This window comes from Spinacia oleracea, chromosome 6 (assembly GCF_020520425.1).
Source record: "Spinacia oleracea cultivar Varoflay chromosome 6, BTI_SOV_V1, whole genome shotgun sequence".
Taxonomy (NCBI): domain Eukaryota; kingdom Viridiplantae; phylum Streptophyta; class Magnoliopsida; order Caryophyllales; family Amaranthaceae; genus Spinacia; species Spinacia oleracea.
The window spans coordinates 141664253-141808125 of NC_079492.1; the positions used below are offsets into that span (position 1 = coordinate 141664253).

A 143873-nucleotide genomic window follows, 5' to 3' on the forward strand; every position below is an offset into this window, starting at 1 on the left:
TGTTTTTAATGAAATAGTACTATTTTTAACGAAATGGTACATGTTTTTATCGAAATGATACTCTTTTTTTAATGAATGATACTTTTTTAAAAAAAAAATGGTGCATGTTTGACGCTGTGATGTGTTTGCTCACACATAACAGTATACCGCCTTTCCGCCCTCATATTTTGATATCATTTCTTTTGAGGTATGCAATTAAATTTAAATCTCACTTACCTTTTTGGTCCTCTTGTTAAATCTCACTTAAGGGTCATAGAAGCGATTTGAATTAAACACAAAAAATGGTACTACCACACTGAAGACACCCACCTATCTTTGATGGTTGGCAACTTGGCATTGAATAACCATATTTTGTTTCTCCCTCTGCAATCCACATCATACCAATTAGGTTTGTCCTTGGAGCATTTAATATGTTTCACAGTAAATTAAAATAAAAATCAAGTCGTGCAAGAATAAGTTGAAAGTTTAATACTATCATCAACACCATTGTAACCCTTGTTTAGTTGTTTACCTTCTTGCAAGTGTTCACCAAAAATAGGTTCTTTCCATATCTATGAGAGCACATATTTTTTTTAAATGATTTCGTAACTTGTGACTTTTAAGCTGTGTCATAATTAGGGGTGTTAACGAGCCGAGCCGAGACCGAACTTAGGCAAGCTCGGCTCGAGCTCGAAACTTCTAACCTTAGGCTCGACTCGAGCTCGAAGCTCGACGAGCCTTGAAAACTGAGCTCGAGCTCGGGCTCGAACCTAGGCTCGGTTCGGCTCGAGCTCGGGCTCGAAACCAAGCTCGATTCGGCTCGTGCTTTGTTCAAGCATAGGAATAACTGTAGCCCAATTCAAAATAAGCTAAGCCCAAAATAGACACAAAATATTAGACTTTATAGGGCCCAATAAATGGTATTATTTGATGCCATATCCAAACAGCCTAATAGTCATTTAGTTTTATAAGTGATTCTAGTTGGCTACTTATTTGCTTTTGCCGATATGGGACAATGAAACTTTGTCAGTAATAAAGTCTCAACTACTGCCATTAACAAATGTGATTCTCTATTTTAAATTGTCCTCCAAAAGTGTAATGCAACGTGCACAATTGTTTGAGATTTGGTTGAATGCCATATTGCCAACAAATAAATCCCATGTTCATTCCTTCTATAGTTCTATAATAGGCCTTAGACCAGTCATGGCAGCTCCAATGGTCGTTCCCCTGAAGGAATTTTCAGCAATTGGTGTATCAAGAACTCTTAGATCCTCATATTTGGGGGCCAGTCCTTTAGTCACTTTACATTCGCACCCCTTTCCATTTCCTCATCAAGACCTTGACGAAATGCTTCAAAGAGAAACACCTCAGCTTGACAAACCAAATGGCCCATATAAAGTATGATTATTGCAATATGAGTTTAATTTATATGCATCTCATTCTTTCATTCTTTTGCAATAACCAATGTGGGATAGTCTTAAGTAGTAAAAATTACAGTATTATTAAAGCTCGAGCTTGCTCACGAGCTTTCGAGCCGAGCTTAGGATAGCTCAGGCTTGGCTTGTTAAGATCTCGAGCCGAACCCGAGCTCGAGTCGAGCCCGCCCGAGCCGAACTTTGACCGAGCTTTAGCGAGCCGAGTATCGAATAGTTCACGAGCAGGCTCGGCTCATTAACACCCCTAGTCATAATGGTAACATGACATGTTTATGTGTCATGATTTAAATTGGAAACTAAAATATTTAACTTATATAACCTATTATACATGTTACAAAAAATGTAGGAAAATCTTAATATACTAATTTACAAATTGAATAATGTAATTTTTTTCCAAAAAATATTTATGATTATAAGAAATACGGAGTATCTGTTTACTTCTTTGTATCGATTACCTTATTTACATATTTTTATAGTAAAAATGTTTTGATGGCGCATGATCTACATGACGCCCATATGTAACATTTAGAATCCGACACATGAGATTGCGACAACTAAATATTGTCGCAACGTGCGACCTTATCATCACCCCACATTTTTATCTGACTGAGTTATTACTTTGAACTAGCGAACGGGCAGTTGTATAGTGGTTGTTCAGATGTCTTTTGAAGTTTGAATTAGTGAGTACTTGTGATTTTTGGTATACATAATATATGAATTAAATAGAGGTGTAATTTGAAGGTTGGAAAAATATAAAAATTATATGTTGAATAAATATTGGATGTTAAAGGGGTGGAGTGGAAGAGACTAATGAGTATATTAGGCTCAGTGGCGGATGTACTATGCACACTGGGTAGACATTTGTCTACCCAGTTTTATAATTGAAAAATCATTTTAATAGGCTGAATATTTTTCGTTAAAAAAACACACGATTTTGTACAACCTAGGAGTCGAACCCATGACCAATGGAGACTTTAACATAACTAGATTTCCCTGCAAACCACTCCAGCATCTTACCTATATGTTTATTTGTTGCAGAATAAATATATAAGGCTTGTTTTTATTTCGCCAAGTATTTAAAATTCCATCATTTTTTTTCTGGGGTGGCACGTGCTCCCCTTGCCTTTAGTTGGGTCCTCCATTACATACAACTACTTTATTGAATCTCATATTCTCATCTAATTTTTAATTTCTAATTTGTATTTTTTAAAATTTTTGTTGTTATTTGCTTATATAACACGGAGTACTCCGTACACATTTATTTTGTATCATCTTTAAAATATTATAATTTATAAAATAACGGTGAATTGGTAAATTTTATGTAAACATTGTAATTAGTACTCCACAAATTGTCATTTTCATTGTATCTTTTTTAAAAAAAAATGTAGTTTTGATTTATTTTAAAAATGTCTACCCTGTTTCAAAATCCTGGATACGCCACTGATTAGGCTATTAATAACTTGATGTTGAATAAGAAAAATAGAGTGAAAGAGGCATTAGAAGTTGTAAATAATAGAAACAATAAAGAAAAATTGGAAAAAAAAAAAACAAAAAGGAGAGATGTCACATGGATTCTAATAATATATGGTGTTCCTTTTTAAATACTAGGTATAGATAGATATCATATACTCCTATTGTAGTGTTTATTATCACTCAATTTATACTAAACTCTATACATAACTTATACTAACTCTATACCTAACAAAGAAGTACTCCGTAACAAAAATAATACTGAGTATATCAACTTTTTCTCCCGGCCATTATACACTTTATCCAAAAGACGTTGAAGAAATGAAGAAAGTATATATATGTATATCATCAATACCTGGTTATTACTAGTTTAATTTTCCTAATTCCACTCAGTATCAGTTCATCAGTTTTCCAAATTCCATTATAATTGTTTAGTTAAAAACAAACAAAATTAATGAATAATAGTGGACTTCTTCCAAACGCCAAAACGACCTGTAATAGTCATGATGGTCAACGAATTGCCCCTTTGTAGAAGTAAATCCATTTAAATAGATTAACAAATAAAAAATAAAAAATAAAAACCCCATCTTGATTCTTGCAGTTGCATTTGGCAGATACCGCCATATCCTAAGGAAGCCACCGCAATAACACCTGCTTTCAGAGAATCAGAGACACACACTTCTATTATGGTATTGAAGAAGAATCTAAATTGTTTAATAATTAATGGGTCCATCTCCATCCACTTCAAATTTGCTGGATTATCATCTTTGGTCAAACCTTTTGTCATTTGCACATTTACAAAACAACAATTTCTTTACTAGAAAAAAAGGTCAAACTACATTATGATGATGCAACTATTGGATTCACGTGTATGTATATGATTCAAAAGCCCAGTTTCTTTTAGTTGCGCCTTGTGCGGAGAAATCATGTCCAACATTATATGAGAATGGCCCATCATGGCCCATCAATGATAATACTATACAAGGAAGACAAAAGGTTGAGACTTGAGATGATGAATTTAACCTCCTAGATGCATTTTGTACTTCTATTCACATTCGCCTCATAACGCCCGATTTTTTTTTTTTAACTTAACTGAAGTGATTTAAATTTATTGAACCTAATCAAACTTTATTGATCTGATAGAACATGATTGTAACTTATTGAACCTTAAACGTCTGATTTCAAATTAGTAAACTTGTAAGACCTGGTGGAGGACTTGACATTCCATATTTTCTTGACAAATTTTAGAATCACTGTTTTGTAGTGTTGTATTCTAAGTGTTTTCAAGGCTAATATGAAGAACAAGAAAGTAGGAATTAAGAAACTTATTGTGACGTGGTAACCAAACCACTGCCTTGAAAACGAGATTCGGTGCAACCGGGGTGCACAATTGTATGCATCGATTCTTTCCCTAAGGTTTACCCAACTCTCTGCGCACAATGACACTCGTGGGTATGAGATGGAGTTACTAGAACTTATACCCAAAATAGAGGAAGAAAAGGAGAAGATAAGAGAGAGATTTTTCTATAGACAACACAAGAAATGAAGCATGTATTTATAGGATTAGTGCAGGAGATAAAACAACCCAAGGAAATCAAAGGACTCAAAGGAATCCAATTATCTTAATATTGAAAATCTATACCTAGTATTTAAAAAGGAAAACCACATTTGATTAGATGACATGTGTCAACACGTTTGATTAGATGACACGTGTCATCCATTATTTCCTCCATCAATTTGGTATTTTATTTAATTTTTTCTTTGTTGTTTGATATATTATACAACTCCAATCGCCGCTGTCACTCCATCTTCCTCATACAACACCAATTCACCAATCTATTCATTCAACATTTTCCACTCCATCTTCCCGATTAACACTAGAATATTAATACAATATTTAATTTATGTATTCTTTCAACTTTCAAAATTTACCTCTATTTAAATCATTTATTATCTTTAAAATCACAAGCTCAATAAAATTAGAACTTAAAAAAATAGACTAAATAACCACTATACAACCGCCCGTTCTTTGAACGGGCTCAAAATCTAGTTATTTATTAACATCTGTGCGTGGCACGGGATCTAACCTAGTTAATCTTTGATAATGAAGAGTTAAAACCCCTTAATCAATAGAAAGTTAAACACACTTAACTCACACCATAATCAGAAAGGTTAATAGCCTTAAAACATACTTAATAAGACTGTTACAATAGGAATCACGAGGATCAAAATCCAACGTCCAAAAGACGTCTTTTGGCATCCGCCTGATGGTCCGTCCGATGGGCGACCACCGCCCGGTCAGGCGAATTACTCGCCTATTTTCACATTGTATGCGCGCCCGATCGGGAGCCATCCGCCCGATGACCATCGAGCGGACTTCTTTTTCAAGTTTTAATTCCAACAATCCCCCACTAAAGATAGAAAAAGAAACGATGAAAAGAAGATGATTTTTTGGGCATAAGAGGAGATCAATACATAACATCCGGTGTTACATTTAAGTAAATTGAAACCAAATGCTTAGTGAAGTGATCAACGACTTACAAGTCCAAGGGTGGACAAACCTTGAAACCCTTAAACTTTTGATTAAAGAGTGGACTAACCTTGAAACTCTAAGATATAAGTCAAGCCCCCTACACCACATACATCACTCCAAAGATCTAGTAAGCTCCGCAAAGTGAATGCGTTTTTAAGCCATACGTTTACCTTAGTTCTCATGGAAGCTCTAGGAAACCGCCCAAGTTTCCATAGAAGATGGCGATCTTCACAACCACGTAGGTGAATCCCTTGTGCTTCTCAATAGCACAAGACATATCTTAGAATTCATTAAGAGTTTAAACAAACTCAACCTACATAAAATTACAGCGGTAGATTTCTCAAATAAAGTTGAAGTCTGATTTCAAGTTACAGTTGGGGCCCGTAAGGAGAATGTGGCAGTTTCTTCAGTTTAATTCAGGCCTTATTTGGTTGGGAGGAATTGGAAGGAAAAGAAAAGAAAGGAAAGGTCAAATAAAGTTTCCTGTATTTGGTACAAATAATTATATGGGAAGTGGAAGGAAAGCTCCTTTATAAAATTTTCACTTTCCTTTCCTCTCAAAATTGGAGGAATTTGGAAGGAAAGAGAAAATTAAAAGCTGTCATTTAGATTTCCTTTCTATTCCCTTCGTTTCTTTCCCTTAAACCAAACACAGGAAAATAAAATCTATTTCCCTTCCTTTCTTTTCCTTTCTTTTCCCTTCCTTTCTTTTCTCTTCCTTTCCTTTACTAACAATGAACCAAATAGGGCCTCAATCGTCGTCGCTTCTTCAATACGTCTATAGTTTCAGTTCTAATAAAATACATTCAAATGGACAACGGACTAATTCGTCCATGAAAGCGTCAATTCGGCTGATGAATCATAAGGTAATTGCAGTTATGAAAGTTATTGAATCGGGTTTGAAAATAATATGCAACTATTACGTCAATAGGCATCTCAAAATTTTACCATTGATTCTTCAAATGTTGATCGATAAAGATGATGATCACAACAAGTGAAACTAGAAGATTCTCGATGAATTCTTGATGGATTCTTGGGTACTTCGTGTTTATAGGTATAATAGGTGTCGTTATTGTAGTTTGTGTTACTGTTCAATTGTAATTAATTGTTAATTTTTTACTTTTTACTTTTTACGTTCTTGGTCCTATTGTACTAGGTTAATAAATACAATTTTTTAAAATACATGAAAGTGATAGAATATATGTATTTTATTTATAGTTTTGATAAAAGAATTATTATACTATATATGTTTTTAATCACAATGTGAGGTTCTTCTATACACTTATTATGTGGGTACAATGTACCATATTTATGGAGTTATAGTCTATGGTCCAATGATTAGAGTTTTTAGAGTGATATGCATTTGTGTATTATCGGGGTATATTAAATAGTACGTCTATTGGTTTAGGACTCGTGCAATGCATAGATATATTAGATTTGTTTACGAAAGTAATTAATTTATCGTAAATAATATTATAAATAACAAATATTTTTAATGAACTAAAATTTATTTTTATTTGTTGCGTGCAATTGAGAAAATATAAAATACAAATTAAAAATAACGATGTGTAAAGTTTTGAATTTGTGTAAAATACATTTAGTTTAATTGACCCGTTAGACATGATGTTGTACTACATACGTAAACCACAAATTTAAACCATGTTATTTTCAATTTATTTTTCACTATTTTTGGGGCAAAATTGAAGATAAATTAAAATAAGTATTCATGTTGCAATTTTATAACAAAAGTATTTATGTTGCAATTTTGCAACAAAAGTATCCAGTCTATACTATTATATAAAAAAAATGATATCTATCTATAATATAATAACCTATTAAAATGTGTTAATAAGAAATTATATAATTTATATCATGTTATATGACACTTGAAAATTGAATAGTACTTCTTTATAAGAAATTATACTTTTTTTTTAACATGAATGATACTTGTTTTTTATATGTGTTTGCAACACGTATCAGATAGCCGCCTCGCCGAGCTCCACATGTTTGAGGTTGGAGAGACAACTAAAGGTTATATGAAGAAGTTTCCATAACATGCGGTGGAATCCGTAACGCAAATATCATTATTTCGTTTTTTTACAATACAATTGTTTTATTTTTGATACCATTTGTTTCATTTTTGATATCACTAGTTGTTGGACCAGCGCGCACGCTCCCCCAAGATATAAGAAAATATTTCCTGAAACGTAAAGCAAATCACGGGCCTAGTCAGCGTATGTAAATAGTTGAAAGCATGTATATAATAGATAATAAGAAACATTGATAATTATTTAACGTAAGTTACATACATATCGCTAAAAGGTGCAATGGATATTTTCTAGTAACATAAAATCATATTAGTATGTCCATTCGGATTAAATACATAAAAAATCGGGCCATTCATGTACATTGTTGAATTGTGTTATGGTTACATCATATTTTAACAACTGTGCTCATAACATGTACCGTTGATTCATAATCAGCACGTCTCCTGTGAGACCAGTCACACCATCAACTTGATGGTGTGACGAGCGCGAAATCAATAGCGTACCTCCCCTAAAACTAGAAAAAAAAAGTAACAGATCTAAACTATAGAAGTAACATACCTAAACTAAAAAAGTACCTCCTCTAAATATATATTTTTTTTTTAAAAAAAAAGAAAAAAAAGTAACATGTCTAAACTATAGAAGTAACACTGTAACATACCTAAACTAAAAATGTACCTCCCCTAAAACTATTCCGTATAAAAAAAGTAACATGTCTAAACTATAAAAGTAACATACCTAAACTAAAAAAGTACCTCATTTAAAATTATAAAAAAAAAGTAACATGTCTAAACTATAGAAGTAATACATAAACTAAAAAGGTACCTCCCTTAAAACTAATCCGTATAAAAAAAGTAACATGTCTAAACTATAGAAGTAACATACCTAAACTAAAAAAGTACCTCCCCTAAAACTACCCCGTATAAAAAAAAGTAACATGTCTAAACTATAGAAGTAACATACCTAAACTAAAAAAAATGCCTCCTCTAAAATTATTTTAAAAAAAGTAACATGTCTAAACTATAGAAGTAACATACCTAAACTAAGAAGGTATCTCCCCTAAAACTACACCGTATAAGAAAAGTAACATGTATAAACTATAGAAGTAACATACTTAAACTAAAAAAAGTACTTCCTCTAAAACTATATAAAAAAAAAGTAACATGTCTAAACTATAGAAGTAACATACCTAAACTAAGAAGGTATCTCCCCTAAAACTACTCCGTATAAAAAAAGTAACATGTATAAGCAATAGAAGTAACATACGTAAACTAAAAACAGTACCTCCTCTATAATTATAAAAAAAAAGTAACCTGTCTAAACTATAGAAGTAACATACCTAAATTCGCAAGTGTGAACTGGTCTCACCATCAGTTGATGGTGAGGACAGTCTCATACTTCCTCCATTTTTTAATAATTGCACCATCTTGATTTTAGCACTATTCACATATTCTTATATAGTTTTTTTTTATGATTTATATGCAAGGAAAAATATATTTATGTGGGATCTTGTTAGATTCGTCTCGAAATATACTTTCAAATTATCAAATTTTTATAATTTTTCAAAATGTATAATGAGAGATATTAGTGGTTAAAATTAAATAATGCATTGACAAGCGTGAAATCCCAGATGGTGCAATTAAAAAAAAATGGAGGAAGTATAAGAATTTGGGATTCATAATAATTACCAATAGTGTAGTGCGACATTTATAATTGCATTATGTATTAAAGTATATACGTACAAGGGCAATAGTTCACCAAGACTGTTTGTAATAGGTTGTTTTTAATCAAGTTAGCTTGGGTTTGTGAATTAGTTTCTACCTTGTGGTTGAAAAGTCATTAGTTTGAATCTACTACACGAGTTGCATGGGCTTTTAGGGTTAGAGACTTTCTTAATTCCCCTCCTTTTGTCAAAGATTTTTCTAGTGCTTGATTCGGGTTGGTCAATGAGTGAAGTTGTTAAATCGAGTGTAAAAGTTGGATTTAAATCGGATGTAATTGGATTAAGACATTTTTTTTTATTTGATCAAGTCACGGCAAATCCATGCCTGCATACATCATAAAAGGGAGAATAGTTAGCCTTTTTGTTAGCAAAATTTCTTAGAACTTTGTTTATTCTGTTTCATATTTTAACAACTTTTACACGTCTAAATTCCCCCCTACATAATTTATAAAATCAATATTTGTAAATATCATAATTTCTAGACCTGATCAAAAGGCGGGCCGGGCCGAGAGAATAAAAATCTGTCGAGTCGGGCCGGGCCAAGGTTCGGGCCAATTTTGTGTGCCCAAAACCCGCTATTTCGGGCCAAAATTAGCGGGGTTTCGGACCATTTTTGGATCGGGCCAAAATTATAACTAAAAACGTTCTTTTGTGTTGCCCAAAGCCCGCGATTTTTTTAAAAGTTCGGGTCGGACCCGAATAGGCTGCCCAAAACCCGCTAATTTTCGGGCAGGGTCGGGCCAGCGGGTCGGGCCCATGATGATCAGCTTAGGTTGGTGGGTTCAGTCAGAAATATCACGGGAACAATATATATCAATATTTATATATAGAAAATTATTCTAAATATTAATTCTTTCTATGTAGGAAATAAAAGTAAACATATGAAAGTTGTTTATCTAAATAGAGTCAATATTACTCATCCGCATATATTAATACTCCGTATTTTTAATAGAGTGACTAGCAGACATTTTTCCATTTTATGGAATTATACGAAGAAGTTAACCTTACATTGCAAAAGTGAACCTCAATACATCTCACATAATTAAAATGGAAACAATTCAAATTAAGCTCACAACATCAATTTACCATTATGGAAATATCTTGGCACTAAATTGAAATTATGTCAAGCCTTTGAATTAATCATCGTTACACATATTTTCTCTTTGTTTATGGTGAAAGAAAGTATAACACGACTTTTTTTTCTTCTAGGGGTCATGCGCAGTTGCCTACCTTACACATGCTCAAAATTACCCATGCCACACACTTCTTATTTGGTGTGGCATGTAGCTTGTGAGGTTCAATCCATCACATACAAGTGTTTGCGTGAGAACATGCAACCACTGTGCTAACCTTGAGGACAAACCAGTGAGAATATTTTAGATCATGGATGCACAAATCTTATTTAACATTACACCTTAATTGTTTACTTTAACTTGCCTTGAAACTTAGGCCCTATTCTTTTTGGCTTAATTTCAGTTACAGGACTTATTTCGCAGTTCAGTTTAGTTCAGTTCAGGAGCATTCAGTTCAGTTCAACTTAATAATAATAATAATTATTATATTATTAATGATTAATTATTAATGATTAATTATTAATTTCTTCGTATTAATTATAAATTATGAATTATTAATTATGAATTATGAATTATAATGATTAATTATTAATTACTAATTACTAATTATTAATTATAAGTATTAATTATTTAATTATAATTATTAATTATTAATTATTATTTAATTAATTATTATTTAGTTATTAATTAACATTTTATTATTATTTTGTAATTAACTAGAGATTATTTATTATTTATTATTTATTATTTATTACTTCGTATTTATTATTTATTATTCTGTTAAGTTCAGTTCAGGAACATTCAATTCAGTTTAGTTCAATTCAGTCCAGTTCAGTTCAGTTCAGTTCAGCTCTAAAAAACATGACCTTAATCATTTGAATAAGAGGCTATGTTCAACGCACACACACGTAATTTAAAAATTATAAACCAACACAATTGAACTTTTCGAAACACATTTAAGATAGATTTTTTAATCCCACGATATAACTTTTATTTTAAAAACTTTTCCTTTTTTCTTTGAAACATAACTTAATGGTTAAATAATCAACATAACACGGTTACAAAAAAAAAAAAAAAAAAATCAAATTTTATACGAGTATCACACTTCTAGACGAAGAAAATTCCATATCAAGCGTCCGAAAAGTAATACGGTGTAAAAAAACTCGGTAATACAAAGTCATCCTAGAAATCTCCCTGGGTCTCACTCTGTTCAACGGTTGGCAATCGGTCAGCCCCATTTCTCGATCACCGGCTGCCCTAATCAATTAAATTCCCCAATTTCTCCCTCAATAAACTCTATTCAAATTTTCAAATCCCTAACTTTGATCCGATTTCCTATATTTCTCTCCATCTCTTTCTCTCTCCTCCATTGGAAGAAATCGAGAAAATTCAATCATGTCGATGGATTCAGACAGCTCCTCGCACGCCGGCGATCACAAGTACTTTAAGCAAATTACGCGTGATCGTAAGTTTCTTTCTACTGTTACTCTTGAGCTAATGATTAATGGTATTTCTTAAGGTTTAATTTAGTATGAACTACTGTAGTTATCTTGAATCGGAATCTACTCCTCATATTATACTTCGGTAATTATAATCAGATAAAAAGCTTATTTTTCTGTTAATGCTGTAAATGCTGCAATTGGACTGGTTTATTGTTCGATTTTGCGGAATAATTGACTAGTTGTAGCTTTTGTAGGATTTAGAGATAATAGAAATGTTTTTTCTTGTAACATGAGTATTGTTATTAATGTAGTCTTAATGCTACTTGAATATTGGGAGGAGGATTGGGCGCGGACGTGACTGTTTTTTTCCAGGGGTGTTATTGATGGATGGATTGTAGTGATTTTTGTGAATTGTATGTGTTTAGGTGCTTGGTGAGTTGGTTAGTGAATTTAGGAAAAAGTTGATAGCTTTGCTTTTAGGAATGTGATAATGCTGGAATGATTTTCATAAGAATTGTGGTAAGTTTAGCTTTATAGTAAGTTGGAGTTGATGCCTATGCCTTAGGGTTGGAGAACTTGGAGTGACAGATCAATGTTGCCTGGACTTTAGGCCAAGGAAGTGGATTAATGGGGTGAAGAGTCAAAGGCTGAACATGAATTTTCTTTGAGTTAATTGTATTTTTTTGTTGGATTAGAAATACCCTAGTGTTAGTCGTAGTGGTTTCTAGACTCTAGGGCTGAGAGCTTACCATTGTCAAGTTGGAAAAATGTTCTTCTATAGGTTTTCCTAGAACCATCTATGTATCAATATTTAATCTATCAAAAGCAAGAAGTTGTCCTTAAGTTTATGATGTCCTGGATGAATGGAACCAACTGAAAAAACTTTCTGTATTGACTTTTGTGTGGGTAACAAATTAAAATCAGTGAAGAGTCCTAAGATGCAAAGGTTGAACATGAAGTTGTCTTACATTAGTGACGATTTTAGTAAATTCAGTTTTTCTCTCCTATCTCATTAAATACCACACTGAAATAAAAAAGAAAGATATTTGACTAGTCTATGATTTTAATTTATAAACTAAAAGTGCATTAGTTTGATTTGCAATAGATATGGTTTTATTATCTGATATTTGTCTAACTAAATTGAATTTCCCTCCCACCTTTGTGTTATGTTTGCATCAGGGTTGCTTCATGAGATGCTTGAATCAACAAAGAAGGGGGACTCTCGGTCAACTTGGAAGGTATAATTGGATTACATTTGGTGCCGATGGTTCCTTTCCCTCTTCTCACTTGAAGATTTAGCTCAAATGTATGAAATGGACAATTAGTTGTCCACCTAGTTTTTACGTAGTATCTTGGAAGCACAGAACCATTGCTTATTGGACATTGTTGTGAGGAGGTTTATATTACATAGCATCCATAAAATTTTCTTGTAGTTGCTGTTTTGTATTTTAGTTATCTCTTTGTCCTATCATTTGTGTGGGCTTATGATTGACGTTTTATGTGAGGGTAATTGTATCTGTATGACCTCTATGCCTTTTTTAGGTTCTCATCATGGACAGATTTACGGTTAAGATAATGTCCTGTGCTTGCAAAATGGCAGACATCACGGAAGCAGGAGTCTCATGTGAGTAGTATAAACCCTATTTCCCCCCCTGACTTTCGGTCCTGTTTACTTGACTAATCCCATGATGTTATGTGATTCTTCGAACCTGTTTTTTTTACTTTTTTTTTTGTTGCAAAATGTCCTATGCTTGTAAATTATGCCCTCGTTACTATGACTTGTTGTTTATACCTATTAGTGAGAGCAAAGATGTTGTACTTAGGAAGTGAATATAATTGTTTAGGGAGGTGAAGACATATCTTTGTTCTTTGAAGACCATTTTGGAAGCGAGAGATAGATTGTCTGAACTATGAAGTGCTCCTACTGGATGCTTGTACACCTTAGTTTAAGTGGAAGGTGCATCACATCTTATTGCGAGGGACTATGAATCTATGATGGATGCTGGATGCAGCGGTGCTCTAGGGGCTGTTTCAGTTGCCAGGTAATGGTAACGGTCCAATGGTAATCGTAATGTATTGGGCTGCTGGGGTAGCCTTGTCTAAGGCGGTGTTCATGATGCGCAAGACGATGTAGATCATGTGCCTTTTTTGGTCTTTGATGAAGCATGTGCCTCAACTTTTTTTTACCCACATTTTTTTTTACTCTTCATGAAGTGCACATTACCTCAACGAGGTGAGGTAACTTAAATGGGGCACTGTAGATGAATATTCATCTGTCTAAGGGTTGAGGGATTTGTATCATGTGGAGGAACTCAGGAGTAATTGTCTTTTACGAAGGAACATGCTCTTTACCGAATTGACGTGGATAATAAGACTTGTGCATTCTAGGGAGAGGAAATTGTCATTTATGGGACTCTCAATCTTGACCTATATTGCACTTTCATTTGCTAAAATATATGCCTTACTATGTATATTTTCTTTGGTCGAAAATGGTTTAAACAAAACTGTTTTATGAGATTTGTGACTATGGATACACAGGAGGTGATAATGTCATGGTAATGTAATTGTTTTTGTCCACTGCAAAGTGTAAATGTAAATGTCTTCTCATTAATACCTCGTTGATATATTGATATCTGATTCTATGATTGAAAATGAACAAAAGGGATTTTTTTTTGATGCCCTAAAGGTGTCCCCGACTTTCTCTTTTGCCTTATATTGATTGGGCAATTGTGGTGAGATACAAATACTTGTGAGGGCTAGATATTTTTTATTCGAAAGAAAATTTCACTAACTGCCAATTGTTATCAATTTGTGAAACACAATTGCCTATTTTGTCTTTTTAATAAAAAAGATATCTGTTGGTGGCGGTATGCGGCATTCACTTGTGAGTGTCGCGTATGCGGCATTTACTTGTGAGTGTCGCGTATGCGGCATTCACTGCCGGTCCCAAGCCCGGATAAAGGAGGAGGGTTGCGTTAGGTTGGTGGCGGCCAGCGTAAAACTAAGTCACATATTATGACATGAATCGACAATAAAAAAGATATCTGTTGTCAACTATTTTTATGAGTAACACTATTAATTAATGACTTCTGTTAATGAGCCCCACTCTCCCCTAATAAACTCCCTTTTATTTGTCAATCCTTCTTTCTCTTTGGAACTCCTACATACTCCATCGAGATTAGACAGCTTTCTCATTTAAAATCCACCGTCTTTGAACATATAAGCCAAAAGCAACAACTTGAGCAAGTTACTTGGTAGTGCTAGTCATTCGTGGAGTATAAAGTTGGTAATCTTTAGATTTTTATTAAACCTATTAGGTAGTTGTTTTTGAAACTCGATAACTAAGAGTAGTAGGGAGTTGCTCAAATGTGTGAGAGAAAGCTGACGTTAATTATGTACTTGTGTGAGTGAGATGTAGTGATGGGTGCTGATCTGATTGGTAATTGGTGTTGTAATTTGTAAATGGTTAGTTTTCTTTATAGAGACATGAACTAGACATTAGATAAAGTGAAAACACTTTCTGCAAAAGAAGTGGTATGCAAATGGAAAGTGAAGTGAAAACACTTTATGTATCAGCTCCCTAAGGTTTTGAGATAGAATTATGCATTTATGCCTCCTTTGAGTACCCTAGGTTTTAATTTCACATTTTTAAATAAAAGCAACACTATGATTTGGATCAAAGACTTTATGTTAGAAGTTGGGTTTTAAATCCCCAGTTGCAATTTTGTTACCTAAAACGTAGCCCTTTGCAAAACTTTAAGATAGTGTACGGCAGATTGATGTTTGGTGTAAGAAGGTCAAAGGATATTGGTATTTCACTTCCATGGAAAGAGGTTAAAATCAGATATATTGATAGAATTAATACATGCAATTGAAGAATGAAATAACATACTTAGCGAGTGGAATATCCAACTCTAAATGCCTGATAAATAGCTGTCCAAGGATAAGCTGTTGGAGCGGATTTTGGTTGGATTTGTAAACAATGAGCTAGGCTTTGTGGACCTTGTTGTGCTAATGGCTATGTCACTCAATACACATTTAATTGTTTGACTTGGATTGGAATCGAGTTCCATAATATTTAGAGTTTTAGGTAAAGAAAAAAGATCTCAATGGAAAAAGGATCTCAGTGATCATGAGAGTAATGATGTCTTATGTGAAGAATTCAAAAAGTATAAGTGAATAAGACAATAAAGAAGATAAGCAAAGAAGTCATATGTCTCAGATGGGATTCCCATTGAAGAATGTCGATGTTTAGGAAAGGTTGGTGTCAAATGGTCAACAAACCTCTTTGACCAGGTATGGAGAACCAAAGAGCAACGCAGGAAGAGTATTTTAGAGATAATTTACAAGAATGGAGTTGCAATTTAAGTGTTCAAACAACGTAGGATACCTGTTAAATGTAATGAGTTTCACCATGGTGTTATGGAAAAGGTTGATTGAGGACGCGAAGGTGTTAGAACTTTATTTGGATTAGGTTTGGGAGATCTACTTAGAAGCCATCACCATCTAAGACAACTCATTGAGAACTATTGTGTACCAAGGGGATTCTCTTTGGTGGTAATTAATGCAAAAACAAGTTACAACAGATGTTGGAGGATTGCCCTATTTTATAATTGGGTCATCAAAGATATTCAACAAGTCCTTTGGCCTTTCAAATCCCTTTGGACCTGAGAAGATTCGAAAAGGGGCCTTTCGTTGGACGCTCAGAATCGCTGATAGCACAGTTGGAAACTACTGTAGCTTCGATGTTTGTTTGATGGAGACCTTGCCACTTATGCTGATTTTATTTCTTTTTGTATGTAATTTTTCTTCTTTCATCTGACGTTTTTTGTTTCTTTGGTGAAACAGTGGTGGAAGACATATATAAAAGAAGGCAACCGTTACCCACCATGGATGCTATATACTTTATCCAGCCATCTAAGGAAAAGTAATATTTCTGGTCTTCAATCATTATTGTCAGTCGTGTTCCTAATTTTTTAATCATTTATGTTCCTTCCTACATATTGTATATTTAGAATAATGTTAATTTCAAGAAATATTTTCTCCGAGAAAAAAAGACTACTACCTAAAATAATGCAAAGGAGAAGATGAAATATGTACAGTTCATCCAACCACATAAAACAGAGAGCAATGGAGAATAAATATAAGCATAATTTAAACTATTTGCTAATTCTTTTTACTAGGCCTCCCCTCTTATTTCTTATTTCTTGTTTTTGTCTTATTTTCTTGCTTGAATTTTACTTTCCCTTTTGCTTTTATGTGTGAATATTTTTACCTTTTTCTCCAACAAGTTACTGGCCATTGGTGAAATTGATAATGAAAAGTATAGGTCGATATATACCTTTTCGTCAATTAATGACTCAAAAATTTAGATCTAGGACTTAAAAATATAAATCCTATTTCTGAAGGAATTGGTAGCTTCTGTCTGACTGGAGAAATTAATAAGTACCTGACTGCTTGTATGCTTATACGGCTGCTTAGAATTTGTAGAGAGAAAAAGAAGGTAAGTCTAAATTTTCATATTGATTCATAGCCGTGTCTGTCTTTTCTACCCTGAATTGGATCTATATCTTTTATCCGTAGCCAGATACTTTCACGTAGACATAGACAAGGCAGGGGTTTGCAGTGTTCGAACCTGGCTTTTTCTAAAATTCATTGTGAAGTAGCATCTAGTCTTACCATCTCGTTTTATTGGTCAAATGATAGCAGCCTATTTGTTATCAGGAAGGTAAGATAGTGTACATGCAAACTTAGCATCTTAACATGCCAAAAGGAGATTTTCTTTGGAAGCTTGGAGGAGATTTTGATGTATTTTATGTATCTTTATTTGTAATGATTACTCCCCCCGTTTCTTTTGTTTCCCCCAATAGGGTCTGGTGTTTTTTTAAATTTTGGTTGGGTGAAGCTGATAAGAGACAAAATTGGCAGGACCAACTGTTGTAAATGTGAGTCATGAGAGTAGAATGGTGGTCTTCTCTCATGACCATTTTTAGTACTGGGGTAATCTTTTGGGGACAACCCATAAGGGAAAATGGGGTAAACAAAGGGGATCGGAGGGAGTATACTGTTAGTGACAGACTGACAGTGACCATATGCCTTCTTCATATGAACAACTCTTACTCTTTTTTTTGTCTTCTGCAAACTGGGTTTTTTCTGCAACATTAGTATGCTGCGATAATATTTATGTCATTGAAATGCATACAAAATGTGTTAATACTTATGTCACTGAATTTGTGACTTACCTAAAAAATGCCATTGACCTAAATATTCTTTCAAAGTGTGTCATTGTATTACAAAAAGTAACTCACATTTCCATTATTAGTTCTAGTGGCCTACTTTATCAAGTAAATCATAGTTGGCTAGTTTGCATGTTTTTTTGTAATTTCCTGCCCTTTTATCTCTATAATGCGATGAGTATTGTCTCAGTTCTGTTTGTCTTTTTCTCATATTGTGTAACACTTAACGTAATATAGTGGGCTTGTACATCACTTAACTTTTGCCTCCTTCATTGGTAATTCGCAGTGTTATCATGTTTATGTCCGATATGGCTGGAAAAAAGCCTTTATACAAGAAGTAAGTGGTAGTTCTTTTAAATGGCATCTTATTTCTGAACAAAAACTACAAATGTCGTGATTCGGATTCTTATTTTATCCAGTGTAACTTTTCTTTACCCTTTTTGTGTTGGGGCACCAGAGCTTTTGTTTTCTTCAGTTCACCTATTACTAGAGAACTTGTTGGTCATATCAAGAAGGATGCTACAGTTTTGCCTCGGATAGGCGCATTGAGCGAGGTTGTCTTTCATTTTTGGTGTGTTGGGTTGAATTTATTGGTTTTTATTTATTTATCTAAAAGATTATAAATTGTTTCTTCTGGTTTCAAGTGCAGATGAATTTGGAGTATTATGCTATTGATAGACAGGTGAATAATGTTGAATCCTTATTTCACTTGTCCCAGTGTCTGCTATTTTTGTTACCGTTGCTCGCTTTATTGATTTTTGGGTCACTTGTCCCAGTGTCTGCTATTTTTGTTACCGTTGCCCGCTTTATTGATTTTTGGGACAAAACTTTGACCTCTCTATCCCTCTCATTCCATTTATATAAGCCAAGGAAACCTTTTTTCTTTTTTTCTTTTTTTTGGGTTTGGTTTCTTACTAACCAATTTGTATCCTAGAAATTTTAGGGTTTTCGATATGGGATTTTCTTCTTTCTAATAATTTGAGACGGATCTGGTAGATACGTTTATTCCCTGTTACAATCTCTTGGCATTATAATGATTAATTCTGGTGATTGCTACTGATGCACATGATTAACTCCTGTTATTATGGGAATATCATAATTATTTTAATTGTACTTAACTTTCCGTCCCTTGTAAATTGTAAGAGAGGTTTGTTGAGACTAACTTACAGTTATCTTGAAGGACGAAGAACTTTGGTGTTCTTGTGATTGATACTTGATAGTTTATAGCAGCAGTGGTTCAGAATTGTAATTCTGTTTCTTTTTTGGAGCATGCTAGCTCTTACTGTTCCACCCTCAGTGTATGCATGCCATCCCCTCGGTGTCCTGTACTCTTGTTTAGCTTTATTTTTTGTTTCTTCTAATAAAGCCTAATATTAGTTTGTATGTCCAGGGTTTTGTTACTGATAACGAAATGGCAATGGAGGAGCTCTTTGGAAATGATGAGAATCATCGAAAAGCTGACGCATGTTTAAATATAATGGCCGCTCGAGCTGCAACAACATTCGCTTCCATGAGGGTATGTAGATCATCCTGTCAATGGTTAAGAACATGTTAAAAAGTTCTCAAGGCTCACACTATATTGCCTTTAGGAGTTTCCTTTTGTTCGCTATCGTGCTGCCAAATCTCTTGATACCAACACAATGACTACCTATCGTGATCTAATTCCTACGAAGCTAGCTGCTGGAATCTGGAATCATCTAACAAAATATAAGACCAGCATTGCTAACTTCCCCCAGACAGAAACTTGTGATTTGCTCGTTCTAGACCGATCTGTTGATCAGGTATATGAATGTGTTCATTGGTTATATGCTAGATGCAATAGTTGTTACTCTTTACATGTTGAGTATATTTGCAACTCTACTTTTCAGATTGCTCCTGTGATACATGAGTGGACTTATGATGCCATGTGCCACGATCTTCTAGGTTTGGAAGGAAACAAGTATGTCTATGAGGTATGTTTTAGATATTTAATGTTCACAGTCCATTTTCATTCTACAGTCTGTGTTCTGCTTCTTGTTTTCATATTTATATTTATAATTCTAAGAGTAATCCATTCAGGTTCCAAGCAAAACTGGAGGGCCTCCGGAGAAAAAAGAGGTCCTTCTGGAGGAGCATGATCCTATCTGGTCTGAGCTTAGACATCTACATATAGCTGATGTACGTCCTATCCGTAATTTATCCTTTGTTTTAGACATGTGGATATTTTTTGAGCTAAATCTGATATGCATTCTATAAACTTTGTTTAGGCTAGTGAACGGTTACACGAAAAGATGACAAATTTCGTGTCAAAGAATAAAGCTGCACAAATCCATCACAGTTCAAGGTCAGCAAGTCTTTCAGTCTGTATTTCCTCTGTAATGTATATTTTGAAGGTTGTGTCGGAGAGATGCATTTTTTTTCTTGGTGACTGTAGTTCACTAGTGTGGTTAACTTAGTCTTGTCCTGAGTGGTTATCAGCACTTTTTTTTTCTTGCTATGTCTTAAATGTTATATTGCTTAAATACTTGTCACAATGCTGTTGCGCAATCTCGGTGCTTCCAATACGTAAACAGCAAATATCAAAGAAAAGTTTTTGCATCTATTGGTAGAATCACTAAAATGACATCAAACTTCACTTGTAAAATGAATAATAGACCAGTGGGTTTATGTTAGTTGAAGACCGGTTTCTAGCTGGTAGTAGTCAAGGTGCGGTAAGAACTGGTTGTAGTAATAGATTGAACAATTTTGAGGTTGGTGAACCCATCAGTTGATAATGAACTTGTGCCAGTGAGTTTAGAGTATCAATCACCTTCCTCTCGTATTTTGTGAGATATTTATGCTGACTTTTTTCAGGTGGAAAATCTCTTATAGTCTTATGTTGGAAAGGGGCTTCTTTAGGGGGATTAATGAGAAGATTGTTCATTTAGGATGTAGGACCGTGCTATTTGTGTTTGTATTTTATGCGGGTGGTTTGTAATCTACCATTAGATTCTGGTCTCCAACAGTTGGAAGTATTTTAGGCTTTTGGCATTTTTGACCCAGTGAAACCAAATTCAAAAAAGGCACTGTTATGAGCTTGTATGGTAAACAGGGTATTTGGCTCTGTCTTTGCATTTGTATGTATGATGTATTTATGTCTTGTTTAAAAGCATTTTATCCCTTTTGATATGGCTAGGCTTTGACGTTCCAAGTTTCTAACACGAAATTATAGGGAAGTGAGAGATTTCGAAATTAGATTGTGGCTTTTACCGTGGGCACTGTTCTTACTTCTGGCTGATATTATATTCTATTGCTACTTCTATTTTAAGTTACTTTGGGGTTGGGAAAAGCTGCTTTTGGGTATCTAGGTAACTGCTGAGCTGCTTTAAGCTTGCTTCTCAAAACTCCCTTTTTTTTTGATATGTATCTTACATTCGAGATTGAATTTCCAGAGAAAGTGGTGAATTGTCAACACGTGAGCTGCAAAGGATGGTTCAATCTTTGCCACAATATAGTGAACAAATTGACAAGCTTTCTCTACATGTTGAGGTTAGTTTCCAGATGAGCAAGCTCCAATTTTTTTGTAGGAAAGTGGCTGCTTTCAATCTTTCATGATCACCTTCAAATTGTTGTTCTGGAGTTGGTTTCCATTTCATGATTTAAAGTCTTGAAAATGTTCTTTCACCATGTTTGTTTTGTTTGTTTCATTTCCTATTGTTATATACTTGTATATAAGAACTTTTGCGACTTGCCCCTGGTATACATTTAGAAAGAACGTTTGTTGGAGAGCGTTCATCAAACTTCTGTTGTAGGGAATAGATGACTGAGATTATTTGCCTCAAGCTCTGTCATGAGATGTTTCATTGGCTTTTTTGGCCTATTTTTTAAAGGTTCATATGAGCGTATTGGAGTACGTCCAATCTTATATTGTGTTTATGGACTTTATGGTCCATTCTTATGTTTTATGTGTGAGTAAAAATTAAGCTGAATGGAATATATTGGTGTACAACTAAATAGCTCTGCTCGTGGTGATCTCCCAAACAAGATTGGTTTGCTGTCTGAAAAATATTAATACTCCCTCCGTTTTGTTGTACCCGCTTACCATGGACTCTTGTTTCTAGGAGTAGTGAATGGGTGTAAGAGAAAGGCGGATAAAGTAAGAGAGAGGTAGTAAAAAGGTGGGTGCATCAATGGATGTAAGAAAAAGGTTGATAAAGTAAGAGGGAGTGAGTGGAAATGTGTAAATATAATGGGGAAAAGGGGTAAGTTGGTAAAAATGTGTTCGCCGAAAATAGAATAAATAATATCCACATTCCAAAATTAACTTTCCCCTAGGCCCCTGTGCCTCTTTTGTAAATCTCCCAATGATATCACCTAAAACTTGTAATTGAAGAGCATCTAGAGGAAAGAGTGACTGACTTTTGTTGTGTTTCAAACAACATAATGGAATTCAAACTGTGAAGTTAGAATGTGTTATTGATTTAATGATTTAGCAAACATGAGAAGGTAAGTTGATTATGTTTCTTGAACTTTGTGAAAAGAATAGTGAGATGTTCTTTTGGCAAAGAGGGTCAAGTGCTTGCTTTTGTTCACGGTTATAACGTATCTGTCTGATTGAAGACAACACCAGCAGTAATGTTACTTTCTAACCTATCAGCTTGCACATTGGCTCAACGGTCAACACGTTACATTGTAGCTACCCTCTGAATCTTTTATTCTCTCAATTAATGATGCTATATGCAGCCCAACAAAAGCCTTTGTTTTGGCTGTTATTTTAGTTGTGGTTCATTTTGGCATGCACTTGAAATCAATTTATTTGTTTACTATTTCATTGGTGCGTAAGTTCTACGTACAACAATATGTTGAACTACTTCGACTGAATTCTTTCAAATTCTCGCTCCTTGCAAATCTACGAAGGAACGCCAAAAGCGAAGGCAGCTCAATGGATAAAACATTGGCTTTGTTTAATATGTTATATGTTAAGTCTACACTGAAGTCTTAGACTCCACTTACCACGTGGATATTCCAACACAATTCTAAATTAACGATCACGAGTTTCTCCCTCTGTATTTTATCGAGTGGAACTCTTCGGTAGACTGTTTAACATTTCTGCAACAATTTCAGTCTTTCACCCCTCCCTCAACTAACTGCAGAACACTTTTCAGTTGCTGCATGTTTTAATAGATCTGACAAGAATGACGTGTCTCAGTTTTAGACATTTGCATTATATGGGAACTACATTAATTTGGAAAACAATGCGAAAGTAGAATCAGGGAATATTGTCAAACTGTAAAAATGTGAAATTTGTTTGGTTTTCAAATATGAGAAACTATTGTAAGTTGGAATGTGAGTGATTTTCAAAGTTTTCCGTTGTTCGGTTTATAATAGAGGAAACCACACGCAACAACTTACTAACCTAAGATTGTCTCTTGTTCTAAATTCCCACTGTTTTTCCTTCAGCTTTGAAGGGAATATTGTGGAAAACTGAACTAAGGTAAATGTTTAGAAGATTTCCGCTTACCAAGTTTTAGCTTTCTGTTGCTTGAATCGTTTCCCCCTAGGCCCCTAAGTTACCAAAAAAAAAACAAATTGGAAATCGAGTATTCTACACTTTATTTTCCTCATTTATTTCTAAGCTCCCAACCACACTGTTAATTGCACCGCAAAATATTATGTTGATCCCAAAATCCTTTTCAGAATGGAACTTCTGTTTCCTTTTGTTTTATATTCTAACTTATTAACATGTAAGAACAGCTTGCATTGCACTTCCTCCGTTCTTTTTCTCTTGCAACATATACATCTTTTGGAAGTTTCATATCAATTACAACATTTCTAATTTTGGTCAACTTTGATACCCAAAATGCCTTTTTTTACCCCTACTCCAATGTTGTTCTCTCTCTTACTTTACATAATCACATGGGTCAAATGCTCTACCCCCTTTTCCCTTTTCCCCTTTCCCCTTAATTTGTGTGCTTAACCCATAGATAAAGAAATGTAGTATTATCTCCAAGGTGCTTATGTTTACTTGGTTGTGTTCTTACAGATTGCTGGAAAAATAAACCGTATTATTAGAGAGCAAAATCTTAGAGATGTTGGCAAACTAGAACAGGAGCTTGTCTTCGGTGATGCTGGAACTAAAGACGTCATCAGATTTTTAAGCATGAATAAGGTCAGAACTTTGTGGTTCTGAAGTTTGCAACCTTTTATTTTGATATATATTACTTGTCTGACAGTGTATAAACCTTTTTACAGGATTTGAGCCGTGAAAGTAAGTTACGCTTATTGATGGTATATGCGGCTGTATATCCTGAGAAATTTGAGGGTGACAAAGCTTCACAGTTGATGCAGGTTAGTGCTTGTGTTGGTTCTGGAAAAACTCCACTGTGTATTTAGTTATTTTATTGTACTATATCTATCTTTCACTTTTTGTCTACTTTCCTGGTTCTAATTCCATGTGTTCTTAAAGACTGTAAACATTTAAAGCAATAGAAAGCTCTGGAGGCCTGGAATATGTTTTTGATTCACCTCGTTTTGTAGTAAGTCTCCCTCCAATTAAGGGTGATAAAGGTTCAAAGTTAATGCAGGCAAATGCTTGTGTTGATGCTGGAATGTTTTTAGGGGGCGTTTAGTTTAACAATCTTTTTGCCCTTCGTTTTCTTTTAGATTTCTGTTCCCAGTTTCCAACTGTTTCAAAAAATGACAATATTCAAAGCAATAGAAAGTCCTCAAAAGTGTTGTTAGTGTTCTAAAATCTCCCTCTTGACCAACTCACACTCTCCCTCCACTGTCACCACCATCCAAGCACTAGTTGACCTTCCTTTCCTGTCCATGTCTACCTCCATGCGACCATTTTTAAAGCCGCAATATTGTTTGATGGTGGCTTGTCCCCCCATAAACTTTAGGATTAGTTTTTTCATCTTGCTCTTCCCCTTGCTGCATCACATTCTTCTCTGTCATCGTTCTGATATATGGCCATGATGAAGCCTGGTAAGGCAATCACATTGGTGAATGATTGGGTGGAATATGGCAGGGGTATTGGTGGGGTGAAGAGAAGAGAGATTTGGAATTAGGGTTTAATGAAGGGTTTTATTGCTAATGGTGGGAGCTCATTAGTGAAAGTATGGGCTACAATATGAGAGGGGGTTGAAGTGAGAAGGTGAGGTCCATAAATACATGGATCTAAGAGAACTTGTTGGTTATTGTAGGCACTAGGCAGTAACTCAGTGAGTTTGTTCACGTGGAAAGCATAGGGTGAGGTTTAGTATTTTCATGGAAAACATTTGCCTTTGTTTGTTAAGTAAAGTTGGAACACAACTAGGTGGTTTTGCAATCTTATTGTATATTAAAAAAAATAATTAACATTTTTGGAAAATTTTGAACATCATTGCCACTTTATTATTAATACTAAGAAAAACAAGGTGTATCCCTCTGCAATTGAATGCATAGTTGCATACTTAATTTTCATTATGGAACTTTCTGCGACGAAGTTGTAACACTTTGTGTGATGGTGGTTACCATAAAGTGAGAGAAGAAGCCAAAAAAGCAGAAGTAAATTAGGTATTTATCATGTTGGTGCAAAATAGTTTACCTGTTTGTAGCCACAGTGTTTCCAGTTTCTATATAATTGAAATTAGGCTTTTACTTCTGATTTTAATTCACTAGTTTCTTTGTTTCTTGTTTAATTTAGCTGGCAGGGTTATCATCAGATGACACAAATGCAGTTTATAACATGAAATTGCTTGGCACACCCCCTGAAACAAAGAAAAGCTCTCTTGGAGCTTTTGCATTGAAGTTTGATAATAAGGTGTGCCATATTTTTGAAAACGGTTTACTCTTGTTCATACTGCATCTTCTCCCCTCTCATTTAATTTCTTTTGCTATCAGAAAAAGCATGGAGTCAGAAAGGAGCGTGTTGGAGAAGAAACAGCATGGCAATTATCTCGATTTTACCCAATGGTTGAGGTATGCCTATCGTGTCATTTGGTATCTAGAAGAAACAGACGGCTTGGTCGAAGTTATTGAGTTCTGTGATTTGGTTATGAAATGCAATTGCTTGAATATTGAAGATTGCTTATAAATCTCCTTGGCAAACCAGGAGAAAGAACTTGTGTGCTTTGATGTATTCTTTTAACTTGGATCTTCTCAGCCTGTTCCTTTGGGGGTTTTCTGAGTTTGTGGGGGGGATATATTGTCATAGTAAAGCTACAGTGTTATCCAAGATTTAGGTGTTCAACTTGAATTAAGTATATAAGAGTAACCCATTTTATTTTGAATTGTATGGTTTGGATTGAATCTTGTAAAAAAGTAGTTACTAATTGAGGAATTAATTAGGTAATACGGGAAACTGGGTAATATAAAGGTAGTCACTTTTAAGCAACTCTTAGCAAGTAACTTGTAACATTATATTGGGACATCCCAAAAAGGAAAGGCGGGTATTGCTTGTGACAGTGGACTAGAGGAGTAGTAGTTTCGTAATACATGTAATGTACGTGCTGGATGGTATCATGGAATCTGTTAAGGTGAAATAAAGATATGAAATGGAATTAAAGAAGAGAGTGAAGAGAAATACAACTGAGTTTCTTAGTGGCAATAGTTGTAAAGCCATATAACCTAAACGGTTATGATATCTTCGGCAATGTTTTCAGAAATTTGATCCCGTTCACTAGCGTCAAGAATTTAAACTCAGGATTTCCCTTACTACTGCGTAATAAACTAAAGGACAAAATATGGACCATTTATGATGAAAAAATGTCCTTGCATTTCATCTAAAATGTGTATAATTTCTGATGTAAAAATCAAGGGGGATTGACCCAATTTATCTTTTCAGGAACTTGTTGAAAAACTTAGTAAAGGTGAGCTTCCTAAGAATGAATACCCGTGTATGAATGACCCAAGTCCTACATTTCATGGAGCTACACATCCTGCTGCAATACAGTATACCGAGACCCCAGTTGCACATTCTATGAGGTCTAGGCGTACTCCAACGTGGGCTTCTCGACCTCGTAATTCTGATGATGGGTATTCCAGGTAAGACTTGGTATTTTCTATTCAATAATAGATAACTGCCGTTTGCCACGCATTAATTTCCATATGCTTGTGGACACTGAAGAACAGCTGTGTATTTGACATGTCAAATCCACTATACTGGATGGTTGTTCCTAGTTATTTCATCCAGTTGCTTCTATTTACTTTGTTCAGATAACTAAATGCAGCTGTTCGTTATTATTTTTTACCTTCTTTATCATTCTCCATTTAGTAATTCTCTTCTATGTCAATTACCTGTTGTGCGGGTATCATGATGCTTAGGTATTCCGTAAGATATTTCTTGTCATCTTATTGTTCCTGTTGACTTGTAGACTGCATATTAGGGTGGTTCTGCTCATACATTAATTGCACTCTGATCGTTTATGTTTTTTGGAAATTTATTTTCTTTTTGTGTCTGCAGTGATTCAGTTCTCAGACACGCCTCAAGTGATTTTAAGAAGATGAACAAGCGACTCTTCGTATTTATTGTGGGTGGTGCTACTAGATCGGAGGTATGTGAAGTTTCATGCATTTACGTTACTGGAAACATAACTCTTTCATCCGTTTCGATTTAAAGCTGTAAATTTATGGTTCTTTACAGCTGCGAGCTTGTCACAAGCTTACGACAAAATTGAACAGGGAAGTCATTTTGGGTTCCTCTAGTATTGATGATCCTCCACAATTTATCACGGTAAACACACGGTTTCTTGTTTGGTTTATAGCTTGGCATTTGATGTGGTAGTAATTGTTTGTTTTTGAAGCACATTTAGACCAATTGGTAGAAGGTACACCCGGTTGCATGTATCTCTACATGCAACCGGGTCATTTTGTATTTATAATCTTTCAAAAAGCATTTTTTTTTGTTTAGTAACACATTTACCGATTAAACCCACATTTTACAGACAAAAATGTGCTTTTAAACTGTAAAAATGTTCTTTTACCCCGGTTGCATGTAGAGCTACATACAACCGGGTGCACCGCTAAGGTGGCTAGAAACAGATGTTAGTTATGGTGTTGATCAAGTTGACATGAATTAATGAGTATTGTTTTTACTTTTTAGGCTCCAACCCACTTAGGTAGGAAGGTCGATCGGATACTTTTGTAAACCTCTCCCCCCTCCCCCTCCCCCTCCCCCTTTTCCCCAGTCAAAATGCTCATGAGGATTGAACCCAGTACAAGTCCGCGGAAGATTAGGGGCTTCAACTGAGGCACACTCTGACCAGTCTTGTCATAACTTGTCATTTACCAACTTATCTTTTACGAAGTATATTTTATGGAATTTTGTGCAGAAACTGAAGCTGCTATCAACTGAACTTTCATTGGACGACCTCGAGATATAGATGTCTAGCCTGAAGTTGCTGATCCTGATCATTCATTCTTTTCCGAATGTGTAAATTGTATTCTACAAAGTTCTTGACAATGCATCGTACATTATGTGCACTTATCTAGGATTATATTTTTCACACTCTAGCAAATGTACCTGTAACATAACCATTGAATAGGAAAAAACATGCTTTTGATTCCAGAAGAATTGCAGCAGTCTCGCTGTTTCTTGTGTGGGTCAAGCTAATCTCTGTCAATAATTTTGTATTCCTGAAATCTTGATTGATCAATTCAATTTTTGTTACTTCAATCTTTGTACATTCTTCTCCGTTGTATATACTTGCTGATTCTTTGTTACTAAAATTCTTATTCACAAAAATTGGTTTTCAGGATGTAGAACTGAAGAACTCTTTTAGCCAGTTTTATGTTACCCCGTAGTTGTTTTCAGGATTTTTGTTACTTCAACCTTTTGACATTGGATGTCTCGTGTAGTCATGTGGTGTGATATAGTAGTCGAAATCAACTAATCAAGTTCTAAATGTGATGCTACAATGCCAATAAACATTTAGATTTCTTCCACTGTGTTGAATACTAGCCCTCTTTTAAATGTGATGCTACAATGCCAAAGTTAAGTCAACCCTTAAACTGGGAATCTCCAGCAAGAAAAAACCTTTCTGGCCTTCATTTGCTAAACTTATCTTCCACATCCTTGATCTCGTCATCCACTTCTAACAAAGTACTCACTTTTTACAAATTGCTGTCAGTCAAAAATCACTACCAAGTACTAAAAAAAACTTTGTTACCATTAATGTGTGTACCCAGAAGCAGGAGGTATATTTTTTTTCCTCAGTTGCTCACTAAGAGAACAACTAAAAACTAGCTAGTGTTACTGCTAACTAGTCCACTACAATTAAGAAGATAAGCCACACCCTAATCCTTAATCGTGTCAGGTAATCATCCTCGCCCAAGTGCACAAACTCCACAAGCAGTCTCAGCAACGCGGTTCCTTCTTCTTCTCTGATGAGATGTCAGCCTCAGCCTTTCTTTTCTTGGTATCAACAACTAACTTCCTCACATACGCAATATACCCATCAACATTGAATTTTCTTTTGCAACCAGCATAATTCATGTAACGGATTTTACCAAATACAGGGCGTTCCCGCCACCCCTATAAAAAACCCATCCAAGTATAACTAGTTTCAGTGACAAAGCAGAAGATATTTCATACTTGGTATTAAAGAAAAGCAAAAATATGTGAGGGATGAATGTAAGAAGAGAAACCTGGTCATGCAGTCCACAAATAGACCACATGCATCCTACATATCCATTTGGGTCTCTACCATCCATCTCATACTGCATATACACCCAAATAAGGGACTGAGAACCGAGTTCCTGATACCGAAAAATCACTCATTTGACAGTGAATTGCAAAGAGTTACCTTGTCATTCAAGTAGATTGCTATTGCAAGGGCTTCTTCAGGACCGCTTGTCCACTCAAGAATCTTCTTTGCCCAGTACATACTGCATATCAATTCAGTCACATAGAATCAGTATACTAAGTGAAGTATGGTAAATCAAGGGGAAAAATACATAAATTTTCGGTGTATAACTGGATGAGCATCTAACATGACACAACTACTGACAACTGAAGAAAAAGAGAATAGCTGAACTTTTACTGAAATTTAGCTCCCAGATTTAAAACAGAGGCGATAACAACCAACGCACATTAACTTGGCCAAAATAAAACTTGTGTTGTTTCTATTTTAAACCATCATAATTAATTTCAGTCCCCTTACAATTTGACTACCCCCAGTTACCCCCATCCCTGAAACAGGTGGAACCCCCTATCTGAAAATTCTCCATTCAAATCACACTGGTGGCTTGTGTTTTATCATCTATCTTCCAATAACATATGCAGAACAAGATAGCCAAAATACCATACAATTCCAAAAAAAAGACTAAATATTGCATCATTCCTGATCAGGCGCAGGCGCATTCAGAAGCAACATAAAATCACAAGCCACAACATGTTTTCTCCTTAAAGCATACATATATCCAGCAAACAGAAGCATGAGAGTTCAATACAGCTACAAGGTAACTTAAAATGAAGTATGTGAAACATTCTTTGTTATTCAAACACTAAGATTTGCAAACTTGGAATGAATGGACAATTCAAGAAGAGAGGATAATTTTACAAAGCGTCAAAGTAGAAGGATGTGTATGAAATTATGAGTTGAACAAATACTTATGTTCTGCTAGTAAAGTGTTACTTACCGCATAAAACCATGCATCTTCCCGAAATGAACCATCTCCAATTGAGAAGCATTCCATAGCTGAAAAATAAAGCAATTAATGTGGTAAGTTAAAGTTTCAAAGTAAGCTAGCAAGTGCAGAAGGTACAGGTCCACATTATTTAGATGAACAACAAGGGAAAAATGGAACTCTTGCATAATTCTTCAGATAAATAACTGCCGGCTTACCGGATCAGCAGTTTGTGCCTTCTCCAGCTGCTCCCTCCTGCAGTGCTATCAGTCAATTAAAAACTGACTAAAGAAAACCAGCCATTACTAACAAAAAGCAGGTTTTCGTTACTTACGTGTACAAGTGTTCCCTTTTATCAGAAGCATGATCCATCAATGTCTTACGTGCCCACTCCCACGCCCCCATGAGTGAATCATAGTTAGGTTGATAATAGCAGAAGTTATCAGCAAGTTCTCTACGCACGATTAATTCTTCCGTAAATGCATCAACTGCCTTCAAAATCAGAAACAATAAAACTTAAGAAAACAGGAAAATATTAAGCCTTATCAAATATCCCCCATTTTTAACTGAAAAAAAGTTATTCATCTAAACACAACTATTGAACTGATGATTCATAGGACAAACCTCAGGAGCAACTTTCCGGACATTACGTGCCTCAAAGGCACAACGTTGAGCAGATATTTGGCCAAAATGCAAGTATGGAGAGAGACCAGATAAGGCTCCTGGTTTTAATGGGATATTCCTGTCAGTAGCATAGCTCTTCAACCTTTTTGTTAAAAACCCATTCTGGCTTCCCTTCAAAACTTCAAGTGCAGCAGTTTCACCAGGTTTACACCAATCAATTTCTGGCACTTCTGCTCCTTTTCTAATCAAGACAAGCAAGATGTTAGTTCCTAAACATACAGAACACAAACTTGCTGACAAAAATGTCAACAATAGAACAATAATACCTCAAAATCTTCCTAAAATACAATTCATGACATTACAAACACTATTTTTCCTGATTTTCACTTATTTTTCCTGAACTTGTCTTAACTGAACTTATTAGAACTTATTTTAGTTATAAATTATACTTGTTCAACCCTTATTTTTACTGAACTGAACTTGTCTGAACTTAACTGGACTTATTTTTCCTGAAATAAATGGAAATAAGGTGAAAATAATAGAGCTTAAGTTCATATTTTCGATCCCCCACCCCCCTCCAAACCCCCAGAAAGAAAAATGAAAGCTGGCAGTTTTATGGACGACAATTCAATTAATTTGCATCTAAAGCCAACAAAATCTTACTTGAGACGATCTTCAATGAGCTGATCCCATTGTATTACAGGAGATGAAGACTCCCAGCTACAGTTTGGAGGTTGAAGAATTGGATAATCAGTCAAATAAGTAGGAAGCAACTTATTAATTTTAGTCCTAATAGTCCTAGCACCGTACTCCAGCTTGCTCGATGCTTCCCAAACCGGAACCACATTGTGAGCATCAACTTCATGTATAGACACTGAATCACCCACTCTCTTACAAAGTTCTTCCTTGAACCCTCGAATTTCCCTCAAGGGTGTGAAGTCAGTAACCAGCAGAGAAGCCCCACATTCTACAAGAAATTTAGGTATAGTCTCTACAACTTCTCCCTGTATATGCAAGAAACAGATAAAATCAATTGTTTTGATGCACAATGAACCTAATAAAATTTGTATGTAGATTCTAGTCCAATATAGGCAGTTTTAAAAGCTACTTTACCCACTTATACAGAAATTCTAAGAAAAATGCTCATGGTTAAACTCATATTCTAAGTATATGCAAACAAGCTACTTACTTCTAGGGTTCTACCGAGTGTTACCTGATCCGCTACATAAGATAGGGCAAAGGAACACATTTTGGCTACCATGTTATGTTAAATTAAGCCCAAAAGTCACTAGCACGTATCAATTCACTTCTTTGGATCATAGTTTGTGGGGATTATCGAATTAGGTAACACACCCTAAATCTTTCTTAAGAAACCAATAATAGAATTGCTTCTATTTACCAAAAAAATCAAATGCTGGCGGACTAGATATTAGTTACACCAATGTACCAAATCACTAAATCAACAAATGTTGCCCCCTTTTACTTCTTTGTTCACGCAAATTCTATGTAAATGCAGGAAAAAGACAACCACAATAGAGGAGAGAGATAAAGGGGGTTACCTGGAAAAGGAAGAAAGGGATATGAAGGGAATTATGCAAAGAAGCTTGCAAAAGCTTCAACCCTCTTAACATAAACCCTAATTGTCTAGCATTTGCGCCCTTAAACCCATCAAATAAGTTGAATGCCACCGCAACCGGAGCATTCCTCTTGTTTGCTTCATCAACGGCGTGGATTAAGGCCCAATTGTCTCTCACCCTTTGATCCCTGAACATCCAGTAAACTACCGCCCCGTTCGGGTTCGACCCTGGTTTTAGAACCCGGATTCTTTCCGGTTGTACGGTGGTAGTCGGTACCGGTTTGGAGGTCATAACGGCGATCTTACGCCGGAGAATTGTGGGGTGGAGGGAGGAGGGAGAGAGAGGGTTGTTCTGTAAAATTGATGACAGTTGGGATGAGGGGAGACGAAATGGAGGGAAATTTTGGGGGGAATATTTGTGGGTTTGGAGTTATCTACGTGGACGTTGTTTTTCTTGACACGTTGTACTACTTACTATGAAGTATTCTCTCCGTATTTTAAAAAGATACGGAGTATACATTTTTCTTAAATTGCCGTATTTTAAAAAGCGATACACTTTCCTTTTTTGACATGTTTTGGTCTCCACTTCCATTATCATAATATTTCTCTCTTTCATATGGTCCCGGCACTTATTCACATCATCTTTCTAATATAATAATAATTCACCCACTACCTCACTTTCATGTTATTTTAATAAATTCAACTCACTCTCCTAAAACTACTTGATGGTCAAAGTGTATCTCTTTTTAAAATACGGATGAATTATATTTTAATCAATCACTTTAGAAGTTTCCTCTTTAATCTTCTTAGCAGCGTGTGTTTCCTCATATCGTTGCGTGATTTTTTTAAAAGTAAGATGAAGGGTTCTATCGGCTATTGTGAAAGACCATATTCGGGTTATTTGGTTTAACATTTTAGGAATAGAATGAGGGGAATAGTTAGGCCTGTTAATAAGTCTAGGCAGGCTCGGCTCTAGCTCGACACTCGTGTACTCAGGTTTGGTTAGAGCTTGACGAGCCTAGACATTGAGTTCGGCCAATAGCCTGGTTCGGGTCAGCTTTAGGCCGATCATTAAATGTTCGGTTAAGAAACTTGTTTGTCAAATTTTTCATGTTTTATATGTGAAAAATAAATTTCATTGAAAAGGGAAATGATGCAAACAAAATTATTTAGAAAACATACTAGCATTAAGAAAACTCTAAGCCTTCAATAATAGTTCGAGTGAGGTTGGTTAGGATATAGAGTGGAACTCGAACTCATATCCAACCTGCTCGAGCCGAACTTTGTATGAGTTGAGCATTGAGTAGTTGATGAGCAAGCTCGACTCGTTAACTCCTCTAGAAAAGTGTAGGGTGTGAGAATCTCCATCTAGCGGGGATAGAACCTCTAACTGGAGGTGGGAATATACTATCCTTTCCAATAGATCAAACTTAATTATATTATAAAAACTTATAAAATATTAATATGAAAATATATATTAAGATGAAACCAACAATATATTATATGCTAACACTTATTTTCATATGCTATAAATAAAATAAGGTCAAAGTAAATTATTTGAATAGTGCAAAAAACAAACCGTTGCGAGTATCCGGGGACAGAGGGAGTAACAACATAAAATACACATACATAAACTATGGTGTTTGGTCAAACTTCTAGAGTGGTGAGGATTGGTCTTGATATGTTCAATTGTCCAAATATATGAACTGGACTAACCAACCACAAGTACAACTATTGAATCACCTTTGCATTAAGCAACACCTTTATAAAGTGAGACTTGTTATTCATGTGTTCATAAAGATCTCAACAATTTGAGATAGGTTATTCATAAGATATCAGGTGTTGCGCGCACAAGGTGTACAATAAATTTATTGTACACCAAGATAACTTTTATTCATTTTTTTGTAACTTTAACTTACTTTTGATTAACTTTTATATTAGTAAAAAAAAAGTTGATAGATAAACATTTTAAAGGGTTAAATGATTAATTTTATGCATTATTAGTGATTTGAAGAAATAAGTTTTATTAAAATGAAAATTTTTTATCACTAAAAGTATATAACTTTTACATATATAAGCTTAACTTTGAAGTAGTTTGAGTTAACTTTTACTCCGGTGTACAATATTTATTGTACACCCATTGTAAATAAGAATTTGTGAAGATATCAACAATTTGAGATATGTCGAGGTTTGTTAGACATGTACATACATAAGTTCGTCTTGACATCCGAAAGTCCAGTCACATCAAACACAGGACGCGCCACCTACCTGAATGAAACAATAATCTCAATAAAGTACTGAATTACAAGGTAGCGGATAAAATGACCAAAATGAGCTGCATGCATGGATGTAATATATAGCTAGTTATGATTTAGTTTATTACGTAGTATACTACACACGAATTTTATTTCGGATGCATTATTGGAGGACCGACCTCCTTGAATAACTTTTGTAATTTCTGTTAACTTTTACACATTTAATTATTCCAAGCTTGCATGAAAAAGAAGTATTGAATTACTATTGGTGGTACCCAAACGATTCACAAAACAAATTACACAATTGTGTCTAGATAATCGACATAAGTAAATAGCTCAAGTTCCCATGAAGGGTCATCTACTCTCACATTTGATGTCTGCTGGCACTTCTTCACTAAATAAATAAATCTTGTGATAATGACTATTAATTGTGCTACTAATATTGTATTGAAAAAGTTTGTGGCATTTAAAACGTCATGGCTAAGAAAATGGATGAATAGAAGCAATGAAAATGATATCCTTTTCTTTGGCATTTGCTAATTAAATTCAACTTTGCCATCAGATTTTCTTGTTAATCCGTTGAAAGTACTTTGGCCGGTTGCATAGTGGACCATTTAACCATTTTTTTCTTTTCTTTTTTGGAATTTTCTACTCGTATGATGCAACATTTGAGCTCTGCTCTTTTGGGACTTTATTTTATTTCAGTTCAGCTCCATTCATTTCAGTTCAACACGTTATATACTTATACTCGTAAAGAAAATATAACAACTTAACACACAATTTTTCTAGGAGTTTTTTCTTTGAGTAGCATGTCATTTACTTATATTCAGCGAGAAAATATAACAACTTAAACTAGCCTGTAAGGAATGTAACTCATAGTCTGGAAGAACATAATATTTCTTGATTTATATACACCCAAAATTTGAAAAGGATATAACCAATTGAGGTTGGCATGAGTGTTTAAGAGCCTCTTGCTCCTCTTCATATTTCATGGTTTAGAACTTGAAGTCTAATAACATAGATCCCCCTACTCCCCTAGTATATGCAAATGTAAATGCAACGCAAACTTCATCTCCAACTTCTACAAATTATTTCATGATTCTTGTTTTCGCAGTTGCTCGTTTTTTTGTTTGTTTTGTTTTTGTTTTGTCTGCAGAAAACAGACGTTATAAATTCCCTACTAAAATCCGGGACAATCATATCGAAAGCATATCTTCACTGTACCCTGGCTCTAAACTTATAAGATTTTCATGATTTGTGCAAGGTTATTTAGCATCCAGGCAGCCTAATATCTTGAACAACCTCAACAATCTTCGCTCAAATTTGTTCATCTTTTGTGCAATAAAGGGAGGGAAATTAGCCCCTATAGTCGGCGGTCCTACTAGTTGTTTTGTTGGAGAAACATTAACCATAACATCATAATTAGTTGCAACTTCATGGCACTTGTTATCGTTCTTGCGTAGATAAAAGGTTCTGCTTCCTGCTTCCCCAATTGCATCTGATCTTTCCAAACCTATACATAATACATATATCATCCACCATATTACTTGACTGGTTAACCTAGACTGAGGGACTGTGTACAAATTACAATATGTCTCAGGTTCTTGAAAAAACAGGAGCCTAGCTAATTAATTAAGAAATGAAAGCTAAAGGAACTTACTTTGGAGGCTGAAGTAGGAAACATGCATATCAAAGGAAACAGAACCCTTATCAAGGCGAGGAGTTCGGCCTTCTTCGCCGTATTTTTGAACAACCAGCTTGATAGTTTCCTCCACACTTGTCCCCAATTTAACCAGGGTCCTTATCGGTCCTGGACTCCCTTCTACTGTCACTGTTATTAACACCTTTGCATCTTTCTCATACCCCTGTTTCATAATTCACAACACCACAAACTTCATAATTTATGAATTCCAAACAAAAAAAATATCTATGTATTTTCTAATTCCCTTTGACTATATATTGGTGTTACGTATGTACGGAGTATATTAATTTAATTTGTCACTTAATATATCAATGTACGTACAATTAAAATTAGTAAATGCATTACGGAGGATAATTTGTCAGTAATTTGTATTTTGATTGTTACTTCGTACGAAAATGATAAAGGTCGCAACATGCGACCTTTAAGCCGTGTCACAATTATGACATGGCATGTTTATATGTCAGGATTTAAATTGGAAATTAAAATATTTAACTTATATAACCTATTATACATGTTATAAAAAAAAGGTAGGAAAATCTTAATATTCTAATTTGTTTCCTTCTTCATATCGACTACCTTATTTACATATTTTCATAGTAGAAATATTGCATTGATAGTAAAAATATTATGAATACGTGGCACCTATATGTACCAATTATATTGCGACAATTAAATGTTGTCGCAACTTGCGACCTTTATCATCGTCCACCTATATGATTAGCAAGCATACGACTCATACTTTCAAGTGACTGATAAAATTAAGAATAATAGATCAGTACATGCAAGTTATGATGACTACGTAGTACGTTTACTTGTTGGGATATGGTGTGAGTCTTCGATCAAGCCTCATGGTAAAGAATATATGTACAGGAGGTTAAGTCCTCTGATACACAATCAAATCCAAAGTAAAGTAGATTCTTCAACGAAAACAAGGGCCAATCCTTCTTTACTAAGACAACATGCTTAGCATCAATAAAAGTTCAATGTGAAACCAAAACACGTAAAATCATGGGAAATCTCACAAAAATATTCTTTTAACATATGCTCACTAAAAGGTGTGGTTGCCAACTACTAGCAATTTTCTTTAAACATACGTGCTAAATTCTTGAGGTTGGTATTCAAATTAAGGATCCAGTCTCGTCCTATTACAAGTTAGTCAGCTAGCTATACAACTGATGGGTCTCGATCCTGTAACCTCCAAGCAACAAGCTGAGTTCCCCCAACAAATCCACCAACTTATGCTCATTGGGCCCGTCAATATAGTATATCAAATTTCATAAAAGAAAATTGGTAGGTTACAATCTTTTGCATATGATAGAGAATTTGAGCTAAAAACACACAATTTCAGATAGTGAAAAGTAAAAAACAAATTCATTACTTTTTTTTTATTTTGAGATCAAAGACCCTTTTGTCCTAAGAGATTCGTTGCTTAAACAACATTTTTTTTTCTTATCCAAATATTAGTATATTTTATAATTTTCCACAATAAATACTCCTGTATCTTAACAATTTAATTATTAAAATGCAATAACTCAGAAATTTAAAATTCTGTATTGAATTATGAATGCATGAATCATCATTCATCAACGATCTATTTTTTTTTTTGTCAGAAACAGAGAAAATAAGGCAGGTGTACATACCGCATTAATTCGACATGAAGGAGAGTCAACAACAAGCTCAGTAGTACCCGATAACACATCATCCAACGTATGAAACCGCATCAACCACCCACCTTCGCCGGAATCAAAACTCCGGCAACCACCAACAACACTATCTCCGTCGCCAGCTTCCCGAAAAATCATAGGCGATGAAAAACATTTACTCATGACTTTGATAGGCTTAGGTGACTGTTTTGGCTTCTTCGGCGACGATGATGACAGTAACTGGCGAGGGACACGAAGATCACGGCCCGATGACGGGCCACGGTGGCGGAGGTCGTTGGTGGTTATGTCGGGGGACATGTTGATGAAAGATAAGGAGATGATTTGACTTTAGAGTGCAGCTAGGAAAGGGGTTGAACTGTTGATGGGGTCAAATTTAAGTTTATGAGTTGAGATACTTCGAAAATGATTTTATGTTTCAAATTATAACTAATAAGGTGCGGGGGAAAGGGGATGAAAGGAGGAAAGAGGGAGGAAATTTCTGTTGAATTGACGGTTAGTTAGTTTTATTTGATGAGAAAATGGACAAAAGAAATTGTTAATGGTGTGGTCAGTGGTGTGTATTGCTTGATAAAGGGGGGAATGCTTCCACAGACAATAAAGTTAACTGTGTTGTTTTTAAGCTTTCCCTCATCAAGCATAAAAGGTCCTTACTTTACTTTGTTACGCTTCTGGACTTGTTCCTTTACTCAACTTATATAGAGGATAAGAAATTAATTAATATAATAATAATACAATAAAAGTATGTTGCCTCCTCCTGAATACCGTGTAATTTATATTCTGAAGTTGCATACGAACCGTTTTTTCCGTTTCTAAATAGTTGCATCATATTCCTTAATTGATGTACCTAAACTAGTGAGAAGCTTGAGTGTAGCCTTGTAGGATAAAAACTTAAGATTTGACGTTGGTTTCAAAAGAATAGTAAGGTTTCGTTCTATTCACATGATTTTCATTTATCTCAACTTAACAAGATATCAGCTAAGGATGCATTCTTTTCACCTTAAGCAAAATATGTTTTAGTGTAATAAGTTAAGGTGTATTGCAATCAAGTTAATAAATTTAATCAGGTCCAATAAGTTCTAATGAGATCATATAGCTCTATAAGTTTAATTTATGAAGCTTACTCTCTTGCAATTATATTTTATTAGGTCCAATAAACTTCAACTATGTCGCATTAAAGCAATCGGATCCTATCATGTTAAAAGTTCAAATAAGTTTAGATATCATCCAACATAGTGAACACACGAGACAAAAAAATTGGAGGAAACATATCAGATTTATTCAAGTGTTGTACATGGATTTGGTGCAGTTTTCTAGGAGAGAAAGGTTGCTTTAGGGAGCAAATTAGTTGATGAAACAAAACACAGAAACACAAACTTTGCAAATCGTAAAACCACCTGCGTTCTTTTGGGATCATAATTTATTCCTTCAAGTCCAAAGATTTGGGTTCTCCAACAAATTGTCCCCAGATTTTAGTTACAATTTGCGACTAATATACATTTGTGTCTTGATTATTTCTTGTTCCTTCACGGGAATTCATCCCTTAAGTTGCGGTATTCATACTTACTCTTAATATTGATTTGTCTAAATTACTCATTCTTTTATCTAAACTATTATCCGTGGAGTATGCAACACTTTCAACGATATGATGATGACGGATCATGGATGTAATCTCTTGTTTTACATTTAGAAAATAAGGTGATGGATCATTTTCAATAACTCTCACAAACTTGTAAAATCTTTGCTATGCATTTATTCTCACCTTCAAACTTGTAAAATCTTTGCTATGCATTTATGCATTTAAATTTGAGGAAAGGCTTGTGGTATGGACCGAGTAGTCTACTTTTTCTTTTTTTGAAAGATAAGGAGAATATACTTAGGAGCCTCCCCGCACGAGAGTCACTCCTGAGTAGTCATTACAAATAATGGAAGATAAACGAGGACTAGCTTTAGGATCTAAATACATTTTTCCTACAATGATGTGACCAACATTTGCTATCCAATCTGCTGCTGAGTTGGCTTCTCTGAAGACATGATTAATTTCCCAAGTGTCGAAGAAGGCGAGGAGATTCTTAATGTCCTGAATGATGTTATGAATTTTCCACGGAGGAGTGTACTTTCCTTTAATAGAATTGATGACAAGAAGATTATCACCTTCGATCTGAATGTGAGAAATGTTGAGACGACGAGCTTCTTGGAGACCCTTGTGGAGGGCGATAGCTTCAGCCATGAACGCCTGAGTGTGACCAAGATTGAAGGTACAAGCCGAGATCGGGTTGCCTGCACGGTTGCGGATGATAATTCCTATTGCTGCTGAAGTAGTTTTACTGGAGCCGTCAAAATTGAGTTTAAAGTAACCTGATGGAGGAGGGTGCCAGCGAACCAAAATAGGGGGGGAAGGAGGAGAGGGACAAGTGGAGGGATGAGGGGTGAAAGGGGTGCCCTTGAGCTGGTGATGATCTAGAAGGAGACGAGATTGCCATTCGTGATAAGCCGATACTTATTTGAGAAATAACCTTTTAGTATAATGTGGTTGAGTAGTTGAGTAGATTGTAACCTTTCGTATAATGTAGTTGAGTAACATTTTATCTAGGTGAGCAAAAAGTTCCGGGTAAACGAATCATAACCGAAATTGGATCCGATGGTTCCAATGTTTGGGTAAAACGATTGACCAATCAAAATTCATAACTTCAATAAGTAAAAGAACATGATGAATGCATGTATCCAAATTGTACTCACTGCTAAAGCCCAAATCAATATTAAATGGCCTAAAAACACTATGAGTAATAAATCAATTATTAAAAGCACAAAAACAAATCGGCCCAATTATTTTTGATGACTTGTATTTTTAAAATAAAATAAATATATGACTAAGTACCCGGAAACAGAACCGGAACCTAGCGGTGTCGGTTCATAAGTTACGTTTCTGTTTCCTAAAAAATTGATAAGTACCAAACACCGCACAGCTCCAGGCCCTAACTTCACCTTTGAGATCATGTAATCTAACGGGCAGACTAAGTTATGTGTTTCACCAAAATCGTAGTAGGCTCTAAGATGTGTTGTAGGAAGCCAATAAAAGTCGGATAGTGGGTGGTGGTCAATTGGGTAGGTGGCGGCACGTGGTATGGGTGGGGTGGTTCAGTGGTGGTTGGATCTTTGGGGGGTCAAAAAGAGGAGAGAAAATGATGGAAGGGCAAAAGCGTAAACGGAAATTTTAGTAAATAATAACACTCTAACTTCGGTGTTGTTCTCTCACCTGATCTGATTTTTCTAGTTTCTGATCTGGTCCGGTCCGGTCTTGGCTGATTTTTCTCGTATATCATAAGCAATAAGAATAAGGTGAAGAGAGAAAAACCTAGGTTGATTTATAAATTCCTACCATCCAAACCCGCATTCCCCAACCTTGAAGAGAATCAAGATGTGGACATTTGAAGTGGTCTTATGAGTCATGCACATAGGCCAAAAGGCAAGTCTCACTCAAAGCGTATCGTAGTAAGCAACAGTTAAACATCTGCATGACTGCACAGCGGTGAGAGGGGCAAATTTATCCATGTGTATGATTCCAACAACACTTCATACCAAACACATAAATTGGTTACCACAAATTATTTATATAACATTTCACAACAAAAACTGTGATGTGAGCAATCTATAAGATGTATTTTTGGCCACTCATTTCCAACGTATTTTAATGAAGAATGTACCAGGACACCAAAATCTGTGGCCATCTGTGAAACCTAAATCCTGCTTCTATTAAACAAAAGACTCCGCCAATTTTTTATTCAATTAGGTACTGATCACAATCTAATGACGGAAACCTACGAATCACTAAGGTTATAAAGAATAAAAGACTAATGAATTTGACCGATTATGAAACAAATGAATGTGCTGTCATTTCTGCATAATAGTTTTCTGAGAGTAACTGATGAAACAAATCAATATTCATGAAGATAAAAGGGGAAAAAGAGTTCGACCATTTGTAAGTCTAATTAAGGTTCTATCCTAAAACAGAAATCCATGTTAATAGAGACATACAGTATGCTAGTGGTTACTGAAATCAAGCCTCTGAAACTGTACATTTAGATGTTACATACCTGAAGAATACTCCCTTGTCAAGCAAAAACTGCATAAGAATGTTCCTTGCTGCAAATGTTTAGATGCCAACTCCATGTTTGACGATCTCTATTCTTCTATGCGAATTTATACCCAACTAGAACCAGGAATCCGTGCTGATCCCACACGGTTCAATTTCTTCTTCATTTTATTAACATCGTCCCACCTATCATTCGACGCATAAATATTGGCAAGAAGCGAGGAATAGCCAGCTTTATCATTTTCTAAGTTGAAGCAGTGTTGTGCTGCAATTTCTGCAAGCTCAACATTGTTGTGTAATCTGCACGCAAGAAGCAGCGCACCCCAAACTCCAGAATGAGGTAGAATTGGCATGCTCTTAATCAGTTCATATGCTTCTTCTACTCTTCCAGCCCTTCCCAGAAGGTCAACCATGATTCCATAATGATCAGCAGAAGGCATCACCCCGAACTTACTCATCAAATTAAAGCACCGATAGCCTTCTTCAACGAGACCAGCATGGTTATAGGCAGTCAAAATCCCAGTAAATGTGACCAAATTTGGGGAAATATTGACATCTAACATCTCTTCAAATAACTTGATAGCATCATGAGACTTGCCGTTTATCCCACATCCTACTATCATAGCAGTATAACTAACTAGATCTTTCTTAGCTAGGCCATGGAACAACTCGTAAGCTTTGTCAATACTTCCACACTTGGCATACAAGTCTAATAGTGCTGTAGCCAAATGATCGTCCACTTCAATGCCAAGTCTTCTCATATACGACTCTATCCAAGAGCCGCGATCCAAATCTCCTAACTGAGAACAAGCGGATAAAACACTAGCCAAAGTCATTTTGTCAGGTTGATCAATCAACTTTCTCTCTAGAATGTCATTGAACAACTGAATTGCTTCCTTTGGTCGGCTATTTTGAGCATAGCAAGCAATCATTGCATTGAATAACCGCACGTCTTTCTTTGGCATATCGATAAAAAGGTTCTGAGCAGCATCAACATCCCCACATTTTGAGTAACCGGAAATTATACTTATCCAAGAAATGCTGTTTCTCTGAGGCATGGCATCAAAAAATCTCCGTGCCATGTCTATCTTTCCACATTCCACGTACCCACTTACCATGGCATTCCAAGAGGCTAAATTTTTATCAGGCATCTGCTGGAATAAGAAATATGCCTTATCCATATCTCCCGATCTTGCATAGCCAGAAAGCATCGAGTTCCAAGAAACAATATCTTTGAACGGCATCTGGTCAAGCAGCTGTTTTGCCATTGACAAATCTTTATATTTCAAATAACCTGCCAACAGCGAATTCCAAGAAACCACATTCTTTTGGTCTATCTCATCAAAGACCTTCTTTGCAGCCTTCATATCACCCAGTTTAGAATAAAAATCCAGAAGAGCTGTTTGCACATAGACACTTTTAAGGATTTCATATTTGTGGACCTGTGCATGAATGGATACGCCTCCAATCTTAAAAGGGATACGAGCACATGATCTCAAAGAAGACGAGAGAGAAAATGTGCTCGGATGAATTCCCAGCCTTTGCATTTGAACGTGAAGAGAAAATGCCTCTTTGAATTGTCCATGTTGAGCCAAGGAACGTATAACACAAGACCAAGAAAAGCAGTCCGGATGTTGAAGGTATCGCAGGATAGTTTGAACATAGCGAACATCAGCTGGAGTAAAACTGCGGAGAGATGCAGCTAGTTGGCAAACCAATTCAGCCTCAACGTCACCAAGACTGTTAACAACAAGCTGAGCATGGATTTGTTTAGCGTGGTTTACTGTTAAACACTTGCTCAATATTGTACTCACTTGTGATAGAGGCATACAGGCAATAGTACCCGGAAACTACAATTTTCTCTATAGAGAATCCAACCTCTGAATTTACATTTTCGAAAATCTAGGACAATCCCGGTTCCATGCCACCATCATGCTCACACTTCTCACATAACAAAAGAAGCTTTAGCAGTTCTGCATTCTGTTAAATTCCTCTATCTGGTGACATTAAGACAATTGAAAGATCCACAAACTGCAATAAGACATGCTGTAGAAATGAAGGCAGAGAAATTAGAAAGCGAGTTAGCATCCTCGTCCCAGAAATTTATACTTGTATTGGACAAGTGGTACAACTTAAGGTTTTTCGAGCAGTCAAAGTAGCACAACAGGTGTATGAGAAACCCATGTCCTCGCCAACAAAAAAATACAGTGCATTTGCAGATATTTCATCAAAAATAACTTTTAAGTTCTCCTAATCATTATATAAACAAACAGCCTAAAAAACTGCCTAAAAGAGCCTTGAAAACAAATCCAGTGTCAAATCTCCATGTCTCATCCCATATTCCCACTAGTATAAATTCGAATTACGATAATCAAAATTCATTTGCCAACAAAATCTCTTCTAGGTAACCACATATCAAAATTATCTAAAAAGCCAAATTCAGAACCAAAAAGATGTTAAACTAGGTTTCCCAAAACAGAAATTGGAAGCTGAAATTCACAAAAACCTTGAATTTAACAAACAAAACGTGTAATCATCTCACAAACACACAATTTGCAATTTGATAATTCAACAGAAGGGTAAACTTGTATTCGTAGTTCCGTCTGAAGTCACAAAATCGCATTTACCAATTCCGAAAGCATTTTTCTCAAAATACTTAACCAGAAACCGATAATCCATAAACATGAAGAAACAAAATCATCCAAATTTTAATTTTTAGTAACTGAGCATCACAAACTGTTCATCCAAATTCAACGAATCAACGAAAAAGAGAAAATACCAGAGTATTAGCAAGGTGTAAGTCTGAGATGGCAGTTGACGGAGGTTGGAGCGGCCGACGACAACATTTGGGCATGACTTTTGACGCTGATCCGCAATCAATTGATCTTTGGTAAAGTACTTACTGGGCCGTCAAGAAAACGGGCCGTGGTCCATCATTCAGCATGCCAAAAAACGTACTTTAACATAAGTGGATATGCATATGCTAATGATTTATCTGGTGACTCAGTTTTGGGTTTTTTTTTTTTTTTTTGGTTAGCACCTGGTTCACCCTTAGGGTTAATTCGGATTCGGGGCGAGTTTTAGATGGATAAGTTTTAGTCCCTTCTCAATTGTTGTTACGGGGATCGAACACGGGTTCTCCCTATCAATTCCAACCTCAATCAACAAACAATTGGCCGACTCAGTTTTGGTTGGTTGGTTGTACTATTCCATTGACTCTCCCCCAATGAATTTGTGTATAAATCCATGGACTACTGAAATTAATTTATAAAGAAAAATTAATGTTATTTCAACTAGATACGATTTAGGTCGGGTCTATTTGTCTCTAGTCGATTCCGGGTCGATTTTATTTTGGCCATCTAGTTTCGGGTTTGACTTGGTTTTATTCCTGTTTGGATAATTCTCAATCCATCCAGCTTCGGTATATGTTAGGGGCGGTTTATTCAGGTAAGATTTGTACCACTGTATATTTCCGCTCATTTGGAGATTTTGTAATTAGCAAGATATGTCAAATGAGCTAGAGAATACCCATGGCTGCACTTCAAATACTATAGGAATATAGGCTACATAAAAAAAAAATCAAAAACTTATACGGACGAACTAAAAGATTTGAAGTTGATGAGGTTGAGATTCTTGATTATGTTTAATTTTAGGATATTAATTTTGAAAAAATTCTGGATTTTTAAAAAAGAATTTTATTATGTTCACCTTATTGCCCTTATTTCATAAACAATGAGTTAAAGATAAAGTAGTTAAGTTTAGCTAAGTAAAAATGAGGCGAATATACACACACAAACGAACCTTACAGTGTCTAGAGATGAAGAATAAGAGTGGATGTTGTTCTCCTTCTATTCCTTTTTTTTATATTATATAATGCAAATGTGACAGGATTATGTTGGGGATATCTCCAGTCTCATACACTCTACTTGTTCTTTTGAATCAAAATCATCTTGACAATTAATAGAAGTTTGAGGGTACGAGTCGATGATGGCCAGGGGAAGTGTTGATGGGGTTTGACCCTGGCATCCTGTGACCTCTAAGTGATAAGGTGAGTTCCCCACCAACTTGTGTTGGATACCAACGAAAATGTTTAGCTATTTGCCATTCAATGGTAAAGCAATTTTATGCTCAATACGTATATACTTTAATGGTAGGAAATACGAGGTAGAAGTATGTTATCCGGAGTAGATTGGAATAGGCTAGAAGACAAAGACATATGCCAATAGTGATCAAACCAAATTGCTTTATAAATGGCAAATCAAAACGATGACAGACAAGATCGAACTTCAGCATACTTTTACCAAAGCCCTTTGTCCTAGTTGACTAGTCTACAATGTACATTGATCTTAAATCTATCAAGTTGAGCCTCACGAAGATGAAATTCTGTTGACGCTACTGGTAAAATCAGTGTTGTCTGTCAGAAAAGCTAGAGCCGAAACCAAATCAGGTTGCATCATGCAGGTTTTTGCAGAAGTAGTGCCAACACATAAGAAAGTGCAGCATCAATTGAAGACAAGGCAACAATCAGCCCGGCAACAAGTACAAGGGTGAGGGTGGCAGTTCGCAGCTGCAACCAAAAACAAAACGAGATTAGATTAAAACTCCCCTAATGAAACGCATGCTTTTGACACAAACAAGCAATCAAGCATCTTAATTCTTGATCAATACATCAGGTACCAAATGTTAGGTTAGGCTAGGTTAGATTTCGGACTTTTTATATGCACCACTTTACTGCTTTCTATGGCACAATGTTCAAACAAGGCCTAGGCATTAGACTTACAGGTTCTTGATAGGCAATCTAGGGTCCCTTTGTTCAGTCAAAGTCATACAATAATGCTTTCTAACAACAGAAAGGAGTTAAAACATCATAGAAAATAACCCAAGTAATTTTGCAAGCATGTCCAGGCACAAAGCCATTATTGGGAGAGAAGAGAAGAAAAAAGAAAATACTCAAGACTGTTGTGTATAATTATGCATCTCTGTAACCAAACAACGACATTACTATACCAATGTCGACATATTCCGAACACACCAAGTTGATACAATTAAATTGAAATCATGCTCTTCGAGAAGGGCTTGGTTTGGAATAAGGAAATGAAATATAATCAACAAGGCACTTACAGTGCTGCTCTTAGACTCACGAGTCTAAGGCAATATGATGAGATGATGTCCCGTAGATCTCAAACAAACTACATTGTTTCCATGGGAATTACACTAAAAGTACCAATGAGATATATAGCAAAAATTTGTAGGTTTGTACCCAAGAAAAACCAAGTTAATAGAGCTCCCAAGTTTGCATTCCAAGTCTTTTGTCAACATATTTCAAGAACATATTCAAACAAATTTTACAACAAGTTCAACCCCAGCAAGGTCTAATCATTCCACTGCAGCATCAAATTGCGGTATGCTCTGTATATAACAAAATTACACAGAAAATTTGCCAAAGGTTTTGAGAGATACGATGTCCTGGAAACTCCAACATCTATGGACTTTCATGTACGAGTACTAAGAGACTAGACTATGTTAAAATAGAAGTATTATACTATTATGCATCTTGTTGGCATATTGAGCTGATAATTTACATATTCTGAATTTCTGATTCAATTACTTCTGTTTGAAGTTAAATAACATAGGCAATTATACTACCACAATTCAGACAAGTATCTGTTTAATATGAACAAGGCCTAAACTATTCTACAGAAGCAAATAAAATGCAATAAACAAAAATGTATCCAACATTAGGCAAGGATTGTACCGTATCCTTAAAACTCGGCCATTCTATGTACTTCAGCTGCCCAGGTTGATGAACAAGGAACGCAACCAATGATTTCAAACCCCTGAGAAGAATATGGCACAACAAACAACTCAGTACAATTACAGGCTACTAGTACTACTTATCTCAAGTCTCAACCCCAGTATGAAACCAGAATCCACACAATTGTGTCTAATCCTAATACCTGATTGTTTCTTTAGAGAAATGTAGCCAAAATGGGTCATCATCACACTCATCATCAAACTTTAAACCATACTTTCCTCCCCTAGACATCGAAAACCGAGGTCGAACCTGCTTCTTGTGAGAATAATGGATCTCTGCCCTTAAATCCTAGCAATATATAAAGATAGGCAACTTAAAAAATCCATACAAAACACTAATATGCTTAGAGAAATCATAATCAATAGAATAATTAGACAAATAATTACCCATTTTGGTACAAATTTACAAGTAACCAAGCCCCCAGTGTTGGCTTCAATCGACATTCGATTTCGAAATGAAAGCATTGGATTGCCATTATTATAACCCAAAACTACATTAAATAGAAAGCACAATGAGAATTTTTTCAATGTCTTCCATACAACTATTCAAAAAAATTCAGCAAAACCAGTGATTTTTAGAATATATGAGGTTGGTACCTGAAGAATTTGACAACATCCCAGAAAAAGTAGCCATTTCTATCAGCAACAAGCCAAAACAATTGAAATTCCCTGGAAATAGCAAGAACAAACTGTTAATCGTTACTAATTGAAAACCTAATTTAGGTTAATAAAAGTATAATCATATTCAATTTCCGAATTTAGGGCTTCGGGTGAGTGGCGGTGATGGCGGGGGTAGGGTGAGTCTGGGTCGTTATGGTTATGGTTGTGGTTGGAGTTAACTGAGTGAAAGAGTGAGGGGGGAGGGCCGCGGGGGGAGGGAGGGGATGTGATGTAAGGGTAGAAATGGTAATTTGTTACTCAAATATTTCCTCCGTATTTTTAATTTTACTATTCCCTCCGTTCAAGACCTGACCAAATGGCGGGCTGGGCCGAGGGATTAAATCAGCCCGTTGTGTCAGGTCGGATTAAGATTTGGGCCAAAAAATTGTGCACGGCCCGCTAATTTGGACTCAAAATACCGGACTTTTCGGGACGGGACAATTTTATAACTAAAAAGTGTAGTTTTATGTTGCCCAAACCGCTAAAAAAAAAATATATCAAACTTTCAGGTCGGGCCGGGGCCGAAAAACGGGTCGGAAAATTCTTCCCAAACCCACAAAAAATCAGTCCAGGGGTCGGGCCTAACCGGTGGGTCAGGCTCGTGTTGATCAGGTTTACTCCTTTCCTTATTACTCCAAGTGTTTATTTGGTGAAGAATACAGCATTAAGAAATGTGAAAAGTGTGAAAGAAAAAATGATTGAGATAGTGTTTTATGGGGAATGGAATAAAGTACTCCCTCCGTTCTTGAATATTAACCCCTCTTTCTTAATTGAGTTGTTCTTTTTTATTATTTTCTTTTGGAATCTATACTTAATTGTCTAATATTTATCTCCTTCACACCCTTAAAAATATTTCAAATGCTCATTCAGTCATTTGTTTACTCTCAAGTAAACTTTAATCATCATTAGACCCTCTAATTATTTCTCTCTCCTACCCACATGAGTTATATTCTATTGGAATTCATGTGACAATTGTACTTTTGTTGGATTGTCTTAGATTTCAAAAATGACTAATATTCAAGAAAGGAGGGAGTAGATGATTATTTATTGATGAGTTAAGCTAAACAATAGGGACTCGCCTTTCACATTTTTCACCCTTTATGACCTATAACTTTTTTTTCACTCTTTAAAACCTTGAACTAACTTTCCGGCAACTGAACTCGAGGCTACTTACCGTTAACCACAACAAACATATTTATACATATATAAAATGAGTTAAACTAATGTTTGGGGGTCTAATTCACACTTTTCACCTTTTAGGACATACACTTTTTTTCACACTTAGAGACCTCAAACACAAATTGGGGTGAGTTAACCATAATCTAACCCACTATTAACCCGCTATTTGTACTTTATCATTGTTCACACATTTTTTTTGACCATCTATTTTGTTGTTATACGTAAACAAAAAGTATAACCATGTTAGATCTTATTAGATCCGTCTCGATTTGAATATTCAAAATATTAAATTTTTTCAAGAAATGTTTGATTGAAAGTCATGTTATTTTACTACATTTTCGTTTCTCTTTACTTGCAACACTTTGTTTTTCACGTTTGTCAATGCATAACTTGATCAATTAATATATATAGTCATAAGTAAATATTATAAGAAAATAATGTTAAATCTTATAACAAATTGTCCGCATAAAAATAAAACAAAATTAACAGTATAGAGTACTAAGAGCATAAATTGTAGCTAACTCTTAGAGAAACAATAGTGGGAGACTCTTAGGTGTCTCTTAAGGAGAGAGAAAAATTAAGAGCTACTCCATCCGTCTCTTTTTGTTCTTTACGTTTTCCTTTTTGAGTATTTCAAAATGTTTTTTACATTTCCTTTTATATTATCACATAAATGACTTAGTATTCTATCAAAATTTGTGTCAAATTATTATTTTAACCAATTAAATTCACTGGGACATTTAATCTCTCACATTTTTCCATTAGGACATTCATTGGGACATTAAAATATTCTCAATTCCCAATATCAGAATTTTGATAGAAGTGAAAACATTATAAATAAACGTAATTTATCTTATTTAAATAAAAAAAAATTGAGGAATCTCGATGCAAATTAATTAATAGTTAAAACGCGTGAAAAATACCAAGTAAAGAACAAAAAGAGACGGAGGGAGTACCTCTTATGTAAGAAATGAGAGACTCTTAATTAGAGTGTGTAAGAGAAAATTCTAAAATAAGAGCTAGCTCCAACAAATAAAAGCTAGTGTCATGTTAACATTTTTTGCTTGAAAATAAAATAAAATAAGAGGGTAAGAAAGAATAAGAGTTAGTGGTAAGAATTAGTGCATTTCCACAATTTTTGGGAGAGACCCTTATTTGGAGTTAAAGCTTATGTGGACATAGGAAAGAGATTAAGTGTCACGGTCCGAGTGTTTTGACACCGGATCGTGCGGCGCGCTCTTGCCTATGGGGCGGCAAGGGCGCAAGCCTTGTGCGGAAAGTGAATCTCAAGGCTCGGGGCACGAGCGGGTGTCTGCTTTAGAATGGGCACTCTTGCCTATTGGCGACAAAAGCGAGGGTCGATGGTCGAACGGGGCGCTTGTGTGCACACAGCAGGCACAAGCGGGACCGTCGACGAGAGTGTATCTGTTTTGAGGGAGACTTTGTTGGGTCTTAGAAAGCTTAAAAGCATGCGACAGCACAATATCTATAAAGGCTAGCAACAACACATGAATTAAGCAAAGGCAATTTCTGATGAAAGGTATTGGTTCATACCCCTCATAGAGGTTTATTTTGAATTAGCTAAAACTTGCAAGTAAAGGTTGGAATTACAGTAACATAATAATTCTCGCTAAAGCCTAGAAAACTATTAGAAAGATCCTAGAAAGCAATAGAAAGGAGAAATACAAGTAAATGAAGGTTGGATTCTAACACTAAGAGTCAGCAAAATAAAAGTCTCCCCGTATTGATGCTCTTAAATAGGACTAACAGTATACACTTATACACACTCTATAGATCGTGTGTAGTTAAACTTTCCTCCAATTACCAATTAAATTTTCGTCTAGTGGTTAAACCGAAGTCTTACCCATGTGGCTGGCTCGCAAAAAAAAATAATCTTTAACTTATTAGTTACACCCTTACACCGTTAGTCCGTTACACGTAATAAGCTCTTGAACAGTTGTTAAAAGGGGCTAACACAAAGAGGAAGTATAAATCAATATCTGATATGTATTTCACAAATACATATCAACCACTAAACGAGAAAATAGGGATAAGACAAATGCTAAAGGACAAAATCAATTTTTTTTGAAAATGACGCCTTTTTTTGGGAAATGGCATCAGTTTTTGAAAAATGGCATCCATTTTTCCAAAGGCATATGTTCTTTTGAAAAATGGCACTTGTTTTAATTTTTGTCTTATCTCTATTTTGTCGTTTGGTGGGATGATATGTATGTTGAAATACATATCAGATATTGGCCTCTCCGCTCTCCTAACATAAACCAGGGAAGCATGATCCATAGGTGATTTGTTTTTTACTTTGTTCTCGGGAGGGGTCAAGTAATCACAATTCACAAGGTATAGCACTATAGGGTAAAGGGTGAAGAGACACATCTCAGAGATGTGTTTCCAAACACTTATTCGAGGGTTAGACAATAATTTCATCATCATTGAAAACTTTTGAGTACCACATTTGAGAAATGAATACCATTTTTGAACTTTCTGAGTATCATTTTTGAGTTTATGAGTACCACTTTTGAACTTCTGAGTATCATATTTGAACTTATAAGTACCATATTTGAACTTACAAGTGTCATATTTAAGCTTACGAGTACCACATTTAAACTTATTTTGATCTGATATATTTTTGTCAAAACATATCTGAAATTGAAATATAATTCCTCCCCTAAGCTATTGCCCCCATTTACATGATCTACAAACCTTTCTCTTTCTTTTATCGTCGTTAATTTTTCACGTTGGCATTCTCAGAAACAGTAATCTTCCCTTTACCCGAAGCATGCATCAGTAAAATAAAGCGAAATTAGTTAAAGGAAAAAGGGATTATTAAAAAGCAGTCAATCTCATCATAGAGAAATCTACATGACACTTCAACCACTAAATCAATTGTACTATTGCAAGGGATGAATGAAAGTGATAGTTATATGTTTGGGATTAAAAGTCTACACTCTAATAAATGATTTGAAACCATATTCTATCATAGTTGCAATAGTTCTAAGTTTATGTACGGAGTTTATTCAAAACTATATTAAGCTCGGTTCGATCTACATGATTATTCTTGTTTAGATCGGATCCACAATAACACCTCCTTTTAATTCACCGAATTAGTCTTACGTGAATCTGTTCTACAATGATATTAGTGTAGATCCAACACCAATAATCATTTATAGCAACACTTTTATACAAGTCAAACAATTAAAATAAACTGAATTTGAGATGGACGATAATAAATTAATAATGGCATTGTGATCACTCTTGGACATAAAGTGAAAAGATAGATACACAAGGAAAAAAACGGCCCACACTATTATAATTAGAAATAGATTCGTTTCTTTTCATCACTTTTTTACCTTAGCAGTGTTAGCACTTGCCTCATGTAGAGATCCATTTAAAGATATGCAATATCCGTTTTACTATTTTTGTCATTACTTAAAACACTAATACGGGTCAGTAAGCCGGTAAGAGGATGAAGTTGGATGGTTAATGTTTTAAGTTATTTTAATCCAAGTTGTGTGTCAACAAGCAATGTTTTAATTTACAATTAGCTCTTGAGCCCGTTATTTGCATAGTGATTATTTAGCCCTTTTTTAAATTTTTAATTTTATTGAGAGTTTGTGATTTTAGTGTGAATATATGATTTAAATAGAGGAGAAATTTGAAGGATGAAAAAATATGTAAATTAAATGGTGAATTAATTTTGAGTGTAAAAAGGAAGATAAAGTGGAAGAGGTTGAACGAATATATGAACTAAATGGTCATGGTGTTGAATGGGGAAGATGGGGCGGAAGAGAGGTTAGAGCAGTAAAATACAGCAAACAACAACAACAAGAACAAAAATCAAATTGATAGCTAGATGAAATAAGAGGATGACACGTGTCATCTAATACTAGATATAGATATAGATTGGTGTTGAATGAGAGAGATAGAGTGGAAGAGACATTGGAGCAGTAAAATACAGCAAATAGAAAAATAAATTGATAGATGAAATAAGGGGATGACACGTGTCATCTAACGACGAAAGGAGGACACGCTAAGCAAGTACAAGAAATTGGCCCTGCTCCGCTTTATTATCTATGATTTTACTTTTAAAATATTATAGACGTATAGACAGACTAGATATAGATACATAGATTAAATTGTTGGAATTGATAACTAAGGCAACCCTAAGTACTGTTGTTAGTCTACCCATAATTTACATCAATTACTCCCATCATCCTTCAATATATAATAAACACTGCTTCATTTATGTGGAATGATAAAACCTTACATAAGGAAGCATGATCTTGATATTTCAACCCAATGTTTTTCAATAGGTCATTCAATAATCAAATACTCCGTATGATCACTTACGTTGTATTTAGGGATAAAGATTATATCCAAATAATCTAGGATTTCAACTTTGCTAACGGCGTATCTAACTAGATCACCGATTCACCGATGTTGATAGTTCTCCTAGTAAAATAAAATTATTAGGAAAAAAAACTAAGTTAAACCTAGAAAATTGTTGTTAATTGGATAAAGATTAACATTATTTTCTATTCATAAATAAAGTATAGTGAATCAATCAATAAGCAAGTGTTCTGGTATGTAATGGGAACGGTAGGAAGGGCTTGCTCTATGCCTCAGATTCTCTATGCTGATAAAGATCTGCACATGTAAGAATGTTAGCTACCATCGGGGGTGGATCGGGGGTGGTTCAAGGATCCACCCTCCGATGTAAAGCCAGATAGTGTACGTATAAGATTCTTATGTAATTGCTTAGTAGTGGGATTGCGTATATTTGCAATAATTATAGGTGGGTCGAATGATGGAGGGGATGGGCTATGATCCATAGGATAGCGATCCGTTGATCTTTTGACTATCGCTATCGTTTGAATGTTCCGATAGGAAAGGATGTTAGCTAGAACTTACTTCCGCCTGCTAACAAGGCATTTGCTTGGTATCATATCATATCCCCATAAAAATTCCTAATGGTAGGCTAATAAGTATCCCGTATAACTAATCCCCTCAGAACAAGTACAACTATCTCGATTGGTGTGATTGTTTTGGAAACACTACAAGAAATTGTATTTTAAACGATAACCTAATTACGACGGGTCAAAGATCTCGTCGCAAAAGCCTTTTGCGAAGGGGCTAACAACCAACCAAGACGGGAATAACCGTCGCAAATGTCTTTTACGACGGGTTAACGACGGAATTTTCCATTAACTACGGCCCCCTTTTATGACAGGTTCGCGACAGAAAATCCAGTCATTAATCAACGATTATTGGCCTTTAGCGACGGGATTTTCCGTCGTTAATGGTACAATTTTTTGTAGTGAAAAAGTGAATGACCCCTTACATCAAGTCTTACATGAAATGATTGTGTCGTTGAAAGTACTTGAGTAGAGGCCTAGATGAGTGACTTCAATTCTAATGAAATAGGCCTATGGCTAGAAGTCTAGAAATTAGTTGCATTGGGTACAATATGTTGTACCATTTGTGGGGATAATTTGTCATGCGGTCCAGCCTTCTCCACTTGAAATGTGGTGGGGATGGATCGTCGAACGCTAGGCATGCCTGTTTATGTATTCTTATACGAAGTATCAGAATCATTAGATAGTACGTGTTAGAATGTTAAATATGTTAAATATGTTATAAACAAATTATTCTATCTCCATCATGCCTAGCTTGCACTTTTGGGGTTCTAAGGTTCTTATGGGTACGGTTAGAATATTTCTTGAATCGGTCTAGTTTCCTTTGAGCAATTCAGCACGGGGATTTCTCTCTATCACATTATTAATGAATCACGTTAAATCTTTTTGTTTTTTTATTTGCATTCTTAATCTTCATTTTTGATTCAGTTATAACAGATACAATCAGAGAATCACGCATAAAATATGTATGATCATTGACTCATTCAAATGGTCCAAGTAGATTTGCTAGAACCAAACACGACTTGAGCGTTTTCTTTTATTCTCTATGGCTTTCTTCTCTTGTAACTTTACTTGTGTAGCTTATTCAGTTTCAAGGTGGTTCACATGTGAAATGGAAATGGAGTATTTAGATTAAATTCACATGTGAGTGCATGTAGGACTAGTTCCTCGCATTGAATTCAAATAGAGAATATATTGATGGCAAATTTGCCAAAAAGAACCTTTTATAACTCAAATTTTGCAAGAAAGGACCTTATATTTTTTTTTTGTGAAATCATACCTTAATGTAAATTTTTTTTGCGAGAAAGGACCTAAGGGAAGTTTTCGGCATTGATTAGGTTTTTTCGGCCATTGACTTGCACGTGTCACTTAAGTTGGTTAAAGACACTGATTTTTACGAGTCTTGAATTTTCAAACTTGATTTTATTTCGATTTTTTTTTTCAACTTTAGGTTTTAAAGCTTAGAATTTGAGGAATATTGGGTGTGGTTAGCAAAATAAAGCCACACGTGCTTCTCACGTGCAAATCAATGGCCGGAAAACTTACTTTTGGTTGTCATTCGCAAAAAAAAATTACATTAAGGTGTGATTTCAAAAAAAATATATATATATATAATGTCATTTTTCGCAAAAAAAATTACATTAGAGTGTGATTTCACAATATATATATATATATATATATATATATATATATATATATATATATATATATATATATATATATATATATATATATATATATATATATATATTATAAGGTCCTTTCTCGCAAAATTTGGGTTATAAAAGATCATTTTTAGCAAATTTTCCTATATTGATTAATAAGTATATATGAGATTATGAGTAACTACCGGTTTTACAAAAGGGGGAAATTGACTCATATATAAGATTGGTAGGCTACTCTACATGTCAACAAGTGGTTTCATTATGGAACCCTGTCAAGCTTATATATGGTCAATATCTTCTCTTGTATAAGCTTGTGTATGGTCCGTTAAGTTTATCACTAGGGTTGTTTGATTCAAGTGATATTTAATTTTAATACCAATTATATGCAACTTTCAAAAAGGAAAATGGTGCTAGTAAAAAAATGGACGAAATATGTCTTATGTCCTTTAATTTATTTATTTTGCTTAAACTTGATCACCATCGCCTGAAATATAGGTAGTAGATATGCTGCTTAAACGGGCGCATGACATTGATAACCTGGCAGAAGTAGAGCCATCTTGGATCATCATAACTCATGATTTAATAACGGGTCCAAATAAGAATCTATAACGTATAATGATAATCATGATGATGAGTTCACAGTGTTAGTCAAAAAGAAACTGCTTTAATTTAACCAGTAAATAAAATTTCATCATATATTTCAAGTTCACAGTATCATGATGATGAGTTTACACCATGTCCACATTGTATCGGGCCGAAAAGTTCAAGACATGACCTAGGAGCGGCCCAAGCCCACGTGCTTTCAGGTTGGGTCGGGCCGGTCATCGTGTCTAAAGGACAATTTTACTAAATTTAACGTGCTTTGTCGACTTATCGTACTTTTACCAAAAAATTAAGGCACAAGTCCGCCCCATGGCCCACGACTTCGTGCCCGTGTCGGGCCGTGCTTTTTTCGTGCTCGTACCAGGCTGGCTTTTTTCGTGCCTGGTCGGGTCGGGCTTTGTACCGGCCCGACCCACAACCATCTTTATCTAAACATATCCTAACTCTTACATTAGGACTCAGAAATGACGACGCTTAAAGTGCGTTCTATTCATCTGATTTTCACAATTATTATTTATGAAATTATTAAAACTATTAGGATTTAGTTTTAGTAATAAAATGTATTTGAGTAACCGTATTTTTCCTGAACTACTATTATCTGAACTTAAGTCTGATTTTGGTTGAGTTTGAGCCATTTCTACCAAGGTCATATTTCTATACACATGTGATGATCTGAGTAATGGAACGGGTCAGGTGTCATAACATATGGTAATTAGTTAATTGTTTTATCATGCACGAAAGTAACCAATATTTTACACTTTTATATTCAGGTTGAGCCATATATAAATAATAAACACACAATTTCAAATATAATCTCGATAATCCAAATGCAATTAGATCATTTGGATTTGGTTAATTTAAATCAGGTCTATTTTGTCAAGTCAAACCGTTTTCACGATTCCATATATAGCTAAATATGCATGTAACTCCCAGCTGATTGGGGAAAGGGAAGATTGGATATATGCCTTTTCACAAATTCTACCGTCTCTTATCTTCTCTCCTGAAAAGCGGGAAGTAAGCATGCCTCTTGGGGATTTTAGCATTGAGGCAACTAAAGATGATTGGAAGCTGACCATAGAAAACGAGATGTTGGATAATCTCATCATTATCTATTAAAAAAAAACACAAAAATTATCCAATAATGATAGGCCTGATTTGATTTGGTTGGACCAACTTTGTTTTTGTTAATTATGATCGATCAATCGGATCCCAATGTTATTAATGCCACTTTATATTTGTTACTACCACTCTCCTCCAAATTAAAGTACAATTCAGTGGATTATTACTATTATTATTAACTGTAATTACTTTTATTAGTGAAATTAAATCCATTCGTTCCAAATTAACGTGGAAAATGATGTCAAATCCAGTAACACAAAATATATGCATGCTACTCTAAGCACGATTATGTCCCAATAAGGCAAAATCCATAACTTAACTTCCCCGCGCATGCTAAATTATTTTACTCTAGTACGGCTTTTGTAAGGCAACATCATGGCTTCTGTATGCCATACAAGGTCAAAGAGCATACAGTTGAAAATTTGAAATGAGCAATGAATAATTTTTAGTGGGCTTAGGGCAAAAGAGATTCTGACCATGTATAGAAGCTTGTCTGGTTATAAGCTGTTAGATGTTAGCTGATTTGACTATCGGAGTAGTTGTTTGGTAAATACTTGTTAGTGTTAGATAGTAGTCTTTAATTTATGTGTGTAGGAGTACTCCCGCATATATGGAAGAAATATGATGTTTTGGTTGTCTTTAAATATAGGCAAATTTGTCCAAAAGGACTTTTTTATAACTCAAATTTTGCGAGAAAGGACCTCATATAATTTTTTTTTGTGAAATCACACCTTAATGTAATTTTTTTTGCGAGAAAGGACCTTAGGGAAGTTTCGACCATTGATTGAGCTTTTCCGACCATTGACTTGCGCGTGAGCAGCACGTGTGGCTTAACTTGGCTAAAGGCACTGATTTTCCCGAGTCTTGAATTTTCAAACTTGATTTTTTTTCGATTTTTTTTCAACTTTAGATTTTAAAGCTTAAAATTTTTGAGGAAAATTGGGTGTGGTTAGCAAAATAAAGCCACACGTGCTTCTCACATGAAAGTCAATGCCCAGAAAAGCCAAGTCAATGCCGGAAACTTACTTTTGGTTGTCTTTCGCAAAAAAAATTATATAAGGTCATTTCTCGCAAAAAAATTACATTAAAGTGTGATTTCAAAAAAAAAATATATAAGGTCCTTTCTCGCAAAATTTGGGTTATAAAAGGTCCTTTTTAGCAAATTTGCCTTAAATATACTCATGTCCTTCATATATTGAATATGAGATGACTTAAGTTATTGAGCCAAGTGGAGTATTGAGGTTGGTTTGCTAGTACTAGGTTGGTAATATAATTATATATTATCAATCAATACTTAACACTTTAGCACTTTGCACGATCCATTTAATGACATGACATACTTAACATTAATTTTTTTTGCGGTTATTAATTAATTAATATTTCGGTATTAATTAATTAATTATTTTAAATAGGATAATACCAAGGGAAATTATTTAGTAACTGTCATATTGGTTTTCCTATTTAATCTAATGCATTAGGTTAATGTTATTAATTACGTTTTTCATATTTCTCAGAATGTCAGTTTCTTCCAAAATACATGTTCATGGGAATGGTTGAATTTGTTGTATTCCATTCGTGATTAGGGAATACTGGGGGTGGATTAGCTTTGAATCCCATCAACAGTATAGCGGGGGCTAATATTATCTTAAGGACATAGATTAATTCGCCCTAATCTAGTTTCTGTATTTTACGTTTTCATAATTCAAAATATAGTTATTAACAGTTAGTTGTTTCAGTTATAAAATATCCAATAAGCTAATTTTTTTTTCAAAAAGCTCCTCCTATGATCTTTTTGTAAAAGACCACTTTGGATGAAAAAAAATCTTCCAAACAGCTTCTAATAACGCCTAAATAACTTTTCAAAAAAGTCAACAAGCTAATTTGTATCGAAAAAATCATTTTGCTCAAAAAATTAAATCTACGATCCTAATTGAACATGGCCTATAAGTTAGATTTTGAAACATTTGATACTTAATTAATTTATTACAGAGTTACAAATTTGAATTCCCCTCTCCATTTGTAACTTGTAATTACATATTTTCTAGACCATACTTTTGTGAATGGTTCTAACTAGTTTTTAATAATTCACAATGAAAAGTAGCAGAGTCTTTTCGCAACACGGACCCCAATTCCCATATGTGGTTAATTAATCGAAGTGCAATATGAAAATCTCCAAATGATGATTCTCAACTACTACAAGACCACGAGAGAAAAGCCACAAATTTTATTATGAAATTATAAGATGGTTAATGGTTTAAAGGTGTGATGTGGCCATTAGCATGGTTAACCCTTGGCTTATTTCAACTGTTAATTAGTGGCAACTTTTAATTAGCTATTCTTCACATTATAATATGGACCAATTTGATTTGTGGCTCAACGAACAAAGTAACAGACATTTGGAGTTTGGATTGTATTTTAATACATACTTCATATTCAAAAGATTATGGGACATTTTGGCTAAAAGTCTTCTAAAGTAAGCATTATACTATGTAGATGTCACGTGTGTTTGTCACATGGTGGTGAAAGACACCACAAATTTTCAGGTACATTTGTCCATACAACCCTTATGTTTTCCGTAACCCTTTTGTTTTAGTCTTCAAATAATGTTATTTTTCTTTCAACAAAAATTAAATTCGACGAAGGCTATTGTCAAAATATCATTTGCATAAAGGATACGTGCCTTGTCTTACTTAACACAAATTCTTATTTACAAGAATTATACAATAAATATTGTACATCGGAGTAAAAGTTAACTCAAAATGCTTAAAAGTTAAGCTTATATATGTAAAAGTTATCTATTTTTTAGTGATAAATTTTTTCATTTTAAATAAACTTATTTCTTCAAAATCTATAATAATGTATAAAATTAATCATTGAACTCTTTAAAATGTTTATCTATCAACTTTTTTTACTAATATAAAAATTAATCAAAACTTAGTTAAAGTTACGAAAAATTGGGTAAAAGTTATCTTGGTGTACAATAAATTTATTGTACACCTTGTGCACGCAAGACCTTTTGCTTACTTAATCATTGAATCAAGATTATCATTGATACTCTAATTATTCTATCGGGACTTCTTTTTTCCAACTATGAAGCTAGGGTAGTAATGATCGAATAGGTAGTCCGTAGTTTTCAACATCTAACATGGTATCACAGCTAAGGTAGATCAAGCTTCCATAAATTTATTAGTCTTTTATTTTCTGGGAATAGTGGTACGCTTATTCACTACGTCTTCCGCTTTTATTTTCTTTGCGTACACCATATTCGAATTATTTTGTTAGAATTGTTTGTTCGTTTGTCTTATTAACATAGGATCGTAATATTAATAAACACCTTCCGTCCCAATTTAGTCATTACACTTACTTTTGCATAAAGTTTTAGGTGTAAGTGGTTGTTTAGTTATCAATTGTTACTTTATTGAAAATGTAGATGTGATAGGAGTTAGTAGATGTATTTTTTTAGTTGAATGAGAGAGGGTGTGAGGAAAAAAAAATAGTGGGAAAAGAGAGACAATATAATAATTGTGGGGCCATTCCTAATTTAGAAGTGTAACACCTAATCTGGGACGGATGAAAAAGAAAAGTGTAACAAGTAACAACTAATCTGGGACGGAGGGAGTATCATCATAGTAATATCATGGGTACACCCCTCCCTCCTCGCGTGGTATTGCACCACTTCAGGCCACTCGTCCCCCGCCTCCATCACCTCGAGTCACCTGTAGCCAACACGGAATTTTTAAACCAAACCCAAGATATGGCCTCACTATGCAACCCACTGGTCCGCTCCTAACTTGCTCACTCGTTCCCGAAAATCACAAGCTTGCCTTGACTGACCATAATTGGAATGTGGCGATGCAAGATGAATATGGTGCTTTAATTAATATTGGGACATGAGATCTGATGCTTAAACCTACGTAGGTGAATATTATTAATTGCATGTGGATTTTTTCTCATTAAGGAAATGATAAAGGTGACCTTCTACGGCACAAAGCTAGACTTGTTTGTGATGGCAGGTCACAGGAAAAAGGAGTTGATTGTGATGAAGCATTTAGCTCGGTGGTCAAACCGACAACTATTCGCACCGTTTTGAGCCTTGCTATGGCAAGGCGTTGGTCCGTACCAACTTACATGGTGATCTCCAGGAAACATTTTATATGCATGAACCACCAAGTTTTGTAGACAAACGTGATCCAATTATGTCGGCTTGCTCCGCAAAGCGCATTATGGCTTAAAACAGGCTCCTCGTGTATGGTACCAATATTTTGCACATTTTCTATTACAAATGGGTTTTGTCATTGCAAAAAATGACACCTCTTTGTTTACTTTTAAGCATGGTGAAGATATGACTTACCTATTACTTTGTGTTGATGATATTATTTTGTGCACCTCATCTGATGCTTTGTGTGGCCGATTGATATTCCATTTGAAAACAAAGTTCTCGATGTCTGATTTGGGGCCTCTGAATTACTTTTTGCGAAATTTTTTATCCCGTAATCCTACTTATATGATTCTCTGTCAGCAAAAGTATGAACATAAAATTTTGGAATGTGCAGACATGAAGACTTGTAAGCCTAATGCCACTCCTGTTAACACCAATGCAAAGCTTAGTGCAGATGTCGGTCCTCCTGTGGCGGACCCAACTCAGTACCCCAGACTGGCAGGTGCTCTACATTACCTTACTTTTACTCGCCCTGACATTGTCTATTCGGTACAACAAGTGTATCTTTTTATGCATGATCCACGGGAGCCTCATTTGTATGCATTAAAGCGTATCCTGCGTTATATTCAAGACACCATTGATCTCAGACTACACTTATATCCTATTTCTACTTTGCGCTTGATTACTTATACTGATGCAGATTGGGGTTTGTCCTAACACTCATCATTCAACTTCAGCATAGTGTTGTTTCTTAGGTGACAATCTTATTTCGTGGTCTACTAAGCGTCATCCTACTCTTTCTAGGTCAAGTGCAGAGGCATATTGGTTACATAACCTTCTCCTAGAGTTACATTGCTCTATGCGTCAGATACCATTATTTATTGTGATAATGTTAATGCTATTTATTTATCCAGCAACCCCGTCCAACAACAGCACACCAAACATATGAAGATGGACATCCATTTTGTTCGCGAGAAAGTGACGATGGATCAGGTACGGGTGTTGCATGTTCTTTCGCGATATCAGTTTGCAGACATTTTCACAAAGAGTCTTCCTCAACAATTGTTTTTGGATTTCAAATCCAGTCTTAGCGTACGACCTCCTTCCACTACGACTGCGGGTGTGCGATAGAGATATAAATCTCTTAGGATACTTGATGTATATAGACTTCTAAGTCATACTAGTGTACCTAATTCTATTATGACTCATAATGTTATCCTTATATATTTAATCAATGAAATGCACTCTAATTCACGGAGTTTCACAATATCTAACAAGTTTTAATTTCGCATTAGTATAAATTATAAAAATGTACATAAAATGAATGCAATGAGATCCCACAAGTTAATATTTGTTTTTCTATTATTTATACTACCAATTACGGTCAAAGCATATAAATAGTAAACATGAGGAACTTTTTTATATGGGGGCATGAGGAACTTTATGGCCCTATTTGGTTCAATATTAGTAAAGGAAGGGAAGAGAAGAGAACGGAAGGGAAGAGAAAGGAAAGGAAATAAAATATATTTTCCCATGTTTGGTACGATGAAAGAAATGATAGGAATCCCATGTTTGGTACAACATTAGTAAAGGAAGAGAAGGGAAGGAAAGAAAAAACGTGAGTTTAAGCTTTAATATTTTGTTTGACAGATTTAATTTTTCTTTCCTTCCAAATTCCTCCAATTTTGGGAGGAAAGGAAAGTGAAACTTTTATACAGTGAGCTTTCCTTCCAATTCCCTTCATTTCCTTTCACTTTCCATATAATTTTTTGAACCAAATACAAGAAACGTTATTTTTCCTTTCCTTTCTTTTCTTTTCCTTCCAATTCCTCCCAACCAAATAAAGCCTATGTAACCTAGCAAGTAGCTTTCAATTTCCTTTGATCAAGCATCATTTTAATTACTCCGTACTCCCTCCGTCCCTTAATACTCGCACTGTTTTGACTTGACACGCTTGTCAATGCACAACTTTGACCACCAATATCTTTAACAACATATTATAAAAACTTATAAAAATATTAATATTTTGAAAATATATTAAGATGAAGCCAACAATATATTATATACTAACATTTATTTTCATATACTAGAAATAAAATAGGATCAAAGTGAATTATGTGAATAGTGTAAAAAGTCAAAACGGTACAAGTATTAAGGGACAAAGGGAGTATTTGCTAAAACTAGACATATAATCAAATCAAGATCTTGAGAAGTAAAAACCATGTGGATCCCCTACTTAGAAAATCCAATCTCAAATTAACATATTTTTTGTTTAATATTTATAACGAAAAAGGGAGGACAACTTTTGGTAAAGGCTCTCAAACATCACGTATGAACAATAAAATTAACTACTAAAACCACCAATCCCATGATCCATCACCCTATTACAACAACCCTAAAAAATAAGAGCACCCAACTTAATAAATTCAAGGTTTTTGGGCATTGCCTCCCAATACAACATTTCATATGGCCCACATTTGTCTCTTTTAGGAGCTTTGATCCCTACTACTACACTCTACTCACATTTTGCCTTACTTCACTACCAATATTATACTAATCCTACCAATATTATACTAATCCTATTGTATTTTAGTACTAGTTTCTAATAACCCCATTTTATAAAGGAAAAAGATATGCATAGCCTTTAGGCCTTTAGAGTTTCTAGAGGCTATCTTGAAACGAAACGTAGAACTATTGAGCATTAATAAGAGTTCTTGCATGTTAAAAAAAAAGAGTTAACGATATATGAAATGCGGATATTCTGTCCCACAATTTGTATTTCATTTATATGTTACTTTCTTCTAGGTTGATATTGTATTTGATCATCACTTTTTATTTTGCAACAAAAAGAAGAAAGTGGCACGTATTGTGGAATAAGGGATTTTAATTCCGATAAATGCAACCCTTATAATTGCGAATAAGCATTTTAAATTAAGATTAATTTAATCATGTGTCAATAGAATGTTTCGTTTTAGCTTTTTTTTATAGGTAGCACTTACAATTGCATACATGCATATATATTTTCCTTGATAACAATATCAATTAATAATATGATTTTGTCAGTTTAGTGTATAAAATTAAAAGAAGAAATACGCATCCTTTCACACATTAGGACTTTGTATAAATACAGAGCTAAATAATTTGTTATGAATAACTCTATGCATGGTACAACAAAACTACTAAGTATTAATTTGTCTATGTGCTTGTCCATTATGAGCAAATGCGTAAAAGAAACCCTTAAATGTTTTTTTTAACAAAACCCTTACTAATAAGTTACGGAGGACATACTACATCAATTGTACGTTAAAAGATCCCTCATATTCATATACGGAGTGTCGGAGTAGCTATTTTTGTAGGGGTCAAATAGCTAATAGTATATCAAACGTTAATACTCCGTATATTTTTGTGGTAATGAATACGGAGTACAATTTAAAAATACTCCCTCCGTCCCGGAATACTCGACCCGGTTTGACCGGCACAGAGTTTAAGGGACTTGAATTGACTTATTTAATTTAATAGGTAGTAGTTGATAGTGGGGTATTATTTGAATGTAGTTAGTGGGAAATGTGTGAAGGGGTGGGGTTGGGGGAGAGTAGGGGTTGAATTTTTAATTATTTTTTGTATGGAGTAGGGGGTAGGTGGGTTAATAGGGGTGGAGTAAGAAATAATATAATATTGTTAGAATATTTCCATTTTTAGAAACAGGTCAAGTATTAAGGGACGGCCCGATAAGGAAAACAGGTCAAGTATTCCGGGACGGAGGGAGTAGCTAATTTATCAAACATTAATAGGTTGATGGTTTACCCTGAAATTCAAAATATATTTTTTTACAAAAAACCCAAAATTACAATGATAGTCGAATAAATTTACATACTTTAAAGATATATTTAATGTTTATACGAAGTATACAACACAATCCGGATACAGATCCATACTATTAATCTGATTTTCATCCATTAATAATTATTTTGACAACTCTATTAAATCGATTTTTTTTCCTTAAAATAAGTGAAAATAAAATAAACAGAACAAGACGAACCCTTTGAAAAGGACAACCTCTCACTCAGTTCTTTGTACTTTCCCACCATAATATTCCACCTAAACACTAAATACGATCCTCTCCTTTAAATATCAATCACTTCTTCTCCTTTGCCAATTGCCAGCCCAGTCCAGCACACCAAAAACAGCATCCAACAAAAAAACAAAAACCAAATTTTTTTTTTAAAAAAAAACTCAAAAAAACACAGATACATTCATTCAACATTCAACATTCAACATCATACGGATTACTCTGCTATTTTTCTCTCTCCAGAAAATTCAACAATGTTGCCTTACACTACAATCGGAGAAGCCGAAGCAGCGTTAAATCGAAGTCTCACATTTGCAGAAACCCTTTGGTTTAATTACTCTGCTAATAAATCAGATTATTTTTTGTATTGTCACAACATTGTCTTCCTTTTCGTCATTTTCTCTCTCATCCCAATCCCTCTCGTTGTCGCCGAGCTTCTTCGCGCTGCCAATGTCGAGCGCTACAAAATCCAGCCTAAAGTCAGATTATCGTTTGCTGAGATCATGGATTGTTATAAGACCGTTATGAAGATGTTCTTCTTTGTTGTGGGCCCTCTTCAACTCGTCTCCTATCCTTCTGTTCAGGTCAGTTTTTTTGTTTTTTTATAATTCTTATTTTTTGAGTAATTGTGTTGCTGGGTTTTAATTAATTTGTGCTTTTATGAAGCGGATTTTTTTTTTCTTTTTTGATGATTTTGTTGAAAAGTTCTAGCAGTTTTGTTGTGGTTGGGTGCATGTTGATGCTTTTTAATCATATGCTTGATTTAACTGTTGTATTGATAATCTGATTCTTATGTTTGTGGTAATGATTACGATTTTCGGGTTAATCAGGAAGTTGTTTCAAGTGATTTTGATTTAGATTTGGCAACTTTTTGTGTTAATTGGTGTTTGATGTGTGAATTTGATATGTATGTTAATAAGATTCGGGGATTGATTTTACTGAGAATGTTGATTTTTACTGCATTGGTGGAAACTAATCATCAAAATTTCGTGCAATTGGAGGATGAAAGTAATAGATTGAACAAAAATAGAAGCTACTATATTAGAAGTTGATTTTGCAATTTTTTTATTTATTGTTTCTTTGTATTGAGTGATTGATAGCTTATGATCAGGGGAACTAAAATTATTGATTATGATATGTGGCAGTTGATTGGGATAAGGACAGGACTGCCATTGCCGTCAGGGTGGGAGATATTGATCCAATTAGCTGTATATTTCGTAGTTGAAGATTACACAAACTATTGGGTGCATAGGTTTTTACATTGCAAATGGGGGTACGAGAACATTCACAAGGTGCACCATGAGTATACTGCTCCAATTGGTTTTGCAGCACCGTATGCACATTGGGCTGAGATTTTGATCCTTGGGATTCCATCGTTTCTTGGCCCTGCATTGGTTCCGGGTCACATGATTACGTTTTGGTGTTGGATTGCTACGAGACAGATTGAGGCGATTGAAACCCATAGTGGGTACGCATGCTTATGGCCCTCCTTTCTTTTCTTTTTTCATTTTTGTGATGGTCATTCATTTTAACATAATAATGATGTTAAACAGTTGATTATCGCCTTTTACACTTCTTTTCTTTCATGTTCTAAGTAGGATATCAAGAAAGTGATTTGGATTTAATGGATCTTTATTAGCACCATGCCTCTTATCCACTGTGAATATAATCAAAAGCCTGATTTCTTTTTTTGACTCATTGTACACCTTTTGAATTACACATTGCTTTCCTAACTGTATCTATTGATGAACTGTTAAATTAGTGCTTTAGCTTTAAAGCCTTTAATCATTGACTTAATGATGAATGTGGGTATTAGTATTAGATTTATGTGGTTTACTGTTCTCTTCGGGCCCTAAAATAGAAGTTGACATTGTAACTATGTACTAGTATATTATATATCTATATATGTATTGACACAGTCTTTCGGTATTATAACAGATTGCATGTCTTTCATGTCCCCAGCAACATTTGCCTAGTCAAGTAGTCACACCCTGATAAATATATGTTCAATCTGTTAGTTTTTGCATGTCATGCCATGACTCGTTGCTACGAATCCTCACGAGTGAAATAGTTACCCTTAGTTACTAGCTGCATTGATTTCAGTACCAAGTGTTGCTGCTTGTCAAAGAAATTGCAACACAATCACATTCATTGTATTTGGGTTCTCGTTTGTTGTCAGGCCCCTTTCCCGCTTGTTCATATACGGAGTAGTTATATTTTTGCTTGGAACATGTTTTGTGTGTGTAGTAATTAAGTCCTATAAAATTCTATTGGTGTAGTTACTGGTAAAAAGGGGAGAAATTAACTGGAGAAATCTACACAGGGGTTGCTAACATTTTGTCATACAACAACAACAACAAAGCCTTAGTCCCAAAATGATTTGGGGTCGGCTAACATGAATCGTCATAGTTTTGCTAACATTTTGTCATCTTCAGACAAAAACTTCTTCTTTGATGAGTACATACTTTTTGTCATAGTTTTGGACATTTAACTGTTTAAGATATCAGGGGTTATCAACTAATCATCCATCATGAGCAGGGTGTGGGATGGGATTGTAACCTTTGAGGAATTCCTAATCCCTAGGAATAGATTGTAATTTTAGGGATGTTTTCACCATATTCCTGGAGTTTTGTAGAACATTAAGTGGGGAAATCGTGATTTCTTAGGGTCTTTTTCAGATATTATAGACCCGTTTCAATGGATTGCCAGTTTAGAAGGTGCTTATTGACCGACGAAGTACAACACTTAGCCTTTCATTTGCTTATATGAGGAAATTAACTGGAGAAAATAAATATAGTTTCCCCTGAGTACCTGCAGAAAGATTTTGAATCTCCTCTTTATCTGATTGGCATAATCCTGAACCTACTTTCTCTTTTTGCCTGTCTAGAATCCAGAAGGTATGGCTATTTTTCTTGGAGAAGGATATAATGATGTTAAATACTCCATAATGATTTTTTGCAACATACTGGGTTTGGATATGCTTGATTAGATTTGGTTGTACAAGTGTGGTTCATATGTATACCTTTTTCTGTTTTCTTTTACTTTATTTTGGAGCATTTCACATGTTATTAGCTTTTTTGAAGGACATGTTATTAGCTTTTGGTTGTATGAATTTAATTTTTGTCATGATGTGAATCCTAGCATTATAGTTCTTGAATTTTCTTAATTCCACCATACCACAAATATAGTGTTTTGCAAACAGAGTAGAGATAACAATAATAAGATTGTATGTTAATCCTTGATCAATAACTACAAATTTGTTTGAATGTGGATTTCTGTCTTCTAAGGCATGAGATTTTATAAATAAAATGATTAAGGTTTCTTGTGCCGAATAAATTAGCCCATGAGTTAAATATAAGACTTAAATAAATGATGGTTTATAGCGTGTACTTCCTAATCGAGCTGCATTAGTGTCTCACCTTTTGAAGTTTTCTGTATTATTCCTACTTGCCATCATGAAACTCACAGTGGTTGTGAATGGATTCTTTTGAGCTTTTTTGTCGGGGACTTTGGCTAAACATTTCATTGTTCGTTATCTTGATATGAATTTGCTGATCTGTTTTCTTGTAGATATGACTTTCCATGGAGCCCCACTAAATACATCCCATTTTATGGTGGTGCTGAGTACCATGATTACCATCATTACGTTGGAGGACAAAGCCAAAGCAATTTCGCTTCAGTCTTCACCTACTGTGATTACATCTATGGGACTGATAAGGTGATTGCTTTGTGTTTCAAGTGATTATTAGTTTTCTTGTCAATTCATCTTTAAATACTCACTGCTCTTTCCTTTCTATCCGTTGTCTTTTCAGGGATTTCGTTACCAGAAGAAGGTCCTTGCCAAGGTACACCATGGTGTCTTGTCAAACTCTTGTATACTTCATATATATTTGGCCTTCAGCCCTAATAGAAGTCATATATTAACAGTAGTTTCTATATAAACTTATCTCACTCGAATCCACTTCACCTGGTTGTTTAAAGCTTGATCAGTCTAAATTTTGCTCATAAGAACAGAACAAGGTTATTGTAGTTTTATTGCAGCTCTGCATAACTTTCGTAGCAGTAGTGCATGTTTCAGTCATGTTACAGATCAGTTTGTAGGAGCTACAACCTTTACACTAAATTGTTTTTGATCTGTAAATAATCTCGGTGTATGGTTTTCTATGCAGTTGAAAGAAGAATCAAGCAGCAATGGCCAACAAAATGGGATAAAATTCGATTAGGGATATCCGTGGCATTCTTTCTGTCTCTGTGGGTGGATTATCAGATATAGTTTTAAGGTAGATGACGCTCGCTAATCGCTATGCTGAGCTGATGGTTCAACTGTAACATGTGTAGTCTCAGCTGGGGGGTGAGGGGAAGGGGGTGGGGGATATGTAGTTTTATACCTTGCCTCTTGTAGTTATATGTTTTAATCCCTTTAATGGGTTGAAAAAAATATATATGAAGTGTTTATGGCCTTCTGTGTCTATTATAATGGGGGACTTTTTTGTGTTTGAATATCAATATTATAAACAGTGTTTTGTAAAAAAAAAAGTTCCTGAACATTACTTCCTCCGTTTCTAAGTAATTGCCACTTTCACTTTTCGAGAACTAACTTTGACCTTTTATTTTTGGAAAGTAACTTTGACCTTTGGTTATTCTTAAAATATACTCTGCAATACATTTAGGTTTAATAAATTATTTTAAAATGAACAATTAAGAGGATAAACCCTCATCTCAGTAATAGGACCTCATCTCTGTTCTCCTCGTAAGAGGACTTCTCATTGATGTAGAAATGGAGGAGAGGAATGTTTTTTTAAAGATGAATAACATTCATCAAAGTAAAGACATATATGAAGTTCCACGGCTCGTTAGTCGAAGAGGAAATTTTGGCAAGTTGAATTTCGCCACGTAATTGTATGTTGGTTCAGTGGTGATTGGGGCTGAACTTGTCTGTTGTTTCAGTGGTGATTGAGGCTGAACTTGGTAGAGAGGACCCGTGTTCGATCCTCCGCAATAACAATTGGGAGGGGACTGAAACCTATCCACCCAAAACTCGCCCCGAATCCGGATTACCCCTAAGGGTGAACCGAGTGCTAACACCAAAACAAAAAAAAATATCTTTAAAAGATAATAAAACTAAAACAATATGTTTATGTTAAACAAAACACCAAGGAACCTATCCTTTACCTATTTCACACACTTCATTTTTATCGTTAGTTGCATGGCTAGATAGTTGCCCTAAAACAGACCTAGTGCACTTATCGATAAAAGGCACTATATCCGTTTTAATGCACTTGTCTAAGGAGGTATGAGTGTGGTTGAAGATGAAGTTGTTTTGACGTTTTCAAAGGTACTAAATTATACGTAGTAGATGGGAAGAGGGTTTTCCAAGAAAGGGAAATCTGATTTGAGTGGTGGATTTGATGGGTTTATGGGTAAGAATCAAGTGCAACCAATGCCGCCCGTGGGGATAAAAAAAGAGTCATCAACCCCAAGGTGGCTCCAAATCTCTTTAGTTCGTGGGTAATCCCTAAAAATATATAAAGTATTCTCGGGTTCATTTTGACACCAAGTACAAATATTAGTTGGACCAACATGTCTTACAAACAAGGTATGATTATGAAGCAATCTATCAAGGAAAGCAAGCCAAATAAAAAATCTGAATTTTGGAATCGTAAGAGTCCTCTTGTGAGGAAGAGTGCATTTGAATAACCGCCATAGCATTTTTGAAATCGAACTTTCCATTAGAAGACATTTTTGAAAACATGAAATCTTTTTTACCAAAAGACAGACTTGAGAGGGGGATAGATGCACATAGTTACTTCACACAATCAAGGAAAGGGAAAGAGCTAGATTGAGGAGAAGTCCCGGGTACAATTGAGCATGAGTTTAATAACAGTAAAGTCAACATCTCCCTTGTGTATTGGACGAGAAATCATCCGCCTAATGTTGGAAATAATACGTGTAACCATGAAATTGACAATAAAATAATAAGAAAGAACACAATACTCAATAATTGATCTCAAAAGCGTTTTCAGTGACGAATGCTCCCCAAGGGTAACACAACTAACTTCCAACTCTGTACCCCGATTAGAAGGCTGGAATTACTTCAAGAACTGCTCAAATCTCTATGAGACAATAATGAGAGAGATAATATTTTTTAGGGTTTTTTTTTGTTTCTCTATGTGTCTCTAAGTATGTATCTTGGAATAAATAAAGGAGTATTTATAAGGAATTTGGTATAAATCGCAACTCATAAACAATACTCCAAAACCAATAACCCACGACAAACACTGAAACAGACCCACAAGCGTTATCATGTTAAAGGGATCCGTATTGCATTAACAATACCAACACCTAAGAGGCTTATCCCCAAGCTAGTTTTCCTTCCACAAATCCATCCGCAATTCCCCACGAAATTGTCCTTGAAAGGTTCCACATTCTACCCATAGCTTTCCACAAATAGGACCCCGAAGAGAAGGTTCTAAAGAGGTTGTTGGACTTCGAATATTTATCATTAAAAACTTGGACGGCCAGATTATATTCTTGGTGGATCATTCTCCACCACAATTTTAAAATGTAAGCTCTATTTAAAGTCCTCATACAACCAATTCCTAGACCCGCTCTTGCTTTGATTTATCAATTCTCTCCCCACTATGTGTAAACCCTTTTTATCACTCTCCTTTTCCAAATGAATTTAGCCATGCAACTATTTATAGATTTGAGAATGGGTTTGGAAAGGAGAATTTATGCATGTACTCTCTCCGTTTCCAAATAAGTGTTTTGTTTGGAGATAATTCTTTATTGATAAAGTATAAATAAAAGGGGATTTTATGAGGAAAAAGTGAAAAAAAATGTAGGATGTGTAAGAAAAAGCAATCATGATTTATGAGAAAGTGAGAAAAATGTATGTCCAAAAAACATAATCATAACACTTTCTAGGGAACGCCGTAAATAATTAGGCACAATATTCAAAGTAAAGGAGACGAGATACAATCTACTCGCCTTAGGAGAAACTTAGATTTCTAAGAAGCGAACAACAATGTTGTTCATGATAAACTTACCAGTAGAATAAGTGGATCTCGTTCTCAATACAGAAAATCCTAAATCAGGGTTAAGTATCAAGAATTATTTACAGTCGGTGAAGATAGAGAAAGAAAAGATCGAGGAATCATGGAGAAAGAAGTCAAGTTCGATAATTCGTCATGTTTTCATGGCAAACAAGTGTGTACAATACGCAAATCCAAGATTGAGTGCAGTGATCCAGACATTGTATCGTACCGCTTATCGGTCCGAGCTATAGCCTTACGGTTTGCATTCGTTTTGAAACCATAACTTGGAAAAGCGCTTAAGGATTAAAAAGCTTTACTTATTACGTTAATCCATGCAAGGAAAACAAAGAAATTCAACTCCGAGCATAGACAATGTATTTAATCTATCAATGTTGTGTACGAGATTAAATTTCCTAACAGTGATGATTATGTGGTGAAGTTAAAGTCGGGTGCCTGTGATTTTTTTAATCAAGTTAGTTTGATGTTCGATTTATATCTGTACACCATAGGTACTCCAGGAGTCCAGGGTACGCACACAAGGTGGTTGACGGTGGGCGTTCCAAGTTATGATATTATCTCATCAACAAGTTGTTATGATAGTAGGTGATACACAACATGTTTGGGAAGAATCTTGTAGAGCTAACTTGATTCAAATTATTCCATAGGATTTCTATCCAATAAAAGAAGGGTATTTGGAGGATACGATAAAGAAATTACTACGATTTTTAATGTTCGTAGGACCGTAAATAATGTCTTTTATGATACTGAATTTGAATTGATAATGATAATGAAGTTAATGGAACAAGAGATGTTAGAGAAGTGATCAAGTTGATATCCCGAACTCGGTCTTTGATAATGGAGGTAACAAAGGATTAGGGTTTTCGGGTCAAGATCCACGAAAGCAATTCGGAGTTATGCCGGAAGAGGCAATAGTCGGATGATAATACTACTTGTACGCCGGAAGTAAGATGCAAGAACAACAATATGCAAAGAGAGACAACAACCATGTGTGCCAACAAAGAGATGCACCCAACTTCGAATCAAATTACCAAACATAACTACATAATTAATATGTGTATTATATACGTAATTATCTTATTATCGATGTAATTATCATGTATGTAACATATCCTTCTAGAAGGTAGAGCAATGAGTACACTGAAGCAATAGACGATGCATAGTTAATTAGTTGTTTTAATTTTCATAGCTTGCAGCCTTGCACTAGTATTTCAACTTTGTTACGTTTATGGTTATTAATAAGGCAAATTTGTCAAAAATGACCTTTTATAACTCAAATTTTGCGAGAAAGGACCTTATATAATTTTTTTTGTGAAATCACACCTTAATGTAAATTTTTTTGCGAGAAACGTCCTTAGGAAAGTTTCCGGCATTGATTGAGCTTTTCCAGCAATTGACTTGCACGTGAGCAACACATGTGGCTTAAGTTGGCTAAAGACACTGATTTTCCCGAGTCTTGAATTTCCAAACTTGATTTTATTTCGATTTTTTTTTTCAACTTTAGGTTTTAAATCTTAGAATTTTGGAGGAAAATTGGGTGTTGTTAGCAAAAATAAAGCCACACGTGCTTCTCACGTGTAAGTCAATGGCCGGAAAAATTCAGTCAATGTCGGAAACTAATTACTTTTGGTTGTCTTTTGCAAAAAAAATTTACATTAAGGTGTGATTTCACAAAAAAAAAAATTATATAAGGTCCTTTCTCGCCAAAAAATTTACATTAAGGTGTGATTTTACAAAAAAAATTATATAAGGTCATTTCTCGCAAAATTGGGGTTATAAAAGATCCTTTTTAACAAATTTGTCTATTAATAAATTTCAATTCAATTCCCTCAATCTCGTGGTTGTGGTTTTACCTTTACAACGACGTGGCTTTTCACATATTTGGTTAATTTGTTTGTCTTTTATTGACAATTAAAATTTTTGTTGTGGAAGAATTTAAATTTTATTTGAGCATGTATTTTCTTTCTTTACGATATATTCATCATGTTATCAATTGAAGACAAATATGAAAACCTAATTAAATTAAAACGAAAAACACAATGTTAAACAACTTCTACATAATAATCATTGAACTAAAACGATGATATTCGATGACTTATTGACATATTAAAAACAACAAGGACGCAATTGTCCGGCCAACAATATGTTATAAATTTATTTAAGCTAATTCGTCCAAATTTTATTTTTTTTTACTTTATTTGTAAAAACTTAATTGTTCATACACTAAATTTTTTGTATTCCAAATTTTTTACTATTAAGGCCGAGTTTTTCAGCTTTTAGGAACTAAGTCAACACTTGTTCATATCAACTAATTTCGAACACTAAACATTCTCCTTAAGTTCATTAAAGAGTGGGCTTTTCATGAATACTAAAATTAAAATCTGAAACTGTGTTTTCAATTTTAGTTTTTTCCTCAAAGATGTTTGATTTCTTTCGTTATTAATTTTCCTAGAAGACTAAAAATCGTGATTTGTCAGCAAGCCCGTCTAGCTCAGTTGGTAGAGCGCAAGGCTCTTAACCTTGTGGTCGTGGGTTCGAGCCCCACGGTGGGCGAACTTTTTCATATCTTTTTCAAAATCTTTTATGGAAGCAACAAAGGTATATGGGCCTCTAATCCTCTATTGATTTCAAAATTTTTATGGAAGCAACAAAGGTATATGGGCCTCTAAGAATCGCTAACTGCTGTACCCGAGTACAGTCAGAGCGGTACAGCCAGCTCTGGCTGTACCCCCCAAAAACGACACGCTCATATTGTTTGTTCATTCTTGTCGACTGTTTGTTCTTTTTTATTGTACTGTTTGTTCATTCTTATTGTACTGTTTGTTCTTTCTTGTTGTACGGTTTGTTCTTTCATGTTGTTTTTTAAATTCATCATCAAATTTTCATAATTGTTGTATTTTTTGTTCTTTCTTCTGGAATTTTATGTTCTTTTTTATATTGTTTGTTCTTTCTTGTTTATTTGTTTGTTTATAATAATCATATGGTTAATGTTCATAATTAAACTCTTCATTAATCTTTTATTCTTTCTTTTTGTATTGTTTGTTCTTTGAATTTTATGTTCTTTTTTATATTGTTTGTTCTTTCTTGTTTATTTGTTTGTTTATAATAATCATATGGTACGTTAATGTTCATAATTAAACTCTTCATTAATCTTTTACTCTTTCTTCTTGTATTGTTTGTTCTTTCTTGTTGTACTGTTTGTTCTTTCTTGTTGTTTTTTAAATTCATTCATCAAACTTATTGTTGTATTGTTTGTTCTTTCATGTTGGCTTTAAAATTCATCATAAAATTGTTCATAATTGTTGTATTGTTTGTTCTTTTTTCTGGAATTTTATGTTCTTTTTTATATTGTTTGTTCCTTTTTGTTGAATTATTTGTTCTTTCTTGTTTATTTGTTTGTTCACAATAAATATATGGTTAATGTTCATAATGAAATTTTTCACTTCATTGGTCTTTTATGTTTTTACAAGCGCCTATATTGTTTATTTCCAAATAAATAAATAAATGTTCATTTTCAAAATAGTAAATGTTCATTCCAAATAAATAAATAAATGTTCAATTCCGAAATAGTAAATGTTCATTTCCGAAATAGTAAATGTTCATTTTTGTAGTTTATTTCCAAATAAATAAATAAATGTTCATTTCCAAAATAGTAAATGTTCATTCCAAATAAATAAATAAATGTTCATTTCCGAAATAGTAAATGTTCATTTTTGTACCAGTATTTTTTCTTTCTTGTTGTATTGTTTGTTATTTCATGTTGGCTTTAAAATTCATCATAAAATTGTTCATAATTTTAGTATTGGCTGTTCTTTTTTATATTGTTTGTTCTTTTTTGTTGAATTATTTGTTCTTTCTTGTTTATTGGTTTGTTCATAATAAATATATGGTTAATGTTCATAATGAAATTGTTCACTTCATTGGTCTTTTATGTTTTTACAAGCGCCTATATTGTTTATTTCCCAATAAATAAATAAATGTTTATTTCCAAAATAGTAAATGTTCATTCCAAATAAATAAATAAATGTTCATTTCCGAAATAGTAAATGTTCATTTTTGAAGTTTATTTCCAAATAAATAAATAAATGTTCATTTCCAAAATAGTAAATGTTCATTCCAAATAAATAAATAAATGTTCATTTTCGAAATATTAAATGTTCATTTTTGTACCAGTATATTAATGTTCATTTTAAACAACACAAAACGACATCGTTTTGGATGGGGGTACAGCCAGCTTTGGCTGTACCCGGGTATAGCCAAAAATTTGCGGGCCTCTAATCCTCTATTAATATCGACCGAGACTTTGTAACCCATGGTGTAATCCTGTAATGTAATGTTTTTTCCTGTTATGATTTTTTTTTTAAATCGAAGCCTCACGCAAATTTAAAGATAAAGTGCGAGAGAATGGTAAGGAACACTGAAAAGAGTCTCTAACGAGCTTACTTTAGTAGGCTAAACGTTTATCACTAGACCTAAATTTTCTTGGTTATGGTATAACTACTAGAAAATTATTATGGAGATTATTTTTCTATATATACCCCCTTCTAATATTTAATGTAGGGATCCCCTCCCAAAAAAAAAACATCTATGCATATAGATGCATGAAATGTCATGTTTTTCATAAATGAGATGATAAAATAACATAGTGATAAAAAATATAAGGTATGCCTACACTAGATACAGTCGGGTGCATAATAGGTACTCTACAATTGGTGTATAATGTAAATGATCAAGGCAGCTGTATTAGTTGATTAGTTCCACCATAAAAGCTTTCGATGTATTTATCTCAAGGCTTTTTAATAAAGAGATGAATTTTACTGCCCAATGACTTTTGGTCATTATTTCATCTACCTTTTGGGCTTTCTTGATACAGAAAAAGTCATTCGCTCAAATACAGTGTTGTTTTGCGTTTTGCCAAACATGTGGCAGGTACCGTATTGGTACTGGTAGTCATTTGATTGGACCCAATTATATCATTTTATGGCATGTCCCTTTCCGCCTTTTCCACATTTTTTCCTACTCCTAAAGACATAGTCTCTTGCTTAAAAATTAATTATTTTGATTGTGAAAATTAGGTTAATTCTTTAAACTTGTGCTAGCTTTTATCTGCAGGGTGTAAAGGAGCCGAGCCGAGTCGAGCCGATTTGTAGTCTGTTGGAGCTGACATTGATAAGGATTACTAGTGTTCGAGTTAACTCGAGCATGAACGAGCTTTGAAAAATTCATATCGGAGCTTGGCTCATTAAGAATTCGGTTTGTTCAAGCTTTGTTCACAAACAACGTTGTTTGTAATTCGAGTTTAAGCTCGAGCTTGAACGAAAGGATAAAAAAACGAGTCCTATATTACCTTTAAAACAGCAAATTTATGCATCTAATCTATTATGTTCATATATATCCGTATAAGATGGTATATCGGTACCCGTTTGGCATCAAATCACATTCACATCATTTGAAATTGGAACTAGCTCACTATACAGGCAGCCATTAAAATCATACGAAGCATTTGAGTTTAGAGCAAAATGTAAATAAATTACAGCTCTACAAACTAAAATCAACAAATTGATCCAATACATGGGTATATATGGAACGCGTGAAGTAAGAGGATTCCGAATGGAGTGTGTATGTTCAAAGATGGGATATATACATGCCAATAAAGGGTTTTCAAGAGGCATTTAACTGCATAATTACCCAAATATTGGACATCAGACCTACGGAGTATATGGCAAAAAGTGGGATAGAACCCTCTATAGAAAACTAAAGTGCTAGTTTGTTCATCATTCTCCCAATGTCAGACCAAAAAGATTGGGGATCAACATTCAGGTTAGCAACTTTACTGATGAACAGCTGCATCGACCTTGTGACATGCGCTATGGCTTCACAACCTATCTTCAGTTAGACAAACATGCAAATGCTTTACATGAAATGTCATTTAGTTGATTAGATCCTAATAATCCTTTATATACATGAATTATGATTCATTCAACCATCCAAATGTTAGATAAATTAATAACTTGTTAGATGCCAAGATGGCCTCACTGGCATTGTCGTGGTTGTGCTTTAGCACTCAACTTCAACGCAAGTAAACATCAACGCTCATCCCATTGTTGAAGTTACAAAAGAAGCGAAATGCAGAAAACCAGAAGAATGCCTGGTTACCTTCTTTGTCAGCCATTCTGTTGTTTATCACTTCCAAATTTCCACCAGCCTGCAAAGCACCAATAATCTTCGGCAACACTGAAAAAAAATTGAAAACTATATGAACACCGGTTGCCAAAGAAAAGCCATAGATCCTCATTAAAAACCCAAACAATCTTTTCCATAAAGTACTATCCATATTATTAAACTAGATTGGTGAGCAATAAGAGGCCTCCAAAACCCTGATTCTCAAACCACAACTACTCCATGTCATCACCCTTGATTCCCTTAAATTGAGCTGAACCAAGTAGAAAACTACCAAAGCGTGAAATTAAAAATTCAACAAGAGGAAAAAAAATACTAACAAAATAGGAAAGTATTAAAAACTTTAGTCAATTTAAATAATAATATGAACAAAGGAAACTAAAATTAATGCTGTGTTTACTAATTTTATAGAAATCCCGTACGGGCACAGACTAGTATTCTTTATTTATTTAGTGGAGAAGACAATGGGGTGGAGCTCATACCTAAAACTCATCCTGCTGGAATGCAGTTCACAGGACATCAAGTCGCGTTCTCTTTTTCGTTAGTCAATGCAAGGGGTGAACTTCTGACGGAAACAAAAGGTGTATTGTTAAGCTGGTAATTGACTGTTGTTGACCCAAAAATGTTGTATGACGCAGCACTACTATAAGCAACTTCAGCATCTGTACGCTTCTTAAACACCACTCTAGCACGACTACTTTGCATATCTATTTCTGTCTCTGATTCCTTTAGAGGCCCAAAACACCTGAACATTTTGTTCAAATTCACCTCTGAAGGTACAGAACCCATGTCACCAAAATTCAGCCAAAGCTCTGTTGGCAGGTCCAACTGCTTCTGGTTCCCTGTTGGTATTGCAGGAACTGAATCATGATCACCATGATAAAATTGTTTCCTGGAATTCTTTCTGGGATTCGGTTGAAGAGGCTTCTCATGACCACCAGAAACAACTCGTTCAACCTTTCTCTTTTGACTATGTCGTGCTGGTTTAGCTTTGTCTTTATTTTGAACAACCATGTCTTTATCTTGAACAACCATGTCTGTCCAATAGGAGTCATTTCTATCATCAAATTCAAAAGTCTCAGGGGATCCAACAACAGACACAGAAGGCTTCTTTTTCCTGCCCGCTCCTTTGCGCATTCTTTTCCTCTGAGTTATGACAGCTAAATTTCTAAATTCAGAGAAAAAGCTGAGAATGTCACCCAAGAAGCTGTATCTTTTCATGGGCTCTCGTGCAGATAAGCGAAGCTGTGAGAGCATCACATCCAAAGAAGATTGCTTTGAGGTGCTTTCCGTCAGAGTATCGCTAGGAGGTTCTGATACTTCATCAGCACCATCCCCCAACTGCTTGTTATTGCTTCCCTCGCTGCAGCGTTTGAGGATTGCTGATGATCCTGTCAGCTGGCTTGCAACTCTGCGAATACAATCACCAACTTTAAAGGATTGCTGTGGATTTGGAGATGTTGTATGTACAACCTTAGCTACAGAAACAGTTTTTCTGCTTTGCGGAATGGTGAAATCATCTGTAAAGAACCCTGGAGATTTTCTCTTAGCACCAGCAGAAGGGGAAGGTAAAATAAAATCATCTTCCTCGTGTGAATCAAATTCACCATCAAGGTAATAAGTCGTCCCACCCATTAATTCTGTCATGTTTTTCTCCTTTATCCTTTGGTGCACAACATCGTTCAAACTGTGTTTCCGTTTGCGAGGGCCTGTCTTGGTAATGACTCTGGTCTTTTGTTCTACATGTTCAACTTCACCAGACATTCCCTGATTCCTAGGAATTGTATCAGCATCATATTCCACCAACCCCTCGTAATACTGGAACTCAGGTAATGCAGCAGAACCTCTCAGTTGATTAAAAGCTAACAGCTGAGCTTTTGCTATTACAAGCTCTAGACGTTCAACGCCACTACTTGGGAAAAGTGCTAGAGCTCTTACATACTCAATGAGTTTATCAGGTTGAAAAGAATCCACGTCTGTTGATCTATCTACTCCTTCCCTCTTACTTGACTCTTCCTTAATCCCAGAGTTCTCAACTATTTGATATTTGATCTTGCCATAGGTTTCTTCACATAAACAAGAGCAAGCCAGCCCCAATTCAACCCTTCTTGCAACCTCTTCCAAAGCACAGCTCACAGCATTTTGAAATGCTTCTGAATTGTTTTGCCTCTCTGCCTGGGAGAAATGGTTCCTGAACGGCTTTAGTACTGACGCTTCATTCCAGGCAAATGTGCGGTCTCCAAAATATGCCACCAAATAGCAATCCTTTTTATAATATTTCATAGCCGTTTCTGAGGAATCAGAAGGGTAAAATATTTGACCAGGCCACCAAGGATGGCTCTTCACCTTGCCCCAAACCAAATCATAGACTGCAAATTTACCTTCATGATCAGATGGTAGGTGATAGCTAATATGGTGATCTATCGAAAAGCTTCCAGGCTTCGGAGATGCACCTTTGTCGTTTTTTTCTTCCTTGCTCCGAGGCTTTGCAGAATCAGAAACTAACTCGTAATCTACCTCTTGTTCCTCCAGCGACTTAACTACACCAGTATAGACAGCTTGTTCTGGCTCTTCCTGAATATCCTCCATGTGTGTGTCAACCCCAAGAACATTTGCCGGACTATGTTCCAGGTTTTCAAGCAGTAAAAGTCCTTGTTCGTATTCAGGTCCCTTATCTACACCTTCGTAAAATGACTTGAGCGGCAAAGATGGTTTATCTAATTCTCTATCTCCAACTTGTCTGGGAGTAGAAACCAAATTTGCCCCTGGGCTGCCATTAACAGGAACATAGTGGACGTCTGTTTCCAAAGTAGGATCTATTTTTGAAACCATCCTTCCAAGATAATCAGGCATCAATGCTAAAATTCATTCCTATATTCACAAAACATATATGTAGACATAAGTTGCAACCCATAAGTATGCTAGAACAAGAGTCATGATACGTAGGTTTTAATTGAACAAAATATAAGAACTTTGTCCTTTAATATACATATCAGATTTTCCCATGTAGAAAGAAGCCCTAACAAGGTGACTTGCATGTTTAAATTCTCAAAAGACAAAAGTTTCTTCCTCTGCTTTCTACAATTTCAACAATCTAAAATTGGACTTTCAAACTTAGGTAAAAGGCTACTCTGCAAACTACGTTTGTCAAAATAGCTACCTAGTTTTAAAGCAAGCTTCAAAAAAAAGTACCGACCAATCATATGAAAATGTCCATGATACAACATCACTCATTTTTGGCTAATTTGCAGCTCCCCAAAATGAGTAAATGAACAAAGAATAGGTTGGACAATAGAGATTGCCAAATCGTGTACTATTGAGGATAATTACAATATTTCATTTAAATCAAGATCATGTAACAAAGAAAGCACAGCATCCCATGTTCAAGGAGCTTTTGGAATTGCAGAGCATTGGGGTAAAGAATAAACAGAAAAGAGAAAACAAGACCAATAGCTAAAGTTAAGATACAAGAGGAACAAAACCCCTTAATAATATCACTTAATAGAACTCCTCCTCCTCTCCATAGTATACTATGCAACCAACCTATCCACCAAAGAAAAAAAGGCAAGGAAAGAAATGTTTCACCAAACAATACCCCTTTTGCATGTGTTGTTACAACATGCGCCATGCGGGAACCGTTTCCTTATCTAGTGATAGAAATTATATAAATTCTCAATCTAGTGCTTGCCCAAAAACTTATTCCATAATCTAGTGTCTTAGTAAATTTGTGATTTCAAAGCTCTTTTTTTAGGTTGGCAATACTCAAATCCTATTAATAATGTAAATTAAAGGCAAAAAAAAAACACGTCCTCCTTCCTCTCACGCCAACAAGCAACATCAATGTCAGAGTTCCATCCTTTGCCGACGTCACCTCTACTCATATGCCCTTTCTCCTTTGCGGAAGTTGTTTGACCCATAAACCAATAAGCCCTAAGTGAACTTTTTTTATTAAACAAGGGAAAAAATTGAGAAAAATTAAGCTTATGTGGTCAATTGGGTTCACAAGTTTGAGAAATTTGGTTGAGTTGATTTTATGATGACTGTGGTGGTGGTGGCGGTAGCCTGGTGGAGCGTATGGTGTGTTGTGGTGGTGGGGAGGCATATGGTATGTTGTGGACTTGCGGTGGTGGTGTGATGGAGTCTGCAGCAGCGGGTGCGCAGATTCTACGCCATCTAAGGGTGGAACTCCAACATGCTGCTGGCTAGCGTGAGAGTACGGAGGGATTGCTTTTTTCTTTAGCCTTTAATTCACATTATAAGTAGGATTAGACTATTGCCAAACTAACAAAAAGAAGTAGCTTTGTAATCTCAATCCTACATGAACACTAGACGGTTGAATAAGTTTTGGGTAAGCACCAGATTGGGAATTTATTTAATTTCTAGCACTAGATTGGGAAGCGGTTCAAGATGCGGAGTACAACAAGAAATATCACAAATCGATCACAAATTCACAATCCATAAAAGAAGGGAAAAGTGTTATTTTGTTCCTAATTCTTTACCAGTTCTATTTCTATCCAAAGTGTCAAGAATGAAATATTCTTACATAAGCAATAACTAGAGTACCTAGGTCTATGTTACTCAAGGCTCTTCATTTCACTTCAAGTACTCGTGTCAGAGTGATCCTCAACACTTCGACATGAGAACCCGAACCTGAGTTAAAGAAAAACAAAAGACGGCAAGGTAATAGTGATCTTACATTATATTCTTAGTTTTTGTTTTAAAGTTATAAAATTTGACACTAAAAATCCCAAGTTTAGAATATCTTCGCATATGAGCCCCAATTTTTAATTGTTAATCCCAGGTTTGGGGTACTCTTCCCATATTGTTTTCAGGTGGTCCAGTAGCCTATCAAATTGGTTAGAAAAAAACCTTTTCCTTACCCTGGTCTAAACACCAAGATCCATCCCGGTCTAAGTCTCACCTTCCCATATGTCCATAACCCCCTAGTCCCCTACAAATTAACCAAGCTCATTCCCTTTCTGGCCACCATTCCCCACCCCATTGAAAGACCTAATATTGGCCACCATAACCACCACAAATTCTCTGTCAAACATCAAGAACCAACCTCACTACAGTCACTACCCCTTCCCATAAGCCCTGCCAAAGTTCCAAACACCAAAAATTAACTCCCTGCCCCTTCTAAGTACCATCTCCCCTTCTCAACAAAATCGATGATAGACATAATGAGATGTAGCAGAAACTAAGACAGAAATCATTACATGATTACTATAATTTCATTCAACAACAATATACAATGATAGGCTGTGGCAAACATGTATGCAGTAGTTCGTTCAAGATTGATATGTCGTAAACATGTAAGGCCAGAGAGATCTCACACATAAATGGTCGAGACTCGAGAATTCAAATCTCAATCGACACACTTGTAACCCGGTTGAGTCATTGAGTGTGCCAAATTCAACTCTCTCCCTCTGTAAATTGCACTAACGCCTCGTCGCCTCCCTCACATTTTCTATTTTTTTCCCTCACGTATTAAGCATAAATAACTAATGGGAAAGAGATAGAATGTGATGAACTTTTATAGGAGGGGTTGGTTGGGGCGGGGATTCTGTTGTTCCGGTGGACAGACGTTGTCGTCAAAGAAGAGGAGCGGAAGATATCCCTACTAAAGGAGTATCATTGCAGCAAGGATGGGAAAGGAGAATGGAGAGAGTGGGACAAAAAAATTGACGAAAACTGACAAAAAATTAGAACTTTGCACATAGCCTTTTTTTTACCTGAGAAACCAGTCAAGTTTGGGATGGGACCAAATTCGGGAGATAAATCCTAATCTTGGGATGTTTTAGGATAAAATCAAAAATGGGATTGTTATAAGAACTCAAGAAGACTCCAAAAGCTTGGGATTTATCTTGTCAAATTTTCCTTCAATTTTAATTTACAGTAGAAATAAGTAAAATGAATCACACAAGAAAAGAGCTAATATTAAACAAAACTATATTACCACATTGCACCAAGTCACCAACATTCACCACTCACCAGCATAGCAAATGGAATGGCCAACTAAAGATCTATTAAAAACTAAATACACACATGATTATTGCACAATTATTTAATTGCTTTCCAATCAACAGCATCATTCTGCAAGATCAGCATAGTTCTGACTTCTGAGGTATCAAGACTTAAGAGTCACACTTACATGCTCTAATGTTACGCTAAAACAACAACTAAAAACTCGAAGCATCCATTTTCCACTATGTTCAAATATCTGACTACGTGTATTTGCTCAAACTGACTACTGTAAATCTGCAAGCTCAATTTTCATAAGAAGGTAACTTCTTATTTCTTGTGAGCAACACAAGAATTTGACCAACACCTATACAAACAATGGGCCTCACCATATTAATTTGCTTATCTTCAACCACTATCACGTGTCAACTAGAAAACATTGAAGGGCATATTTTTCACAATGGAAAACAAATTCATACTTTGCTGGATTACAAGAGCCATAGAACAACCAAGTTCCTAAGAAAATATCAATAAAACGTCTACGGCTCTAAGAATGCCTCCTCGGCTCCTCCACGTCAACTCAAAACTAGTTCCCTGACTTCCATTAAAACAAGTTATTGTCAAACTCAGCTTAAGTTTCAGTTTAGGTCCCGTTGTGGATGTTTGCAAAGCTTTCAACTGCCGCCTAATCTCCTAGCACGCTATGTCAATCAAAACTGGTAACAAGGTGCAGAATAAAGCTCCAATCACATAAATTCCAACCAATGGTCGTACAACTAATTGTAGGAAAATCATACATGTTACTCAAATATCGTTGACTAATTGATTTATTGCAATGCTTACTTAGGTTAGCATTTGCGGTAAAGCTAATAAATTATTAGTACAAAGTACTCCATATGATTATTCAGCATCAATTCTAAGTCAATCAAACAAAATTATATTTGTCCCTAATTATTGTGCATTTTATTCTGGACATTACACCCCCACAAAAAATAGCAGAAAAAAATAAAGATGAATTAGGGTTAACAATCGTGAACGAAAAATCGAAATTAAGAGGAAGAGAGAGCAGGAACGTCGACAGAGGAACAATAAAAAGGTGAATTAAAACATGAAATTTAGAGAAAATAAGAGGAAGAGAGAGAGAACATGAGCCGCGCACGTACCTGGCAATGGAGAAAGAGATGGTGCGAGTTTGAGTTTTACGGAGGAGTTTTTTGCGAAGTTTCAAAGAAAATCACTTGGCAGCGGGGTGGTTCGGTGCACGGCGGAAGAGAGGCGTCGATTTCTTGAGTTCGTCTGGTGAGCGTTGACCGTCAATTTCCAGAGTTCTTGTGCTCGCGGTGGTGAGGGAGCCGTCGGGGGAGGAAGGAGGAGGAAGAAGGCGGTTGTTTTTACTCCAATTTCTTGGCGGGGGGATGAAATTTTATTATTGGGTTTGGAAATCCATGAAAATGTTAATTAAAATATTATTTGAATTGTTTTTTTGGTATGTTGATTAAAATGTTAACTAAAATAATATTATACGAAGTAATTTTTGTCAGTTCTTATTTTTTACGTTTGGTATCATGCTTGAAATTTATAGCTAATAGCTAGACCATTGGAGTGAAAATAATAGATTAGTTTGGCCAAGCAAATTAGTTTAAACAAGCTAATTTGCTTGATAATTAACTCATAAAGTTGCCAAATACTTCCTCTGTTCTTATTTATATGACACAATAATTTAGTCACGATTGCCAATGCACGATTTCAAACATTAATATCTTCAATTATGGATAAGAAAAAAATTATAAAAAGTTGATATTTAAAAAATATTTATTGAGACGAATCAAACAAGACCCACACGACTATGTTTTTTCTTAAGTATAAATCACAAATTGAAATCAAATGAGCTCACGTGAATAGTGTCAAAACCCCAATTGTGTCATATAAATAAGAATAGAGGAAGTAATTAATTGACAAGTGGGACAAATTTAAATAATATACTAGTTTCTAGCAGCAAAAATTCTTATTTAAAAGTGGTGTACAATAAATATTGTACACCGGAGTAAAAGTTGACTAAAATGCTTTTAAGTTACATTTATATATGTAAAAGTTATCTATTTTTTATAGATAAAATTTTTAATTTGAATACAAATTATTTCTTCAAAATCACTAATAATGTATAAATTAATCATTTAACCCTTTAAAATGTTTATTTATCAATTTTTTAATTTTATAACATTAAAGTTACATAAAAGTAGGTTAAAGTTACAAAAAACTGCATAAAAATTATATTGGTGTACAATAAATTTATTGTACACCTTGTGCGCGCAAGACCTTTTGTGCTAGCAATTGGAGCACAAATTAGCTAGACAATGAAATAGCTTGAAATCCTATGTGGCATAACAAGCTAATTGTCAAATTAGAAATGCTCTAACAATTAATCTTACAATTGGAGATGCTCTAACAATTAATTAATGTTGTTAAAGATTATTTTTTATTACTGTTGGAGATGTTGTAACAATAATTAATGTTCTTAAAGAACGGAGTATTTTTTTTATTTAAATAATGCAGTTTGCGTTTATTGATAATATTTTCATTTTTATCCAAAATAGTCATTGGGAAGGTGCGAGAGATTTAATATTTTAAAGGGAAAGTGTGATAAGTTTAAAATTCCAATGATTTAAATTAATTAAAATAATCATTTACACCATTTTTGAGAAAAGATTAAGGACATTTATGGTACAATATAAAATGAAAGATTATAAATGTAAATATTAAAATGGGAGACTGAAAACGACAAGCCTAACTTGGTTAAACTTATTTGAATTGTGGTTAAAGGGCTAGTCAATGACCTGTTTTCATTCTAAGAGGTTGGGAACCTCCAACCTACTGGTTAAGAGACAAAGTGAGCAACCATTATGTCAAGATTAACTTGGTTAAATTTATTTGAGTTATGGAAATAGGCAAAAGGTACTACGGAATACTATATAAAATATAATAGGTAGATAGATAAATAGATAGATAGATATAGTGAGTGAGATGGTGAAAGGAGATGGTGGTTTGTAAAGACTAATAACTCCGTAGTTTTTTAGCATGTTCTATGAACGGACAATTATATAGTGGTTGTTAAGCCATTTTAAAGTGCTAATTTTATTGAGACCTTGTATAATTTTAGTAAGAATATATGAATTATAGATAAATGAAATTTGAAAGTTGAAAAAATATATAAATTAGATGGTAAATTTGAGTGTTCAAATAAGTTCAAACAAAAAAGTCGAATTGAACGGAGCCTTAACATTTTCAGAAAATATTAATGTGAATTTTTCTTTGTAAGCCCAAGTTAATTGATAATTTAAAGTTTGCTTTTTGAGTTGATTTTACAAATTAATTCGAATTTATAAATTTGGAAAATTCATAAGTTTGTTATTTTAACTAAGTTCGTACTTTGATGATGAGTTTTGAACTTTAATTGGAACTAGAGTTTTCAAAACAAAGAGACTTAGGAACTAAATAGATGGATGATTCGAAGTGTACACTTAGTTGGGTTAGTGTGCTTAATGAATGGGCCTTAAGTCCGTTAAGAATAATTTTTTTGATGGAAAAGTCCGTTAAGAATTAGTTGAACTCGAAAGTTGTATATTGAAAACTATCCTGGGACTATAGTTTAATAACTAAAGGGAGAAATGTTGGATTAGCTTAACCCAAGTTTTTTTTTTTTTTTTTTTGGTTCTACTACGAGGAGTTCTCATCGCCTTTGGCGATTGGACTAATCTCCAGCGGAGTTTGCATGGGTACCTCGATGGGCAGCATCCCTCCCAGTTGAGTTTTTTCCATTCCCAAGGCTCGAACCCGAAACCTTGATTAAGGAACAAGAGGCCCTTAACCACTCATGCCAACCTCAATTGGTATTAGCTTAACCCAAGTGTGACTTTGAAGTTTTTTTTTTTTTTTGGTGATCGACTTGGAAGTTTATAAGTGGAACTGATAAGTGATAACATCGAATAAATTAATTTTCTGTTTTCGTAAGAAAATGAAGGATTTATTCACAAAATAAGTGTATTAATGCATGGAATACATAATTTTGTTAATAAAATTAAGACATCGTAAATTGGAAATGTTTAATTAAATATGTTGACTAAATCTATAAGAGAGAATATATATAAAGTTCAAGTAAACTTCAATAAATGAACTAAACTGATATAATGTCCAGAGTTCAAGTAGAACAACATCGTTCAAATTGACGAGTATATGTAGGCATATGAAACAAGGTATTTTTAATGAATAATATGTACACCTTTTCCCCCTTTTTTTTAGGGAAATGGCTTCGGCCTTAGTTTTCATTATTATTTGAGCAGAAATTAGATGATTACATCCTCTATGTTACTTGGACAACCTCCTACCCACACTCATATGGTGAACTTGAGTGGGCTAAGCTGAGTCGTAGTATTAGTCGCTAAATTGACTTCTCTATAAACGTGAACACAAATAATAAAATCAAACCATCTACTTATGTTATGGATCATACCTCTCGAGCAATCATACCTAAAAACAAACCATCTTCTTGTTTCTCATTCACCAAGTTAACTATTGAAGGTCATTCATTTATATCCTCCTGTCTTATTGATTGATACATAAACTACCTTCAACGTACAATTGAAATTGATGTTACGGATTGATGGGTAATTAGACTTTGTTCATTTGCGTAGTAACTTAAATTTATAGAAGTTAATAAGTGAGTGAAATAAGACAATATAGATGAAATATCTATTGTATAATAATTATCGTTGTTGGATATACATGGGAATGTATGTTATATTAGTTGTATATGCAGTCAATTTTATCAATGATTTTTTCATATGATCTTTATTTATATTGCAATTAACCAATAATCAGCCGTGACTCTACCTAGCTTCAAGGGTACTATATACTCCCTCCGTCCCGGAATACTTGAAACGCTTTCCTTATCGGGCCGTCCCGGATTACTTAAAACGCTTCTAAAAATGGAAACTTTACATAATATTTTATTATTTTCTCACCTTACCTAAGGGCCCACCAACAACCCTACTACCCCAAATAAACATTAGAAAATTCATGACCCCCCACCATATCCCTCTATCTATATTAAAAAATATCTCACTACTAACTACCTTTCGATTAAATAAGAAGTCAATTATAATGAATAAAACTCCGTGTCGGTCAAACGGTTTCAAATATTCCGGGACGGAGGGAGTACTCCATATTTGTATCTGTTTACAAATACACCAAAGTCGAAACTCCGTAATACACGTCCTCACTTACCACAACCCCCAAGTTGCCTCCCACATAAATGAATATAAATATTAATGATGTAATGAGAGTTATAGGAATATAGGTTGAGCAAGGGCAAAAGAGCAATATAGGTTGTAATTTGCCAAATTAGTGTATATTACCTACTCTAGAGGCTTTTGAAAACCAAAGGGTTGGATTCCATGTAGATTTGGCAAAATACTTATTCAAACACACAAAAATACTCCCTTCACCCTAATTGGTCAACACCCACACCCCAACAAATTTTGGTGGGATCACATTTAATTCCTAGGTTACCCCTTTTATATATACCCCTATTCAATATCACCACATGAATAGCAAGGCTCTTTGGGTAAATCCAATTTTGCTTGCGGAAGATAAATCTTTGCAATATTTTTTTTTTAACTCCCATTTTAAAAGTAGAATTTTTTTAAAAAAATACAAAACCAAAAAGGTAGAAACAAACAAGAAGATGCATGGCTCCCACATTTGAAAATGAAATAAATTTTTTAAAAAGTAATTTTTTTTATTTAAATAAAAATATATTGAGTCTCCTCCATTATCTGAGGGACCCTTTACTTTTACATGACCCCAACAACACCAACACAAAAAAAATGCATTACCAAATTTAAATACGAGTAAATAAATAAATAATTCTCATAGAATTTTCATTCCTTAATTTCTTTTTTCTTAAAAACAAAAAGCGCGTGTATTACTGTCGCGAAGGAGAGGGAGTGTACGGACGGTGTCGGGTAGTGAATTCGTACGTTGGACTTTGGGGACGCTGTTGATTAATGAGAGGAAATAAGGAAATGAATCACAGTCGCAATAAGAAAGGCGCGTGGGAAATTGATTGTTCGAACAATAAGGACTTCACAAAATTCACAATTCACAAACACTCCCTTATTTTCTCCCTCCTTCCAATTTTCTCTCTCCTCTCTAATTACCCATCACTCACTGCGAAACAACTTCGCCAAAAAATTTGCTGTAACAACAAACCCACCCCATTTTCAAACGAAAATCACTCACTGACTCTCTTAGATCACTCAATTCTCTCTCTTTTTTCTCCTTTTCTCTCTCCTCTTTGTTTGTTTCTGTTATGGAAGATAATCGCCGGCGATACAGACTCCGGCCAAAACCAACGGTATTTTCTGGGTGAATTCAGAACTGTAACAACGCACATAAAACTTTTAAAAAACTAACCCCATTTTGTGTGTGTGTGGGTGGAGGAGAAAAAAAATTAGTAATTTGTTGTGATTCGGCAAATGTCGGCCGCGGCGGGGAACGCAGCAGCGGGGGAAGCCGCGGGGGAGGAGGCGACGGCGAAAGCCGTACACAAGAGGTACGAAGGACTAGTGTTGGTGAGGAACAAGGCGATAAGGGGTAAAGGGGCTTGGTACTGGGCCCACTTGGAGCCATTGTTGGTTCACAACGCCGACAACGGGCTACCGAAGGCAGTGAAGCTAAAGTGTTGTTTATGTGACACCATGTTTAGTGCTTCTAACCCTTCTAGAACAGCTTCTGAGCATCTTAAGAGAGGCACTTGTCCTAATTTTAGCTCTCCTACTACGCCTAGACCTTTGTCATCTGTTTCACCTCCGCCACCACCGGCGGAGTCTCAGTCCCAGTGTCTGTCATCTGGTGCCGGAGGTGGTGTTATTACTAGTACTAATAACAATAATAATAGTACTGGTAATACTGCTCAGGCCCCGGCTCCGCAGTACAACCACCGGAAGAGGAGTTCTTCATCGTCTTCCGGTGGTGGTAGTGGTTTGGGTGTTGGGGTTGGGAGTGGTGGGACCACCCCCACCGCCAACACGAACACCAACGCCAACGCTAGCACTATGGGGAACACAAACGCTCCGTTTGTGCCCCCTATTAGTGTGATTGACCCGTCTCGGTTCTCGGCTGAGATGGGTTTTTCGATTGGTGGTGCATTAGTTCATCCGACGCAACCACATCATCAAGTAAGTGCTCAACAAAATCAGCAACAATTGGTACTGATGAGCGGTGGTGGTGGTGGAGGGAAAGGTGATGAAATGTCGGATGCTAGGGGTTTGTTTGAGGACAGTATAAAGAGATTGAAGAGCCCTAAAACATCACCTGGGCCTTCTCTAAGCAAGTCCCAAATTGAGTGTGCACTTGATTATTTGAGTGATTGGGTGTATGAGTCATGTGGGTCTGTGTCATTTTCAAGCCTTGAACACCCTAAGTTCAAAGCTTTTCTTAATCAAGTCGGTGTCCCTGAGGTTTCCAAGAGAGAGTTTTGTGGGTCTAGGTTGGATTCTAGGTATGAGGAGACAAGGAATGAGTCCGAGGGTAAGATTAGGGATGCTGTCTTCTTCCAAATTTCAACTGATGGGTGGAAGCGCAAGGGTGGTTTTGAGGATAATTTGGTGAATCTGACTGTGAATTTGCCTAATGGTACTAGTGTTTACCGGAGGGCGGTGTTTACTGGTGGTCAGGTGCCTTGTAAGTACGCCGAGGAGGTGTTGTGGGAAACAATGGCGGAGATTTGTGGCAATGCTTTGCAGCAGTGTGTAGGAATAGTAGCTGATAAGTTTAAGAATTCTGCTTTGAAGAATTTAGAGAATCAGAATCAGTGGATGGTTAATCTTTCTTGTCAGTATCAGGCCTTTAATAGTTTAATAAAGGATTTCTATAGGGAACTTCCTTTGTTTAAAAATGTTGCTGAGAATTGCCTTAAGCTTGCAAACTTTGTGAACAACAAAACCCAGGTGCGAAATAGCTTCCATAAGTACCAACTGAGGGAGTATGGTATGGCTGGTTTACTTCGTGTGCCTATGAAAGAGCACGAAATTTTGAATTTTGAGCCTATTTATGCTTTGATAGAAGACATAATGAGCTCAGCTCGAGTTCTTCAATTAGTCCTCTTAGATGAATCATACAAGATAGTATCAATGGAGGACCCAATTGCTAGGGAATTTGGGGAGATGATTCGAGATGTTGGGTTTTGGAACGATTTAGATGCAGTGCGCTCGTTGGTGAGATTAGTGAAGGAAATGGCTCATGAATTTGAAACTGATAGGCCTTTAGTTGGGCAATGCCTTCATATGTGGGAAGAACTTAGAACCAAGGTGAAAGATTGGTGTGTTAGGTTCCACATTGCTGAAGCACTCGTTGAAAAGCTGATTGAACGACGTTTCAGGAAAAACTACCATCCTGCTTGGGCTGCTGCTTATATCCTTGACCCCTTATATTTAGTAAGGGACAGCAGTGGGAAGTACCTTCCACCCTTCAAATACCTGACACCTGAACAAGAAAAGGATGTTGACAGGCTCATTACTAGATTGGTTTCAAGAGAAGAAGCACACATTGCATTAATGGAGTTAATGAAATGGAGGACTGAAGGGCTTGATCCTGTTTATGCACAAGCTGTACAGTTAAAGCAGAAAGATCCCTCTACTGGGAAAATGAAGATTGCCAATCCTCATGGTAGTAGGCTTGTTTGGGAAACTTATCTTCCAGATTTTAAGTCTTTGGGGAAGGTGGCTATTAGGCTTATCTTTCTTCATGCTACTGCTCGAGGGTTTAAATGTAATTCTTCATTCTTGAAATGGGTTCAAGCTCATGGTCGTTCGAGGTTGGGAACAGATAGGGCTCAGAAGATGATTTTCATTGCTGCTCATTCCAAGCTTGATAGAAGAGATTACACTAGTGATGAAAATAAGGACGAGGAGCTTTTCGCAGCATCAACCGGTGAGGATGATGTCCTAAATGATGTCTATGTTGCTCCATGATATGTCTTCAATGCCAGTCCCTTTTCTTTTTTTTACATCTTTTAGAAGTATAATTTTCATAGTAGCAGGATTTTATTGAATTCTTTTAGCCACTTTATTTTACTCCTTCCCACCTTTGTATTTTTGTCTCACTCTCTGAAGATATTCTAGGGCCCAGGATTGTGGTGGAAGGAGCTACTTACAATATTAGGGGTTTTAAATTTTTGTATTTATTCTTATTTTTAGATGCCTGAATTGAGTTATGATTTGTTCCTTACCCTTGCTCTGACTTTCAGTCCATTAGATGTAGAAAAAGATACTAGTTTTTCTTGTGAGGATTTCTTGAAGAGCTTGGAAGAATGATGTAACCTTTGGTTCTGTTGGTTTGAGTAATGATTTTTTCGAAGGGGGACAGTTTTTCATTTCTCCTTTACATCATTCGAAATTTATTCATTAATCTGTTCTCTTGTAAGTTGCAATGCTTCTGTTGTCTATCATTTGTGCCATTGATTTGTTCATGTTCTCTTATAATTTAACTATCTGGATCACAACTTATGGCAGTTTTATATGTCTTCTTGCTTGAATTATAAGGAATTAGATATTTAAATGCAGAAACTTGCATGTCCAGAACAATGCTTATTTAATCTGTTTAGCTAATGATGAATGACTGTTCTGTGTGACATTCTACTTAATCTAACTTTATCTAGTTGACTTGTATGTCCTTGTGCTCTTTTCACATTCATAATAGCTTATAATAATATTGCAGAAGCCTTTAAGTTAAAGGACTTCTGAGCTTTTATCTAAATCTCATGTCTTCATTCTGATTTCTGACGGTGTTCACCCTGTGAACATTATGTGAAAGGAACACTGCTTTGTTTTCATTGAGAGTTTGTCTTTGTCTTTTCTGATTCTGTCAAAACTTGAACATCCATCCATGTATACTACTGTACATTTGATTCAGTGCATTTTCCGTTCTTTTTAGACACCGAGGACGCAAGCTTATCCTTAACAATATATATCGTCCATTACTGTTGATTCAGTGATTTCTGTTTTACATGGACAATCTTTCTGCTTGCTGATTCTCGCTTGATTTTCATAGTTTCTGTTAACGTGTTCTTGTTCTTTGTATAATACATTTATATACGGATTTCTTTATCGTTTAATCAATGCAGGCCATATGTTTCCTCTTGTAACTTTTAGTTTTCCTCCCCACTGCACTTTATTTTCGTTCTTTTCTTGTGCATTGTCTCCTAAGTGGTGTACTGGTGTATGATCTTTTTATCCAATAATTGATGAGTAAATGTCCATATATATGCTTGATAAACTAAAGAGTGACACTGACATTTATCTCTCATTTTTTTAGTAGCTGGAGCTTCGGATGATGAATCTGTTGGATTTGGAAGGCCTCCGTAGGTCCATCAGTAAACTCAGGGAGTAAGAGGAAGCTGAAAAAGGCTTCATCAGAAAAATAAACAGTAACAGCCAGTAACTGCTGCACTTGTCTAAGGCGGTTTTCAGATTTGGATGGCAGTTTTCAGATTAGGATGGCGGTTTTCAGATTTGGATGGCGGTGGCATGGTTTCTGAGGTGTTGCAATTAGCTGGAGTTGCACTTGATTTTGTGTATGCAAAACAGAGTGTAGAAGAACCCCACCATAAAAGGAAGTGGGAGTCTTTTTTGAACCTTTAGGTGGTTGCTGTCTGGCTCAGCAGAAAAAAGAAAATGAAAAACAAAAGTTTTAAGTTGGCGGTCTCGTTACATCAAATCAGGGTTTGAATTAGCTAGCTTCTGTTTGAAAACATCAAACTTCAGCTCATGATGTTCATGCAGAAGACTGTATGGTTGATGCATCTCAATTCTATGTGCGAGTGAGTGCGCGAGTACTGTTTCGCGGAGGACCCCAGATTGACGGAAAGACTGTCGGAAAAGTAACAAACAGATGAGAATCTGATTGAGATTTCACAACAAATTTTGATTTGAAGATCAGGTTTTTGTGATACCAATCTGATAATTTTGCAGGAGATAGGGAGGAATTTAGTCAATAATTTAGGCAGTTTTAGTCCATGTACATTTGCTTCCATTTTAAGTTTGCAACTTTTTTTAGTCAGTTTCAATTTCATTTTAACTTTCTGTCAATAATAATTAATTACTTATCATCTTTATTCTTTGTTAGTTAAGATGATGCATTTTTAATGAAGTCTGATGTCATTCTAAATTCTAATTATGATTTCTTGACTGTCTGACTGTCTGTTGTAAGAAGATTCATGCCTTAGCTTCTGTGTTTTTCAATTCTCTAATCTTGAAATTTTAAGATGGCTAATTGGGTATTAGTATTAGGTGGGTCCTTCTAAAAATTATGGATAAATTGCTCAAACGGCTTTTGGAGTTAGGGTGAGTTTATCCCCAGACTCACCTCCAATCTTCAGGCTCTCCCACATTAGCTTTTCACTAATTTTTTTATTATCCAGACTCACACAAAATTCATCATATTTTTACACATTATCCCCAGACTCATCTCAGACTCACCTTACTCCTAAAATAATATTTTATGTATTTTTTTTTTTGGGTACATTTTCTAAATAATATTGAAATTTTGTTTTCTTATATACAAACAAAGTAATTTATAATTCGAGAAAAAAAATGAAAAATAAAACAGAAAATGTTAATTTCGAAATTGATATATATTTCGTACAAATTAGAAACAATAATACAACATATTAAATTAAAAATATCTAGAACATAAATTTAAAGGTAAATGAAACAAAACAATATATAAACCATGGTGGGAGAAAAAAGTGGAGTCTTAAGTGAGTCTTGGATTTTCAAACTCACTTCAAGATTTGGTGTAGTCTTTTACCACATTATCCCAAGATTTAGGCTTGAGACTCACCTCAAGACTCCCTTCAAGACTAGGGATAAATTCACCCTTACGCATGAAACAACCGGTTGTACCTTAGAAGTACAATCATATGTTGTGTTGCACATTTGCATTGGGTTTTTACATTTTCTTGAGTAACAAAATTTGATGAAATGAAACCTTTTTTTTATCTGTTTTTTTTCTTAAAAAAAAAAGGAAAATCTTCTAGGAATATTAATCTCAACTTTGTCTGGTTTCTTAAATTTATTAAGGAGTACAAACTAGCACTATTAATATTCGATTTGTATGCATTTTTCTATCTAAAATGAAAAATAATACTGAATCTTACTGTAGATATTTTTTTGAATTTCTTTATTAACATATACCCAGATGATTAATAACTACAGATTAATTATTTTAATTTGAGGGTATGGGGCTATTTCAAAAAAGATGATTAAGGGTTCATTTTTTTTGCTAGAAATCAAATTAGCACATTGATTGGTTTTTTAATCAAACAATAAATGTGGCCTTGATTTGGTCCCTTGCATCTAAAATGGCCAGATTAGTGCATAAGGTGATACAAAGAAAGACATTTTTTTGAAAATCTGAATAATATGAGTCTAGTTATGCCCTGTTCGGCGAAATTTGCGGTGGCGGGTAGCGGTTAGCGGTTGAGTAGCGAGTAGCGGTGAATAGTAGCGGGTGATGGTTAGCTGTCAAAGTAGCGGGTACTAATATGAGTGTTCGGCAAAAGTAGCGGTTGATATTACTCCCTCCGTCCCGGATTACTCGATCCGGTTTGACCGGCACAGAGTTTAAGGAGCTTGAATTGACTTATTTAATTTATTAGGAGTAGTTGATAGTGGGGTATTATTTTAATGTAGTTAGTGGGAAATGTGTAAAGGGGTGAAGGGGGGTGGGGGGGTGGGTGTGTGGGGACCTGATTCACAAATTTGACCGGTTACCTGCTTGTGAAAAAAATAACAGTGGGGGCAAAAAATGACAGTGGGGCAAAATGTAACCACGTCCAAACCCCTTAAATTTTTTGGGGGCAAAATTCCAAAATTCCACTTTAATTACACTTTTCCCTCTAAAATTTGGGGGGAAAGTTCCAACAAAGTTTACACTTTTCCCTCTAAAAAATGGGAAAAAATTCTAAAACAGAGCAAAAGTAAAATGGGAAATTTTTTCCCTCCTAAATTTAAGTAGAAATAAACCCTAAATTTTGACCATTATAAATAGCCTTCTCTCATTAATGCTTGCTCCTCATTTCTCCAACTTCTCAACCTGAAATTGTTGAGAAATTTAGTTTAGAAAAACAGAGGAAAAGAGGGAAAAACAAAAATCATTTAATTATGGGGTGGGGGGTGGGTTAGTTAGTTTAAAACAGATTTCAGTTTGAAAAGGGGCAAAAATTTGTTTGTTTTTTTAAAACCTCTCAGAAAAATTTCATCATTGAGGTGGTTAACATACACTCTTGCCGTCCTAAGTAAAACGAGAGCCTGAACTTCGTTGAAGTTTGCCTCTTCAAGCCCGACTTGGTTGCAATTCGTATAGTTAACCATAAATTCAGCACAAAAATTGCATCCTTAAGTGAAAAGAGAGTCTGAACTTCATCGAAGTTTGCCTCTTCCATTCTCACTTGGTTGCAACTAGTGTACTGAGTACAAAATGAGAAGGCCCAACAGAGAACTCACCGATGCAGAAAAAACCAGAATTGGCAACTGGATACTTATACAGAGAAACAATGGAATGAAGAAGCAGAGGGGCATTGTCAATGAAGCAATTCATCTTTTTGATGTCCGCCGGTCCACAGTACAAAGAATCGGGAACGAGGCTAGAGAACAATATGACAATGAACAAGCAGTCAGCATTCAATCACATAAACCCAAAAAGTGCGGCACAAAAGGTAAGCTTCACTTAAGCAAACTTCCTCTAATTGCTCAACTTCCATATCACAAACGAGTAAACGTTAGGATACTTGCAAAAGCATTAGAGATTGGGAAGAGCACAGTTTACAGGTGGAAACAAATGGGGCTAATAAAGCCACATAGCAATGCAATGAAACCATCACTTACCAATGAAAATGTAAAACAAAGAGTGAAGTGGTGCCTTAGAGCAATTGATCAGAACAGTGGATGTTTTAGTGATATGTACAACGTAATCCACTTAGATGAGAAGTGGTTTTACATGACAAAAGGGACACAAAGGTATTACCTTCTCCCAGGTGAACTCGGGCCTTACAGATCATGTAAGAGCAAGAGATTCATCACAAAAGTCATGTTTCTTTGTGCTGTTGCAAGACCACGATTCAATGCAAACAAAGAATGCATTTTCGATGGTAAAATAGGCATGTTTCCGTTTGTGAGGTGGGTACCAGCAAAGAGGAGAAGTAGAAACAGGCCAGCAGGCACTTTGGAGCTCAAACCAGTGACGTCAGTCACAAAAGAATGTTACAGAAACATGTTAATCAGGCAAGTTATTCCAGCAATCATGCAAAAGTGGCCAACAGATCATCAAGGTCCAATCTATTTGCAACAAGACAATGCACGACCTCATATAAAGGTGAATGACAGAGAATGGATGGAAGCAGTTCAACTTTCAAACAAACAGTTAAGGTTGATATTTCAACCTCCTAACAGTCCATATATGAATGTGCTAGACCTCGGTTTTTTTCGAGCAATACAATCCCTAAAAGACCAAACGTGTCCTAGAAACACCAAAGAGTTGGTTAAGAATGTTAAAGTTGCATTTAGGGAATTTTGTCCAATCAAAGGAAATAGAGTCTTCCTTAGTTTGCAATTGGTACTAATGGAGGTTATGAGAGTCAAGGGAAGCAACAACTACTTGCAAAAACATGTTGGCAAAGAAGCTTTGGAGAGACAAAACATATTCCCTGTCACTTTCTCTCCACCTCCTACTCTAGTACAAGAATGTGTAGCATATGTTGAAGCAATGCAACAGGGAGTCTAAAGCAACAAGCTAGCTTTTGAAAGCAAGGAATGTCTAGTGTTAGGGAGTACTTTTGTAAACATTTTGGTTCATCAAATTATTTTGTAAACTTTTTGTACACTCCTTAACATACTGTAATGACCAATTATTAATGGAAATGATCAAATTATTTTGTGAACATTTTGCAGTAAATAACATATTCATAGTTTCTCATGGCCAAACACTTCATTGAATTAGGTTGCTTACCAATTTCATTAAACAGGAACATTTACTAATTTCATTGAATTAGGTTTCATTGAATTAGGTTGGTTAACAATTTCATTGAATTACGTTCCTTACCAATTTCATTGAATGAAGAAGCAGAGTAACAACATTTCATTAAACAGGAACACGGTAGCATTTAGGTTGTTTACCAATTACAGAGCCACAATAACACCAACAGAGTACAGAATAACCACAACAGAGTGCAACAGAGTACAGAATAACCAAAAGTACAGAACAGCCACAACAGAGTGCAACAAAAGTACAGAATAGCCACAACAATAGCCACAACTACATATTGACACATTTACTAACCACCAACAACAACACTTATTCACTTTCAAGAACACCAACAACTAGAATCATTCACTATCAGAGCTATCACCCATCATATGACGTTCAAGAGAAGGCACATAACCTTTTAACATCTCAAAAACATCATCGTTTGATACCTTACCTCGCTTGCTAGATTCCACCTTATCTTTACCATCACCGTTACCTTTACTCTTGCTAGATTCTACCTTATCACCGTTACCTTTACGCTTGCGGGAAAAAGATAGAGTCATGGCTATGCCACGATCAGGAGTGTCGGGAACAACCATTGGATCATATAAATCAGCCATTGGACTTTCTGGATTGTTTACATCATCGATTGGAGTTTCTGGATCGGATACATCATCCATTGGAGTTTCAGGAACAACGAGAAATGGCTCAACAGAATCGTCAACCCATACCCCAAAATATTCAGAGTCAGACAAATCAAAATTTTCTTCCTCTGTTTTCTGAACTGCAGCTTGAACCAATTTATCCATGAACAAACCTCGACAACTGCAAACAAAACAACTCATCAGAATCGATTGATTCTTTACAAATATTTGCAAAAAAATTGGAGCAAAAAAACCAAGTCATCTGGAAAATGAGCGAAAAAATGGAAATCAGTACTCCCTGACACTCTCAAAAATTAAAAAAACCAAGACACTCTACAAAAAATGGAAATCAGTACTCCCTGACACTCTACAAAATTAAAAAATCAATCGATTTTTTTACAAAATCCAGGATTTTGTAAAAAAAAAAAAGGGAAACAATTCAGCCTCATAAATCAAAACCAAGATTTTTACAAAAAAAAATAAGGAAACAATTCAAGAATTCAGCCTCATAATTCAAATCAAAAGCAACAATTCAGCCTCATAATTCAACGACACCAATTCATCAAAACAAAACGATTCAAGAAAAAATACAAAAGTAAATAGGTCGAATGAAGAACTCACCAAATCAGAGATTAAAGAGATCGAAAATGGACGAACTTGTAGATGAAAAACCAATGAAAATCCCAGATCTTTTAATGAATTTGAGGACGAAAATCACAAATCTTTGAACGATTTTGTGAGGTGGACGAAAATCCCAGATCTTTGAACATCCCGTAATTCCCAGCTTTTTGTTCGAATTTGTAGACGCAAAACGTTGATCTTTTGACAAAATATGTGGAAAAAACCCTAGATCATTGAATAAAATTAGTGGAGGAACCTAGATCTGTAATTTTGGACGAATTCATGGAGTGAATTTGTGGGAAATTGCGAAAATATTTGAGCGAAAATACAGAGGAAAATTGGGGAAGAAGATGAATAATGATGTTCATGATTTCTCTGGGAAGTTTGAAGATTTTTCTGGAGAGGAGGAGAGATAAAAGAGAGGTGAGAATGGTTGAAATAACCGGCTCAATAAAAAGGGGGGGTGGGTTAAGAGGTGGGATTGGGAGAGTAGGGGTTGATTTTTTAATTATTTTTTGTATGGAGTAGGGTGTAGGTGGGTTAGTAGGGGTGGAGTGAGAAATAATATAATATTGTTAGTATATTTCCATTTTTAGAAACAGGTCAAGTATTAAGGGACGGCCCGATAAGGAAAACAGGTCAAGTATTCCGGGACGGAGGGAGTATAAAATAAAAATAAAAGCTAGAATATTATTTAAAACTTAGTTATAAATTTGTCAAACGCTACCCACTACCTTAAACGCGACAAATTTTAACGTTTGACAAAAGCTACCCAACCGCTACCTCAACCGCTAACCGCTACCTAAATCGCTACTTTACCAAACACTTACAAATTTTACAAGTAGCTACCTGCTATCTCAAACGCTACCGCCGAACACGCCCTTAGTTAGTTAAAAATTGTTCCATTATCAAGTTAAAAAAAATTCTCAAAGAAACTTGGCTTAAGGGTTTAACTTGGCTTCTTTCATTGTAAAAGAAAAGCCTTCAAGTGTTTACAACCGTTGATTTAAGAACTGAATCACCAACTTTTAAGGAGATGGAGAAGATCTGTGTTATTGAACAATCTTTGGGTACCAAAGGAGTAGTTTATAATTTTGGATTATAAAATTAGCTTCAAAAGTTGATAGATAAGACAATTCATATTAGGTTCAATATATATAAATAAATTAAATTTTAACAGCAATTAGAAATATTCAAGTTCCAATCACAATTACGATAAGTAATAAAATAAATTTAGATAAGATAAATTGCCATAAGAGTGTATATATCAATACATGTGATCCTTAGCATAACTTTCACTACTTTAACAATGGACATTATTTATGGGAATGATAAATTCAATTCCCTATATTGACAAAAGGTATGATAAGAATAGTAATTAGTAATGATGAACATCATGTGTTGATAGAGTAGACATAATTTGTGTATCTAGTTACTTGTAATTATTCTTCCCGGTGATTGGGATGGACAAATTATGAGTGTAATTTGGATTGACACATTTGAGTGGTTCATATCAATAATTACTCCTTAATTATTATTTTTACATTTTTAACCTCAAGATGTTTCAGTGGTTAATCACGTGCGCTCACTCCTTAAATATTTTACTTTTTTATTCCTAGCTAGTCTCATATTATACTTACTTAACTGTCAAACCGTATATAATAATATGACAAATGTGTATAAATTTTGTGATTTGATCAAAGTTATTAAACTGTCAAATGGTGTTTTACAATAATTTGAATATTTCACCAAGACATTTTAGTGGTTATTTCTTTTATCCAAGGAGTGGAAACACGCTCAATCATTTTATGTTTTTACCCCAACTAGTCTCATATCATGCCATCTGATCATACTTATACTATAGTAAATGTGTAGGGAATTTGTGATATTACGAATGGTCTAACAATTAACTATCAAACGGTGTTTTACGAGAATCGGTTTTTAACTCACATTTTAGTGGTTTGAATGGAAACTCCATCACGCTAGCGCGTGGGCTATTGCAATTTCTAGAAAGTTAAATTAACTTGACTAGATTCTCTTATTTTATGAGTAATCATTTACTCTTTTTTTTTTTTTGACGATAATCATTTACTTACTATACTCATCATTATTATACAAAATTAGTGGTCATTAGTCAGAACTTTTAACTCATTCTCTGTCCTTATTCCTCTTGATTAAATTTCCAAAGTTGGAGGGTAAAATCGTAATTTTCGTAAACATAAATTTAGCAATTTATAAATAGCGAGTACTATTTCGTCTATTTGTATAATGACTGATTTTAAAGAGAGAATCAAAACTTTAGAATTATACTACCTATGTAATGATTTTTGTACTGTTTAAATTGTTTTTATACCTTTTTTTATCCTATAAGAGTATACTTTTTTTGATATTTTTCTAAAAGTAGAAAGTGTAAAATTCTGTCCAAATTTTAAAAGGAAATGCATAAATCAATTTCTACTTATAGACATATGACACATGCTCACCTTATTTAAAAAATAAATAAAATGAAAAAAACAAATTACTTTTGACATCAAACTTTACAAACTTTAATATTTATACACAAAATTCAACATCCAACAAACTGAAGAAGAATAATAATTTCCTTTTAATCACTATTGTACCAAACCTTAGGCACGGATACAATGCAATAAAAACGCACACAATTTTTTATTTTTTTTAAATAAGTTTTAAAAAATATGTAAAAGAAGTACAAGTTCTTGTAAATGGAAACAAGGACTAGCTAGATACGAGTATATTTTTTTGAGGACAAAACAAGGACTAGATATAAATCTTGTATACTTCAAAATAAAATAAAAGATATGGTAGTACTCCGTATAAACTTTTGTTAACAACGTGACATAAGAGTTATTTGTGCATCTTAATTTAATTATGTCATGTTAGATGCTTAGATGATGCGTTTATTGTAATGGACAATAACTAGTTTTTAATCCATGCACGGATTCACTTCTAATTTTAAAAAAATTGGTTTAATTATCTCTACACATAATAAGAGAGAGGAGGAATTGAAACAAAAATATTGAAAAAACGGTAGATGATGAGTTTGGAGTTAAATATAAATTAGGAAAAATTGATATTATCGGTCCCAACTATGGCCGATTTACTTTAAAAGGTCCCAACTTTTGATTATGTCAGGGTGGTCCCAACTATAGAGAGTGTTTTCCAAAAATGGTCCCTTAGTTAAAATTAAGTGCTAAATAACTTAATTAACACTCATATCTCTCGTGCAATAATCATATTTTTTAATTAAATGAAGTAAATGGAACAGTATGATATGCTTAAATCAACTTAATTAATAGTTTAATAAACCAAAGGACCATTCTTGGAAAACACACCTTAAAGTTGAGACCACTCTAGAATAATCAAAAGTTGGGACCTTTAAAAGATAAACGGCCATAGTTGGAACTGTCAATATCAATTTTTCCTATAAATTATTCAATTGAAAATTGAAACATGAGCTACGGAGTACTAAAAATAAGTTAGAATGCAATTAAATACAAAATGGTTTATAAAAATGAACTAGATTTTGAGCTCGGGCGATGTCCCGAGTGGCCGAGTCATCACTTGGATAATAACTATGCCTAGTTTTCTGCAAAAATATAAAAACAACGGTTTTTTCATGAAATGCCCCTGAGGTTTGCAATAATGCACCAAATACCCCTGCGCGTTTCAAAATTCATAGAATACCCCTATTTAAACTTAAAGTGCACCAAATACCCTTGGATTTAACGGCTGTTAGTATTCCGTTAGTTTTAATTTACGTTTATGCCCTTATTCACCCAATATTCTACATTTTAACTTTTTTTTAAAAAATCTAATTTCTTCTCTCTTCTCTCATCTCTTCTGTTGTTTCTGACCCTTCTTAAATACTCGCCCCTCTTCTTCTTCTTCTTTATCGTTTCTCTTCGATCTCTCGCCACCTTCTTCTCCTTCCTTCGCTGCTACCGCGCTTAGTCCTCTCCTTTCAATGAATTTCTCTGATAAAATGGATTCGCCGGACGTCCTCTCCTCTCGCCGCCAACTTTCAACCTTCGTCTGCGAAAATGGTGGATTCGCCGGACTTTCCACCACCTGCACCATCAAATTACCGGAAGAAGCAGCTTGTATTTCTGGGTAATTTGAGGTGAATTAATGTCTAAATTAATCCTAATTAACACCTAATGAACCCTAATTAACTCTAAATCCCCTCTCTCCCCTCACCGTCCTCTCTCCTCTCAATCTCACATCTCTTTTTCCTGGGTATCAAAATGGTGAACCAACCACAATTTTTCCTTCTTCAAACCATCTTCCTCAAAGATCAATTGCTAACTCAGATCCCCAAATAATCGAACCCAAATTTTCGAGTGAATTAAAATCGTGAATTGAAGTTTGATGAAGAAGGGGAGGTTTAAGACGATGACGAATGGTGATGATGATACTGCGGCGGCGGTACTGAGTAGTGAATTGAAGATGAAATTGAAGTTGCCGATGATGAAGACAGCAGGACATGAATTCATATTTCTGTTGAAATTGAAGATGCTGAATTCAGATTTCATGTTGCCCCTATTTTTTGGGCTGATTATTTTTGCGAATTTGGGGTTGGATTCGAAGAACGGAGAACAAAAATAGATAGAGTAGAGAGCATAGAGGGTAGCACAACAATTAAGAGAGAATACGGAACTAGATTTTTTTATTATTATTTTTTTTTTTGCAGATTTTCGTTCTCGAATTCGTTCTTCAGCATTTATGTTCTTCTTTTTGGTTCGAGGGAGCATATGAAATTAGAGGAGATTTTGGAGCAACATTTGTTTGTGTTTTTCAGATTTTTATTTTCGTTTTCCTATTTTAAATTTTGGAATTGAGTTCTTCGTGAGCATAGAATAGCAGTGGCAGCAGCAAGGGGCGAAAAATAGCAGAATTTAGGTAGATTAGAGAGAGATTATAAACACTAGAATTCGAATTTGTAGTTTAGAATTTTGATTTTAGGAATTAAACTCTCAAAATTTAATATTCTCTTCTTCAATATTATGGGTTTTGTTCTTCAATTTTCAGATGTACTGTTCTTCAATTTTGGGCTTCAAATTCAATTATTAATTGTATAAGCTGTTTGGGTATTTGGTGCAAAAAACTTTATAAATAGGTGTATACTATGCAAAAAGTTTATAAATAGGTGTATTTGGTGAATTATAAGCATGACTTAACGGAGGACTAACGGAAAATCATAATAGGGGTATTTGGTGAACAGGTTTGAAAAAATAGGGGTATTCTATGAATTTTGAAACGCGCAGGGGTATTTGGTGCATTATTGCAAACCTCAGGGTTATTTCATGAAAAAACCGTAAAAACAAATCATAGTTAAAAATTCTTTTTTTTATTATCACTTTATTATATTTTGTTTGCAAAAGATAACACGTAAAATTGCACAGCCAAGTGGATAAGTCATTAGTGGTTCTATGTGGCATTGAAAGAGAAGAGTGCCACATGGCTTTATATATTTCTTACAAACGATTTTTAATATATTATTAGTATATATATATATATATACAAGGAACATAAAATATGATGATTTGAAGGAAAAAAAATATAGAAAAGCAAGAGGAGGGGGACACGTGGCATCATAGTAACAAATTTCTTGTGTTTTAAAATATTAGTATAGATGGATATTATTGGCGGATAGCCGGATAAGTAAACAATGATTTTGAAAAATAAAGTAGAAGTACTCCGTATGTGATTTGGGAAGAATACGTAGTATTTTATCCTATCGTATCTTATATCCCTAATCTAATATACATATATAAAGGAGGCATATTTGCTGAAAGATTAGAGCGCCACCTAGGATTACTAATGGTTTCGGCCAATGAAAAATAAGATTTCTAATTTCTTTTTGAATTAAAAAAATTAAGTGCCACATAGATAATTAATTAGGTGCCACATAGATATTTTAATTAATTAATTATTAAAATATACAACTCCATCGAAAATCAAACACTCTAATAATTAAAAAATAATCGATTGCCACGTAGATAATTAATTAGGTGCCACATAGATAATTAATTAATTAATTAATTACTAATATATACAACTTCATCTAAAATCAAACACTCTAATAATTAAAAATAAATCTAAAATAAAATTCATCCAAAATCAAACAATAATCTAAAATTAAATAAATAAAATTCAATTTAAAATCAAACATTAATCCAATATTAGAGTGCCACGTAGAAAAATCTAATGGTTTCGGCCAATGGAGGAATATTTGCTGAAATATTAGAGCGCCACCTAGGATTACTAATGGGAGCCCTTTATGGAGAGTTAGAGAAAGGCCGGTGGAGGAAATGTTGAGGAAGTCGACACTGGGCCGAGTGTTGATGACGACAACGGGGGCGAAGGTGGTGACGGAGGTGAGGAGTGGTGTTGGTTAGGAGTGGTGGTGGTGAGGAGACGGAGGTTCAGTGATGAGTGGTGAGGGTTAGATGGGTTAAGTGGGAGGAGAGAGAAAATTTGCAAATTAATGGCATTTAAGTGAAAGAATGTCATTAAGGGCAAAATGGTAAACTACAGCTAACGGAGGACTAACGTCCGTTACCTCCAAGTGCATTTGATGAACACTACGAAAAAATAGGGGTATATTATGTGATTCAAAAGACGCGAGGTTATTTGGTGCATTCTTGCAAATCTCAGGGGCATTTTATGAAAAAACCGTTTAATTAATATGCTTTTTTTTTTTGTAGTTCTTTTGCTAGGTATGCAGGTTAAATTTATACAGCGTCATTCAACTGGTAAGACTTAGTTTTGATCTATTGAGATACTTTCTACTTTAATTTGATGTTATTATATGTTATTCCAAAAAAGATTGTTTGTTGTTTACATGAAGCATTTAATTGACGTAGTACTTTTTTAAGTGTTTGATTTGTTGTTGAACTGTATTGAGGAGGTCTTTACAAACAATTACAATAGCTTATTCCCTACGCCTACAAATTTCGAATACTCCCTTTATCCCGAAATAATCGTCACATATAGCTGCTCACAATTAGGGACATTACAAACAATTACTTATTATTTAGGTTAACCGTATTACGGAGTACTCGAATTTTAAATTCAATCTACGAGTATTAAGTGTTCAAAGTTGAGTTTAGGAAACATAAAATTTTCAAAACGATTATTCAATAGAGTATCAATTAATATAATTAACACACAAATGTACAAAATCTTCTGTTCTGTTAGACTTTTTTTGACTTATTTCAGACAAAATAAGTTTAGATAAGTTCAGTTAAGTTCAAATAAGTTCAGATAATATAAATTCAGTAAAAATAAATTTTTTTTTAGTGCCAAGTTAGTGCCAAGTTCACGGAGATATGTGAAATTGGATTGTAAATTAGTAGGAGATAATAAAAGGATATAGACTTAGGTTCAAAGTCAAAGAATTCAATATAACATGATAATACGGAGTATGAGTTAATTCAATATAAACAACCGTGCATCGCACGGGTTTAAATCTGGTATACATATATAAAGGAGGCATATTTGCTGAAATATTAGAGCGCATTTTAATTAATTAATATCTAATATATACAACTCCATCCAAACTTAAACACTCTAAAAATTAAAAAATAAATCTAAAATAAATCTAATGGTTTCGGCCAATGAAAAATAAGATTTCAAAATTAATGTTGAATTAAAAAAGTCGAGTGCCACATAGATAAATAATTAAGTGTCAAGTAGATATTTTTATTAATTAATTATTAATATTATGGATATACAATTTCATCCAAAAACAAACACTCTTATAATTAAAAAATAAATCTAAAATAAATTCAATGCAAAATAAAGCTAATCTAATATAATATATAAAATTGGTATATACATAGAAGTTCTATTTAAACATAAAAATTTAATAGAATTCGTGCATCGCACGGGCTAAAATCTAGTGCACTTCTAATTTATGTCGCATTTTGTTTTGTTTGTTGATTTGAAATGTCATAACTACATAAAGTAATTTGATTCGACCATATTATGGGCATATTAAAGTACAAGCTGAGTAAGAAGTAACTTCAAATAAAACCATATTCTGCATACATCACAAATTCACAATGGCAATTCCTCGAAAAATGGTCAATTTAAAATACCTTATTTGTTCAATCAATTAGGTGTTGAATCCTATTGCAATTGTGTATACGGAGAATACATTTGATAGATCTTAATTTCTAAATATCGAATTCTAAAACTTAATCGACTAATATATGATTTTAATTTTTAACAGTTTGATTTCAATTAACTTTTATCAACTAAACCAACTAATATTTGAACTTAATTTTTAACTATTGACTCTTCTAAAATTTTATCAACTAAACTAGCCAATATTATTTGGTCTTAATTTTCAACTATTGACTTCTAAAACATTATTAATAGAGCTGAGCATGGGCGATAACGACCAGCAAAGCCCGGTCCATCAGGACAGTTAAATATTGGGGCTGAACAACGATTTTGGAAAAAAATAAAAATTTGGGCAAGCTAAGTCCGACACGGACGAGATAATATTTGTCGCGGGTAGCACATCCGGCCCATTTATTAAAAAGAAGTAAACTTATTTTGTAATTTTTTAAGTTAGTCAGTTGTACTTGCATTTTTTTTTTCAAGTACTAGAAAAACATTGGATTGTTGACTTTTGTGGGTAAAACTTTTCACTTTCATTTTTAAATCATCTATTTAACACAAATAATTTGATTACTTCTCACATTTTTACAGGAATATCCCACGATGGTAATTTTTCACTTTGTTTAATAAGATGGAACTCGAAAATTTAGAGATAATATAAACAAAACAAAAATGTAAACCATAAACGTAAAAAAAAGTAATTATTTTTAGTAAAAAAAAAAGATTATTTTAGGCCCGTTAGTCGGTGCTCAAACCCGACCCGTTTAATAGGCGGGTACGGACAAGAAGTGAAGCCCACCAAAAAGACTTGAACTTTTCTATTCAAGGCTTGTTGGATAAAAAAAGAAAGCTTAGACTCGACCTGCTACCCGTCCAAGACCGCAAATTATCACCTCCAGTTATTAACTAAACTACCCAATACGGCGAAATACAATACAATAATTGTTGGCAATAGTTCTTGATATATTTGTTTCCCTCTCTTTTTTCCTGAAATAATTACCCCACCCACGAAGACAAGGGAAAATAAGAACAGTAAAAAGTAGAAGAATCAAAATGGGGCTCTCATTCTCTCCACTTTATTTCATGTAAATAAAAATGGTAGAGAGAGAGAGTATAATGATAAGAAGAGAGGGGTCATCACTCATCTAATTACTCCTGAATTTGAGTGGAAGAACACGATTTAGCTGTCGGCAAATTAAAGCTAAGGGTTTTTAGTAAACTGACTGCTTACCTACTAAAGTTTACTAATGTATATTGCATCAATTACATCACTTATTTTTTTTTGTTTAAAGCCAAAAAAAGGACCATTTAATCATTACTATAAAGACGACACATACTCCCTACTTACTTATCTCTCTCTTTTCTACAAGAATCTCTGCTTTTCTATACGGATGCTAATTTATCTTGTTCTAGGGTACTTCCTCCATAATCTAATCTATTAAGTGATACACTTTGATCGATATATAATTTTATAAGGGATACTTAATTTTATTAAAATGAGATGGAAATTGGGTAGTAAATTATTACATACTATGCATTATTACAAGAAATCTACAATGGATGAATTATTTGTTGTACTAAAAAAAGAATATGAGTGGGTATGAGGACCATAAGAGGAAAGAAAAGATTAATATAATTGGAAATGGTGACCATAACATGCATGTCATGCCAAAAATAGAAAGTATATCACTTATTAAAATACAGTCGAATTTTTATTAAGTGAATCACTTAATAAAATAAGAGGGAGTATATTTCAACTTAAATGTATTGAACGATGTTTATTACGGAGTATGCTGATATTATCACAATGTTTTTTTTGGGTGCAAATGAGTCATAACTCATAAGGGAAATATAAGTTACAAAATAGGACGAGGAATTCGAACCTGAGATCTAATATACACAGCCGCTCAATAATATATTATCACTATTTTTGTTCATTTGGCAAATTCAAAACAAGAAAATATATTATCATTATTTAAATTTGCTCGTTTTGAATTTTCCAAATGAACAAAACTCTGTCAAGTGAGCAAAAAGAACACCTTAAAATTAATACACATATCTTTAGATGTACCAGAGAACAAGATACATGTGTTTGATGCCCTTTATTACTCCGTACTATACTTAGCTATCATTCTACTAACTTGTAAATTTGTAGTTTGTACGACCTTGGAAAAAACAGGCTGTTCTATCACATTTTTGTATAAAATCTAACCTTATAATATAAGTGGTCCTAATAACCTAATATGTTACTACTACCTTGTGCTCTATCATTTTTACTCCGTATGTGCTTTCCTTTATTGATAAATGATAACAATCTTTTAACCAAAATAAAAAATGATGGAGTAACAATCTTGTGCTTGAGATTTCAATTAGAATAAATTATGTTTGTCAAATCATGTAAAATGTGTTTTTTGTTTATAGTTTATTTAGTGGGGAGATGCATTATGCATGTGTTTTTAAAAGTAAGATTGGGATAAGAAGCTTATACATTATACCTAGTATATATTAGGTACTGAGTAACAAGTTAATAACTAACCTTAGAGATATACGTAGTATATACTAGTAGCAATTATAAATATATCGTATGATATCATTTAAGTGTTAAGTTCAAATTAAATAAGTTTAGATAAGTTCAGATAAAATAGGTTTATGAACTTTCAGTTTATACACCAATCTTATACGGTGGTGTAATAAAAACAAGCGATATGTTAACATACTAACACTAGCTAACAATGCATTTGTTCAGTCACATTCATTGTCTATTACACTAATCATGTATTCATGGGTTATTGGTTAATTATGAATGTTTTGATGGTGTATTAGTTGTCTATTATTTATTGATGTGGTACTCCTTGGATATATTAGAATTTGCCCTAGTTGTAATCTTCAGTTTATAACACTAATTTTCGACGACTAAGATGTTTTGTCATTCACATTTATATTATTATGTCTTTTATTATCAGTGACGGACTTAGTAATACTTAAAATTTAGTGATTTTACTAATTACAAACTTACAATGTACTCAGTACCAGTGAAATTCACATGAAGTATGATATCACGATATTTGACTAATAAGTTTATTGACTACGTACAAGTGTACAACTACTTTCATGGTCCTTATTCAAGTTGTTATATCAAGTGTTAACTTTATCCTAACTGCTAACCTCATTTTCATATACATGTCATCTAGTACTATTACTCAACTAATCAATGCATCTATCAGGTGCGACTAATTAGCATAAAAACATTTATTTACCTTTTTACAACTACTCCGGTTAATTTACTTTTAGGATAATAGGTGCGGAATAATATGTAGAGTCGTTATATTACTAGAAGGGAAATTAACATTGACATGGAACGAGAGATTGAGGCGGTGAAAGTAGTGGTACGTATCGCTTTCCACCTCATATTCATGTGGTGTAGGCAGGGACGAAGCTACGTTGGGGCCCAAGGGGGCCACGACCCCTGTCAAAATCCTGCAAGTTAGTATATAGTATCAATAATAGTAACTATGGTCATGGAATTAAGCTGTGTTGAGATGGTTGAGTAAGGGTGATAGAAGCCAAGCAACCTGGTTTGACTCCCTATATTACCAAAATTTTATGCTTTGCTCTTTTTTTTTTCCCCTTCTTCTTTCTCCTTTCGTTTGCTACGACTCCCTTTATTACCAAAACTTATGGTTTTGAATTCGGCCCATGTAGAGATGGATTTTTGGCTTCGTCCCTAGGTATAGGGACTAAGGATCAAATATCATGGGACTCATTTGAGTGATTTTCTCTATCTCCCCTCATCAAGGTGGATCATCTTCATCATACCTTCAGAAAATATAAAAGAAAATAATTGACATGAAACGTAACGTATTTGTATTGTACTCCGTATAAACTTGTTCGCTCAAAGTGATTGTTCATTATTTCTCTTAAAATCATTAAGAAAACTATTTATTTACCAATCACTATTTAATGATTTAATTAGTTATTGAATTGAGCTAAGTAAATGTGAAATAGTTGAGTTAGTAAATCCAAGAGCTCGAGTAAGCTAGACAGTTACAAGAAGGCCAACGGCATAGGACGTATTCAATTCACTGAATGGATATGATTTATTTCTAGTATTGCAAATCAAGAAATTCTAGAATGACAAATAAGGAATGTTAAGTTGCTAACTACTCGTAGCTTGCTCACAAGCTTATTGTGGATTTGTGTGTTAGGTTGTGTGATGCCAAGCTTTTTAAAGACAAATGAATAAAATACATAACTGATATTTTTCTTAAAATATTTTTTATTACTAACCACCAAGGAGCATAATACACGTCATATATACGTAGAACTCACATAGATATTACGGGGTACATATGATTTATTCTCTTAACCTGAAATTAAATAAAGCGTTATAATCTGAATTTTATAAATTTTGATGGATCTGATTTATATGATCACAATATCGCATGACTTTACTATTTTTTTTTACTGTATTTGTACATTAATATACACGGCGAAGAGAACTAGCTAGTCCATATAGTGTGTTCTATTCTCCTATTTTTCACTTATCTGAAATTAAGTGACATTATCAAAACTTAATTTAGATGTAAATCATATTTTGTACTTAAGCGTCCTTATTTTCTCTATATTTGTCTTATCTGTATTTAATTATAAGATATTTGAACTTAATTATTTGAAATCATGATGAATAGAAAATGGGTTTATCTAGGCTCTACGAGTACGGAGTAGTTAGTAGTGTACTCCGTAATTATGTACAAAAAGTCTTGCGCGCACCCCAATAAATTTAGTATACACGCATGGAGTTACTAGCTTTTACCTACTTTTTGGTACCTTTTAACACTTTTTTTTTTATTAACACTTCATGCTTTGATGAAGTAATTTTTCATGGATAAGTTTTTTTAAAGAGTTGCATGGTTAACTTAGTACTCGTATACATTATGAGTAATTTTAAAAGGATAATTTTTATTAAAAAGAAAAATATATCACTAAAAAATAAATAATTTTTACATTGTATTGGAATAACTTTTGTTTGGGCTCCCAATTGACTCTCAATTGGGCCACTAAGTCCAAAGCCCAATGGCTCTAAACAACAACATCGAACCTACCAGTGGCTATTCAGCCATCCATTAAGGCCCAAGGCCCAATAGCAATAAATGACCTATGGGCATTTATTATGCAAACACTATAAATAGGCCGCCAAGGCTCACACCTCAAGGTACGTCCAATTTATCGCCTTAAGACTACTCTTCTAGAGAACCTCTCTCTAGAATCCGAGCATCGTTCTTACTTAGGCATCGGAGGGGCTTTCCTCGGAAACACCCCCGAGGCTAGTGACTTTGCTCTTGTGCAGGTGAATTCGGACTCTACTCATTCAAACAAGCAAGATCTTCAACACATACAAAAGGGCCTTCATTCGAAGCCCATTGTTTCCATCTTTACAACACCGGAACAATTTGGCGCCGTCTGTGGGGAAGAACACTTCAAAGCCTTTGAAAGACATCAATCACCTCTTTCCGCGAAAATGGTGAATGATGTTGTTAACAACAATGACGACGATATGATGGTGCGGTCAGATTCAGAATCTGACCAAGAGGGGCACCCTCAATCGATGGCGAGGTCACAGCCAAGCAGAGCTACGACCGCCACAAATGCAGGACCTCCGATTCCAACTAGGGAAGAGCTCACTGCGGCCATGACCATCATGCAAAACTTCCTCTTCAATGAGAAGCAGCAAGGACTGGCAAATGACCGCAGAGAAGAGAGGAGGACCAGGCGAAGGCTGAACGAGCCACCCAGTGCGGAAGTGTCCAGACCCGAACGAGAACTCCTTCCCTTGACAGGTACACACTTGACGTCGAGGTGGATGGAAAGCACGTGGGACACCCAAAAAAGGGCACAACAGCAACCAGATTGGTTTGCGAGACCATCGCCTACTCCAACAGCTCTCCAAAGCGAATCGACTACTCGTAACACTCGGGTCCGAAGCTCGGTGCTCAGCAGGTTGAGGCCCTCGGTCCACTCAAGGTTAAGACCCTCGATCCATACGAGACTCGGGGTGGGCGAGCCAAGCAGATCTGGCGAACGACCCGAGGTCAGTAGCCGAGAGAGAAGAAGAGACAGGAGGCATGATCGAACCCCTAGCCCCCATCGTACGCCCGAACGTTCTAATCACAGAACCTCGGCAAACGAAGGCATCAGGGCTAGACTCGGGAAAAGAATCATGACTCCCACGTCATCCCCTTTCTCGGACGAGCTGATCATGGAAGAAATACCGAAGGTAAGACTGCCAGCGCACCTGACCTACAGCGGAATCACAGATCCGAGGGATCATGTCATCTCCTACGAGCAGCAAATGTTCTTGAGTCCCTACTCCGAAGCATGTTGGTGTAAATATTTCCCAACCACGCTAACCGGAGTGGCGGGAGAGTGGTTTAGATCGCTGCCGAAGGGATCGATCAAGAGCTGGAAAAAGCTGAAAAAGAGATTCTGCACACAGTTCGTGAGCAACAATCGCCCCGAGCGAACCACAGCAGAACTGACCTCAATCCAACAAGAAAGAGACGAAAGTCTGAGAGAATTCATGGCCAGATTCATGAAGGAATCAACAAACATACCAAACTTGCAGCCAGACGTGGCCATCTTCGTTTTGAAGCACGCGCTCCAGGAAGGGAAGTTCCGTGACGAACTCTCAATGAAGAACCCCTCCAGAATAGCTGACGTGCTCCAAATGGCTGATGCGTTCATCAGAACCGAAGAGTTCAACAAGGCCGCTGCAAGATTGAAAGGATCGTCGGATCCGAGAGACACAAAGAATACCCAGAGCAAACCGAGCAGGGTCTGACGAGGAAGAGGCGCCACTCGACCTTGAAGGGGAAAGAGAAAGTAGGAGCTAGAGAGATGAGCCCGAAGAAAGACGGGAGAAGGGGTGAACTTCAACCCAAGTACACCAACTACACTCCACTAGCTCTGCCCCGAAAAGAGATATTTAGCCTCAACAGAAATGACGAAAAGTGGAAACTACCTGGAAAGCTCAAGTCCAACCCAGCTCGGAGAAACAAGAACAAATGGTGCGAGTTTCATGATGACTTCGGTCACCACACCGAAGAATGCAACTCGCTGAAAGACAACATTGAGGACCTCGTTCGCCGAGGCTACCTGAAACAGTACTTGTTAGACCGAAGGGAGGAAAAAGAAAAGGCCGCAAGCGGCAAACAACACGAGCAACCCCAGAAAAGGATCTACGAAGCAACAGGGCACAAGAAGAATGACATCCTAGTGGTGTTCGGGGGACAGAAGTTTGGTCAGGCCAGCAAAAAACACCTAAGAGCCCTCTCCCATCGGGTCAACTTCAGCGCGGTGGGAGACAACCAGCCACACCCCCCGAACATGACCTTCACTGCTGATGATTGCTTCGGAGTCCAGTACAAACATGACGATCCTCTGGTCATTTCCATGGACCTCAATAACCACAACGTACATCGAGTGTTAGTCGACGGAGGAAGTGCCGTCAATATCATCTTCAGAAACTGCTTCGAGCAGCTGATCCTCGAAGAGCCAGAGGAAGCACTGACGAAAGTCAGTTATCCTCTGATCGGATTCAACGGATCCGCAGCTATCCCTCGAGGAAAGATCACCCTGCCAGTCACAGTGGGTGAAGGCCAGGCAGCAAAAACCCTTCGGGACGAATTTTTGGTGATGGACTGCGACTCCGTATACAACGTAATCATGGGGAGAACCATGATTCACAAGATGCAAGCAGTCCCCTCCACATACCACCAGCTGATGATATACGTCTCGGATGCAGGATTCGCCGAACGAATCAGAGGTGATCAAGAAGTGGCGAGAAGAACCTGCCACACTGCTGTCCGAAAGCCCAAACTAGGGGACGACCCCGAAGAAGAAAAGGGAGCTACGGGAGAGGAAAGCGAGGCAAAAAGGAGAAGAGCAAGCACGAGCAGCTTGTCTCCCGCAGAAGTTGATGCCCGCCCCGAAACCCTATCTCCCGAACCAGATCAAGAAATGGAGGATATCTTCCTCGAAGAGGATTCAGACAGGAGCGTCCGAATAGGCAAGGGCTTAAGCTCGGGGCTCCGAATCGATTTGATCCGATTACTCAGGGATCATAAAGACATCTTTGCATGGTCAGCAGCAGATATGCCAGGGATAAATCCGAAGCTGATTTGTCACAAGCTGGACGTCAACGCTGAAGCTCGGCCAGTCAAGCAAAAAAAGAGGAACTACTCCTCGGAGAAAAACAAAGCCATCGCCGAGGAGGTGAAAAAGTTGCAGGAGGCCGGATTCATTGAACCATGCATGTATCCGAAATGGCTGGCCAACGTGGTGATGGTCAAAAAAGCGAACGGCTCCTGGCGAATGTGCGTGGATTTCACAGACCTGAACCGAGCCTGCCCCAAAGACTGCTATCCCCTGCCAAGGATAGATCAATTGGTTGACTCCACCAGCGGCCATGCACTGCTCAGCTTCATGGATGCCTTTTCAGGCTACCACCAAGTATTCATGCACCCCGATGACAGAGCAAAGACAGCGTTCATCACAAGCGCAGGAGTGTTCAACTACAAAATGATGCCTTTCGGCTTGAAAAATGCCGGAGCCACCTACCAGAGGCTAGTTGATCACGTCTTCGCCGACCAGAAAGGGAGGAATGTGGAGGTCTATGTGGATGACTCCATCGTAAAAAGCATCAAGGAGGAAGACCACGTCAAAGACTTGGCAGAGACCTTCGGAAATATGAGGAAATACAGCATGAAGCTGAACCCAAAAAAATGCGTCTTCGGGGTGAAGTCAGGGAAATTCCTCGGATTCATGGTGAGCGAAAGAGGAATTGATGCGAACCCGGACAAAGTCCAAGCGGCATTGGATTTACCCGAGCCGAAGACCAAGAGAGATGTGCAGAGGCTAACCGGCAGGTTAGCCGCACTAACAAGGTTCATATCAAAAGCCTCGGACAAGGGAGCCCCCTTCTTCAAAGCACTGAAACCAAAGAACCTCCCCGGAGGAGAAGCAGAACCAGTCAAGAAAAAGGGGGTCCCGAGGAAAGTGGATCCCGAACTGATATGGGAACAGGAGCAAAAAGAAGCTTTTCAGCAACTCAGAGCCCACCTAGCTCAACTGCCGACACTGGCCAGACCAAAGGAGGGGGAAACCCTGTACCTATATGTCGCAGTTAGCCCTGGAACCGTCAGCGCAGTGCTTCTTCGGGAAGAAGAAAAGAAGCAACAGCCAATCTACTTCACCAGCCGAACACTTACAGGGGCCGAAACCCGGTACCCACTCATCGAGAAAGTCGCATATGCAGTAGTGGTAGCTGCACGAAAACTGAGGCCATACTTCGACTCCCACCAGATCACAGTGCTAACTGACCAACCGCTCGAAAAAGTACTCGACAAAATAGAGAGGTCAGGAAGATTGGCTGCCTGGGCCTTAGAACTATCAGAGTTCGGCATCAAATATCAGCCGAGGACAGCAATCAAAGCACAAGCATTGGCAGACTTCTTGGCCGAGTGCTCATACCAGGAAATGTTGAATGATACGAAAAGCACTTGGGAGGTCTTCACTGACGGATCTTCCACAATAAACGGCTCAGGAGCAGGAGTTGTACTAATCCCCCCGACGGGGAAAAGCATAGAGTATGCATTGAAGTTCGGCTTCAAAGCAACTAACAACGAGGCCGAATATGAGGCCGCAATCGCAGGGATAGAGCTTTGTTTATCCCTGGAGGCCGAGCATGTTTGCCTCAAAACTGATTCCCAGCTTGTAGCCAACCAGATCCGAGGGGAGTATGAGGCCAAATGGCCCAGCATGACAGCTTACTTAGCAAAAATCAAGTCCTTAACGTCAAAGTTAAGATCCTTTGAAGTCATTCTCATTCCCCGAGGACAAAACACGCAAGCAGATGCACTGTCAAAACTCGCAAGCTCAACACTCATCGGCCTAAACAGGTCGGTCCACGTGGAAGTTCACCAAGAGAGAAGCATTGACTTGCTACCCACCACAGTATGCAGCCTACGTACCGAACCCAGCTGGATGGACGCAGTAGTTGCATACAAAGAAAGGGGAGAACTTCCCGAGGATAGGCTGCAGGCAAGAAAACTGAAAAGATTCAACAAGTGGTTCATCATCAGCGCCGAAGGAGAGCTCATGAGGAAATCATTCTCCGCTCCGCTGCTAAAATGTGTGGGTCCAACAGACGCTGACTACATCCTAAGGGAAATCCACCTCGGGATATGCGGAAACCACATCGGAGGCAGGACATTGGCACATAAAGCCCTTCGGGCTGGGTACTGGTGGCCCACTATGGTTTCCGAGGCAAAGCAGATGGCAAGGAAATGCGAGAAATGCCAAAAGTTCGCACCAGCCATCCATCAACCAGCTCAAACCCTACAATCAACGCTGTATCCATTACCATTCGCACAGTGGGGGTTAGACATCATTGGTCCCTTCCCCTCAGCGACGAACCAGAAGAAGTGGTTGATTGTAGGAGTCGACTATTTTAGCAAATGGATCGAAGCCGAAGCTGTCTCCTCCATCACCGAACCTCAGGTCCGCAAGTTCATATGGCAGAACATCATCACAAGGTTCGGCATACCAAGACTGATGGTCTTCGACCACGGGAAACAGTTCGACAACACCCCGTTGCAAAAGTGGTGCAAACAGTTCGGCATACACCTAGCGTACTCGGCAGTCTGTCACCCACAAAGCAACGGGCAAGCCGAAGCTGCTAACAAACTCATCCTCAATGCACTCAAGAAAAGAGTCGAGGATGACAAAAACAAATGGTTAGAAGAGCTACCCGGAACGCTATGGTCCCTTCGGACCACTGAGAAAGAAGCTACCGGGCAAACACCGTTCCACCTTGTATACGGATCCGAAGCTGTAATTCCTGTGGAAATCGGAACAGAAAGTCTGAGGATCCAGGCATACAACAGGTATGATGGGCTCCAAGGAGAAAGTAACAACCAACTTCTATCCGAAGCTCTCGATCTACTGGACGAAGCTCGGAACGATGCAAGGACACTCAACGCAGCCTATTTGCAGAGGGTCAACAAGCATTACAACCGAAGAGTCAACGCCAGACCCCTAAAAGTCGGTGATCTAGTACTCAGAAACGCCGCCTCGGTTCAGAAAGGACAGATCCATGGCAAACTCTCAGCCACTTGGGAAGGACCATACATCATCCATTCCGAAAAAAGACCAGGCACGTATATGCTGAAACAGTTAGATGGAACAATTTTGAAGAACCATTGGAATACCGATGTTCTCAAGAAATATTTTGTATGATCTCTGTCTGTAAACCAAGTAAGTTGTTTAATGAGAAGAGGAAAGCCATTGGCACCATGAGTTTCATTAAACTTATCTCTATATTTATTGTCCCTTTATATATACATGCAGCCTCCGATCTGATCAATCCGAGACTAAAAACAGGATTGACTTTGCCAATTCCTTGATAAAATGCAAGAAATGACCAAATCATACACTTCAGGGAATCGTCCAGAATCCTCGGATTCGCGGTACCCTAATAAAATTTGTTCGCAACAAACAGTCGCTCGAATCAAGTTATAAAACTCCGGCTCAGATCCACGGATCGCCGAAGGCATAACTAAAGAGGCAGACTAGCGATCTCTTGCCCAGGTTTCCGAACCACAAGAGATCGGAAGAACAATCCAAACCTCTGAGCAGATCGACGGATTTGAAGAGTCTGGAAACTAAAGAGTCTCTTAGCAGATCTACGGATTTGAAGAACTCGCAAAACTAAAGAGTCTCTTAGCAGATCTACGGATTTGAAGAACTCGCAAAACTAAAGAGTCTCTTAGCAGATCTACGGATTTGAAGAACTCGCAAAACTAAAGAGTCTCTTAGCAGATCTACGGATTTGAAGAACTCACAAAGTCAAAGAGTCTCTTAGCAGATCTACGGATTTGAAGAACTCGCAAAAGTTAAAAAGTCTCTTAACAGATCTACGGATTTAAAGAGCTCGCAAGATCAAAAGGTTTTTAGCAAGTCTACAGAAAGAGGAGCTCGAGAAATATACGGATTTAAAGACCTAAAATTGCGAAAGAACAAGTTGAAAAGAAGCAACCAAGTAACAAACATTCATTTTTTATTCAATATTTGGGGGGAGTACAAATACATTGAAAACCTCAAAAATTGAAAACAAAATGAAACAGTTAAAATCGGCAGCCATCAACAGACAATACCGGCCTACCGAAGTACTAAAGAAAACAAAAAGAAATGAGTACAACGCAGCGCCGAGGCAAAAGGGGGAAAGGCAAGCACATGTTCGGAAGTCCTCAACTGGAACCGACCGACTCTGAAGAAGACGACTGCCCGAATCCCTAACTCTTGGGAGTCTCAGGAGCATCCCCCAGAGGAGCATCCTTCGAAGAACCCCCAGCAGTAGTATCACCTTCGGAAGCCGCCTTCTGGGCCCGAGCCTCTGCAAGAGCAGCTTGGCGTTCAGCTTCAGCTTCGTCTCGATCGGCCTGGCACTCCACCAAGTGATCCTGGGCCCTCATCCAGAGCGGAACCTTCTCATTCCAAGGGAAATGAGGCATATGCTTCGCGAACATCCGCCGAGCACCCAGGATGCCATTCCAGTATTGCTCCCTACACTGATCAGCAGTGTAGAGGTCAACTCTCTCTTGCTCCAACTTCCGAATGGCAGCATCCTTCTCTCGGATCTTCAGCTGGAGAACGGGCACCTTGTCAGCTTGATTCTGAACAATCTCCCGGTGCTTGATAAACTGCTGAAGCCTCGCCTCCGCTTCCTGGCTCTGCTTAATGGCCGCCTCAAATTTAGACGTCATCTCCTTGAGAAGACTGTCTTTTTCTTCAAGTTCGCTCGCAAACTTGGCAGCCATTTCTCTCCTCTCCCTGTCGAAGGAAGCTATCTTTTCAGCATCCTCTTCAACCTGGAAAGTGAGCTTCCCAACTTCGGCCCCGATCTGTTCCGCCGCTTCCCTAGCCTCACGACTGTACTGAAGGTACAGTTGCTTGATCTCCACCATCTCGGCCATGAGCTGCCCAGCCTTCTGGTCCAAGACAGGGATATCACGAGCATAAGCCTCCTGATACCTCCTCAGTTGCCTCTCCTCAACCGAGCTACACTCGGAAGCGAACGAGGACCAGAAAACAGCCTGGGAAAGAAGAAAAGACGAGAAAAGATGAGGAAAGAAGAAAACAACAAACCAAAAACGGAACTCAAAACAAAATTTCCAACACTTACCTCATTCAGATAATATTGGGCCATCATAGCTGGGTTCCTCTCCTCAGCTCCAGGAACCCTCCACTGCGGGTTGGCCCGAAGAAGATTCTCCCGTGCAGCTTCGGGACCCACCAAAGATCCCACGTGAGCCATGGGGTTCTCCCCCAAAACCGGAGCTCTAGCATAGCGAGCCATCGCCTCCCTTACCTCCTCGGGGATCCGTTTCAGCGGAACATCCGAGCAAGGGTCAGCGTGGATCAGTCTATCCAGGGCCGAGGTCGAAGTAGAGCCCAAGGTCGAGTGGCGCCTCTTCCTCGTCAGACCCTGCTCGGTTTGCTCCTCCTCAGCAGAAGGGACCTCCTTCTCAGCTTCGGGAACCTCTATGTGAGCTTCGGTGAGATCCACCATCTCCTTATCTGGACTTTTCTCCCTTTCGAGAGAAACGTCAGCAGATTCTTCCTTCTGCTCGGCCACAATAGGGACATCCGAGCCAGGAACAAGGTCGGCTTCAATTGCCTCCATCACCTTGGTTATATCCTGGATCTCGATCCCTAAAGCAGCAGACGGCTTCAGCGGAGAGGGGATGGTATCTTCCTCAGCCAACGGTTGGTCCACGGGAGGCGGTTCCGCAACCACCACACTCTTCAACTTCTGCCCTGGCAAGGGCATGAAGTGAAGGAGATTTTTGGGAGGAGGCATGACTTCCGAAACCACTTCCTACAGGGCAAACGCTCAAAGGTCAGTTTCAGAAAAAGAGAGAACGGACCACAAAAAGCTCTAAGTCAGAACAAATACCTTCTCCGAAGACTGAGAAGCTTTCGCCTTCTTCGGATGCGCAGAAGGCCTCAAAAGAGTGCTGCCCTTCCTTTTGCGCTGATCCTAAACAGAGGAAACCAAGGGTCAATAAATGTAAAAGAAGACAAAGGAAGGAATAAAGAAAAATCGCGAAGTACCCGGTTCCTAGATAAAGAGATATCTATCCGAGCCGGAGATGAAACCGAAGGAACGGCACGCGGCACAACGTCAGTCCCAGGACCCTAAAAAGATGGTCCAGGACCAAGATGTTAGCCGACGGCCAACCAGAAAGAAAGACAAACAAAAGACTTCGAGATATAGAAACACTCACCGGATCCGAGGTTGTCCTCAAATCAGGGAGCACGACTTTCACTGGAACAGCTTCGGGAGAAGAGGCAGAATCCCACGATCAGCTCGAACTTCAGATATCCGAGCGACACCCGACGGAGACAGCACGTAATCCTTCAAGCGAGGATTACGAGGATTCTCCTTCCCGAACTTATAATCAGGGGCCGAGTCGTGAATGGTCTTCAGATCCAAAGAAATACCCAAGACCACAGGATCAACGCAGCTAAAGCCGTACTCTGCAGAAACAAAGCACAAAACAAAGTCAATAAAACGAGACAAAAAGGAGGAGGACAAACTTACTAAAGCACGGTCCCAGCCGAAAGACACCTACCCCTGTCAAAAATCCTGCTGAGACCGGCAACAGCAAGAATGTCCTCCCGCAAGATATAGTTGAGGTTCGGGAGCCAGTTGGACGTCAATTTGTAGTTGTCCTCCCGAGCCAAAAACCACTGGAGGAGATCCACGTAGTGGTGATGGTTCCGATCCGGAGCAGCCACGCTTCGCATATCAGGATCAGGAGTCACAAACCACTTCGGAGGGCGGTAAAAATGTGGATGCTTCGGATCTGTCGGCACACGAACGAACAACCACTCCGTCTTCCAATTATGATCAGAGCTGAGGTAAGGGTAGGCCGTAATGTAGTTCGGCTCCCCCTTCCTTCGGGATCTTTTGTTGATGATGGTCCACCAACCATACCCATCCCCCTTGGAAGCGTGGTTGAAAGACAGATCGTGCAGATCCCGAAACACGGCAACAGAACATGGAAAGTTAATAAAATCGCACACCCATCTAAATCCGATGATGTGCCTCATAGATTTGGGGGTAAGCTGGGCCAAACTGATGTTGTACGACACCAGGAGCTCGGAAACGAAGGGATCCAAAGGAAAGCGGAGACCGTTCTCCAAATGATGAGTATACACAGAGATGAACCCCCTCGGCGGATGAGTCACCCGAGGACGCTCCTGGTCGGGAAGCTCGCACCAGTACCCCAAGGCGTGCTGGATTCCGTATAACTCTTCGGCCCTCCGATGGTAATGCCCCAGCTTCGCCTCCACCAACCAGTCACCACTGACCGATTTTTCCAAGGGACCATCGATCTTAGTGGTCTCATGCAGAATCGGGGCATACTTGCCCTGCGGATCAGCTTCAGTCCAATGAACTGGAAACTCAGGGTAAGAGCGGCGCACACCCGAAGAGCCAGCTTTCTTACCAGAAGTTGCGCGTTCAGACACGCTAGACCCGCCAACAACATCATCTTTTGAAGCATCCCAACCAGTCGAACGCCTCTCCACTGGCCTCTCCGAAGGCCGACCCCTCGAAGTTTTCGGTAACCTTCCCGAAGGCACGTTCTCCCTCTCACTAGAGGAGCCAACGACGAACTTGCTCTTGCCCCTATTCTTTGCCATGGCCGCGAATTCTCGGTCTAGGGTTGAGATTGAGGGGTAGAAGGAAAAACGAAGAAAAAAGGAGAATTCAGAAACAAATTACCTTTTTCCGAAGCGGAATTCGCCGATAAAACGAACAACACAAGTTCCCGAAGTCTAAAGTTGGCCGAATTTCGTAGATCTGAAGAAACAAATTGCACTGCGATCGCCGAAATTTAGAGAGAGAATGGGTTTGAAAGAAGGAGTAAAAAGTTCGAAAAGAGCAACGCACCCCGTATTTATAGAAAAGAAAAGGGGCGCATCAACTTCCTCAACCCACGATCGCCACGACACAATACAACTCCCAACACTTGTCATCAATGCAAATCATCCCTTTTCAAAAAAGAGAGGGAACTTTCGGACTTCTGACAGCTGGAAACCCACCCATTTAATTCTAAATGGACCGGGTCTGGGGGGCATGTTGTTTGGGCTCCCAATTGACTCTCAATTGGGCCACTAAGTCCAAAGCCCAATGGCTCTAAACAACAACATCGAACCTACCAGTGGCTATTCAGCCATCCATTAAGGCCCAAGGCCCAATAGCAATAAATGACCTATGGGCATTTATTATGCAAACACTATAAATAGGCCGCCAAGGCTCACACCTCAAGGTACGTCCAATTTATCGCCTTAAGACTACTCTTCTAGAGAACCTCTCTCTAGAATCCGAGCATCGTTCTTACTTAGGCATCGGAGGGGCTTTCCTCGGAAACACCCCCGAGGCTAGTGACTTTGCTCTTGTGCAGGTGAATTCGGACTCTACTCATTCAAACAAGCAAGATCTTCAACACATACAAAAGGGCCTTCATTCGAAGCCCATTGTTTCCATCTTTACAACACCGGAACAACTTTTAAAGCATTTTAAGCTAATTTTGCACTCTACTTAGAGATTTTGTGAATTATAGACATATATGAGCCACTTTTTTGTTGCTTCATGAGAAAGTTATTGTACGCAATTCTGGTTACATACATATACATAATCAAAATATCAAACTTTATATCATATCTATGAGAATTGATTAGTTATTTATCATTAACTTAAATTAAAGGTAGTCTCCATCTCTTAAGCAACCTAGATTTTCTTAGCAAATAAACTTGTACAAGAGATCTTTGATGATGTCCCAGTCCCACTCACAAAAAAGTACCCTTTAATTTAATCAAACAAATTATATATTAGGTACAAAAATCACAATCTTAAATTCTTAATTATTAATTAATCAGATTTTGGAATGTGGTTCATCTATCAATAGATGTATATATGTAGGTATATAATATGTAATCACTAGCTAGTAATTATGTAATACTCCTACTACAACAGTATACTTAATTTATGACTTAATTTAATTAATATGGTCCACCTATATAATTATTTGTTCATTGACTTAAATAAACAATGGAGTAATTTCTTAACCAATCTTTCTAAAAGAGTAGCTCCTTTTTATGTATTTAACTGTGCTTTCACATGCTGCTATATGAGTATCATTTTTATGTATCAACCAACAATGCTTCTTAAAACCATCTTTTCAATCCCCTTGATTTGTAATACGGAGTATATATTTGCTCAAAACGTGATAACATCGAATAAAAATTCTTATGTATTGTAGGACTCCGTACTTACACTACAAAAATTTGTATCTTTTATGACAACCTAATAACGACGGGTAAAAATCCTGTCGCAAAAAGGATTTTGCGACGGGATAACGACCCAACAAAGACGGGAACAACCGTCGCAAATGTCTTTTACGACGGGTTAACGGCGGGATTTTTCATTAACGACGGCCCCCTTTTATGACAAGTTCGCGGCGAAAAATCCCGTCGTTAATCAACAATTATTGACCTTTAGCGACGGGAAATTAATAGTACAATTTCTTGTAGTGTTACTAATGTTGCGTGCTTTTTTTATGACACGATTTGATTTTTGACATTAATCATATAATTTACTTTGACTATCAAATTGTAATTTATACTTAATTATGTAAAAATATAGTCATATGTAGGGGTGTTCGTCGGTCCAAACCCGGATTGGATCGGATCGAATCAAAGACTAAAGTTTTGATAATTAAAGACCGGAAGACCAGACTGGTTATGCTTGGACCAGACCGGAAAAATCGGTCCAAAATCCAAACCGGACCGGTTTGGACCAGTTGTAGACCTATATATATATATATATATATATATATATATATATATATATATATATATTCTTCACTAATTAGTGAATATATATATTATGATATAATTAGTGAATATATATATTCTTCTATAAATTACGGTAAAAAGAAAAAATATGCGAAGTATATAATAACCCCTGAGTAATTGTTTAAGGCCTTTTTTGAAAACTAAAAAAAAAATCTCACAATATAGTACTAGGAATATTTACAACATATTAAAGGGGAAAATTTACAAATTATTACCTAGGTCTTTAGTGACTTTGTAAATTAGTACCTAACTTGTTAAAAGTAGTCAATACTACTTAGGTGTTTAGTTATTGTTGTCAATTACTTACTTAGCTCATATTTCTTCCAATTAGTCATTCACTATTCATATCATAATCATTCGTTAATCATACTTTAATTATTTTAATTAATTAATGATTTTTTTTAAAAAAAAATCATTAATTAATTTTTTTAAAATTTGTTTTTCCATAAATATTTCATAATCAACCGTTAATTTAATACTTTAATTTATATTTTTTTTTTTAATTATTAATTAATTAACATAGTTAAAGTATGATTAACGGTTGATTATGATATAATTAGTGAATAATTGGCTGGAATATGGGCTAAGGTAGTAATTGACAACAATAACTAAACACTTAGGTAGTAATTGACAACTTTTAACATGTTAGGTATAATTTGTAAAGTCACTAAAGATCTAGGTAGTAATTTGCAAATTTTCATACTAAAAGAAAAAATTAACTTATAAGTAGTTTATATTGTATTATTTGAAGGGGAAACCGTGTCGAAATCCGGTTTTAAAGGATTTTGGACCGGACCAATGTTTCTTGACACGAAGACCGGACCATTGTCTTCGGTCCAGTCCGGTCCGAGGTTAGTCCGATCCATTTTTTAGGTCCGACCAGTTTTTGCACACTCCTAGTCATGTGGGGTCTTGTTATAATCGTCTCATTGTATTGATTTATTATATCAACTTTTTACCCGTTAATATTTAAAGATATTAATGATTGAAAAATTACATTACCAAACGTGATAAAAAAAATTGTGTCATCTAAAAAAAACGGAGGAAATATACAATACTCATTTAGACTATAAACACCCGTGCACGATATTTAAATATGCACCAAATCAATAATATCGGTGTGTACATAAGGGAGAAAAAAAGGTGTTCACATTGTGTACGAAAGTTTACCTATGTTTAATATACTCCGTAGTTCAATATTTCATTCTACATACAATTAGCTAAAATTAACCTTTTTTTTTTCATTACAGAAAAGCAAATTAAAGAAAATAAGATTTTCTTTTGAAATAACAAAATAAGTGAGAACCAATTTATGAAATACAAAGCAACTATCAATTGTTGGGAGTCCACAATGATTCCATCATATGGAAGGTAACCCGTAACATGCAATAATCAAGTAGTTTTGACAAACACAATTTATCCAAATTAATTTACAAACTTCGTTTGATGGTTTTTGGCTAACACGTGGAACTATTTTTATATTATTATCATCAATATTTTTCAAATACTCACGTGATTCTACACAGGATTGCACGTGAGGAAGTTTTCATAACATTTTTTTATTAGATAGCCCTACTGAACTAGCACCTAGTACAGCTGCACAGATTAACCAGCCCAACTATATAGTTATTCGTTTGAGCCACTCCCAAACATTTTGTAGTTGATGGAGCTCGATTCTGTGACAAGTCACAAGGTGAGGTGAGTTTTGCAGTTGATGGAGCTCGATTCTATGAACTTATGATGGAAGTTGTTAAACATATGAACTTGTTAGGTTGTCCATTCTGTGATGTCAATTTAACTTGTTAGTTTTCCTCTTTTAATTGTCTTATAGAACAAATTTCATTTTATTAGAAGTATAAATTGTGCACATATGAAAAGAGATAGAAAGAGCAAGTGGAAAAACATTGTCCGTACTTCACTTTGTATACCAGAAGAGATATATGATAAAATTAAAGTGACATCACAAATGGACATGCAGTGTAATAAAAAATGGGACGGAGGACGTACAAAGTATATTGACCCTTTTTAAATGCCCTATCAAATAAACTTCATTTTTATTAATACTAGTGTTAGCGCACATGATGTGTGCAGTATCATATTATATGAATGTTTTAATTTTGTAAAACAAAGGTGATACAAAGTATGCAGTGCTGAAGAGTTTCAACTTGTATATTTTTGTTTTGCAATCTTTTTAAGGTGAATTGTTTTTTTTTTTCCTTTCAAAAAATTTAACACATTAGTAACGCTAAAATAATATTTTGAACGAGAACACCAAAAAATCAAAAGCCATATACGTTCCCTTATATATTTCGTTATAAATCATACAAGGATTCGTAAAGTGGACTCACGAGCTAGCAAATAAATCAAGAGATCGAAATAGAACACAAATGGAAAAACATACTCCGTACTAATTAAGGTATAGGGAAATTTAAAAGAAACATCCAAAAATAACATAACATATGGGCAATAAACAAGGGACATAGAGAATATTTGTTAAGTAGATTTGTAGTTGGAACATGATTTTCACAAACAGTAAAACACATCATTACTACCGTCTTGTCCACTTATTTCCCCATCTATTCTAAGTATAATTAGGTATTATTATTATTATTATCATCATCATAAGATAAACTATAGCTTTTTAATTTAATTTCCATAATCATCTTCCTTTTGTCTATACATGATTGTATATAGAATGTAGATGTACCGCACAATAATTTTGGAAATTATAACATCATTCTTTAAAATAAGAATTGTGTTAGTATTTGGTGCAATATATGATAGAGTAGATCATGTGTAGGACCAAAGTAATTTGATTTATTTAATCAACGCTAATGGTATAGGTATAAAGTTTAGTTGTTAGTGTTACTTTTTGCCTTGGAATTGTAGCGTTAGGTAGTTGTCGAGTATGTCGACTAATCCATTTTTGAAATATATGTTTTTTGATTTTCAAATATCACTGTTTATTGATTCACGCAATGTACCCCTTCTATTTCTTTATACTTTTCTAATTTCAAAAATATGAAAATCAGAAAAGTAAAATCAGTTTGTTTTTTTTTTTTTTAAATCAACGGGATTATTTCCAATTTATGATTCAGTTTAAATCGTATGACTTTAAAGTTCATAAACCCAAAATCTGAAAACTTACATTGATACTCAACGAGTCCTTAAAGTTAGCAAAATATGCTTTATTCACCCGGGTGCACAATGCTCACTGTGCACCCTATTTTTAAATGAACATATAGTTCAAATACAAAGAACATATTGCTCATACCCAATGAACATATAGCCAATGAACATATAGTTCAAATCCATAGAACATATAGTTTAAATATTTCACTAGTACATGTACATTGAAATATTCCCCGTGTTCATTAGATATTCAATAAATGTTTAACATGGTGCACAATGAGCATTATGCACCCGGGTGTATAATCCAAATTGCGTAAAGTTAGAGGCTTCCTGCGAATTTGCGATTCCTCTTAATTATAATGATTTCACTTCTACATTTGTTAGTGCATAACTTCAACCATTACTATATTTAGCTATCAATATATTAAAACTGAAAAAAAAAAAAAAAAATCATACTCGAGTATAAATTGACACAAATCTAATAAAATTTTATATCACTGTTTTTTTTTCATTACTCACAACTCACAAGTCATCAAAACAACATACGGATTATTAGAGTATGCGAAATTGTGAAGAGTGCAAAGTCAAAGGTTTATTGGGAGTGCCAAGAGTTTTTTATGTGCTCAAAGAAATGCCCTTGAGAAATGGGGCACTAGGGCACCGATGTATATTGGGCTGAATTTGGTGTTTTAGTTTAAGAAATAGTGCTGGGTTGTCATTAGAATATTGGACCGTACAACTAAATATGTGAAATTATTCTATTTGGGCTGCACCATATTCCCAAAATAATAGGCCTACTTCCATATTCGGACCATAACCTTTCCCGCATTCTAAAGTTGGCTTGGGCCAAAAGTAATTGACAATTAATTAAACAATAAACAACTCATTTTTACACCTTAACTTACTAATCTAGATCATATTTTAGAGTAATTTTGGTGAGTAATAAAATTTGGAATATTAAATCAAACATATGAGTATCATATTTTCATATGCAAAAGACTAATATGTATTAATGGTTAAAATGGTACATTGACAAGTATGCAAGTTAAACTGATACATCTATTTCAAAACTTATACAATGGAAGTAAAAAAGATAATTAAGAACGTAAATAAAGAGCGCATGGATTTAAGGTGGTTCATCAACAATGTGTTAGCTAGGTCCACATATATAAGAGAGGGAAGTTTTATAGATATTGAGGAGTACAAAATACAGAATACAATTATGTTATGACCTAAAAGATTAATATATTATGCTCTAGACAAATGCGGAAAATTAAATCCCCTAGAAAATAAGCTGAAACAGATAACAGATATGAAGTACCGTGTTGGATTGTTCGAAGGGGACTTGATTGATTCAACGCATATTTAACGGAAACAAAGGGAGTAACACGTTTCATAAGTAAAACATGTGATTGGTTAGTGGTTACTGATCTCCCTTTTTATCGTTTGCATACTTAAAAATTTGCCTCTTGGCCTTTTGGGTACTTGGGCCTTTGTCCACTTAACCCAGCTTAGCACTTCGGTATCAAACTTATCAAATTGATGGACTTTGGGTTTGTATTCAGTTGTGTGTTAAATTATAGTTTAAGTGGTTTTTGTAACTAACAAATCATGATAATTCATCGAATTTGGCTACTGTTTCATGGAATCTCCAAATATTCAACTTATCATGAGGAGGAACGTCTTCTTTTACTTGATCATGCATGCAAAATTAACAGAACCTACTTTAAATGATTATCACTATTGCTTACTTTGTATTGGTGTTTTTACTTTGAGATCATGTAGGATGATGCTAAGACCATTTAGTTAATATAATTATGTTGGAATTTTCTTTTATTTTTGGCAACTTTTGTACAAACAAGAAGACATATTAAAGTTTTTGTAATGCTGATGTGGTTAATGGTGAGTTAAGGTTGTTCGCCTCATACTGTTGGTTTGAGTTTCTAAAGAGTGAAAGTGAAACATTAGTACCCAAAAATTAAGAAAACTGAAACATTAGTATGTACTTTACGTTTCAAAATCAACATGCATGTTTTAAAGTATGGGTACATTACTCGTACATATATTGGTAGTATATGCTTCATCCATTCTCGGATATTAGTCATATTTGAAATCTTGTCACTATTCACAATTGAATGAAATGTTCTATTTTTTTCAATACTTACTTCAAACATATTTATGTGAGATATTGTTTTATTCATCTCAACATTATCAAAAAATTTATATTTTGTTAACATGTGTATTTGGAGATAGTGACGTTAAAAATTGAGTTGAAACAAGTGAAAAAGTCAAAGTACGACTAATTTCTAAGAACGGAGGTAGTAACTAAAAGAAAATTTTGTCTTTCTTATTGTGTATACCCACTCGCGCCGTAAGCCGCAGTTTGCCACTTTTTATCATTTGTCAACTGTAACACCCCGACTTCTAAACACCATTAATTAGGTTAATTATCTTTAATTAGCAGCGGAAACCCTAATTTAGTCGGAGCGTCACTTGCCGTATCTCCCTCGTGGGAAATACAAGGCGACATAACCTTTTTACATTTACTGACTACTGTTGAGTAACAGTAATTATGCTTCACTTCGATTAATTCTTTAAAAATTACATTGAAATCTTAATAAATATTTCTAACATGTTTAATCATTAATTTGAAAATCTAACTCAAATCGTGAAATCAAACTTAGAGTTTAATTAATACATCCCTTTATTACTAATGACATAGCTATCTTTATTAAACATCGATCGTGACTTTGATGGTTGCATCCTCACTCTAAGGCATCCCATGATCTTCTTCGTACCTAAAACAAAAGCAACATCGTGAGCCGAGGCCCAGTAACATACTACCCTAACAGCGTAAACTCATTTCAATTCATTTTATTTACTTTGCAATCAGGGAGAATAGAACATAGTAAAACATTTTCATAAATGCAATGAAACATTATTTATAACTTGAAACTTTGATAGTTCCCATTATCTTTCATAAAACCTTCATTTTACTTGGTAACTGACAAGTTAGCCTTGCGGGACGTCTCCCACCTTGCGATAGTCCTCAAGGAGCACTCTCCCTTGTTGGACATACGCCCGTACCTAATTAGTTTCTCTTTTAGCTTGCGGTAACCCTCAAGGAGCACTCTCCCTTGTTGGGTGTCCCGCGGTACGGCGGTACGTGCACGACCTAGAAATAGTAACCCCACTAACTGCCAGAACCGATTACACTTTTATTTATCATGTTTCGTATCTTATTCGTAACTCATCATTCTTATGAAATCATTCATGAGCACATTTGAATATCATTATGCATAAAACACACTTTATAAACACAATTCATATCCCACAATCCATCAAAACATATCATTATAAACATATTTCATACATTCATAAAACACAGTTCATAAGGGGATTGTGGGTGTTAGCAATAGATGTTACCTCAACCGTAGTTTATACGTCCCGTTCGATGGACCGTTCTTCTTGAACTCTGAGTCCAATTTCTTTCAAAATATTAAATAATAGAATTAGTTATTAATATGGTAATAATTTAACTTAGAAATTTCGAATTATTATAAATAACGAATATATAAATTCATAGTTTTAATGAAAATATAATTAAACACCAATTTTAGTGATAAATATAATTTCATAAATGAATGGATATATCATGAAACGATATTTCAATCAAAACATAAATTTATATTTTATAAATCGACTTACATGAAAATATTTAAATTCCATTTTTTGTTAATACTAGCTAGTAACTTAATTTTAGTAAAATCGGTAATTTAAATATGTTTTCCTACCTGAAAAATAATGAGTAATTTATTAGTAATTTATTATATAAACATATATTGAAACATTTTATCAAATTTACTTAGATAAAAAAAAACATGAAGGATAAGTTTATAAATCTGAAAATAGTAATAGAGAATGAGCTTACCAAAACCCATTAGAATTTGGGCCCATCCCCTTTTATTTTGGGTTAAAGGGAACAATTCACAAGTCAGAAAATTGGTTTCCTGACTTTGTGAATGTCGAGCAGAGGGGAGGAGCAAGCAACAGGCACGAAAGAGAGGAAGGGAAGAGAAGGTGGCGGCTGAAGCCTGGGCGGTACGGCGGCGCTAAAGCGCTCCGGCGATGGTGGTTGAGGGCAGTGCGACGGTGAGAGAAAGGAAGGGGGAGCACGAGCAGGGAGGGACAGGGGAGAGAAACAGGGGAATTGGTGGTGGTGACTTGGGGCGGTTCTAGGCGGTCGACGCGGTGGCTGGTGGTTCGTGGGGTTGGTGATTGGTGACTGACGGAGTGGTGGTGTTGCTTTGGTGGTGCAACGAAGAGGAGAGGGAAGGGAGGCAGGGGAGTATATCGAAGGAGGAGGGAGAGCGAAGGGAGGTATGGTGAGGGTAGGTGGTGGTTCTGGTTAGCTGCGATGGTAAAGGATGGTGGGTGGTGGAGGAGGCGTTGATTGGTGGTGGTTTCAGTGGCAACAGCCACTGAGGGTGGTGGTGGTTCGCACGGAGCAGGAGAAAAAGGGGGGTAAAAATTGGTTTGAATTTCTCTGATTTTTGATGTTGAAAATTCAATTGGAATTAGGATTGATTTGTATAGTCAAGTAGAGTGAAAGGGAAGCTGAAATCCTTGGGGAACAAGGAAATGAATCAAGACAGAATTGAGGGAAGGAGAGGAAGGAAGGAATGGCTTCCTTCTTCCATGTACGTGGAGAGCAAAGAGAAGAAGAGAAATGGAATATTGATTTTCTAAGGGCATTTTCGTAATTTCACATGGTTGGACTAAAAGTCTGAAATTTTGTTGTTATTTTTGGAAACTGCGAAAAATAGAAATGTTTAGTTAAACTAATTCGTTATAAAAAATATCGTTAACGAAAAATAAATTTAGTTTTCGAATAAAATAAGAATGTTTCGGAATTTTTAAAATTTCGAAATAAACAGGATTTAAAAATGTAGTTTATGCTCGAATAAAAGATTAAATTATAAAATCTGAAAAATAAATCGTGTAACGATATTAAAATTTAATCGCAATAAAACTTCGTTAATTAAAATAAGGTTCGAAATTAGGATTTTAAAACGATAAAAATAATTATTCGTAATTAATCGAGTTTTAAAAATTCGGGGTATTACATCAACATAACCAGTACCAGTGTACCGCACATTAATTCATCTGACCATTCAGGTCAAGGTCTTGGCCTAGGAAAAAAAAATTCAAGAGCATGTATGGCTACGTGCAAATGTGTAGTAATTCACATGTTTAAATTCCGTTTCATATAGACACAAATGTAATATTTTAATACATACCAATTTTTTTTTTATTTATGTTATCATGTGTACAATGATTTTTAATCTTACAAATAACAAAAATATAATCCCTATCCGGCTATCATTGTCCTATAACAAAATAAAATAAAAAGATTACAAGATCAACAAAATCAGAAAACAAAAACAAGCGGGAAGGTTTTTCAATAGCTACGATAAAAAGGTAGCCATTGTAGTTGTTTTCAATCTCAATCCTCAAAATTTTGGAGACTAATCTTGTCCATCCGATTGTTTGACTTTACCTTTTATAAAAGTTTAATTTCCTATTTTTATGTCACAATTTTTTTTAAAAAAGAAGTATTTCTTATCTAATAGCTTAGAAACCGTTACTAATCCACACCTAAAAAAAATTGCAGTCGCCATTAACGATCCTCAAGATCAAACATCAATTCACTGCAAGTATTTTTATTAAAAGTAAATTTGGTTCTATGATGACACTTTCAATATTATCATATAATCTATACCTAGTATTTAAAAAGGAACACCATAGATTAATAGAAGTTATGTGGCATCTCATTATTAGAATCCATGTGGCATCTCTCCTTTCATCCATCATTTTGTTTTATTTTTTTTCAATTTTTCTTTATTGTTTCTATGATTTACAACTTCTAATGCCTTTTCCACTCCATTTTCCTTATTCAACATCAACTTATTAATAGTCTAATATACTCATTAGTCTCTTCCACTCCACCCCTTTAACATCCAATATTTATTCAACATGTAATTTTATATTTTTCCAACCTTCAAATTACACCTCTATTTAATTCATATATTACAAAAAATCACAAGTACGAACTAATTAAAACTTCAAAAGACATTATGAACAACCACTAGTTATTATATATATATTTCTATAAACAGGCTCAAAAGCTAGTTATTATATATATATATTTCTACCCAAAATTAACAACATAAAGTTTAATAAGTTGAAGGAAAAAAAAACTTGCGTCTATATATCCATCATAATCATCAATGTTCTACAACTATGTTTATTTTCACTTCCACGTTGATAATTTGATATTGGTTTTTAAATACTTTCATAAATTTTAAAAATACAAAGTAGATCATTTTCTAATCCAAAATTTAGATGAACAATCAATGGAATATAAGGTACGAAGGGAGGAACAAAATGTTTTTTTTAAAAGAGAAGTAATTTTATTTTTAAAAATATTCTTATTATTAATTAATAGTCAATCTAATGAGAGGTCCTGATCTAATATTAGAAATTCAACGGTTCTGATAAAAAATTTACAATGGCTACCAAATTATTGTAGCCATTGCAAAATTATCCAAACAAGTACTACCTCTGTTTCTGAAAGTCCTTTACGCTTTGGAATATGTGTCCAACGTATGAAAACTTTGACTGTAAATTCTCAATATAATATACATCAAAACGTTACCTATATGATTTTGTTAGATTAGTTTCGTTATGTATTTTCAGAATATCAACTTTTTATAATTTTTCCACATACAAAATTGGATATATTAGTAATTAAATATTACATTGGAGTCTGTGCAAATAGTGACTGTAAAGAAACTTCTGAAATGGAGGTATGAGAAACTTCACGTTAGTCATATAAATCCACGAAACAACCGGTGGACTCTGTTTTTTTGCTCACTTTCCACGAAATTTCGCCACCAAATGAATCTTCTTCCCATATAAAAACTCCAACCAATCTAAGCAAACATCAACTCCATCAAACAAAACATGTGGCCAACAAATATTGCTTCTATAATTTGCGCCGAAATCGATCATACGATTCCTTGCCAAGGATAATGATGCACCGTTGCACACCGAATTATGATGATCATCGTCACGCCGGACCACGGCGGTTGACGAAGCTGCTGATAAGCGTAACGGTTCAGGGAAGAGTCGGGTCAGTTCAGCTGATTATGTCGCCGGAAAATACGGTCGGACATTTGATAAAGGCGGTTTTAGAAGTGTTTGAGAAAGAGAGGAGAAGGCCTTTGTTGAATGAGAATCATCCTAGTTGCTTTGAGCTTCATTACTCACCCTTTAGCCTACAAAGTAAGTTTTTTTTCATGTAACGAGTTTATAAGCATTTACTAATACATTTTCTAAATCGATGAAGTATTTGATATGAAATGCAAGATAATTTAAATGCTTATAAGCTACGGCCGGAGTATAAGAAAATGCACGAACAAGTATGTTTTAGTTTACCAATTTCGTGAACAATTGTCTTTTACTTATTTTCTAAATCGATGAAGTATTTGATATGAAATATTTGGTTTGATAGTTCATGTTACTTTTATGTTAGTTTAATGGGAATGAAGAAATTTGAGTCCATAGTATTCTCTCTTAGTCTCTTGTAGATCTTACCTCATGCAGACATCTATTCATGCCAAATAAAGATTCAGAAGGGTGAATTTTACGTCAGCAGACGTAGGAGCATCAAATTCCAGTCAACCGAGTCTGACGCAGACACCTGAAGGTCGCAGCAGACCGCTTATAATGTTGGGTTTTCTTATGGAAGATCACTCAGAGTTGACATCAGACTAGCCGAAGCCAACACATTCCCTCATGATTACAACATCATACCACCAGGGGTTGCCGATTTTTCTCGCTTAGTATGTGCAAACAATTGCAGCTTTGATATCAGTTCTGGTGCAGACATCTATTCATGCCAAATAAAGATTCAGAATGGTGAATCTTACGTCAGCAGACGTGGGAGCAGACGGTGGAGCATCAAATTCCAGTTAACCGAGTCTAACGCAGACACCTAAAGGTCGCGGCAGACCGCTTATAATATTGGGTTAGCTGATGTAAGATCACTCAGAGCTGACGGCAGACTAGCCGAAGCCAACACATGCCCTCATGATTCCTACTACTCTATAACTAAAAAGGCAGGATTGATGCATGTTTGATCCAGTTCTCTGCAACAAGTGCTGAACCTGAATACACAAACATTTGGTAATAATGCGTAGACTAGAATCTTATGTAAATATGGTGACGAGTAATGTATTAGTTGCTGTTTAAAAGCAACACGAAAATTCACAATCCTTTTGTTGGTGTTTACTCACCTACTGCTACTGCTTCCCTTCTGCTCTCTGCAGTCCTACACCACAAGCATCTAAACAGCTCGAGGCAACAACACAACAGCAATGCAACATTCTAGAAGCTTCATGATGACATCACAGCTCTAACAACTTTCTCATTCAGTTATGGATTCTGTTATGCATCATGTAATGACATCATTCTTGTAACTGATTCTCTCCTAGCTTGTAACAGCTGATGTGTACATATAAGGCCATCTTATTGGTTGAGCCACATCATCACACTTGTATATATATATGATGCTTGCTGTAAATCGTTTAATTCAATTCAATAAAAAGAAAGCTTTAGCTAAATTCTGTTTCCTTATTCTCTCTCTCTCTTTCTAATCAGCAAGCTGATATTCAGCTTGTGAAGAAATCAACCCAAAGTGGTGATTTCTGATATGGTATCAGAGCAGATGATCGTATGATCCTGCTGCAAATTCCTCCTAGCTTTGTTCATAGTTTGATCAATTGATCATAAATTTTTCTGATCAAAATTCTTCGAAGAGATTGTGTGTTTCTGTCAGCAAAATGCCTGCAGATCAGCAAGAACCTTCTCAGAATCCTAAGCAATAGTGATTTGAATGCCACAAAATTAGTGAGCATTGAATTTGAAGGAAAATGTTTCAGTGATTGGAGGAGGTCAATGATGATTGCACTTTCAGCCAGAAATAAATTGTGTTTTGTTGATGGCAGTTTGAATCAGCCAGCACCAAATTCTGCAAATCACAGAATATGGATCAGGTGTAATGATCTAGTAATCTCTTGGATGCTAGCTTCTCTTGAGCCAAAGATTGCTAGGAGTGTTCTTTATCTCAAAACTGCAAGAGCAATTTGGCTTGAGTTGGAAGACAGATATTGCAGGGAATCTGGTCCTCAACTGTTCTCAGTTCAACAACAATTGAGTGAGTTAACACAAGGAGATGAAGAAGAAGTAGCTAGTTTCTTCACAAAGATCAAAATGCTATGGGACCAGCTAGATGGACTAGAGCCATTACCTGTTTGTGTTTGCACTGGATGTAGCTGCACACTCACACAACAGTTGCTCAAAACACAGCAGAATCAAAGGCTAATTCAGTTTTTAATGAAGCTGAATGACAAATATGAGCATCCTAAGAGCACTATACTTATGATGAGTCCTTTACCTACAATTTCAAAGGCATATGGACTGCTCCTTCAAGAAGAACAGCAGAAAGAAGTACACAATCACAAACATCAGTCACACACAGAGTCCACTGCATTTAATGCTAGGAGATTTGACAATAAACCTTACAAAGGACCATACAATAACAACCCTAATTCTCAGAATACAGGAACTGGAAATCAATACAAAAATTTCACCAACAGAAACAACCTATATTGTGAACATTGCAAGATGAGAAATCACACAATTGACAAGTGTTGGAAGTTACATGGGTATCCTAAAGATTTCAAGGGAAAAGGAAAAAGAATAGCAGCAGCAGCTCAGTTAGATGAGTACATTCCAAAAGCAAACAAGACAGATGAAGGATCAGGAGTAGTTCATGCTACTTTCACTGAAGATCAGTACACTCAGCTGATGCAATGCTTGCATACTCAACAAGTTGCTAGTCAAGCAGAGAATTCTAGCTCTCACTCTCTTGGTCTAGCAACTACCTATCAACCTCAAGGTACATTCTGTCTCATGTCTAAATTTAATAGAAATTGGATTTTAGACAGTGGAGCTAGTGATCACATGTGTTCTGATTTGTCTTTATTCAAATCTTTTGAACCTGTGATTGATGGTAAACATTCAATAACTATACCTGATGGTACTGAACTCCAAGTGAAACATAAAGTTATCATTAATCTGAGTGGAGGAATCACACTCAGAGATGTTCTTCATGTTCCAACTTTCCAGTTCAATCTGATTTCTATATCAAAATTGTGTCATGATGCAAACTGTTCAGTTTCATTTACAAGTGGTGAATGTCTTATCCAGGACCATTCCAAGAACAAGCATACTCTGCTTGGTAAATTGGAGAAAGGTCTATACAGTTTAAGTGAGGAATTCTTGGTGACAGAATCCAATATAGCATCTCCTAAGTGTGCACTTTCTTCTACCAGTTCAGCTGAAGTTCAAGAAGCCAAATTATGGCACCTAAGACTAGGACATATGTCATTTGGCAAAATAAAAAACCTACAAGGTGTAAATGTACAGGGTTGTATAGCTGAATCTTTCTGTCAGATTTGTCCTCTAGCAAAGCAGACTAGATTTCCATTCCCAAATAGCTGTATTAAGTCTACTAGACCTTTTGAACTATTACACATTGATGTATGGGGGCCATATTCAGTTTTAGATTTCTCTGGATGTAATCAGTTTCTTACTATTGTTGATGATTACACCAGAATGACTTGGACATATTTCATGAAAAATAAAACGGATTCAGTCAAGATTATGTCTCAATTTTTCATTGATGTTGCAACACAGTTTGAACTATCAGTCAAATATATTAGGTCAGATAATGCTCTTGATCTTACTGAAGGAAAAATGAAGGATTTGTTCCTTAGCAAAGGCATACTACATCAAAAGAGTTGTTCTTATACTCCTCAACAGAATGGTGTTGTGGAAAGAAAGCACAAACACCTTCTAGAAACTGCTAGAGCTTTAGCTTTTCAATCAAAGCTGCCTGACAGACACTGGAACCACTGTATTCTTACTGCAACATATCTGATAAATCGAATGCCCTTGAAAAGCATTGACTTCTGCACTCCTTATGAAAGACTATACAAAACCAAACCTGATCTTTCTCACTTGAGAATATTTGGTTGCTTATGTTACATAACCACACCTAAGATCCACAGATCCAAATTTGACAAGAGAGCAGAACCATGTGTTTTCTTAGGTTATCCACCAAACCAGAAGGCTCATAAAGTCCTAAATCTAGCTACCAACAGCTTGATCATTTCCAGAGATGTAACCTTCTATGAAAAACATTTCCCTTTCCATTATTCCTCTTCTCCCAAACAGGCATATTCTAACCAATTTTTTCTTCCTATTACCACTCCATTTACAGATTCTAATCCTATTTCTTCTCCTATACTAGACAACCTTCATTCTCCATCTGCTTCACCATCCCCAATATCAACACCAATATCAACACCTTCTTCTCTCACTCACACTTCTGAACATTCTCCACCTCATATTTCTACTTTTTCTCCCACAGAACCACCTGAACAACCTCAAAGAAAATCAACAAGAGTTTCAAAACCACCTTCTCATCTCAATGATTTTGTGTGTTCAAAACCTGTGAAACATTGGTGTAATTTGGTTGCATATGATAGCCTCCCTGAGCAACAGAAGACACTTATTGCTGCTCACATGGATTACATTGAACCAACTTCTTATCAAGAAGCAGCCACAGACTCCAATTGGTTAGTTGCTATGGAAAAGGAAATCACAGCATTGAACAACAATCATACTTGGGATTTTGTTTTGCTTCCCAAGGGCAAGAAAGCTATTGGCTGTAAATGGGTGTTTCGAATTAAAAAGAATGCAGATGGCACCATTGAAAGATACAAAGCCAGATTGGTAGCTAAGGGTTTCACACAAAAATATGGCATTGATTACCATGAAACTTTCTCTCCTGTTGTCAAAATGTCAAATATTAGATGCATCATTTCTCTTGCTGCCAGCAGAAACTGGAAATTGTTTCAACTTGACATCAACAATGCTTTTCTACATGGCAATCTAGATGAGGAGGTTTATATGAAAGTTCCTGAGGGTGTTTCAGCTCCTACTGGTCATGTTTGCAAGCTTACAAAATCTTTGTATGGTCTAAAACAAGCCTCCAGGCAGTGGTTTGCTAGACTACTTGTTGAATTGAAATCCCAAGGGTACACTCACCTACTGCTACTGCTTCCCTTCTGCTCTCTGCAGTCCTACACCACAAGCATCTAAACAGCTCGAGGCAACAACACAACAGCAATGCAACATTCTAGAAGCTTCATGATGACATCACAGCTCTAACAACTTTCTCATTCAGTTATGGATTCTGTTATGCATCATGTAATGACATCATTCTTGTAACTGATTCTCTCCTAGCTTGTAACA

General features: G+C 35.7%; 13 protein-coding genes, 1 long non-coding RNA gene and 1 other non-coding gene across 21 annotated transcripts in view; 7 read left to right on the forward strand and 8 right to left on the reverse strand.

Moving 5' to 3' along the window:
- Positions 1 to 11389: 11389 nt before the first annotated feature.
- On the forward strand, positions 11390 to 28552 carry LOC110784402 (SNARE-interacting protein KEULE). Its single transcript, XM_021988856.2, has 21 exons — positions 11390 to 11724; positions 12881 to 12939; positions 13244 to 13325; positions 16550 to 16628; positions 18224 to 18274; positions 18395 to 18491; positions 18587 to 18619; positions 19328 to 19453; positions 19527 to 19718; positions 19806 to 19889; positions 19996 to 20094; positions 20184 to 20260; positions 21348 to 21444; positions 23939 to 24064; positions 24148 to 24243; positions 25583 to 25699; positions 25780 to 25857; positions 26723 to 26922; positions 27341 to 27431; positions 27521 to 27610; positions 28209 to 28552. The coding sequence occupies exons 1-21, from the start codon at positions 11655 to 11657 to the stop codon at positions 28257 to 28259; spliced, it is 1995 nt and encodes a 664-aa protein (XP_021844548.1). The 5' UTR covers positions 11390 to 11654; the 3' UTR covers positions 28260 to 28552.
- A 350-nt stretch (positions 28553 to 28902) lies between these two features.
- On the reverse strand, positions 28903 to 33738 carry LOC110784401 (deoxyribodipyrimidine photo-lyase). The gene is made up of 9 exons (XM_021988855.2): positions 32688 to 33738; positions 31792 to 32132; positions 31129 to 31369; positions 30839 to 30996; positions 30723 to 30759; positions 30517 to 30575; positions 29682 to 29763; positions 29524 to 29595; positions 28903 to 29410 (listed from the first exon to the last, which is right to left on the reverse strand). The coding sequence occupies exons 1-9, from the start codon at positions 32994 to 32996 to the stop codon at positions 29234 to 29236; spliced, it is 1476 nt and encodes a 491-aa protein (XP_021844547.1). The 5' UTR covers positions 32997 to 33738; the 3' UTR covers positions 28903 to 29233.
- A 973-nt stretch (positions 33739 to 34711) lies between these two features.
- Positions 34712 to 38993, reverse strand: LOC110784400 (uncharacterized protein At4g22758). 2 transcript variants are annotated; one of them, XM_056831431.1, is made up of 3 exons: positions 38302 to 38993; positions 36620 to 36824; positions 34712 to 34972 (listed from the first exon to the last, which is right to left on the reverse strand). In XM_056831431.1, the coding sequence occupies exons 1-3, from the start codon at positions 38620 to 38622 to the stop codon at positions 34944 to 34946; spliced, it is 555 nt and encodes a 184-aa protein (XP_056687409.1). In that variant the 5' UTR covers positions 38623 to 38993; the 3' UTR covers positions 34712 to 34943. The 2 variants fall into 2 exon arrangements, with proteins under 2 accessions (XP_056687409.1, XP_021844546.2); XM_021988854.2 differs by lacking the exon at positions 34712 to 34972 and adding an exon at positions 35820 to 36472 and having other exon boundaries at positions 38302 to 38989.
- A 3252-nt stretch (positions 38994 to 42245) lies between these two features.
- LOC110784398 (pentatricopeptide repeat-containing protein At4g22760) lies at positions 42246 to 45354 on the reverse strand. Its single transcript, XM_021988853.2, has 2 exons — positions 45195 to 45354; positions 42246 to 44461 (listed from the first exon to the last, which is right to left on the reverse strand). The coding sequence occupies exon 2, from the start codon at positions 44242 to 44244 to the stop codon at positions 42523 to 42525; it is 1722 nt and encodes a 573-aa protein (XP_021844545.2). The 5' UTR covers positions 44245 to 44461; positions 45195 to 45354; the 3' UTR covers positions 42246 to 42522.
- Positions 45355 to 46638: 1284 nt separating this feature from the next.
- On the reverse strand, positions 46639 to 49105 carry LOC110784335 (uncharacterized). Its single transcript, XM_021988773.2, has 5 exons — positions 48827 to 49105; positions 48617 to 48720; positions 48373 to 48518; positions 48171 to 48252; positions 46639 to 46982 (listed from the first exon to the last, which is right to left on the reverse strand). The coding sequence occupies exons 1-5, from the start codon at positions 48861 to 48863 to the stop codon at positions 46869 to 46871; spliced, it is 483 nt and encodes a 160-aa protein (XP_021844465.2). The 5' UTR covers positions 48864 to 49105; the 3' UTR covers positions 46639 to 46868.
- A 13562-nt stretch (positions 49106 to 62667) lies between these two features.
- LOC110784318 (uncharacterized mitochondrial protein AtMg00810-like) lies at positions 62668 to 63675 on the forward strand. The gene is made up of 3 exons (XM_021988756.2): positions 62668 to 63250; positions 63300 to 63369; positions 63459 to 63675. The coding sequence occupies exons 1-3, from the start codon at positions 62668 to 62670 to the stop codon at positions 63673 to 63675; spliced, it is 870 nt and encodes a 289-aa protein (XP_021844448.2).
- Positions 63676 to 66691: 3016 nt separating this feature from the next.
- Positions 66692 to 71206, forward strand: LOC110784397 (methylsterol monooxygenase 1-2). The gene is made up of 5 exons (XM_021988852.2): positions 66692 to 67197; positions 67759 to 68081; positions 70184 to 70331; positions 70426 to 70458; positions 70783 to 71206. Exons 1-5 carry the CDS (start codon positions 66868 to 66870, stop codon positions 70834 to 70836), a joined length of 888 nt encoding a protein of 295 aa, XP_021844544.1. The 5' UTR covers positions 66692 to 66867; the 3' UTR covers positions 70837 to 71206.
- A 4942-nt stretch (positions 71207 to 76148) lies between these two features.
- TRNAK-CUU (transfer RNA lysine (anticodon CUU)) lies at positions 76149 to 76221 on the forward strand. Its single transcript has one exon. It is a non-coding gene; the product is annotated as a tRNA-Lys (tRNA).
- A 3167-nt stretch (positions 76222 to 79388) lies between these two features.
- LOC110784396 (PWWP domain-containing protein 5) lies at positions 79389 to 87249 on the reverse strand. Its single transcript, XM_021988851.2, has 3 exons — positions 86976 to 87249; positions 80331 to 82719; positions 79389 to 79902 (listed from the first exon to the last, which is right to left on the reverse strand). Exon 2 carries the CDS (start codon positions 82699 to 82701, stop codon positions 80368 to 80370), a length of 2334 nt encoding a protein of 777 aa, XP_021844543.2. The 5' UTR covers positions 82702 to 82719; positions 86976 to 87249; the 3' UTR covers positions 79389 to 79902; positions 80331 to 80367.
- Positions 87250 to 91965: 4716 nt separating this feature from the next.
- LOC110784395 (uncharacterized) lies at positions 91966 to 96980 on the forward strand. 2 transcript variants are annotated; one of them, XM_021988849.2, is made up of 2 exons: positions 91966 to 94800; positions 96184 to 96980. In XM_021988849.2, the coding sequence occupies exons 1-2, from the start codon at positions 92346 to 92348 to the stop codon at positions 96231 to 96233; spliced, it is 2505 nt and encodes an 834-aa protein (XP_021844541.2). In that variant the 5' UTR covers positions 91966 to 92345; the 3' UTR covers positions 96234 to 96980. The 2 variants fall into 2 exon arrangements, with proteins under 2 accessions (XP_021844541.2, XP_021844542.2); XM_021988850.2 differs by lacking the exon at positions 96184 to 96980 and having other exon boundaries at positions 91966 to 95253.
- Positions 96981 to 99348: 2368 nt separating this feature from the next.
- Positions 99349 to 100650, forward strand: LOC110784317 (uncharacterized). Its single transcript, XM_021988755.2, has one exon. The coding sequence runs from the start codon at positions 99349 to 99351 to the stop codon at positions 100648 to 100650; it is 1302 nt and encodes a 433-aa protein (XP_021844447.2).
- A 178-nt stretch (positions 100651 to 100828) lies between these two features.
- On the reverse strand, positions 100829 to 102570 carry LOC110784334 (uncharacterized). Of its 2 annotated transcripts, XM_056831334.1 has the most exons (3): positions 102159 to 102569; positions 101412 to 101718; positions 100829 to 101366 (listed from the first exon to the last, which is right to left on the reverse strand). In XM_056831334.1, the coding sequence occupies exons 2-3, from the start codon at positions 101700 to 101702 to the stop codon at positions 101253 to 101255; spliced, it is 405 nt and encodes a 134-aa protein (XP_056687312.1). In that variant the 5' UTR covers positions 101703 to 101718; positions 102159 to 102569; the 3' UTR covers positions 100829 to 101252. The 2 variants fall into 2 exon arrangements, with proteins under 2 accessions (XP_056687312.1, XP_021844464.2); XM_021988772.2 differs by having other exon boundaries at positions 100829 to 101718; positions 102159 to 102570.
- A 19849-nt stretch (positions 102571 to 122419) lies between these two features.
- Positions 122420 to 123684, reverse strand: LOC130462706 (uncharacterized). Its single transcript, XM_056831509.1, has 2 exons — positions 123550 to 123684; positions 122420 to 123460 (listed from the first exon to the last, which is right to left on the reverse strand). The coding sequence occupies exons 1-2, from the start codon at positions 123679 to 123681 to the stop codon at positions 122660 to 122662; spliced, it is 933 nt and encodes a 310-aa protein (XP_056687487.1). The 5' UTR covers positions 123682 to 123684; the 3' UTR covers positions 122420 to 122659.
- A 10163-nt stretch (positions 123685 to 133847) lies between these two features.
- LOC130463304 (uncharacterized) lies at positions 133848 to 135967 on the reverse strand. Its single transcript, XR_008923802.1, has 3 exons — positions 135358 to 135967; positions 134853 to 134914; positions 133848 to 134224 (listed from the first exon to the last, which is right to left on the reverse strand). It is a non-coding gene; the product is annotated as an uncharacterized lncRNA (long non-coding RNA).
- A 2373-nt stretch (positions 135968 to 138340) lies between these two features.
- The window catches only part of LOC130464011 (uncharacterized), a 6121-nt gene continuing 588 nt past the window's right edge, over positions 138341 to 143873 (forward strand). Inside the window, exons 1-2 of one of the 4 annotated variants that reach the window (XR_008924299.1) lie at positions 138341 to 138773; positions 139069 to 140033. Coding sequence is in view for 2 of the 4 variants with exons in the window: in XM_056833336.1 (XP_056689314.1) it covers positions 138521 to 138773; positions 139095 to 139195 (354 nt within the window). In the remaining 2 variants the exon portion in view is untranslated. Of the gene's footprint in view, positions 138774 to 139068; positions 140034 to 143873 lie in introns of those variants that run through there. The other 3 variants (XR_008924298.1, XM_056833336.1, XM_056833337.1) reach the window with 3 other exon arrangements.

Coding starts and splice junctions, on each gene's coding strand:
- LOC110784402 (XM_021988856.2), top strand. CDS start 11,655: ATGTCGATGGATTCAGACAGCTCCTCGCACGCCGGCGATCACAAGTAC. Junction 16,629..18,223: donor ATCCAGCCATCTAAGGAAAA/GTAATATTTCTG, acceptor GGTAATTCGCAG/TGTTATCATGTTTATGTCCG. Junction 24,244..25,582: donor AAGCTTCACAGTTGATGCAG/GTTAGTGCTTGT, acceptor TGTTTAATTTAG/CTGGCAGGGTTATCATCAGA.
- LOC110784401 (XM_021988855.2), bottom strand. CDS start 32,996: ATGACCTCCAAACCGGTACCGACTACCACCGTACAACCGGAAAGAATC. Junction 30,760..30,838: donor AAAAGGGAACACTTGTACAC/GTAAGTAACGAA, acceptor ATAGCACTGCAG/GAGGGAGCAGCTGGAGAAGG. Junction 29,596..29,681: donor CAATCTACTTGAATGACAAG/GTAACTCTTTGC, acceptor GTGTATATGCAG/TATGAGATGGATGGTAGAGA.
- LOC110784400 (XM_021988854.2), bottom strand. CDS start 38,622: ATGTCCCCCGACATAACCACCAACGACCTCCGCCACCGTGGCCCGTCA. Junction 36,825..38,301: donor CTTCATGTCGAATTAATGCG/GTATGTACACCT, acceptor ATTATGAAACAG/GGGTATGAGAAAGATGCAAA. Junction 36,473..36,619: donor TTCCTACTTCAGCCTCCAAA/GTAAGTTCCTTT, acceptor TATTATGTATAG/GTTTGGAAAGATCAGATGCA.
- LOC110784398 (XM_021988853.2), bottom strand. CDS start 44,244: ATGCCTCTATCACAAGTGAGTACAATATTGAGCAAGTGTTTAACAGTA.
- LOC110784335 (XM_021988773.2), bottom strand. CDS start 48,863: ATGGCTACTTTTTCTGGGATGTTGTCAAATTCTTCAG. Junction 48,519..48,616: donor GTAAATTTGTACCAAAATGG/GTAATTATTTGT, acceptor ATATATTGCTAG/GATTTAAGGGCAGAGATCCA. Junction 48,253..48,372: donor TTCTCTAAAGAAACAATCAG/GTATTAGGATTA, acceptor TATTCTTCTCAG/GGGTTTGAAATCATTGGTTG.
- LOC110784318 (XM_021988756.2), top strand. CDS start 62,668: ATGGGTTTTGTCATTGCAAAAAATGACACCTCTTTGTTTACTTTTAAG. Junction 63,251..63,299: donor TTATACTGATGCAGATTGGG/GTTTGTCCTAAC, acceptor GTTGTTTCTTAG/GTGACAATCTTATTTCGTGG. Junction 63,370..63,458: donor TCAAGTGCAGAGGCATATTG/GTTACATAACCT, acceptor TTATTTATCCAG/CAACCCCGTCCAACAACAGC.
- LOC110784397 (XM_021988852.2), top strand. CDS start 66,868: ATGTTGCCTTACACTACAATCGGAGAAGCCGAAGCAGCGTTAAATCGA. Junction 68,082..70,183: donor GCGATTGAAACCCATAGTGG/GTACGCATGCTT, acceptor GTTTTCTTGTAG/ATATGACTTTCCATGGAGCC. Junction 70,459..70,782: donor AGAAGAAGGTCCTTGCCAAG/GTACACCATGGT, acceptor TTTTCTATGCAG/TTGAAAGAAGAATCAAGCAG.
- LOC110784396 (XM_021988851.2), bottom strand. CDS start 82,701: ATGCCTGATTATCTTGGAAGGATGGTTTCAAAAATAGATCCTACTTTG.
- LOC110784395 (XM_021988849.2), top strand. CDS start 92,346: ATGTCGGCCGCGGCGGGGAACGCAGCAGCGGGGGAAGCCGCGGGGGAG. Junction 94,801..96,183: donor GCTTTTCGCAGCATCAACCG/GTGAGGATGATG, acceptor TCATTTTTTTAG/TAGCTGGAGCTTCGGATGAT.
- LOC110784317 (XM_021988755.2), top strand. CDS start 99,349: ATGAGAAGGCCCAACAGAGAACTCACCGATGCAGAAAAAACCAGAATT.
- LOC110784334 (XM_021988772.2), bottom strand. CDS start 101,702: ATGGATAAATTGGTTCAAGCTGCAGTTCAGAAAACAGAGGAAGAAAAT.
- LOC130462706 (XM_056831509.1), bottom strand. CDS start 123,681: ATGGCTCACGTGGGATCTTTGGTGGGTCCCGAAGCTGCACGGGAGAAT. Junction 123,461..123,549: donor CCCAATATTATCTGAATGAG/GTAAGTGTTGGA, acceptor CTTCTTTCCCAG/GCTGTTTTCTGGTCCTCGTT.